At 51.6% G+C, this 142,240-nt stretch overlaps 1 protein-coding gene and 2 long non-coding RNA genes across 4 annotated transcripts; 1 reads left to right on the forward strand and 2 right to left on the reverse strand.

The window, feature by feature from the left end:
• Positions 733-39,778, reverse strand: WDR1 (WD repeat domain 1). The gene is made up of 15 exons (XM_021101012.1): positions 39,555-39,778; positions 38,974-39,095; positions 27,857-27,947; positions 23,491-23,638; positions 22,212-22,392; positions 15,063-15,140; positions 14,613-14,693; positions 14,114-14,347; positions 12,557-12,644; positions 10,929-11,085; positions 9,242-9,329; positions 6,187-6,297; positions 4,994-5,167; positions 3,159-3,303; positions 733-1,694 (listed from the first exon to the last, which is right to left on the reverse strand). The coding sequence occupies exons 1-15, from the start codon at positions 39,568-39,570 to the stop codon at positions 1,588-1,590; spliced, it is 1,821 nt and encodes a 606-aa protein (XP_020956671.1). The 5' UTR covers positions 39,571-39,778; the 3' UTR covers positions 733-1,587.
• Positions 47,362-64,049, reverse strand: LOC110262055. The gene is made up of 2 exons (XR_002346556.1): positions 49,158-64,049; positions 47,362-49,126 (listed from the first exon to the last, which is right to left on the reverse strand). It is a non-coding gene; the product is annotated as an uncharacterized LOC110262055 (long non-coding RNA).
• LOC110262056 lies at positions 107,436-126,696 on the forward strand. 2 transcript variants are annotated; one of them, XR_002346557.1, is made up of 3 exons: positions 107,436-110,075; positions 117,772-117,988; positions 126,365-126,696. It is a non-coding gene; the product is annotated as an uncharacterized LOC110262056 (long non-coding RNA). The 2 variants fall into 2 exon arrangements; XR_002346558.1 differs by lacking the exon at positions 126,365-126,696 and adding an exon at positions 123,130-123,350.

Below are 142,240 nucleotides of genomic sequence, written 5' to 3' on the forward strand. Positions count from 1 at the left end.
TTCCTTACTGATGTGAAAGGTGCCTGTCCCCAGTCGGAGCACACCTAGGAACTTTGTGTCCTATGGTGGCCTGAGTTTTAGTTATTACGGAGTGACAGGCAATTCTTTCCTTTTCCAGCTCCTTTTTATACATGAAACGTAGAAGAATCATGAGAACAGAAGGGGAAGACGTTTTATTAGGACTGAAAATTTACAGAATCTTTATGATGGATGCTGTCCTTCTGGCCGAGAAAAAGTTCATCTTTCTGTTATTGATTTGGTTGCTTGGGAATTGAGTTTTTCCACACTGAAATGCACGCTACACCTCACTTTTGAAGGCAGTCTCTGCCAGGTCACACAAGCTGCCACACAGAAACTTGAGAGTCAGGCTGGAGCTAGATCTCACCTGGTCCAATGTTTTCAGTTTACAAAGGTAGGAGTGAGCAGAGAAGAGAAGAGAGGTGGCCGAGGTCACACAGTGATTAGGGCCGGGATTTGGGGGGATTCTGGAGTCCCCTGCCTTCCCCAAACATCCTCCGAGGCTGCAGGCTGGGGAGAAACCCAAGCCTCAGGGGCCCACCCTCCACGTGTTCCCATCACACAAAGTCAGAGACCCACAGTGAAAAGATTCTTAACACTTCTCCATCTAATGTCTTAAAGTGCTTGAAGTGTATTCACAAGTGCAAGGGGAGTGGCTGCTCTCAGCCAGCATAACCAGTGATTCCGACACATGCAAAGAAACTCCAAAACACCGAGCTTTATACTTACTTTTAATTTCTGCACTGGAAAAGAAAAGGAAGGTATATATGAGGACAGGTTAGTTTACAGTGATTCCATCTTTGCCTTTAAATTAATCTTTGCTCTTGGGGGCAGAGGGGGGGAAAAAAAAGACAGGAAAACATCAAGGCAGGAGGGCAAAATGGTGATGGGGACGCCTCCCTGACTGGCTAGCGAGGGATCTAAAGGCCCGGAGGCAGCGCCGTAAACACTCACAGGCATCAGTTGGGATACATTTAGGAAAAAGACCAACAACAAAACACAAATCCCACGAATCCATTCTTAAAATCAAGCACAAAAACTGACAGTGAAACATGGGTTCCGGGCGCCCATCAGCCCGGAACCAGGCGCCGCCTGCGCTACAGCTCTGCCCTGCCGGCCCCTCTCTTCGCAGGTACGGAACCAGAAAGGCCCTGCAGGTGGGGAGGGCGGCTGGGACGACCTCCCGGAGCCACCGGCGGGTCTGTGTGCTTTGGAGGCTCTGCCTCTGGAATGTTCCGCGCGGGCCGGGCAGTGGGTTTGAGTCACGCGCCACACGTTGTTGAAGTGCTCACTTTATTTTCCATGTGCAAACTGTCACCGTCTAAAGCTTTCAGAAGGACGTGTACAGACTGGGTCACCCTGCGGGCCAGGGCGGGCAGGAGGCGGGCCTCCCTCCGGGGGCGGGGCCGAAGCAGCCACGAGGTGAGACCCCTCCCCCGGGGGCGGGACCGGGGCGGCCACGAGGTGAGGCCCCTCCCCCAGGGGCGGGGCGGGGCGGGGCAGAGAGAGAGAGGAGTGACTGAGCTGCGATCAACCGAGTCCCTGATTGGGTCCTCCGAGGAGGGCTCCTCAGTAGGAGATTGTCCACTCTTTGACAGAGGCGTCGTGGGAGGTCGTGACCAGCGTGTGCTCGTCCAGCCAGGCCAGGCTGCTCACGTGGTGGAGCCGGTGCGCATCTGGGGAGAAAGCAGGCGCTCTGAGCAAACCCCACCTTCCCAGGAGACGAAACCCGGCTCAAGAGCATCCGCAGGGCCCGGGGAATCCCACCGGGATCCTGGTCAGCCAGACCCCCTTCCTTCTTCTTAGAGGCGAGAGTCCGGGCGATGGAGGGGGAGCAGTTGTTCTCGCCCCCCGCCCCTCAAGCGACACTCAGCCATTAGCAGCATCCTGGCTGCAGCTGCCAGGTACCAGCAGCCCTGACGACCACAGCCGCCCCCTCCCGGGTTGCGTGTGTGTGTGAAACTCTTTTTTTCTACCCATAAAGCAACCTACTGACAACCCACAAACAGTACCCCGTATATCTGTGGTATTAATGGGGCGACAATGAATAAAAGGGTGAGAAAGACCAGGCTGGGGGCCTGTGCACACAACAGCCCAACCTAAGGCTTGCTTGTGACATCCAGTGACCTGTGACCCCAGAGCCTAGACAGGGACCTGGACTCTCATCCCATCTGTGGAGCTCCTGCTGCATCCTCAGCTTGCTGGTCCCCACCCCCAAAACAAGGGAACAAGTTCTGGGGGGCCCGACAGAGAGCTATTGTTAAATTCGTATTCAACACAAAAGGCTGCCTGCTGGGAGAGAACTCAGGAGAAGGGACCTGTGCCCAGGTGAGGTGGTGGCAGGTGGTGACACAGGGACGGGAGGAGCTGAGATCCACCCCGGATGGGCGTGATCCCACCCAGGGTCATGAGTCACCTACAGAGCCCCTGAAGTGAGCTACTGCCACATGTGCAAATACGCCGGGTTAAATAACATGTATTACTAAGAACAATTTTCCATTTGTTTTAAACGCTAGCACAGTGTCCAGTCCACATGTGGGTCACGTTACACTTCTACTGGACACCGTGGTCCTGGAGCAAGAACCTGGTCATGAGTTTAGACTGAAGGGGGTGGGGTGGGTGGGGAAGGCAGGTGCCGTGGTCTGAATGTTTGTGTTCCCCGAAATTCCTAAGCTTGAAGTCTAATGTCCAAGGCGATGGGTAAGGGGGGGGGCTCTGGGAGGAGCCTAGGTCCCAAGCCTAGCTTAGTGCTCTGAGACAAGTGGCCCCTGCCATCACGTGAGGACACCCGATGAGTGTCTGTGACCTGCAAGGGGACGACCCTCCCGCGGCCATGCTGGCACCGATCCTGGACTTCAGCCTGAGAACTGTGAGCAGATTCCTGCGCTTTAGGGGCTGCCTGGTCTGGGGCGTTGTGGGGTAGAGCCGGAAACAGCTAAGATGAAGGAGTTGCCAGGAAAACCCCTCCTCTCGGTGTTCGCCCCCCACCATGCAGCCCACCAGCTCTCACTCTGGGCACACGGGCCGCCCTCTGCACGTCCACGGGGCCCAGCAGAGCCAATGTCTGCTGGAGAGCCAGGCCTCCAAGGGTCACTCCCGCCCCACGCTGTCTGGGGAGCCGAGGCAGGGGCGCCAGTCACCTTGGATCTTGACCCTGGTCTCGGGGTCACTGAGGGTCCACACGTACACCATCATGTCCATGCCGCCCGAGGCAAAGTGCTCGTTGTCTGGGGACCAGGCCAGGCAGACGATCTTGGCGTGGTGTCCATAGAAGACGTTGTTCTCCTGGGTGCAGATTGAAAACAGGTGGCAGGTCAGGGTTCAGGGCGGAGTCAGCGGGCGGCACCTCACCCAACCGTCACGGTGACAGGAAAGGGCCGGTGCTCAGGCATCGCCGTCTCTCTGCCAGGCTTCTGAAACTCTCACCAGCTCTCTGACTCCTCGAAACACCCCCTGGGTGCCCGCTGCTCCAAGGCACAGAAAGGTGCAGCCCAAGATCAAGCAGCAGCCACCACGCCCCCAGGACCCGGGCCGGGGGCTGCCCTCCTCGCGGGTATCACACGGGCTAGATGTGCCCTTGCCTGCGCATGGCTCTCGGCCTGGCGAGGGGACAGACAGAGATGCAGGCGGGGAAGGCGCTCGGTGCGGTGCTGGGGGAGGAGGGCTGCCGCCGGGCAGGGGGCCTGCAGGCAGGTGGGCCTTAGCGATGCTTTTACTTCAGGGCACCCCATCTGCATCTGGAGGTTGACCGTGACTTTCTTTTTCATGTTTGCCTCTTGCACCTCTTGTTGATCCTACTCTGCAGATGATTTAGCACACTGTGAACACGACTTGCTACGTGCAAATGAAATTACTTAAAATGTGATAAAGAGACTTTGATAAATGCGGTACCGAGGTGGAAGGGAACCACCTCCCGGGAGGTAGTTTTTTATGACGAGGGAGGTGTGGGCTGCAGGCATGAGCGCAGTGCAAGTACATTCACCTTTATTTTTCATTATATGTACTTTTTTTTTTTTTGGCTTTTTAGGGCGGCACTGTGGCATATGGAGGTTCCCAGGCTAGGGGTCCAATCAGCTGTAGCTGCTGGCCTACGCCACAGCCACACCAGATCCGAGCCGTGTCTGCGACCTACATCACAGCTTTTGGCAACACCAGACCTTAACCCACTGAGCGAGGCCAAGGATCGAACCTGCGTCCTCATGGGTTCTCGTCAGATTTGTTCCTGCTGAGCCACAGCTGGAACTCCTATATGTAAATTTTACAGTCAAAGATAAAACTGAGAAACTACTCAACTAGCTAATAACATGTAAGCTGAGGACTTCCTGGGGAAATGCACAGATGCCTGTAATGTACCTTAAATGCACAAAACATGGGCTCAGGAGATGAGCAGGACACAGTGGAATGGTAAGGGTACAGTCCAGGTGACAGGTTCTCGCCTCCGCTGCAGACGTCCAAACCATCCGCAGTGTCGGAAGTGGGGCGGGCAGGCCGGCTCGGTGGGAGCCGGGGCTGGACGACCCTCCCTTTGCCCTGAGGTCCAGTCACACCAGCTCCTCACACCCAGCAGGTGACTGAATCCCTCCAAAGCGCAGTCTCACTTGTGAAACAGGGCAGTTTGCTGGTGACAAACAGGACACCCTCTCACCTCACATGCTAGTGTCCTCAGCTGTCCTGCCGGAGTGGCATGGGTGTCCAGGGGCTTGGCAATGCACCCCCCCACCCCCCACCCCCGAGCATAAGGCCACTGGTGCTCACACTTTACAGGACTTTAAATGGCCATGAGACTCAAGGAAAAAAAGGTCCCGCCTAACTAAGCCCTCTGAGCGGGAAGAAGTCACATTTCTTGCTCTGGGAGCACCAAAGCCACGTGTCTTGTGTATCCGCCCGGTCAGTGATGACAAGGGGAGCGGCCAGGGCCCCTCGCACCCTCTGCTCTTCTGCCCGGCGTGGGGACAGAAGGCGGCCGCCCACTCACCGAGTAGCCGTCAGCAACGCTGAAAACCGTGACCACTTTGCTGGCGTCACACACGGCGAGGAAGGCGCCGTCGTGGGAATAGGCCACGTCGGTCACGGGGCCCTTGGCCTCCAGGAGCTTGCCCTCGTCCTTCAGCGTGGAGCCCAGGATGGAGTAGAGGCGGACGTTCCCGTCCTGCAGGAGGACAGGGGGCAGCGGGTCACCCCCGGCACACACGTGTACACAAGGGCTTGCATGCGCATGCGTGCACGCGCACACACGCATGCAGACACACACTCCTGACTCCCTTCTCTCTCGAGACGGGCCAGGGTATCAGGAAGAAGCAGTGCATTTCCCCCAGCGGCTGCCCCACCTCGGCCCTCTGTCCACATGCTGGTCCCTGTGCCAGGAGAGCTGCTGCCTCGTCCCCACGGCAGCGGAGGGCACCTGCGACAAGCCTGCAGCAGCTCTCCTGGCTGCCTTGGCAGTGGGAAGAATTACATTAAGTCACCTTAATTACTCTAAAAGCACATGAGAGTTAACTGCAATAAAAACGTGGGATCCCTGGCACCCCCAGTTCTGACTGCATGATGGGGTGCTCGGGAGTCTGCCTTTTCCACAAATATTCCAGAAGGTTCCGCTGTAGGTGACGACAGGCCAAACTCGGAGAAGCACCTGTACACAAGCTCGTCTTCAGTGGGGGCCCCTGATCGGACCGTCCCCTGGCCCCACAGCCCTCCCCCGACCAGCAGGTCCCCAAAGGCACAGGCTCCTCTCCTGCTCCGTCCAGCCCATATCCTGGCAAACGTCCCATTCTCGTGGTGTCCAGGCCCCTCTCCTCAGGGGCCAGGAAGAGCAGATGACAGAGGAGCCGCCCAGGACCCAGGCACCCCAAGGGAAACCATGAACCCCTTTGGTTGGGTGTGAGGACTCTCCAGCCCCCCACCTACTCAGGATGAGCCCAGCTTGGAACACAGCTCCTTTCTTACGTGTTGCACCCCTGGGCCCCCCAACGGCCCACAGTGCCAACACCTCCCTGCCCTGTACCCTCCGGTGCCAGGACGCTGCTGTGTCACCAGGGACCAGCAGCCTGGGGGAGGGGTGGGCTCCATTGTTCCCACCTCCCTCCTGCCCGGGGGGCAGCCCTGCACCCTCAGAGCATCTCCCAAATTTCCCAGATCCCCCAGGCAGAAGGTGTGGGGACAAGAACTTACTGCGCCCCCAACAGCCACCGTCTCGCCACCGGGGTGCACCGCCACCACTTCGGGCTCGTAGCCGGGGTTGTCGATACTGAAGCACTTCCTCTGGTCCTTCAGCAGGACGATCTAGGGCACACGACACCCGTTAGAGCGGCAGAGGCCCTGTGCTGTCCTCGACCTTCCGGCGGAGGGCCAGTGCCAGGCCTGGCAGGGCTCCAGCCACACTTAGTGGGGTTGGCCCTGGCCTGAGACCCTATGGTGTTTCGTCCCTCATCAATCGACAGGGACAGTGGCCTTCCTCTTCACGGTGCTGCCACGAGCACGGGCCGTGAGCATCACCGTCACTGTCATCGCTCCACCAATGGTGCCGCTGTCACAACCAGCGCGGATTCTCGGGAAGCTGACACCTGGACTTGAGTCCCTCCAGCTACACGGCACGCGCAACCAACGAGCCCCGCTGAGCAGAGCTCTCACCGCGTCAAGGAGCCACAACACCTGGAAGTGACGAGGCTTGGAGCTGACACGAGAAACAAACAGGACAGGCTACACTTCTAAGTTCTGGCTTCTCAGGTGCAAAGAAACACCCTTTGCAACTCTGACCCACAGTGAGTCAAACAGCTAATGAAGTCAATGTGAGTCCCCAAAGCCCGGGGAGACAGTGCTCGTGCCCCATCTAGAGAAAACCTGGCCCAGACTCCAGAGGTACATGTGGCACCGGGGCTCCCTGCTCCCTGCCAGCCTCCGCCTGAGCTCAGGACAAGATGACGCAGAGCAAAGTGGCCGGGAGGGACCCACTGCCCCTCCCCTGCGCCCCACCCCAGCACCAGCCTTGACTCCCTCCCACTTGGCTGGGAAGGACAGTGTCCTCAGGCGGGGCCGAGCACCTGGGTGGCCAGGCCCTGCTGAAGGGCTCTGGTGACAGACAGGGCTTGGTCCTGACTCAGCCACCTGCTGGCCCAGGGTGGGGGCGGGGTGATGGGGAGGGGACAGGAAGGACACACATAGTGGATGAGCTGTCCTGAGCCTCCCGGGGTTAAGAACCTGGCCGTGGCCAGACTTCCTGAAGCCGGCTCAGGGCTGCAGGTACACAGTTGGCCTAATGGAAGCAAACACAGCAGCAGCTAGGGTTCAGCGCACGTGAGTCCTGCTAAGTGTGGTATGTCCCTGGGGTGGCAGGGTCACCTCCCAGCCTACGGGAGGCAAAGAGGTGCGAAGGGTCATCCACGAGCCCAAAGCCTCACAGCTCTGAGCAGTTAAGCGAGGACTCAGGCCTGAGCCACGGGACCCCAAACCCCTGTCCTGGTCACCACACTGTGCCTTCCGCCCTCTGGCGCACAGTCCAGGGAGACCCTCCCCCATGCCACCCTCACGTCGCAGCCCCTCCTGGGTCTAACCGCTGGACTGACCCCAGAAGCGTGGCCCCCTCTGTGACAGCTCTGGCTTCATCTGTCACATCCCTGCACAAGTCACCAGCTGTCCCACCAAGGGTAGGCAGCCCCTCCCCCACCCTGGGGGAGTGCCACGGGTGGGGGAGGCAGAAGGGCACCCGATGGGTGGGCAGTGGCCCCCCTCACTGAAAACACCCCAAGGAAGGTTTTGCTTCATCACTGCCCGATTCAGGAAGTGCACTCGGCCCCTACACCTGGCGGGCGGGAAAGGCTGAGGGCCTTTGTCCAAACTTGCCCAGGAGGTAAGACTTGGATGTGGCTGCTCTCTGACCCCTTCTAGCATGTTCTGCGGGCCCTAAGAGCAGCAATGGGGAGTGCAACCAAAGCCCCTACCTGGAGTGGGGGTCAGGATGCCCTAGAGAACCCGGGGAGTGACAGCACATCACAGAAGAGCGGTCACATCCCGCCCCGAGGGCCCCCGACTCCTGGGGAGCTGTACTTGCCCATTCGTCCTGGGTGGAGCCCTGGGCGTGAGCCTCGAGGAAGGCCTGTCCCCACACAGATCCAGACAGCAAACCCATGCCTGCGGCCGGGAGGAGGCGGAGCCAGGGCCGCGGGGCCCAGGCTCTGTCTCGCCTACAGAGGCCAGGTGCTCAGGCAGGCCCACCCCACGGAGCAGCGGCACCCCTGCCTGTCCTGCTAGAAGATGGGCTTCCATGCGGCCCCGCCCCTCACTGGGGTCTGCCAGCCCGACTGCTCGTGCACCCCGCTGACCATCCAGGCCGCCCGTGGTAATTGCTTGGCAAGAAGTCTGCGTTATCTGGGACACACAGGAATCACTCTCCCTGAAGCAATTAAGCTCAGGGAATGGGGGGGGGGCAGGCAGTGGAGCCAAATGACAGCTCTCTGTGGCGGGTCTGTCACTCGGGCTGACAGGGGCCTCCCCAGATCTGCAGGCTGGGACGCCGGGCCCGCTGACAGGTGGCGTCAGAGCAGGATCCTGGATAAAGTGGGTCAGGCTTGGGTCTCAGTCGGGGCGCTTTGTTCCAGAAATGCCAGGGTCAGTGTATAGAGACCTCCCTGCCATGAAGGGGACCCGGGTGCAGAGCCGGAACAGCAAAGCCCCTCCCGGCCTGGGTGCTGCCCTCCCCGTCGCCACGTGGCGGCAGGGTCGCCCTCAGCCCCCTTGCTCGTGGAGACGGCACGAGGGGCTCGACACACACGCCCTCATGATCCTCCCTGTGAGCTGCGGTGAGAAAACTGTCCTCACTCAGAGAGGGTGAGGAACATGCCTGAAGCCACACAGCTCCGAGGCTGCAGGACTGGGATTTCACTTGAGTGAGGACACAGCCGCCGTGGCTGTGCCTCTTGTGGGCCTCAGGGGTTAGGGACATGCAGGCATCTGGCCCAGGTTCAAATCCCAGCTCCATTCTTCCCCAGGCAGAGACCCCGGGCATCTTGCTCTCTGTGCCTCAGCTTCCTCACCTGCCAGGTGTTGGGGGAGGACTCATGCCTGACTGATAGGACAGTTGAGGATGCAGTGCCCATGTGTGACTCCCCTGGCAGCGTGCCAACAGGGCTCAGTAGGAAGGGGGTTGAGGGGCGTGGGGGCCAGAGGCTGCGCAGTGTCGGCTCGCACCTGCTCCCCCCCACCGCCCCGTTTCCTCCAAACCCAGTCGTACCTGCCCGATGCACACGACCACGGTGTAGCCCCCGGGCCCCACGGCCACGCACTTCGGCTGAACCTCCAGTTTCACGACCCCCTGCCCGCTGTGGAGAGAAGGGAGCCGTTATTTCAGGCTGCAGGGGAGGAGGGCGGAGCAGACACTCAGAACCACTGCGACTCGGGCCATGGAAGGCAACCCTGCCGCATTATCTACAGAAGGAGCCTCTGCTCAAACACGGGATGGGTGAAGACGGACCCGGGACCCTGGGAGAGAGAGATGAGGGGTCCAACGGGGGCTGGGACGAGGGGAGGGAGGTGGCGAGAGGAAGGGAAGGGAGCCCTTCGCGTCCCCACGCATCCGGGACGGGACCGCCTCCAGCACCATCCTGCCTGGCCGTCTGTCTGCATGTGCGTGGCCAGACCCTGGCATCCCCAGGTACAGGCAGGACTGGCTCTGGCTCCACCCTCCCACGGACACAACCAGTTTTCTCCGCAGGGAAATTTAAAAAAAAATTCAATACTTTTAAAGGGTGAAGATTGTGCTGTGTTCACTTTTGGCTAAAACTGTGAAAACACATCTAGAAAAATGTGCACATGCAAAAAACACTTCTTGAAAATGGTAAAATGGGGAAAATCCTGAGTGACTGGGCTCCTGTGACAGAGTGACCAGGCTGTGGGTCCTCTCATCGGCCAGGCCTCAGGGCAGGTCCAGCCCCTGGGGTGCTAACGCCAGGGCGTCATTGCAGGGCTGCATTAAGATGTTGGCACCCACAAAAAAAAAACAAAACAAAACAACAAAACACTACAAAAACGGCATCCATTGTGGTGCAACAGAAACGTTATCTGACCTAGGAACCATGAAGTTGCGGGTTCGATCCCTGGCCTTGCTCAGTGGGTTAAGGATCTGTGGTGTAGTCCGCAGACTCGGCTTGGACTGGGTGTTGCTGTGCCTGTGGCGTAGGCCGGCGGCTACAGCTGATTTGACCCCTAGGGAACCTCCATATGCCATGGATGCAGCCCTAAAAGGACAGAAAAGACAAAAAAAAAAGAAAAAAAAAAAGGAAGAGGCCAGTGCCCAGACACCTGGTTCTGGGGCGGCTCGTGCACTTATGGCGAGGCTGACCTTCCAACACCTAGGCTACATGGAGTAGGTGAGGCCCACAGATGACCAAGCATGAGGGTCCCCAAGGTGTCCTCCAGGAGCCCAGGGCGTCCAGTGAGACGGCCGGCGGGATGTGGGGGTGTCTATACAGAGCAGAGGGAGGCGGGGTGTGCGAGGTACGGCAGGTGCTAAGAACATCCACCACTCAGGACTCGTCCGTCTCCACCGCGCCCAGTGCTGAAGACACGGGTACTGTCCCAGCTCCAGCAACGTGGGTCCAGGGCCCAAGAGCCCATCATGATGGCACCGCCTTTACTCAGCTGCACCCCACCCCGAACAGCCATGTGCATCAGTCTGCTGTGCAGAGCACCTGCCACGGCCCCGCCGGCCCTGCCTTCCCCACCGGGAACAGAGATGAGGAGGGGGTGAGGTCAGCCCCAGGGCCGTGCAGGCCGCCTGGAGCCCAGCTCCCCGCCTAGGGCCTGGTGTGGGGGGTGAGCGCTCAGGGAAAGGGGTGGGTGGAGAGGAGCCCGGAGGAGGCCGTCGGTGGCGAGCAGGAAGGCGACAGGGCAGGCGCGGCTGGCCCCGGCCCGCAGCTCACCTGTAGTCCCGCAGCGAGAGGCTGGTGTACCGCACTGTGTCGTCCATGCTGCAGCTCACCAGCTGCCCCGACTCGTCCACGGTCATCCTGGACACCTGGTTCGTGTGGCCCTTCCCGGCGAAGGAGTCGTTCTCCCCCGTCTCCGAATCCCAGTAATGTGGGCAGGGGTTAAGGAAGAGCCTGGCGTCCTGGAGGCGGTGGGGGACCCCGGGGAGGCCATGGCCAGCCCCTCGACCCGGGCCACGCACTGGGGGCAGGAAGTGGCCACTGGGCCTGAGGGGCTCCTCACGCACGTCTAAGTCTGAGCTCTAGGGAGCAGACATTCTGTGGAACCAGCAAGAGGCTGACACAAGCTGGCGGGCCATGGACAGCCCCACACGCCCAGTCAGGGACAGTCCACCTGCCCAACTGGGCCCATCACAGGACCGTGCTGACCTGCAACTGTGGAGCGACACCTCTGGGGGTGTCAGCTCAGGAGGCCGCATCTTCCAGGACCACACTCGAGCCAGGGCTCCCTGCGCCCCCCACGCTTTCTAGCCCACGACCGTCTGTAAGAGGCTGGCTGTGCCCTGGTGCCCAGCCGATGGTCACCCAGGTGCCACTAGGTAAGTGGCCCAGAGCTGACCAGCCTGCACGGGGCCGGTTTGTGGCCACTCAGGGGTGAGGTGTGTTTTAAGTTAAGAGACTCTCCTTTTTCACCAACAAACGCGAATCTCATTTCCAACGAGGGCTGCTGTGCTGGGGGAAGCCCCGTGTACCTCCCGCCGTCTGGTGAAGAAGCCCCAGCCGTCGATACCCTAGCAGGCTAAGGCTGTGGTGCACTGACACCCGGCTGGGGACGAGCGGGGAGGAGGGAGTGGGGCCAGGCAAGACCCCTGCTGTGCCCTCCACCTGCTTCCATTTAATGGGGCGAGGGCGCCTCATCTGTGCTCCTCCCTTGGGGCGTGGGGGGGACACTTCCCAGGGACCAAGCCCTGTGGACAGAAGGTGGGCCTGCAGGGGCAGGAGAAGCACAGGGTCTGAGGGAGCCTCCCGGAGGCCTGGCAGCCAGTAGACCAGGAGCCAGTCTGCAGGGCAGGCCTCGCCTGCACCAGTGTCCTCAGGGGCAGAGGCAGCCAGGCCACCTGCGGGGACCCTCAGACTGGGAGGAGGGGCCACTGGCCGCAGGCCTCCAACACACACCAGAAGGGGCTGTGAGGGCTGCCGGGACCTCTGGGAAGGGACGGCAAGGTTCCTCACTGGGGGAGGGAGGGAGGCTTAGTTCCTGCCCAGCTCTGCTGCCACCTGAACTTCTCTTTTCCCGTTTTTAAATCAAGGGGACTCTAACACGTCACTTCTGCTGCGCCTGACAGGGACAAGCGTAGCCTAGGTCACATACAGGGAGAAGCAGCTCAAGTTCAGGGAATTTCAGCCGCCGCTCTAGGCCGCACACCAAGAAGTGACCCCACGGGGTCAAGGCCGCAGCCTGGAGCTGAGGGTGGACTGGGCACCTCTCAGTGGTCAGGTCGGTCTGGTCCAAGGCCCCGCAGCTGCCGCCTGGCTGGCCTTGCCTTTGGCACCGTGGGAACAGGAAACTCCCGCCTCTCCTGCCAGGGGCCCTGGTGCCAGCGCCGTGAGTCAAAGGATATTAATGTGTCCGTCGTGGCTCCCAGAGTAGATGTACGACTTGCCGCCGTTTTTATGCACCGTCAGGCACTGGATGGATTTGCTGTGACCCTGCGGGAGACAGGCGGGCAGGTGAACTGAGGACGCGCCACCCTGCCTGGGACCGTCAACCGCTCTCTCCAGCCCCGCGGCCCTGGGATGGAGAGGCAGAGCCTTCAAGGCCGCGCAGCCTGAGGTGCCTGAGACACCACCCCCTGCTGACTCAGCCCTGACAAACCCTTGACCTTTGCGCCCCTCCCTCCAAGGCACCCTCTGGAACCCCCGCAGAGCGCCCGGTCCAAGCCAAGGCCGCCCAAGGAGGAAACGCCACTCAGGCCTCCCACGAAGGGCGAGCCCCCACCTGGGGGTGAAGCAGGGTCGCGGGGTCAGGCTCAGGGGCCCACGGTTCACAGAAGCAGGGAGGGGACTAGCCACTAGAGGTCCAGAGTCCCGGGTGCTGCCGACAGTGGGTCCTCTACCCAGAGCTCCGGCTCCACACCCGCCTGTGGGGTCTGCACAGCCCTGAAGCAGCTGAGTGAGCAGCTTGCGGGTTTGGTCCCAGGGGGCTCAGAGTGGGGTGCGGGATGGAGCCCAGCTTTGGAAACCCCTGCCTTGAAAGCATGGCTCAGAGTCCGTGGAGAGAGTCACCCGCCCAGGGCGCCAGGGCAGGTAAGGCCCATCCCAGGCTCCCCCCACCCCATCCCCTGCAGGTCTGCAACGGGAAGTGCCAGGGCAGGTGAGGCCCATACCACCCCCCACTTCTGACCATCCCCCAGAAGGTCTGTAATGGACGATGCCAGGGCAGGGCCCCATGACAAAGGATCCTGGTCTGGCTGCAACTTCGTGAGACACCCACATCCTAGGGCCGAAGGAGGGTTGACCCCCATCTGGAGGGGACACTCAGGACAGACCCTGGTGCTCAGCTGGCTTGAGTGAGCCATGCTGGGGACACGGACAAGAGGCAGGGGCGGGGTCCTAGCCCTCCAACCACTTCCTGCTGTGCAAATCTCAGGCCTCTGCTGCTCAGGCTCCACCTACTTCTGCAAGTTCATTTCCTCCCACTCCCCACCGCTCCCTGATGCCTCGCGACCTAACCACACAGAACCAGAGCCTCCCTGCCGCCCATTCCTCACACAGGAAGGCCCAGCTCCAAGGCCTGCTGGCCCCCACGTCTGCAGTGAGGTCCAACCACATGCTCCAGCTTGGGGCTCAGCATCTTCCTGGTCCTGCCTCATGAGCAGACACAGCCTGTCATGGGCTCCTAACAGAAGGAGACCGATCCCCTTGGGACAAGTGACCCTGAAGGCAGGGGCGAGGCCCACTGGTCTGAACCCCAGGCCTGACTGTCCAGCTTTTACAGCCGCTTAAGGGGAACTTGGCACCTGGCCTCCCACCTCTGCTAAAGCCACATCCCCAAAGCCATCAGCATCCTGCTGTTCCAGCGGGCCTGGCCTCACCTCGGCTTCCCCCCCTCCCGGCAGGGCGCATGCCTCTCTTCCGGCCACCCCTGCAGGCAGAGCCGCTGGGCAGCACGGCCTTACCTTGATGACCCGCAGGGGTTTGCTGGGGTTGTTCTTGTCCAGGTAATTGATGTAGCCGGACAGGGAGATGCTGAGGAGGTGGTCCTTCTGCCACAAGCAGCCCAGCTGCTGGTCCAGGACGTTGGAGCCCATGGTAAACGTGTTGACCACAGAGTTGACATTGACGTCCCAAACTTTAGAGGTTTTGTCTCCGGAAGCGGAGAGCAAGTGAGTGCTATCAGGACTCCAGCTGATCTAAGCAAGTGAAGAGGCAAGCACGTGTCAGAGCACCCCAGAGGGGAAAGAGACCCCAAAAGCAGCCTGTCCACGGCCCCCATTTCTGAGCAGTGGGTGGGAGATGCCAGGGCAAGGACAGGCTGAGTGTCCTGGCCACCGGCCAGCCCAGACCATGTCGCCCTGTTCCACGTGGACTTGAAGCGCTCGCTGCCCCCGACGTCTAAGCCCTCACAGCTCAAGCTTCCAAGCGTAGCCCGCGCACGTGTGGCAGATCCATACTCACAGCATAGATGCCGCCGTCGTGAGCCTTGCTTCCTCCCAGCGAGCACACCTTCTCTCCCGTCTTCCCGTCATAGATGTAGATCTTTCAAGAAATACACACAGATGTGCACCACGTGTGCGTGAGGGCACTCTCAGCAGTCGGCGCAATGAACAAGCTCGTCCTACCACCCCTGCTCCATCAAGAGGGCTGGCAACCAGCACTCTCGCAAAAAGAACTCATCTAAAAAGGTGCGAAGAGACTGCGTTTTGAGCTCCTCGAAAAGGAGAGAGACTGAGACGGGCCTGGTGCTTTGATGACACAGCCCATGAACAGGTGCATCTGGGGAAGGCGAAGGAGAAAGATTTCTACATCCTGCGGATGGAGCCCAGCCTCAGGGAGTCTGTTCTGAGCAGTGGCCGAGGACGAGCTGGGCCCCCACCTCCACGGCCCCCGCCCGGCCCCAGCCCTCACCTGGCCGTCGGCGCTGGCCGTGGCAAATCTGTTCCCGTCAGGAGAGAATCGCACACAGTTGACGAAGCGGCTGTGGTCCTGTGGGAAGCGGACAGTTACCCACTGATGACAGGTGGTTTAGGCACATGCTGTGAACCAGGCAGCCCACGACCACGACTGGTGTGGACACCCATCCTCGGAAGACTTCAGGGCTTAGGACGAGCCCCAGGGAGACTCACTGGGAGGTCTGGTTCGGCCGGGAAGGCCTCCCTCCGCTGTGACGTGCGCCATGATCTCCACAGACACGGACGGCCCCCGCCTCCCTCTGGACCCGGAGGGGCTCCAGCCCAGAACCCTTATGCTTAGCGAGGCTGGGACCGTGAGGCCTCGTCCCTGAGTCCTGGCCTGGGCCCAGCACACAGAAGGCACTCAGTGGGCATTTGCTGAATGACCTGAAGTTTTCTGTTTTCTTTTTTAGGGCCACAGCCGTGGCATAAGGAAGTCCCCAGGCTAGGGGTCGAATCGGAGCTGCCGGCCTATGACACAGCAACACCGGATCCCAGCCGAGTCTTCGACCTACACCACGGCTCAAAGCAACGCCGGATCCTTAACCCACTGAGCAAGGCCAGGGACTGAACCCGCATCCTCATGGATACTAGCTGGGCTCATTACCACTGATCCACAACGGGAACTCCCTGAACTGAGATTTTAAAGAAATCACACAGTGGCCATGACCTTTGGGGAGTAAGGGTCTGAGTGAACGAGGAGACATGACCTCCAGGGTGATTCCATCACCTGAGAAGTAAACGAACCCATTCCTTCCTCAGTCAACAAGGCTTTGCATCAGAGCATGATCCTGTGAAAACCCCACAAGCCACCAACACGAAGCCCAGCCCCTGTCCTATCCCACCTGCCGGCAGGCATTTACCTCTCAACTCTTCTGGGGGCGGGGTGAACTGAGTGGGACCGACCTGCAGGGAAAGCCCTTCCGCTGGGTGCTATCACCTGCGCCCACCCCCGCCCTGGTATCACTGACCAGCTTAAAACACGAGCTGCTGGGGCAGAAGCAGCTGCACATGTCTGACTGTGTAACGTTAAGAGGCTGAACTGTGCCCTGAAAAGATAGGCTGAAATCCTGGGGACCTGTGAACGTGACCTTGTTTGGCAAGAGGGTCATTGCAGGGGTAGTCAGGCTAAGAGGGGGTCCCGAGGGAGGGCCCTGCCCCAAGCCCACCGGTGTCCCTGTGGGAAGAGGGCGGTGTGGACTCGGCAGACGCAGAGGCTGGTTACGCTCCAGCGCGAAGGAAGGACTGGCTTTGCCTTTTCAGTGTCCTGTGTGCCCTCATCCTCGGCTTCCTTTTCTTTCTTTTTTCTTTTTTGGTGGAGAGCTGCAGCGGCTTGAAGTGGCTCAGTTCCCAGGCCAGGGATTGAACTCGGGCTGCAGCAGTGAAAGCACCGAGCCCTAACCACTGGCCCACACGGGACCTTCCCCATCCTCCTCTAAGGCTCTGCTGTTTCCAGGTCCGCGGAGGAGGAGGACGGCCGTGTCCAGCAGGCGCGCAGTCCGCCCAAGTGAACCAAAGTGATGCCAAACAACTTTCCAAACCGGGGTCTCTCAGCCCCCCCCCCCCCGCCCCCGACTCCTCCCCTCCATGGCTGCCGCTCCCCTGTCATCCTCCCTCTCCAAGGCCCCGGGAGCCCCCAGCAACCCCTCCACCCCCCGCCCCAGGAGACAAGCAGGCCCAGAGCGGCTGGCTCGTGAGAACCCAGGGCTCCAGTTTCTCGCCCGGAGCTGCCCGGACCCTGCTGGCTGTGGGCCTGGACAGGAAGCAGGCAGGCTGGCCAGGGAGCCTCCCGGAGGTCAGATCCTTAACTCCTCAGGCCACTGCCGCTGTCCTGCCGTCCCCATGGCTGTCAGGGGCCAGCTGCACACTGAGGGCCCTGCTGGGGTTCAGAGCTGGTGGTGGAAGGGCCCCTCTCTATCCCCCAGAACTGCTCTGTGGGGAGGGGAGGACGGGCAAGCCAGCACGGCTCCCAGATGAGGTCAAAGGAAGAGCTCTTAGGTGACAAAACCCTGGCTCAAGTCCCAGACATCTGCCCGAAGGCCTGGTCCTCTTGTCCTGACCTCTACCACTCACCGGTCCCTGCTGCTCTGGTCTCCTCTGCAGTGAGGAGGGCGAGGCGAGGGCTGGGGCTGGCTCCCCCCGGGGGCCCCTGGGACTGACCGAGCCCCGGCCAGGCCCCCCAGGAACCAGGATGCCAGGAGCTCGGCGCAGCGGAGCAGATGACAGGGCGGAAGAGCTGGCTCTGGTGGGGGTGCGAGGAACACGCTGTGAACCAGAGCCCCTTGGCCACCCTGCGCTCAACTCGAGCCCCAGCTAAGTGGCTGCCTGAGAGAACAGGCATGGACCCAGCGGTGGGGGGCAGAGGCAGCACAGACACCAGGCCCCCATCTCTGCGGCCGGAGCCATCCCACTGACGCTCCAGGTGGCATCACACGTGTGGACGTGTAGTCTGTCTCCCCGCTGGGTGAAGGTGCCCCTCCCCAGGCCTGGAACAACGGGGTGCAGGCTGGATGGGCAGACACCCCCGGGCACCGGGCGCCATGGCTTTAGAAGATCCTCCCTGCCAACTTGTCCTGCAACTCGAGCCAGGAGCCCAAGTGAGCAGGAGGCTGATGTCTGCTCTTGAAATAGCCCATTTAAAGGGAGGAACCAGGAGCAGCCCATTAACCAAAAAAGTGAGGGCTAAAAATAGCCCACTCCGCAGGGAGAGAGAGGCCAGAGTACAGAGGAGGAGCGGGTCTGGGGGTTCAGATGACTACGCGGGGCTCCCGCCCCCTCCCTCCCAGCCACCTCGGAGGGCAGCACCACGCTGTGGGTCTGAGCGCTGCTCCCACCGGGCCCCCCGGGTCTGGCCTGTCACAGCTAACATGCCCCACAGCTCTGGCGGGAAGCAGCTCTGGCGGGGATGGCGTCAGGGCACCTTCCTGGAACCTCTCAGGGTCACCACCTCCCCCACCCTGTCATTTCCTCCCACCACGACCCATCATCACCATGACGCTCCCATCACATCCCCTCACCACTGAGAAATCTGAGAAGGGAGCAATTAGCTAATAATCAGGTAATGCACCCGAGTCCGTCTCCCGCAGGGACAGAGAGCCACTGGGCTCCGTGGCCTGGCCAGCCAGCCGGCCGGCTCAGGTGTCCCCGAAGGCCCCCGCTGCTCCAGGAGCTCCGCTGCGCCCTGCGTGCGGGATCCCCACCCTCGGCTGAAACGCCCTGAGCCCACCTGCCTGCTTCCCTCCTCACGGGCTCGCAGGGGAACCTGGTTCAGGGAGCGTGCCCACCCCGCCCCCTGAGGGCAGCAGGGCCTCCACGGCCAGCGCTCCCGAAGCGGGTTTCCACCTTGACCCGAAACCTGGCCTCGCCCCCTTCAGTCCACACCACCCCCTCACTCTGTGAGGTCCTCCCGCAAAGCGCCTGGAGGGGCAGCACTCCCGCCCGGCAGGAAGCACTAAGGACCCCCCCGCCCCCATCACTCTGGACACATCTGTCCAGCACTTTCCTCCAGAGAAAGAGGACCTGATGGAGGGATAACAGGCTTCTTCTAGCCTCCTCGGTCCGCGGAGCATCCGCTGAGCTCAGCCAGGTCACTCTGCTGCCATCGGCTCAGGAGTAAACAGGGATGGTGCCCCTCGCTACTGACTTCCTGCACCACCACCCCTACCTGCGGTGCTGACCTGCACGGCTCTCGGAACAGCTGACATGGTGGGGGAAGGTGGCTAAGGACGAGGCCAGGCCATCTGTGTGGCAGCCTGCGGCCAGGACAAGGTGGGCACCTGATACAGACGTGACCTCAAGCTTCTGCTTTCTGCCCCGGCATGAGTAAGGAAATAGGAAACAGGAAAAAACCAGAAATCCTTGCATATGAACTAGAGCTTGAATTTTACTGTTCTAGGAAGGCGATACTTGTAGTAACAGCGAAGGCAGATCTCCAGATGAGCTCCCTCCCCCCTTTAGGGTGATGTGAGACACACAGGTGCCACACCACGCAGCATAGCTGGATGGAGGGAAGGCCAGGTGTGCTCACCTGCTCTCAGAGGCTTGGGGAGAGGTGGCAGGCAGTTTCCAGATCACACGGCCATAGCCTGACAAACAGGTGAATGAGGCCCTGGCACTTGCTGCTCTGAGCAGTCATTACGCTGGAGACACACTCTCCCCTGGACAGTGGACACAGGCCTGGGATGAACGAGGCCCTGGCACTTGCTGCTCTGAGCAGTCATTACACTGGGGACACACACTCTCTGACGGACAGCAGTCACTGCCCTGAGGTGCCGGCAGGAGTGTCCATGGTTGTCCGGGCAACCAACCTGCTCACTGGACAGAGGAGGAAGCAGAGGCTGGAGAGGCATGGAAGCTTGTCCAAGGCCATGACCAGGTGCAGACAGATAGGTAAGCTGTAGGCGCTTAATGGGGCCTGTCACCACACATCTGATGTCTCGTGCACAGGGATGTGCTCGGCAGGAAGCGGGAGAGGCAGGAACAGGCCAGGTCTCACCTGCTCCCTTTGGGCCTCAAAGGGGAACCCAAACCCCTGGGCACAGAACACTGTGGACCCTGCTGCCTGCAGCCTCTGCTCCACAGCCCAGCCCCCCGGCCCTGGAGTCGCTTCCCTGGGTGGGCTGGGGCGATACCAGGGGAAAGCTTCCTCCACCCCGTGTTCCCAAAGCCTCTCAGCCCATTTCAAGTTCAGGCAAACAAGGACCCAAGCTGGACCAAGGACCCGGGTGGGAACCAGGACAGCCTGGCCAAAGCTGGGCCATGACTCAGCTTTGCCTACACACTTGCTCTGCCAACATGAGAAGCTGGTTTAAACGAGTAACTCACGAACAAAAGGAAAAGCGATGGGACCCCCGCACTCAGGACAGCAGGGGGCACGTACAGCCCAACCTGCATATGGACGACCACACATCGGGTCTGCGATAGCACTTTCCTTCCACGGGGCTCCGGGCTTCTTCGGAGTTGTTCCAGCGTGTACTGAAATTCAGGACACAACTTACTCCTTTTCGAGCAGCAACTTGAACTTGACCCCTCTGTGCTCCTGACCCCAGGGCCCTTGATAAGGTGGTCAAGAGGAAGGTGGCAGGAGCTGGAACCCAGACGGGGTGGGCAGCCCTGCCCGTTACAGCCTCCTCTGGGGCCGTGAGGGCTGAGGGCAGATACAGACGGAACAGTCACAGCTGACCTCAGGTTGTCACCGCCTTACAAGGCATTTAAGTGGGTGTGAGAGATCCACAGTTGTTCCCCTGTCCTTCCTGCTGGAGGCCACCCGAGTCTGTTAGAATCTTTTCCAACAGCAGCCCTCATGCGTCCGCCAGCACCTCTCCTGTCCTCTCACTCTGAGGGGCTGCGAGGGCATCCTTGTCCTGTTTCCCAGGGGTCCCAGAGGTGCCAGGAGCCAGCTGCAGTGCCGGGCTGCCACCCAATGTCCCCATTCCTGGTCCTCAGTCCCTTCTGATCTTTGTTACGTCTTTACACTGGAAGGCCTGGACGAGCCATGGGCCCAGTCTGGAGATGGGTGCCGGATGGGCCGCAGGGTGAGGACAGCGCTCTCAGGATAGAAAGGAACATGGAAAGAGGAAGAATCTTGGGCCGAGTCCCCGAGCAGGCACATGGGGAAGGCTGGCAGGTGGTAGAGCATAGGGTGGAGCCAACTCTGGACAGAGTCTTGGCTCCGCTCTCCCACCCCCGAGCTGCTCCGGGGTTTAACCCACAGCTGCAAAGAGCAAGCGATGCTCCCGGGCCAGGGAGAGGAACCCTGCCCATCCACAGCCCAGGTCACGGCCCAGTGACACCATAAGAACATGTATGGGGACACGGGGAGTGGGGACAGAGCATGGAGATGAGCCAGGACAGCTTCCTGCTGCCACGGAAACCTCCCCCCTTCCTCCCTGGGCGCAGCGCAGCAGGGAGGTGATCTGACTCAGTGTGACTCACCCCAGGCCCGTGGTATCTCATCCCACTAGAAAACCACAGCCTCCAACAAAGCGCTGCCACCACCTCCCCGGGGAGCCGGCCTCTGGGAGGGGCAGGGCGTCAGGAGGACCCCAGGCTGTAACCCCCGCCCACCCCTGGGGCGCAGAAGCCTCTTGCCAGCCAGCTCTGTACCCAGCCAGCTCTGTACCCGAGCAGAGAGATGTGTCTCCAAATGCTTCCACTGCCCAAGGCCTGTCCCTGGGGACCCGCCGAGGACCGTTGCTGCCCCTCCAGCTACGCCCCGCCTGCTCTTTATGACTCAGCGTAGTCATCAAAGGTAACAGGACTCTTCAGAGAGCCACTCGGGCTCTGAGGACACATCCCCAGACCTCGGGCAATCCCAGCTCAGCCACCTCCAGAGGACAAGGCCAGCCGTAAAGCGCCGTGTGCTCTCCGTACTGCAGCCCAGCGCGGCCATGGCCACCTCCTCCTCTTCCACCGCCAGCTGCCTTTCCAGTGTTCCCACAAGAGGAACTGGGAGGAGCAGGCTCAGGACCCCCCTCCCAAGGCCGTCCCCTGCCAGGCACCCTCCAGCCTCAGGCCTTTGGGGCAGGTAATGAGCATCCCGACTGTGTGGCTCAAAGCCTCGGTTCGCAGGCTCTCGTGCCCACCCTGCAGATGGGAAGTGAGGCTTAGAGGCTCAGGCCCTTGTTCCAGTCAGGGAGCACAGGCAGGGCTGGGACTCATGTCCCGAAGGCCTGAGACATCCCAAGGGGGCATTCAGAGCACACACCCACAGGCAAAGCACCTAGTTCTTCTCACTGTGTGCCATGTCACAGGAGAGACCCCGCCTTTACCACCTCGCCTGGGGTGGCGGCAGAGGGGACAAATCCAGACAGCTCTGCAAGCCCACTTCCTCTGCCACCCTGGTGGCTCCGCAGGTCTCAAGCTGGCACAGCCAGAGGGCAGGCTGCCGTTGGGCCTGGGCTTCCCTTTCATACAAGGCACCTCTAGCCAGGACGCTCGCCTGATCACACAGCGTGAGAGGCACCCTCCCCTTTCGCTGCGTACTGGAACCTGGAACCCAACCATGCCGGCATTAACGCTATGTGCCACCAGCATCTAGCAGGTCTAGACGCCGCTGGCTTCACATATAAACCAAACACCACCCTCCAGAGCTAAGCCCACTTACTCCAATTGTGAACTTGAACTTGAACGGTGGCCCCTCAAAGAACGCGGCGCAGTTGTCGTCGCTGCCAGTCGCCAGGCGGTATGGCCGGCTCTGCTTGATGTCCACGCTGTTGATGACTTTGTTGTGCCCCGTGATCTCGCCCACAGAGGAGCCGCTGTCCCACAGGAAGACGGCGCCGAACCTTCCCGGGAGAGAGGAGTCAGGGAGGAAACATCAGTCCCGAGGGGCCCCGAGACGGGCAGCTGCGGGGCCGGCGCTCAGAGGGCAGCGGCGCGGGACGGCGGCACGCTCACAGCGGTGCTTCTTACACGCCCCCCGAGGGAACAGACCACAGGCGGCACCCAGGACTCCTCTAAAGGGTCGGAGGACAAGCAGGAGTGGCCGCAAGTGCCTCTGGGAAGGAACTGGAGGTCTGTGCCTTGCGCCCGGGCCTGACGAGCCCCCCACGTGAAGGTGCCTTGAGAGCAGCCGCCGGGGGGCAGCTCCAAGGCTTTATTAATTCTGCAACAGTCTTACCGGGGTGGAGGGACCAGGAAACACACCAGCTGCTAGAAAGCAGACGCTGCCTTGCTCTCAGCTGGCAGTCAGTGCAAAGGTATTTGTTTGAGTTACTACTTGTGATTGAATGAAAAAGGAATTAAGACCAACAGGAGTGACTTGGAAGGCTTTGGCGGAAGGAACACCCATCAGAACACCCACGAAGAGGAGCTTCTGCATAAGGGAGCCCAAGACAGCGCCGGCCAAGTTCAAGTGCTTGATGGTAGCAGAGGTGATAGGGAGGGAACTCGGACTGCACTTGGACTAAGACACCCGGGTTGTGGTACTGACCCTGCGGGTCACTGGGCCCCTGAGTGCAGCAGCCCCTGAGGGCCGCCTCTCCTCCCCCTCCTCCTTAGTAAGGTGACTGTGGGGTGTGTCCAGCCTCCCTTGTGACAGGTGTGGCCACAGGGTAGATAGATGCTGGGAGGGACTCCAAAAATGCTCTTAGGACCCCCGTCGCCTTCACCTCCTCCCTTTCCTGCTGCCTGGAATGTGGGCACGTGGCTGGGGCTCCAGGGGACAAAGGGTCAAGGGTGTCAGATCAGAGGAGGTGCCCAGGCCGGGACACAAACCCTGGGGGGCTGGCACGCGTGTCGCTGAAGCCAAGCATGAAGGAGGCCCAGCACACACACCAGTCCAAGCCGCACCGCTGTCACCGCGCCCTCCCACCGGGGTGCCCAGGAACAGCAAAGCCAGCAAAGCAAGGGACACGGGCGGGAGGGGCCGAGGCCAGACTCACTTCTCCCGTCCTTCCCCGACCACTGCGATCCTCTTACTGTCTTCCGTCCAAGCAATGTCCTTGATCTTCCCAGCGAAAGGCTGGTACTCGTACTTCAAGAGGTGCTCCTTCTGCGTGGTGTCCCAGATCCTCAGCTTCCCAGATACATCTGCGGACGCAGCGGGGCTGTGAGAGCCGCGTTCACTACCAGGCTGGGGCCGCGTGGGCACAAGGCACACCCACGGGGCACCGCCCGGGGTCCCCAGGCCCTGGAGCCGGCCCGGCTGTAGGAGGCAGCGTGTGCATCCGTCGTAGACCACAGCCAGCTGCTGTCAACCAGTCTGCGGCGTCGTGAGGACCAGTCGGGGCCTGTGCAGCTGCCCAGCCGTCACAGGGATGACACACCCCCCACCCCGGGGTGTCTCGAAGCCCACGGACACGAGGTGGCGAGCTCCCAGGAAGTGGTTTGCTTTACGATGTGGTGTTCCTTTCCTGGGAGGGGATCGAATGGCCCCGGGCAGCTTCCCAAACACTTGGTCTTCATTTGCAAAGTGTGACAACACTAGCGGTGCCGTAGGGGACAGGGGCTGCAGTAACCCGCAGAAACGTGGGCACCTGGGCAGCCTGTGCCCTGCACAGCTGCCCCACCGGGGTCTGCAGGCCCCGTGCCCCCGCCAGACTCCCCCTCCACGTCTCAGGCAGTCAGCAGCCCTGACAGGGAGTTGGGAGACAGGTGGGTTTTGGAAGGAGTCATTCGACAGACAGAGCTTGATGCCAGGCCTGCTGTCACTGCAGCCTCTGCAGCGGGACAGTGATTAGGTAACACCCCCTTCCTCCCTGCCACCATCCTGTCCCTAACTTCCCAGCTCCAAGCCCAGCACACCCCTTCCCAAATGAGCAGGAGAGTGGACCATTTCACACCAACGCTCGAGGCGTGGGTCGGGGCAAGTCCCCCACAGCAAAGCTCACGTGGTTTCCAGGACCCCGCCGCCTGGGCACTGAACGCAAACTACAGCACCATAGCCTGTTCCAGAGGGAACAGCTTTCTCCTCCCGTTCAGGCCCAGCTGCAGCCAGGGCCTCCGGGCCTCAAACACCACTGACGACACCTCTGCAACGGGGGGGCTGCCCGGCCACCAGAGGGCCGTTGTGATGGCAAAATGAGTCAACATGCAAAGTCTCAGACAAGCCCCTGGGACACCTACATACTTGCAGTGAGTTAGTTTTAACTAGTCAATGAGTTACCTCAACCTCTGCAGAGGCCCTTCCCTGTGGGCAACCACGCGGGTTCGTATCCAGCTATGGCCAGATGAGGGGGACACTAGCCTCCCTCTGAATGGCACACAAGAGGGGGGTCCCAGGGCCTGGTCTCTGGACAAGGTCCAGCCAGACCGCCTGGCACGTGGCCTGAGGCGGGTTCCAAAGTGGACCCCCGAGCTAGTGAAGCTCCTTGGCTGAACCAATGGCCCAGCAGGAAGGAAGAGGAAGTGGCCAAGGCTGGAGCTGGAAAAGGAGCCGTGCGTGGGCAGGAAGGACCCTTGAGCCCCCGTGTGTGTGCTCACACGCACACACACGCTGGGCTGCATGGTCCCGGGCTAAGGCCAGCCCAGGGCGCTGCCCAGAGTCATAGAGAAAACAGCATCTGCGGCACAAGGCCAGTGTGACACCCACCCCACAGCCCAGAGGGGCCACTGCCCGATTCCCTGGGCTCAGCAGGAGACCTGCCTGCCCCTCCCTTGACACAGGCCCTGCTCCAGGCCTGGCATCACAGTCTCATTCTCCCACCGCCGCCTGCCCAGACCCTCAGCCTCCTCCCATTGGCCCGGCTGGGGAAAGAGACAGCGGGGCTGGGGACCAGGAGTTGGAAAGTGACAGCGGGGCTGGGGACTGGGCACTCAGGTCCCATCTGATGTGGGCAGCCCTGATCACGTGCCCCTGGATAACAGGCCCCGTGCCAGGTGCTGGGGGTGCAGCACAGACCAGGCATCTGCCAGGGCTCGCTCACACACACACACCCACACCCATGCACTTGGTGGACACAGGACCATGATGAAAAGTACCACAGTAGGACAGTGCAAGGGGACAGATGTGACAGTGGGAAGGAGCTCTCTCCCCCCGCAAGACCCCCTTCCACACGGGGAACACACGTCCCCCCTTCCACAGACGGTGAGCTGCATCAGGGCAACGGCCGTCGTGGTGAGCCTGCCCCCACACCTTGGTGCCCAGCGCACACCAGCTTCCTGGGTGCGGGGGTCGGGGAGCCAGCGGGCCTTTTGGTGCCTTGGAGGCCTCTGCTCACACCTGCTCTGCTCCCACGTTCCCCACCTGAGCAAGCCCACAGCCTTGTCCTCGGGGCACAGGAGCCCCTACCCAGGAACCCCCACCCCACGGCCTGGGGAGATCCCCTAGAAAGCTAGAGATCGGGAGGGAAATGGCTCCCCAAAACCATCACACAGGACGGAGGGTCTCTGAGGGCAGAGACTATCGTTCTGTCTGGGGCGTGGGCTCCTTACCCGGGCCTTCTGGAAGGTTCCATCATTTAGCAGAACGTGGACCAGCCAGACCTACAGGGATCTGATACCTGCAGCTCTAGGAGGGGGTGCAGGCTTCCCCAGGTCCTGGAACCCCACCCTCACGCCGTCAGCCCGAGTGCCAGGTAACCCACTTAGCCAGAGAGGACGGCACCTGCTCCGCCCCAGACCCTACACACCAAACTATTTCCATTTCTAGCCCAAGGCCCTAATCTCTGCAGTCAATCTCTTGTTGTCTTCACTCCATTCAAAGGACCAGCTTGCTAGAAACATAAAACACACCGCCCACGGCCCTGCCTGCAGCCCAAACCTCCCTCAGTGTAGAGGGGGACACGTCAGACGGGTCCTTTCCGTATGTGACCGTCCTTTGCAACGGTCTCTGCGCCAGCCCTCTGCATTGATTCTGCATCAGAGTCTGAAGACCGCTGAGGCCTGTCTGGTTAACGACCTCCGGGGACTGGAGGGCAGGCCTGGGCCCGAGAATGATTCAGCAGCTGGGCGGCGGCTCAAAGCGCCAGGCAGGGAAGCTGCGCCAACCACATTTCTCTCCTGAAGAGACACAGGTTTAAAAAGGCAGCAGGGCCAGATTGTAGGGCTTTAAGTAAGAGGCCTTTTGAGGGGGGCAGGAGTGGGGGAATCCTGGGGCTGAAATAAATCACAAGATATATACACATGGAGTCAGAGCAGGTTTAAACTTAAAAATCATTAAGTGCCCATGACGTGCCGGCTCCTGGCCGAGTCCTCTGCACACAACTGCAGGCAGCCGGCCTCAGCCGTCAGCTCGCATGCCTGTGGCCCGGTGTGCTCAGGCACTGTGACAGACACCGCGTGCCCTGGGGTGCCCCAGTGCCAGGGCCGCCCCAGGCACTTTACACGCACTGCTGCCCTGGGTTCTGCCCACACCATTCGGTAGGTACGAGCAGCCCCAGTTTACAGAAAAGAAACTGAAGGCCTAGGAAGGTAAGTTACTGAAGGAGGGCTGCACAGCTAGTCGGGGGTGACCCTTTTAGGGACAGGCCTGCGTGCCTGCCACGCAGGAAGCCAGGGCAGTGTGGACGAATGGCCACCTGTGTGAGGGGGCCCCACCCCCCACTGGCCGGTAGTCCCTCCAGCAACTGGCTCATTTCGGTCACTCTCCAGGGTGGCTGACAGCCCACAGCAGCTCGTCCGCATCCACCTGGCTCTTGCTGGGGCCGAGACCAGGCTGGGTGCGGGCGAGGCAGCCAACAGGCATGGGCTGAGTGTATGAATGAATGAGTGGGAGGCATGGGGTGAGCCACTCACTTCTGTGCCTCCCTCTCTCATCTGTAAACAGTAGAAGATCCACCTCAAAGAATGAGACGAATCAACACGAAGATCTCCACCTCCTCCTGCTGCCCTGCCTCCCACTGAGCCACAGGAAAGCTGGCTGGCTGGAGCAGGGCCAGAGCTTGCCCGAGGCTGGCATTGGGCGTGGTACAGGGAAAGGAGAGCAAGAAAGGTGACAGAAGACAGCTGCAAGTCAGACACAGACAGAGACACACACACACACACACACCGGGATACTATGCATCATGATCCAGCCACCAGCAGAGGCCTCTGGTCAACGTCATAGGAGCAGGTCTGCTGACCTCCCAGGTGGAACCAGCTGGGACACTGCCAGGTACAGAGGTCTGGAAAGTGGCTTTTTGGTGGCTTCTACTTTCCTGGTCTGCCCCAACTGAAACTCGCCACACTGGTTTCCACCTGCCACCCCATCCTCCCTGACCCTCTTCCTCCCTCCTCCCTCCCCACCCCAAGCCAGGCACCCAGCTGGGCTCCAGCACTGGGGGGTGGGGCCTCACCACCCGCACCCAGGAACCAGCGAGCAGAGGGTACCTCCAGAGGCGATGTAGAAGCCGCTGGGCGCGTACTTGGCCACCACCACCTGATGGGCGTGCTCCGTGTAGATGTCAGCCACGGCCGGGTTCTGCGGGAGGAGAGCGCAGTGAACACAGGGCGCGCCAATCGACTGGGGCAGTCACGCTACTTCCTGCTCCCGGAGTCACGGGTCGCAGTGGGAAAATCATACACACACACACACACTGAGGTCAAGAGCTCCAGAAAGACAATCCCAGAGGTCCACATACCTGCCTGGGTGACAGAATCCTAGATAATTTTAACTCTTTTGTAAAATCTGAGCTCATTTTCTTTCGTCTGCTTTTCTGTACTTGCCAGAGCACAAGCAAGCATTTGTGTCAGAGATATAGGAAATTAAAGTTTCATTAGGAAAAAAAAAACCTATGACTTTCTTGCACTGTGGGAAGCTGCCAGTTGCTGCGGCATTCTCAGAGCCATCAATTCCCAGGTCCCCAGAGCCAGTCCCCCTGCTCAGAGCCAGCCCTACCCCAGGCTACCAGGCACTGTCTGACCTTAACCAGAGCCTCTGGGCTGGAGGTGCGAGAACAGAGGGGGGCCGGCAGGGGGGAGCCTCCTCGCTGAAATCCCTGGTTTGGGAAACTCCCTCCCGTGGCGCGGCTCCAGGGCTGGCTGGACTCTGCAGCAAGAACGGGGCCGGCATCTGTCTGGGAGCACTTTACTCCCCAGCAATTACGTTTTCACGGCTAACGTACTCAAAGCAGATCCTGGTGCTCCCCCACTCGCACCTCCCACACACACACACAACCCGAAGCACACGCCGAGAAGCTCTGGATCTGTCTCCGAGGCTAAGCCTTCCTCCAGGAGGGAGGGGAGACCCGGCCGCCTCATCCCTGCTTTGCAGGGAACAGGAGCCCTCTGCAAAGAGGCAGCTGTGCACACCGCAGGTCCCAGAGAGGCTGCTCTAGGCACATCTACCCGACTCGTACAGCCCCTGCTCTTCCAGCCACCCTGGGTCTCCCCTCCCTGCTTCCCTACACCCCTCGACAAGGTCAGATGGATGCTTCTCAGCCTACAGGCCACCCCCCCCATCCCACCACACTGAGCCCAGAGAAGCGCCCTAAGTTCTAGCCGGTCAGCTACCCTCCCGCCACTCCTGGAAGCCCCCTGTCTCCGGCAGTGCTGTGCCCTCGCCAGCAACACCTCTCTCTGCTGCTAACACCCACTTAGCAGGCCTAACCGGGCCATCTGCGCCAAGCCGCCCGTGATGGCCACGGCTCTCTCCTGCGCTTCCAAAGCATTTAACACGTCCCCAAGGCAGTTATGACACACACCGTACTCCCCGGCCTTCTTCCTTTTTTGGCCAGGCCTGTGGCATGTGAAAGTTCCCAGGCCAGGGATGGAACCTGCGCCATAGCAGCAACCTGAGCAGCTGCAGTGACAAGGTGGGATCCTTAACCTGCTGCACCACAAGGGAACTCCGTCCCTGACCTTTTTGTCCCTCTCCTCCAACTTTCCTTTGACCTGCTTCAGGTGCATTTATCTCTCTGGCCATCACAATGGTTAGCAAATAACAGATGCTCAATAAATGTTTTGGGGGGAACTAAAAAGTTCACACGGTCCTCTTGCCCCTAGGACCTAACACATCAATCAATCCACGGCGGAATAAACATTCGCTAAATGAAATTAGAAACGTATCAAGCATCTAAAGAAACTGTGAATGGCAAACGAGCACATGAAAAGGCGCTCAGTGTCATTAGCCTTTGGGAAATGCCAATCAGGACCACGACGGAAACCACCACATCCCCACTAGACCTGATACAATTAAAGGCCTAGAGCATCAAGGGTTGGCAAGGACGGGGGGTGGGGTACAGTGTGCAATGCTTACCACGACGACAGAGCCGGAAACTAGTTTGGCTGCTTATTTATAAAGTCAAACATATACACAAACCCAGCTACCCACTCCTAGGTATTTGCCCAAGAGAAATAAAGGCGCGTGTCCACAAAAGGGCACACAAGCATGAAGGTTCAGACAGCCCCCACAAGTCCACCCCGCCCCTTGCCTGGAGAAACAAACCGTGCTGTTGGACTGGTGGATACGACTCGAGCCCAGGCGGGAGCCTCAGAAGCCTTACGCCGAGTCGCCAGAGACCGATCCGCAGGGGTCCTCTGTGATGAGCCTAGAGAGGCGAGCCCACAGGCACAGGGAGCAGGTCGGGCCGCCAGGGCCCGGGGCAGTGGAGAAGCCCCTGGACCGCGAGTGGTCTAGAGGGCGCTCTGGGAAGGACCGGAATGGAATGTTCTGTCGTGTGATTTCCCGTGGTGGTCACGGGATGGCGTATGTGTGTCAAAACTCCAGTTGTGCACTTAAGTAGATGTCCTCGTGTCTCAATGACCCCTCCGCGAAACAGCACTGCCCGGTGTCCACTAACACGCACCTCATCTGACCCGTTCCGTCCCAGGCTGGTCCTTCGCATCCAGATGTTCTAACACAGACCAGCCTCGTGCAAAGAAGCTGGTAAAAGCGGTGGTGGCCAGGCCACGGCCGCCAAGGCCCGTGTCCAGGCATCTACAGCAAGGCTGACTGAGGGGACCATGGACAAGAGAGCCATCTGGAGCGCAACTAATGCCCAGGCTGGATGTACAGCTGGCACTGCCCTGAAAGGGTGGGCTCCCTGGGCCCTGGCCGGTTGGGAGTGGGATGAAGGGTGGGGGTTGGAAGATGAACAAGCAGTGGCACAGGGAGGAGGTTCTGCCCTAAAAGATCGGGGTGAGTGAAGCCCAGGGCTCGTCCCCGCGGCTCCTGGGCAGGTCACACAGCACCGGTCCGTACCCGCAACACAGCTGAGGGCAGGTGCTCCAGGCTGAACACAATGAACAGAACACATCCATCCGCCCACTGCTCCGCACAGAAATGACACCGCCCCGTCCCCACTGAGCCCGTGCAGGCCAGGCTCAGCACAGGCACTGAGACCCTCCAGCAGGCGGCAGCTCTCCCACTGCCCCCTCCCGCTCCTGTGGTCTCCAGAGAACAGGTGGGGTGTGAGGTTTATCAGGAAGGGGAACGAGACAGAAAGGAAGGAAGCCAACTCCGGGCACAGCGGGGAGACCTTCAAAAGGGGCTGGGAGGTCCGCCCGAGGGTGTGAAGCTGGGGAGCCCCTCCCAGGACTTCCTTCCTGCCCAGCCTCCAGCAGGGAACAAGGGACTTCAGGCAGAAATCAGGAGGAAGCCCTGGCATTCGAGGCCTGTGGGCGCCTAGCGGATGTGGGCAGAGGCTAAGAGGGCTCGCAAAAACCTCCCGTTGTCTTTCTGAGACCTGGGGCTCATGCCACCCTGCCTGTCACTCTCTACCCTGGCCTGTCCCAGCCCTGCCCCCACCCGTGACCCCAGGCCTGTCCCAGCCCTACCCCCACCTGCAACCCCAGGCCTGTCCCAGCCCTGCCCCCACCTGCAACCCCAGGCCTATCCCAGCCCTGCCCCCCACCTGTGACCCCAGGCTTGTCCCACCCTGTCCTGTCTTCTCAAGTAGCTCCCAACCCCACCTTTTTGCTCCCGGCCAGACTCCTTCCAGCTCTTCCTGGACTGTGACACTATCATCTGAGCTGATCCCTCTGCCTCCCGTGGATCCACCGTCTCAGGTCGCAGGTCTGACGGCATCGTTCAGAGGCCTGCTCAGGGCCCAGCACTGCAGGTGCCCAGGGCCCATGGAGGCGGCGTCCCCAGCTCCCCCATGTGTGTGAAGCCCCCTCCCCAGACCAGGGAACTAAGTGACCTCCCTGGACAGCTTTCTGCTCTCCCCCCTCTCAAAACAGGCTACCACACAGAAGGGGGTGACCCCCCTCCCCGACTCTTTCACATTCCTTTGTCCTCCCAGGCTCAGGTACTGGGGCAGAGGGGGTCAGAGGTCACCACCGCACTGTACAGGTGAGGTTACAGGGCTGGGCAGCTTTGCCAAGGCAGGCCTGGCCCCTGAGAACCCGAGGGTCATGTGGGGTGGTGGGGAAGGCCGCCCGCCCAGTGTGGCTGCGGGACACGCACTGCGGGAGGCCCCCGCGGTCCCCTGCAGCCTCCAGAAGGCGCTGGGCTGCCTCCAAACTTCAGGCGAAGCGAGCATGACCTTCGGGACGATTAGGTGTCCGGAGCACTGGCTTCCCACACATACCCAGTTCCTGGAAGCAGGCGCTGGTGGCTGGGCCCACAGAGCAAATGCAACCTGCAGGGCCCTCTGGACACTGGCGACTAGGGCCCAAATCAGGGGACTGCAGAGTCACCCGGCTGCAAAGCAGCCCCACAAACCTCAAAACCTCTAGTTCCCAGACCTGCAGGCCGGAACCCAGAGGCTAAGCCTGATCACCCTGCCTCAGGGGACAGTGAGGTGGCCCCAAGTACAGTCCATTCAGTCCTCCAAAAACCTCCCCGCATCCATTCCGGGCAATCAGCCACCCAGGCGGGAACAGGTGAGCTCTGCCCTTCAAGGTGCCCTCTCACCCAGAGGGACGCAGCCCTAACCTCTGATCCAAAGGCCACTTCATTCCGCCCGGTCCCTCCTCCACCAAAGCACTAGCTGTGACATTCTTCCCTTACTGGCCTCCGTCCCAGATAACCTTCTCCTCATTACCTCTATCACTCCGGCAAAAGGCCACCTCCTCCAAGAAGCCTTCCCTGATGCCCCAACCCGGAAGAGATCCCTCCTGGCCCAGAAAGCCCACGCTACCTTCCCTAACCTCCCACCCCACGGCCCTTAGTACTCCCTGCCTGGGACTGCGTGTCATTCTTTTGCCCACTAAGCTTCTCACTAAGTAGACCCCACAGAGGGCAGGGCCCAGGTCTGATTCGCCACAGCAGCCCCTGAACACCCCAAAGGACCAGGGCATGGGGGACCCTGGCGGCCGATTATGGAGGCACAACCATAGATGCTGACGACCACTCTCAGTCACCCTGCGGGCGGCGTCTGTTGATTCGCTCTGAAACCTCACGACAGCCCCTAAAGATAACCTCAGCACCCCACTGTACAGGCGAAGAAATGGGGCAGAGACACGGGGTGACGTGCCCAAGGCCACCCGGCTGGTACGTGGCGGGGCTGGGACCTGGACTCAGCTAAGAGCCTTTATTCTCAGTTTTACTCTCTTGCTACGACTGGTAGCCTTGGTAGCCCGAGTCCTTAACTCAGGGAACAGAGGTTTGCCACAGCTACCTGCCTGGGAACCAGGTGGGGCCAGGGGTTCAACCGTGGTGGCAGGAGAGGCCACTCCCAGAACGACTCTGCACCTGTCTCCCAGCTTAGCTCCCCCCGCCCCCAAGCAAACCAAGCCCTAGAACAGGGGTCTGCGGGGCTCCCCACATGACGCTGGGCACACCAGCGCCCCCGCACCCAGGACCCGGCCGCCTCCCTTCCTGTGTGCCCTCTTCCCTCTGCCTGCCCAGGGCTGCCCAGGCCCTTCTGAGGAGTCGTGAGAGGAGACAGTGGTGGTGACCACTCAGGTTCAAATCCCAACACCCCTCGGGGCGTTGGGGTCCTTGTCGCTAAAAAGAGAGAGTATCCGCCCAACAGGGCGGTCGTGACGGCGGAGGCGGCACAGAAATTGTCACGGCCCGGGCGACCCTCTACAGACACTTGTGAACTGGTTCACGCTGACCAGCCCCCGACTCTCTCCATCCTTACAGATGTGGGAAGTGAACCAAAGGAGGCCAGTACAGGCCCACGCAAAATGTGCTCGGCCAAGGCCAGCCCAGCTGCTAGAGGCAGGGCCCAGGGCCGCGCGCTGACGAGGGAGCAGGGGCGCTCCCGGGATGCAGGCCCGGGATGTGCACGTGAGTCTGGGGCAGAGGGGCCACCCTTCAGGGTAAGACTCCAGAGGGCAGAGCTAAGGCCTGTGGGTGAAGCTATGAGCATGCCGACCAAAGCTGGGGACCCAGGTCCACGGGCGCATCACTAACCACGGCCAGGGAGGTGCCACCCCAGACTCTGGAGAACAAGTTTGAAGGCCTTTCCAACACAGGGGTCTACGTACCACCAGTAAAAAAGCGCGGGGCGGGGAACCGGGCAGGGATCAGGAGGCTGGGGCAGCTTGCAGTGTGACCAGGAACAGGCCCACCTCGCCCCTGGGCCCAAGCATGAGGCTGCGACCTCTTCTTCTTTCCCCTCAAAGACAGCTTTGCTATCCTGCCCCCAGGAGGGGAAGGAATGTTCCAAAAGGACACTGAGTCCAGAGCTAAGAGGACACGAGCTGAACTTTCAGCTCTGGGCACGTGTATTCCCTGTCTAGAGTCTGACCATCTCTGCAATCTCAATCCTCTTCCTGAAGAACTCTTACTCACCCTCCAAAACCCCACTCAAAAGTGCCCTTTCTCCAGAAGCCTTCCCTGTGGCTCTGCAGCACAGCCGGTTCCTCCTTCTCGTTCCCAAAGCACTCAAGACTCTCTCCACTCAAAGCACTGACCTGGTGTGTTAGAAGGCTACCGACTGGGTTCTTCAGTGACATTGGGGGCTGGGAAACTCTCTGCTGCTGGACAGTCCTGTGCATTGTGGGATGTTTGGCAACATCTCTGACCTCTACCCACTAGATACCAGTAGCACAAAAATGTCTTCAGACATTGCCAAACATCCCTCAGCAGGGTGAGGGTGGGGGTGGGGGCAAAACCGCCTCACAGAGAACCACTGATTTAATCTTGGCACCACGGGGACAAGCAGGGCTCGGCAAGACCGGGAATGCATGTGGGAAATGCCAAGATGGGAGGGCTGCTTGTACCTGCTGATGATGCATCAATCTTTGAGCAGCTTCCGAACTGATCTCCTGCCTCACACCGCAGACACGGAACAGCTTCTCTGCTGACCTGACCACATCGGCTGAACCTTTACATGGCTCAGGTGGCCCCAGGACAGGGCCAGGCTGTCACAGGGCTGCCTGATCCCCGGCACCCAAGCCCTGACCCTGCCCCCACCCCAATGCTCCAGCCTGGAAACTTCACCACCCGTGCAGGACCCTCTCGCAACCCTGGCTGCATCTGACTGGTCTCTTCCCTGGGCCCCAGGCAATCAGCACCACCCACCCCTCAGGGTAATGACACGTCTCTTCTTCTCAACAACAGTCATGTCCGAGTGTCACCTTCCCTGACATCAGGGGATGCCCTCTATGATTGTTAACGGTGGGGACACTGATGTCACAGCCAAAGCACCTAAGGGTCACTGGACTGACAGCCACGTGACAGGCCAGTCCCCAGGACCAGGGCCCTGTGCAACTCTGGGGCCTTCAGAGACCCAGCATCTCACGTGGCAAGGGTCAGACCCCAGGTCCTTCCTGGCCCTGGACCCCATGCCTGTGCTGCCTGCTTGTTCTCCGTCCAGGCAGTGATGGGACACTCCACTTCCTTCTGCCACCCTGGCGCCCGTTTCCCTCCCACTCAAGGCAGGGCCTGTGTCTGTGTTCCCTGCAGGGCCGGTGGCCATCCCAGGCACACGAGAATCGGAGGCACATGCGATAGGACAGAAGGGACAAGGTCAGTCCTTCTCCGGCCATCTGTCCCTTCCCATACACACCCCCACCCCCACATGGAGGGGATGCGCAGGTGGCCCTGCTGCGCCTGACTGGCGGCAGATCGCCCGCACTCAAGTTCAACATTCCCCGACCTGGTCCACAGCCCGTTCAAGATGAGTCCCCTGACCCTGTGCTTGGACGCACAGCAGTGTCAACCTGCTACAAACACTGCACTCCCTGGAATCTAACTTTATATATGTATATATATTTTTTCAAATATACCTATTTTAGTTCTGGAACCTAGGGCCTGGATATGATAAAAAGCAAGCCCCAAACCTGCCCTTGTAGCCAATCTGTCGGCTGCTTCTGGAAGCGGAGGGGCCTCTGCCGGGAGGCTCACCGGCCAAGGCTGTGTTACAGGGAGGTGACCCCGGGCAGTTTAGAATCCTAAGAGGCTCCTTCACATCCACGGGGTAACCTTTCCAGACCCCACAGCGGGCGGAGGGCAGGGCGATGCAGGCCTCGAGGTAGGAGTGTATCAGGTCCCCTCTCTGGAACACTCCTTTCTGGAGGCCCCATCACCGCAGAGGACTTCCTCTCCGAGGTGTGGCAATTGGATGTGTTGAAAAAAAAAAAAATGATAAGAAACACTCTTGGCTACAAGCTTGAGTGCCCTTATGCTGCGTGCACAAAACAACTTTAAAAGCAACAAAAGGAATGACAGCCGTGGGACGTCAGCAAGGTCTGATGCCTGCTCGGGGTGAAAAGACGTGGACCAAACAAAATTTAGGTCCAGAAGCCTGAACGGGGCTGAGGCTTTCTTACTCCACACAGAAAAGCCCTCAGTGGCTGCCTGTGATCTCCATGCACACAGCCTGGAGGCTTTCAAGGCTTTTCAATCCACAAGTGACGTCCTGAGCACCTACTATGTACCAGACGCTGTGCTAGGCCCGGGCGCAGGTTGCAGTGGCTGCCGGCCGGCCGGCTCCCCACACAGGGTCCGCACCGAGGGGGAGACGAGGCCAGGATGGAGCACCATTTAGGGGGGCCCTGCCCCTCGACCACATCGCCACAGAAACCTAAAGCCAAAAGGGTAGCGAGCCATGCAGTTAGTTGAGGAAAAAATATCCAGAAAAGGCCACAGCAATTCCTGCGTCCTGAGACCCCAATGCGGTGCGGAGAGCACGCAAGCAAGGGTGCCTGGAGCCGGTGGGAGAAGGCGGGCAGCGGGGGAGGTTGGGGCTGCAAGGCTGGACGGGGAGGCCCGTGGGCCTTGTCGGGGGAGTGTAGGCGCCACGCCGTCTCCTATTTTAACATAACCAGCCCAGCCTCGGTGCGGGGCAGACCGAGGAGCCCAGGGTGGAAGTAGGAAGAGCCGCTGGGCATTGTGTCTTTGCCACCCAGGCGAGAGTGCAGGGCAGCGTGGAGGAGGGTAGAAAGTGGTGAAAATCTGATTCTGAGGTCTCCCAACACGACCAGCAGGGTTTACGGAAGAACTAACCCGGGGCGGAGGAGAAGGGGAGGAAGAAGTTCCAGGCTGGGGCCTGCACAGCAGGGGCAACGGTGGCGCCGCGGCACCTCTGGGGAAGACCACGTGGGGACCCCCCAACGCGGCTCGGGCACGTTCAGTACGAGCTGCCAAGCAGACATCTGGCGGACATCCTGGGAGCTGGTCCCCACCTCCCTCTCTTCTCTAGCCCCTGACCCACCAGAACACCTCCCTTCCTGTTTCCTCAGCGCCCCCGAAATCCCTGTCTTCTTCCCAGGCGCACGCTGCCCTAATAAAAATCACCCCCACTCAAGGTCCCCCCCATCAAACAGAAGCCCAAAGGCCCGATGTGCGCGCAGAACAGGGAGGAAGGCACGAGCCGCATCCCCGGGCCGTCCTGGCCCCGCGGAAACTTACAAATACATGTGAAAGGGCCTCAGAAGAGAATGGAAAACTCTGGGGTGCCCATAAAAATGAGAAGCTCAGAAGAACAGGGAGAATGGGTGCCACAAGTCAGGGAACACCTCCTGCAAAGAGGGTGCTTGTCTGCGGCTGTAAACAGCGTCTCCACCGGAAGCAGCTCCAGTCACTGGCCGCCTTCACCTCACTGACCCCCGTTCTGAGCAACGGGCCCACTGTGGGGTGGAAGGAGATGCTGGCTGTTAAGAACCTTTCAGGGTACCACACACACAGTGGGTCTTCATGTGCAGTCTCCCACCTGTGAGTGTAGCCCGCCGGGACCCGCGCGCCTCTTTAGGGGCAAACCCAGGTATCCATCCCGCTGATGCTCTTGCCCATTTTACTCGACAAACTGCAAGTGAGTGTCTGCCTGGACCCCCTCCACTTTTATTTTCTCATGATCTCAGAGCCTCTCTGGAGGCCTTCAGATTTTTATGATCGAAGTTCCCAGCGGTGTTTCCCCCAGTTCTGAGCAGGGCAGGATCAGCTTTCTAGGAATCCCTGTCGAGCAGAGGCGCGCTTAGCACCTTCAAAGTACATTCACACCCACCCACCCCATCAAGTGAGGTGCCCAGGATCCCAAGCAGGGCAGAAACGGCCAGCCGCAGCTCCGGCTCCCGGGGGACCGGCTGGCAGAACCCGAGACCGGGCAGAGCCAGCAACACCCAGGACCACACAGAGGCCTCTCTTCTCAGACAAGGAAACCAAGGCCCCAGGGCACCCTCACTCCCTCCCGAGAGCAAGATGTCTCAAAAGCGACACCCCCAACCCCCGCTCCCAGGGTAAACTCACCCAACACTCCTGAATTTCAGTTGACACTCCTTAGCTGCATCACCAGTCAAATCATCCACCCACACACTGTGCACAAGGCCCCACCCCGAGTGCAGGAACCCCCCCCCCACTCCCAGTCATGCAGGCACCTCCCGCATCCATCCCCCACTCCACTCAGGCTGAGGCGAAAGAAAGATTGCAGTGTGCAATTCCAGCCGCAGAGAGACGGACAAGCAGACTGGGTCATTTCAATAATTACAGAGAAGTAACGGAAATTTTCGAGGAGTTCCCAGGGAATGGGTTCTAGAAGCATTCTCTGCCTGGGTACATGCAAATGATTCAGGGGAATAAACTACTTCCTGATTTTTGCCCTGGGGGCTCACATCTGCAGGGGGACGATCAGGCTGGAGTGCAGAGGCCTCCGTGTGAGTCTGGGCTCCCCCACAAGGGGAGGCCTTAGATGTTAAATGATTAAACCTAAGTGCCATTTACCAAGTGGTGGGAGTGAGCCAGCCCTGCTGGGCTGGAGGGTCGCATCCTCTCACTCAGGGGGGCCCAGGGAAAGTGGGGGCGGGGGGCTCATCCCCCATCTCCATTTAACAGATGAGGAAACTGAGCCTCAGAGGCCCAAGGCGCCAACCACCCCAAGGTCAAGCAGCAGCTGCCCGGGTCTGCCTGACCCTTACAACCAGAGCCCCTATTCTCATAAACTGAACTGATCTGAGCCTCAGCATCCCCAGCGAAGAAAGGACCCCGGAGAAACGTGAAATTGCCTTCCTGGGCTTCCGAGGTGTGGTCCCAAGGCCGAGGGGGCGTGGCGTCCTCTCCCCAGGCCACTGGGCGGAGGTGAGGGGGGGAAGGGGAAGGGGAATTAACCTTAACCAGAGAGCTGCGCCCAGGGAAGGAACCGGCGCCCGGTGGGGGGAAGGGGGAAGGCACTCACGTCGATGTTCCTTAGGATGACGCACTTTCCATTGGTGTAAAGAAAATTGTTGCCCTTGGGGTCGCCGCCGATGATTTTGGAGACACCCCTCTCCACCTGGGGGAGGCTGGCGAACACCTTCTCTGCGGAGACACACACACACAGCAGGGCACATGAGGGGCAGCCCCGGCCTCGGCCGCCCGCCGGGCTGAGGACGGAGGGGAGGGAGGGATGGGGGAGAAGGAGAGGGGCCCCGGACCGGTCTCAGCCGGTCACCTGTTGCCTCCACCCAGAGGGGCAGCCGCCACTTTGAAGGAGCGCAGAGACGGCGCGACTTCCTGGTCCGCACTCCCCACCAGGCCCTTTCAGGGGTGCGGGGGTTGGCCGGGCCCGGACCGCATCGCCAACTTTGGGGCGTCCCCCCGGCGGGGGATCGCGGCCCCGAGCCCCCGAGGGCGGCGGGGCGCTCACCGGCCTGAGCGCCCACCCCTCCCCCGCGCCCGGGGACCCCGCCAGGCTGCCCGCGCCCCGCGCCGCGCGGATGGCCAAAGGGGCCAGGCAGGGCGGGCGCCCACCCGGGGGCACCGGGCCGCCGCACTTACTGATCTCGTACGGCATCCTTGCCCACTTGTTACCGCGCCGCGCTCGCCGAGAGCCTCCGGGCCGCGCGCGCCGCGAGTCAGACCTGGCAGAGGCCGAGCCGGGGACAGGGGCCGAAAGGCGGCGCCGGGCGTGCCGGGCGCGGAGGGGGCGGTCCGAGGCCGGGGCTCAGAGGCCGGCTCGCGCCCTGCCCTGCGCGCTGCCGCTGCGGACGCGCCGAACCCGGAAGCGCGGCCCCGCGCGCGGCTCGCCCCCAGCTTTGACCATATATAGTCAAGCGCTCAGCTCTGCGGCTGCGGCCCCGGCGAGCCTGCGCGGACCTGGCCGCGCCCCTCCCCCCGCTCGGGCCCCGCCCAGGACGCCCCGCCTCCGGAAGTGACGTAGGCTCACAATCCCGTGAAAAAGCGGCGCGGGCCGGGCTTGGCGTCAGAATGCTCCCGGGAATGGGTGGGCTGGGGAAGTGCTTCTTGGGTTGGGAGGAGTGGGAAGTAAGGGTGGAAGGGTGGGCTGCTCTGGGAAGGGGGCTGCTTGAAGGCACTCCGTGCTGAACTTTTTTGGCGACGGTGAAAGCAGCGGAGCTCCTAATCGTTTTTTTTTTTGCCTGTGTTTGCGTAGCGGGCGTTCTTAGAGCCCCCCGGCCTTTGGGCCTAGTGAACGCCTGCCCTTTGCTGCCTCTGCGAGGTGCCCACTTGGGGTTTTTTGCGAACATAGGGGCGTGCTTTTTTTTCTTCTCTTTTCAAAGCTTGCCTAGTTGGGAGTCGCGCTTCCTTGAAAAAAGCAACGGGCCGGAGGAACTTTAGGAATGGGCCAAACTGGGCCCAAACTCTTAAAACTTAATTTTAGAAAGCCAGGAATCCAAGAAGAGCAAAAAGGATGTGGGTTCTAAGAAAACTAGGGCTTGTTTCCTAGTGAGAGCAGAAAAAAAGGGAACTTGCGCTTGTGAGATGGAGGCAGCGGCTTATTTGTTGAAGGGGAGAAAAAAACAAGGGTTTTGAGACGTTGTTTTAGACCCACTCTTCAGTGGGAAGAGGTAGTGCCTGTCTCTGGGGAAGGGGATAAAATGCCCAAGCTAGAAAACTTCGGGCGGACCTTTGGCTTTGTTTCTGTAATTACTGGGAAATACTTCTGGGCTCTGTTCTCAAACTGCATCCTTCTATCTTCAAACTGTAAAGGACCCGAGGCCCAAGCTCGAAAACCTCTGGGTGAATCTTGGCTTTTTTCTCTACTAAAAAATCCTCTAAATTCTATTTCCAAATCCTCTGCTTAATGGTCCTGCCGCACCCTGAACTCGCACCTGAGTTAACACAGGTGTCTCCCATCTGGTCTCTAGGCTTTTGTGTCTGCCCCTCCCCCTTCACTGCAGTTTGCTCTCCAGACTGCAGTCTTTGAGTGTCTTTTTTTAAAAAAACCATTGAAAGATGTTTCTCAGCTTAAAGCATCTCAAAGTTCAAGCGAAAGTCATAAAAATGGCCTATGTGGGTAGGTCTCAGGATTCCGTGGAGACTGCTCTGCTTTCAACTCTTCCTCCCTGACTTCCTTGATACACCAGGGGTGCCCCAGGGCGCCTCTGACCTGCTCACTAGCTGGCGTTTTCTCTTAAAAAGCACTTAAATGTTCGCATCCCTCTTTCAGTGAAAGTCTCCCCATCCTGAGCCACCTTATTTTAAATTAATTGTAATCCCCTCTCCCTTGCAAGTGCATTCCTGAGTCTCCTTTGTCAAGACTGTCCCCAGCACAGGGTCAGCGCTCCAATAAGTCAACCCCCTATCTCCTGTGTGACCTTTAGTTGAGAAACAACAGATGTGAAGGTAACTTTATGAACTGAAGGACCCTAAAAATAAGTGTACGTAAGGATGAGAATTCCAAAAAAACGCAAAACGAGTGGTCTACAACAGGTGGGGGCTGTATCTATTCTGAGATGCCGGAATTTAATGCCCTTTTGGGGAAAAATTAAGAACGAACAGGTGTGATGACTTAAGTTCACCCCCCCTAAGGCATTTATGCAGTGGGAGCACTGGCTTGGAAATAACACTAAGGAATCGGCCTCAAGCCCTTATAAGCTGGTAACCCTGTGGTTCTGGGTAGAGAAGACTTGGACTCCTTGAAGATGAAAAACTTTTCACCCACCAAGTTCCAAGGGTGCTAGGCTCTCTTAGCATAGGAGAAAGTTCTGTTGGTCTAGGGGCTTAAGAGTTTAGGTGGGGAGGCTGGCCTTTCCTAGAAAAATGACTGTGTCTGCGGACATGACCTTGGCTGGGGAGTTTGGGCGGGCGTTAAATGTGCTTATCTTTAGAGTGACCACTGGTTTGTCTCAGCTGTAAAGGCTCAGTGATGCTTGAGCAGTGTCAGCTGTGATGGGCTGTTTTCTCGCTTTCCTCGGGTTCTCCTCCCCACCCACACCTTTGTTAATATAACCGCGTAACAGCTGCCCTTGGTCTCTGGTGGGGACCCTGAAAACACCGCACCCCGGAGACTCACTGCTATGTCAGCTCACCCATTTCTGAGCCCCACACACTTCTGTAACTGCCTCTGGGAACCTTGGGAATGTCCCAGAGATGCCTACTGGGACAAAAAAGCCAGACTTGAGACCAAATGCCAGGCCTTCCCTTCCCCTGCGGTGTCTCTTCCCACAGTGACCTGGATGCACCCCCCCCACACTGAATCTTCCACCAAATCTGGGACCCGCCCCCCGCCCCCCACGCGCTGCTATTAAGATGGAGACGAACAGCCTCCGCAGGCCTCATCAGGCTGCTTTTTCTTGGGGTCTTTCAACTCTGCCCAGTGCCTGCCTTGGGCACCTGCGTATTTCCGGGTCTTCCCTGATACCCCAGGACTTATCCTGAAGGCTTAAACTCTCCAAAGGCAGTACTTAATGTCCACTGCTACGCCTGCTGGATTAATCCTGCTTGCTTCCCCTGCCCCCACTGAAAGTGTGAACAGGGACCATGTTTTTTCAATACTGAGTGAAGGACCCGCCAGACAAGCTACGGCAAGCTGATCTGCGTTCTGGGGAGAATGAGCCCCAGGAGCAGCACCTGCCTGTGCTCTGAAGGCCACAGCATGTAAGATAGAGCCTCTTAAAGACATACGCTTGGAAGTTCCCTTTTGTGGCTCAGGGGTAATGAATCCGACTAGTATCTGTGAAAATGCGGGTTCGATCCTTGGCCTCGCTCAGTGGGTAAAAAGATCCGGTGTTGCTGTGAGCTGTGGTGTAGGTTGCAGACGCGGCTCGGATCCTGCGGGGCTGTGACTGTGGTGTAGGCCGGCAGCTGTAGCTCCGATTCGACCCCTAGCTGGGGAACCTCCTGTGCCGCAGGTGTGGCCATAGCAAGTACTTTTGGGGGCAACGGGCCTCTGACTTGAATCGTGTAACTCGGAGGAAACCCTTAGGCTCTGGGTGTGCAGACAAAGCCTTAACCTCTGCGCCTCCGGTTCTGCCGACAGGATGGTGGGGGAAACGAGGGCTCCAGAGGTGTGTGTGGCCCTGTGGGAAGCCCTCCCTGCCTCTTCCATAAAAACTGGGGGTGTACGCAGCACATGAGGCTCTGTTCTCAGTAGCTTTGGGTAGAAATGGGCACAATTAGAACAAGTGTGCTGAGCTTCCTACTTTTTCTACCCTCATGTTCTCATGTCCAGGCTCCGAGGACAGGGGTCTCTGTCCTGGTGGAGTGAGTACTGGGCCAGGTGCTGAAGTGAGCGGCGGGGCGAAGTGGGCCCTCACCCTCCAGGAACTCAGGGTTGGACTAGCTCACCCCTTTGGGGCGGGGGGGAGATGTGGGGTGGGGGACCTCCCTCCCCGTCACTGGTGCTGCTCCCTCGAGCAACCTTCTCTTTTCTGGGTCCTTCCCTGTGGGTCCTCAAGCCCCACTCAAGAAGCATCTCTAAAAGTGTTCCCCGCTCTCTCTCCTCCCTTAAGGCAGCCTTGCTGCCCTCACCTCCAGTCTGCACAGACCCTCATCTCCAAATGCCCAGAAAATTGATCCCAGGGTTGCATTGAGAGTCCATGTGTTGGAAACCCGTTCTCACTGGCTTGTTGTGCCCAACCAGCCAAATGCTGAAATGCCGACGTTTGTTGTAGAGAAAAAGCTTATTCAGGAGGCAGCGGGTGCGAAGACAGGACAAGTCTCAAATTGAACTCCTTGAAGGGCGAGGGCCTTGGGATGTTTAGGGTGAAGAGTATAGGGTGATTGGAGGCAGGAAAAGGTGAGGTGGTCACTGTTGGGCATGTATCTGAGCACATGCTTCCTGGGGAAATGGCAGCAACGTGTGTGACCTTAAAGGTTGGTGTTTTGGGGCTCTCTGTTGTCTCATGGAGGCCCAGTTTTGAATGGTCGGTGGTCTTGGCTGGTTTTGAGCTAGGCGGCAGGAACGAATCCAAGTTCTGAAAAAGAACCTAAGCAGTTCTTTATTGGAGTGACCTATGTGTTATTTCCAGAGGGGCAGTTAATGGAATCTCATAAGCCTCGTGAAGCTTGGAGGGAGATGAATTTGCAACAACAATTGAGCAAGCTTAATCCATGAAGACAGGTTGAAGTTATTTACTATTTATTAGGCAAGCCAGTTAGAATTTACTGGATCTAATTCTCGGTTTCACATCTGTAGCCCAATTAGCTGTGAATGGGGGTGGGAAACAGCACGTGGGGCAGACTTAACCACAAGGTACCCACCTCCTGTCTTGGAAACCCAGGGCGCAATGTTGGCCTGCTCCCCGAGAAGGGGGAACTCTTGAGGGCTGGGCTGTCACAGCCAAAGCCCTGCTTTCGTCCTCTACGCCTTTGTCAGAAGATGAAGGCACAATCTTGGACCTGCCATCCTAAACCTGTACGTGTTAAAAATGGGTTCTCAAGGCAAGAACATGAAAATTATCTCAAACCCTGTACGCGAGCTTTTCAGTGGGTCCCTCCTCGGGCTGCTCAATTGAAAACACACGGTATTTCACGGGCTCGGGGCTTTGCAAACAGATGACTATCTTAACGCCTGTGACCCGTGCTATACGTTTTCAGTTCTTGCAAGCTGTGGAGCCTTGGGTATCAGTGACTTTCCCCCTGTGAGGTTCTGCCCAGTGGATACCCCTCTAAGAACTTGGTGTCACCATAGCTTCGGACGAGAGACTTAATGAAAACACCATAGCTTCGGACGAGACTTAATGAAAACATTGTTGAGAGAAGTTACCCTCTCTCGAGTTTACTGACCTGTCATATTTAAGCCATTACTTCATAGGCAGCTTCCATTATCTGATCCTTCTAAGGTCCAGGTGAGGGTTAACCTATGTCCTGCTTCACTTGCTCTTTTCCAGGGTGATGGTCACTTGATTGATTCCCCAGCCCCTCTTGCTTTTGCGCAAAATTGCCATGAGTCACATAGAACCAATGCAGGCACTTGTCTTGCCTTTCTCTGTCGCCTGAGACCTAGCATGGTGTGGGTCACCTGCCTTCACTTCAAGCCTCCCTGGTTCCGTTTCTACAACAGCGGGCGTCTGCCCTTGCGCTTAGGCACTTTCTGTGATTTTGAAATCAAGCTCCGTCTCCCTTCTCCAGAGCCCAAGCTGGTACTCTTGACACATGGATGGGAAAGGCAGACCAATGTCTGTCAATCTTCGTAGTTCTTGAATGGGCAGTTACTTCTTATTCCAGGAAATGGAAGAATCTAGGAACTCTTGGGCAAGTTCAAGGATGTCAGTTTCACTTCAGTTAAAGCACTAATAGCCAGAACTGTAGTGCTTCTGCCTCACTCCTGATGCTTCTGAAGATGGACCTGGTGATCTCTGGCTGTCAGGTGTGACCTGGGCTCCAGGCACGGGTGTGTCCTGGCTGCCCCCAGCAGAGGGCACTTGGCTGCATGATCTCTTAATGTCTTAGGTTTACTGTGGAGTGTCCAGTCTGAGGGGTCATGCTGATGACATGGAGTCTTGGGTCAAGGGGGCTTGGCTCGTACTCTAGTTTGGCCGGGTGTGGGAGAATCCTGGATCTCCGCAATTGAGTATGGGGGTGTTCAAGGCCCTGCTCTGCAGAACTAGCTTCAGCTGCTGGATAATCGAGGGTCTCCCAGTGCTTGAAGCATTCATTCTAGAAATCCATCCTGGCTTCTGCTGGTGCCTACTCCAGACTAGGGCCCCTGACTTCTCAGGGGTATCACTACTGACCATCCCAAACCTACTTCTTGCCATATTGGTCTTCTCTCTAGTCAGCCTCTCAAGATGTGACAAGGCAGAGCTCCTTTCCCAAAACACAGAAAACAGGATGGATGCCAGGGGTGTCTTGGCCCAGAGGGCTCTTCTTGCCCTTTTGCATCTGTGGGAGAGGGATGAGCTGAGCAGTTTTCTCCATCCTCACAGGTGGGAGAGGAGTGACTGGTACATCAGCCCAGGGCACTGGTCAGCCCTAGCTGAGCCCTTGGGTTCTGCCTGTGTACTGAGAACTGGTGGTTTCTGTTCCTCCGATTGGCCAGATGACTCCCCCTTATTCCAAACCAAGGACCCTGGTGCTATCCAGGTGTGTGTGGCCAGAAAGGGTGCATTTGTTTGCTGGGGCTGCTGTAATGGTGTACCACAAACTGTGAATGGCTTAAACAGTTGTCTTGGAGGCTATAAGTCTAAGATCAAAGCATTTGACAGAGTTGATCCTTCTGAAGGCTGTGGCTGTTCCATGCCTCTCCCAGCTCCTGGAAGCTTGCTTGGCTGGTCACTAACTACATTGGCAGTGGCCCTTTTTTTCAAATAGGGTCGGTCTTAACCTATGGTTCCTGGGGGTCAGGACCTGAATGTGTGATGGTGGCATCCATGACAGTAGGTATAAGACTTGGGCCTGTCATCCTCCCAGCCCTGAGACCCCCCTGGAAGGAAGGATTGAAGCTTGCAGATGCCACTGATGGTGACAGTAGCATTTACACTGTTTGCCACCCACTCGGGAATGTCTTACCTTGGAAGACCCCCAACCAGGCTACAGTCTGAGGCAGGGTCCTTGAAGAAATCATGGAATGTGGGATGAGGGAAGGAGTCTGGGGGCATCCAGTTTCTAGACAACTGGGGGGTAGGGCTAGTCACTGACAAGCTAGGCCACCAGAAGGTTGCTCTGACTGCATGCTTTGCAGGTGCAGACTGAGCCCTCAGGGCCCCTGCGTACAACAGGAGTAGAACAGCTTGCGGGTGTCTTTTGGTAATGCTTAAAACTTAGCTAAAATACCACATGTTAAACACGGTGACTTTCTTCGAGTTGCAGTTGGGCGGTGACTTGCACGGGGGTAGGTGACGTCATGCAGCGTCTTCCATTCTACCGTGACAAAGATTTTTGTCCCTTGGGTCTGGGTAGGAGCCCCAGCTATGGTGGGGGGATGTATGTGTGGGTCCAGGGTCCTGACACGGATAATTTTTCAGGGTTGCAATGTTGTTGGGGGCACCACGCAGGTCTGTGGTCTTAGACACAAGTCCCAGCAGCTGGAAGAACCGGTTCTTGGGTGCCCTGAGGGGTGGGCCCTGGATATGGTTCTGAGAATAAATGTATCGTCTTACATTGTCCTCACTTGATTCAAACAGTCTGAATTTAGAAGGTCCAGCCATCTTAACATCTCAACCTGGATAAGACGAACTATCTTTAACCTTAAAGAGGACTCGGAGTCCCGAAGTTAACCTCCTGTAAAGCTGATGAGGTAGCAAATCAGCTCTCTACGGCTGAGTCATTAATGATGATGAACCAAGTCAGGCTCAGTATAAAGGGAACTGGCTTGAGCTAATAGTGCTGGGGGGGATCGGAAGTGAGAAACTTGAGTGTCAGTAGATGAGCTCAGACTTAAGGGAAGTGGGGAACTTGTCTGTTTTAAAAAAAAAAAAAAAAAAAATTGCCCCGCGATGGGAATCAGATCGCTAACAGGACTAAAGTTACTTTGACATAATAGCGAGGAAGAGTGTCAAGAATCAACTGCTTTGAATCAGTCAGTAGTTGCTCTAAATTACTTGTGCCCGCAGCTCAGTGGAGGTAGACTTGGTTTTGCCTATTCAGTTCTAGGTTAGCTCAAAAGAATTGAGGTACCTGGCTTTCAAGTGGCTCTGGATAGGAGGCTGCTCTGTCTGCTTCCGATGCACCCGTTATTGAGTGTGGAACACAAACGAGCTTCAGCCTCACGGATGTGCGGTGACACAAGGTCTTGCTAGCTAGTTTCTCACCTTGCTCGCCAACTATCTAACATAAGTGGTAGATGAGTGTTTTGAGACTCAGGTGAGGTTTATAAAGCATGTTTATCTACTGTCAGATTGCTCTTCAGGTATGTGGCAAAATCGATGTTGACTCTGAATCCATTACATCTTTACTACGTTCCAGACACGGCTGTGTGCCCAAGAGCTCTCGGCTAAAAGGCTGATTCCTCTAAACTGTAATAAGGACTGCTAGGGCCTGGTGTTGGAGACGGACTCCACGCTGGCAAGGGTTTGTGATGAGACGGGAGTACTCAATGGGGGCGGGGGGGGCGTGGTCAGGGGAAGAGTTGGTCTGTAACCGCTGGAAGAGTCTTGAGTTTAGGGGAGGCGTGTGGCTCCCCACGAACTGGCACCTGTCAAGATTCCCGGGAGGTGGTGGGGGTGGCTTTGGAGTGCAGAGTGCTTTAGGAGTCAAGGCCTGCAGATGGAGGCAAGCAAATCTTTTGAGGCTTAATGGGCAGGGAACACTCCCCAGACTACTGCTTGAGGGCTGTCCCTGGCTTCCGGCTCTAGCTTGCTTTGGTGTTGGATCCCTGGCTGGCCTAGGAATGCTGCTCCTGTCACCTTGCGTAGTCGGGGCTTTTCCTGTCATGCGGTGGAGCGTTGGTGCCTGAGTCCCACCTTCACCCCTTGTCCCTGCGGTTTCTGGAGGGCAGGGCCCTTAGGAAGCTATTGAAATCTAGAGGAACCCGCCTTGTAATGGCAAAGCTCAGCAGAAAACGCTCAGGCCCCAGGCTGGTATGGAGTCTTCCACCAAGTGCTTGGGGTCTACTGATTCATTGAAGCTGGAGGCCAGTCTGGGTAAGAACGTGCTTCCTGGGTGGCTGTGAACTGGTGTCCTCTGCTGTCTTCCTTTGCTGCAGAGGCAGGAGGACTGGTGCCTGTGTTGGCTGAAGTCAGCATCTCACGCAATGGCTGGCTTTGACCTTCTGGGATATGTGGGCTCAGAACAGCTGGGGCTTTGGAGTCCTGAGGGGCAAGGCTCCAGCTAGGTGTGAAACAGGGCTTTACCTTCCTTACCCACACTGCCTGCACAAAGCAGAGCTCAAGATCAGAGCAGGGTTTCCTTGCTGGGGTCTAAAGAGGCTTGAGAGTAGGTGGGGGTGAGGATACAGCCTGACTGAAGGCAGGTGGGCACAGGAGCCCTGGGGGTGGTGCCCATGTCTGAGTAGTCCCTGGGGATGAGGCGGAGGCTGGAGCTGTGAGCCTGTGCTGGGGTTTGCACAGCGGGTGGATGGGGAGGGGATTCGCTAAACGTGTTTGCTTGGTTCTGGGCTATGGCGGGGGTTGCCCTGTTTCCCCTTAAACAGACCAGAGGGAAGGTCTGAATCCTGCTGACCACCTGGTAACAGGCTGAAAGTGGGGAGGAGACTCAGGCGTGGCCTTCTCAGCTCTTCATCTTATGTGCCCTGGGAACCCGATCCCAGGACAAACGGTGTCCTCTAGGTGCCTGGCAGGCCAAAATGACACAGCTCAGCCTTGGAACGTACCAAGCAAGATGCTCGCAAATTCCAGCGGCCTTGCCCTGGAGCTGGGAACGGGCTGCAGTCGGGGCGGGGGTGGGGGGGCTTCCTGGACCACCTAGAAAAATGGGGGTTGTAAGTTCATGAGGCTTTTGGTGGTGATTGCCCTCATGCATGGCAGTCCTGACTTGGGACTTATATGGGGACCTCGGGCACCTTCTTGGGTAGAGGTACTCAGGGTAATAGGGTGGTGTTGGTGGCAGTCACCTGGTGATGAAATTCTTCACCCCCTACCACCGTCTTCTCTTCAGGACCTTGGAACGTGAGGTCAGTTAAGACAAAGGGGACCGCTTGAACGGGGGAATCTTATCTTTTTAAACCCAGAAGCCTTTGCCCTGGGCATGCAGAGGTTGGGGTCCTGACCGGGCCCCCCTCGTGGTCCAGGCTGAGCTGGTCTCTCCCAGGAAGATGTGAGGAAGCGGCCAGCTTGCTGAAGATGTTTGTAAGTGGGGTCTGGCTTTTCCTACCAACCACAAAAGGCTCCCAGCAAAGCCCTCAGGAGGCAGAGAACGCCCGCCCTGGGGGAGGAAACCAGGTGACGGGAGTCAAGGCCTGACGTGGGAATCCGATGACGTCACTCTGAATGCCTCTGCCTCTTCGTTGCCATGATGTGGTACCCAATGACCTTTTAGTCTTTCGGAAGTTCATAGGTCTTTTTTCCCAACTTTGGGTACGAAGCAAACCTGGGGGTGGGGCTTGGAGAAAGGTTGGCATACAGCCAGGATCCAGGGGAGGGGGCTGCGGTGGGGGCCCTGGGGACGTAGGGCCCTCCCTGGAGCTGGTGATCTGCACTTGGATGACAGACATGACTTGAACTTGTAGGACTTGCTGTTGGTCACCTGATGTCTAAGTTGGCCCTACTCAGCTGTAGTCCCTGCCGGACGGGAAGCCTTGTGAGGGCTGGGACGGTGCACTGATAGCAGTGTTTCTGCTGTGTAGACGACATGAAGTTTCCCTTCGTGTGTAATGTTGAGTTTCAGGGCTGTTGGGTGTTTGGATAATGTTGCCTCTGTAAGCTGGCTCTTCTCTGTGCCCGATGCCTGCGTTCTCCAGGGTCTTGAGTCAACCTTTACTATCATTATTACTCTGAGGTCTTTCATGGGGGCTACCTGTCTGTCGCCTCTTACTCTGGGATTTTGTCGTGTTCCTTTGGCTGGAGCATATTTCTCTGCCGTTTCACTTTTTTCCAGCCTTCTGTGTCTGGTCTCCTTTCTCTAGGCTGTAGGCTTGTAGCCCCTCTTGCTTCTACCTGCTTCTTGTTGGGTGAAGTGAATCCTAGGGGTTTGATCAGGCTTCCTGATGGGAGGGGCCTGCCTTCTGGTGGGTGGAGCTGGGTTGTGTCAAGGGGTGTGTTTAGAGGGGGCCATGTTCCCGCCTTGCTGTCTGGCTTCTAAGTACTGGAGCCTGCAGGCTGTGAAGGGGGGTGGGGGGCGCTCACACCGATGTTTGTTCCCTGGGGTCTCTGCCTCCCGTGTGCCGACCCCACAGTGAGCCCACAGCCTCCCCAGGAGACCCTCTAAGACCTGCATGGAGGTCCGGCCCAGATTCTATAGGCGTGAGTCCTGCTTTGCCCTGGGCCCCAGTGTGTGTGCGCCCTCCAAGAGAAGAGTCTGGTTCCCCCAGTCCCACGGAGCTGAAGCCCTGCTGGAACTTCAATAGCAAATGCACCGGGGGCAGCTCCTCCTAATGCCAGCCCCAGGCTGGGGAACCTGACCTGGGGTTAGGAATTGTCACTCCCGTGGGAGAGCCTCTGATAGTTTTCCAGTCTGTGGGTCTCCCACCTGGCAGGCGTGGGGTTGCTTATATGGCGAAAGCGCAGCTCCTCCTGTCTTGATGTGGCTTCTTTGGGTGTGGAATATTTTCTCTGGTAGTTTCCAGTCTTTGGTTGAGCAGCAGTTGTGGCTTATGGCATTTTCGTGAGAGGTGAGCCTGAGCCCGTTCACTACTGTGCCATCTTGTTCTTGAACCTTACCTTGTGCCAAGGCGACTAAAGCCAATGATTAATGTCACTAGCGGGGGGGGGGTCCTTGTTCCTCTGATCAAATCAACATGCATGTTAACCCTTGAGGATGGGTGAAATGTGCTTGACCCTGGGGCACTTGAAGGCTGAGGTGGGTGGAGTCGCCGTGAGTGGAATGGAGCTGCTGGTTTGTGGGTGACCACCTAGTGTCTGGCTTGGTTGCTGCTGGATTCGTGACCCTCCCTGACCCAACTTCTGTTCTTGATGGATGTAGACTCTGTCGTCGTCCTCCCTTGAGATGCTGTGACAGATGAGAGGTGGGGAAAAGGGCGTGGTAGATCCAGTCCTCAGAGGGGCCAAATGGCTCAACCTGTAATCAGATAGTCCTGGATCCACGGGTGGTTTGGGACTCAGCAGGTATCACTTCCCTTGCTGGGCTGCCTCAGTGAGCTCTCGGGTTTAGGAGGGGGAATGTCATCTTTTTGGTGACAGCTGCATTTTTATTGTCATCAGTGAGTGGTCCTTCACTGACTTTATTTTGCCATGTGACCTTCGAGGGTGCTTAGTTCTGTTGGCGCCTGTGACTCGGCCCACTAGGCTTTGTGTTCATTGTTTGCTTTCCCCTGACCTCTGCGCATCCTCGGAGGTGCTGACGTTCCCGCCTCCTTTGTGGAGATGCCTAAACCCTGTCTCGCCCTTACCAGCTGCAGGATTAGTCACTTTGGGGAGACAGCAGTGGTCTCTAGATGTCCACAGGAGTTTCTTCGTTCACATGCCAGACCTTAGGCTATTGGTGGCCTTGAGTCATTGTTCAGGCTGTGGACAGGGTGGCGGCCTCACCTGAGAAGTTTCTGGATGTTGCCTGGGGAGCAAATGGGGCTTGCTTGCCAGAGGGTTTTGTATCTGCCTGGCTTTCACGGACTTGGTGGTTCCAGGGGTTCTGTTGCTTCAGGATGACTCTGGACCTTAGCTGCCATCTTGTGAGCTCACCAAGGATGACTCAGGGAACGGGGTTTTTGCAGCTCCTTCCTCTCCCACCAAACACTGGAGCGAGCAGCCTAACCTGAGGTGTTCAGGCAGGACTGTGCTTGTGCTGGCAGTGGGGGGATGGGCTCGTTAGGCCCCTTGTTGGGCAGGACTGCCCCCGGGGCCCCTGTGTGCCAGAAACAAGTGCCTCTCGTCTGTCAGAAGCACGTTGGTCAAGGGTCCAGTTCCCTCAGCTTTCCAGGTATTTTTGAGGGGAATGTGGCCCCCTTGTTAAATGGAGGGTGGGAGTTACTGAGAAGAGGGGGGGCAGGAAGCTGCTTCAGATGGGGACTCGGGGCCTGATACACAGGTGTTACCAAGCGGGTTCCTCAGCCTGACACCCAGCAAGCCAAACGCTGAAATGCAGACCTTTACAGCAGAGAAAGGGTTACTCGTGAAGCAGCTGAGCCCAGGAATTCTTTAAATCCCCCCCACCCCAAGGGGGAAGCAGCTCAGGGTATTTATGGGATAAAGAAGCAGGGTGGCCTGAGGCCTGGGCAGTGTAGGGAATGGTTGGAAATAGGCAATCGCGGCTCTGCGGAGCCACAGCTAAGCTGCAGGCTGCTTCATGGGGCCTGTGTTTGGAAAATGGTAGCTGGATTGATCTGAAGGAGGTTTTGGCCCTGACATCAAAAAGCCATCCTTTGGACACTCAGGCATGCCCAGTTTAGAGTGCTGATGGTCCTAGCAGCCAGTCTTAACTGGCGGGAGCTTGAATTAGTCAACTAGTTGACCCCAAGTTCTTGTAAGACATCTTGGGCCCATATCCTAAAGAGTCCAGTGTCAGGTGCTTTATCAGGGTGGTAAAAGGGGGGTCTCTAGTTACTCAGGCTATGTGATGCTGGAAGGACGTGTATGTTGTGAGCTTGATCAGTGAAGGCAGCTCAGTCTGTGAAACAAGTTCTAGTTCAATGATGCTAACTGGCTACCTTGGCTTACCAGGGAGATGCCTTTTGAGCTGTTAGCTGACAGCGCTTTCTAGATGGCTGGGCCCTTGCTGCCTCTTGAGCTCCTGGACCTATGTCCTCGTGGTGGGATGCGTGACTGTAAGGACATACAAAAGAGCAACACGGCGACGGCGGGTGCTTGCCGGTTCTGGCACAAGTGGAGCCAAGACCCCGTGGGTCCTTGGGTCTGCTTCACGTGGAGATTTGCCCACGTTGCTGAATGTGTCAACATTCCTCCTTTCCAGTGCCTGAAAAAGACATGGTGTACGCTTGGCACCCCTTGCTTTCTGTTGTGTCTGTTGAGGACACTTAGTTTCCTTTTGATTCTTCTGAATGTCCCCTGTAATTGAAGTCAGCATTCTGCCAGTGGTTGGGCCTGTGACCTGATCTTTGGATCGAACTTATTTGCAGTTCGTTCAATGCTCCTTCTTGCTATGATGGATGAGGTGACTTCCAAGCTCTTTACATGTCAGAGCCTAACTCCTGGGGAAATTTCTTAGCTTTCCTGTATATTTTGAACTGGGTGGCTGAAACAGACCTGTTTCTCAATTCCGGAGGCTTGGGAGTCCAGGGGCCAGCAGGTTTGGTGGGTGTTTGAAGGGCCCTTTCTTGAGCTCAGACAGCAGCCTCCGTTCTGTGCCCTTGCCTGGTGAAGAGCATGAACCCTGGCCCCTCCTTCACCTCAAAAGGGCACCGATCCCATCATGGGGCTCTGCCTTCATGACTTCATCGAAGCCTCCCTCCCTGAGGCTGCACCTCCAAATGCTATCACACTGAGGGTTTAGGGATTCAACCTATGAACTTGAGGGGGACAGAAGCATTAGGTCTTGTAACAGGAGAGCTTTTTTAACAATCCAATCTCATCTTGGAGTGGCGAGCTGCTGTTTCTTTCCCCTAAAAGCTTGAGTGGTCAAATACATATAAAATTTGCCATCTGGACCACTCCTTAAGTGTAGGATTGGTGACAGTAGTGCCAGTGTAATTTGAGAACTTGTTCATAACTTAAGCTCTGCCACGATGAAGCGATGACTCCCAATGCCCCTTCCCCAGCCTCTGGCAACCTCTAATGTTTTTTGTCCCTGACTTGCCTGTTCTTATTTCATGTAATTTGATTGTGAAGCATTTGTCTCGTTGGCTTATTTCTCTTAGAATAACTTCAAATTTTAGCACGTTGTGACAATGTCACATTCATTCATTTCTCCTAACAGACCATTGCTTGCATGTCAGCAGGTCTTATTTCTCTACCTTTTGATGGATCTTGCTTTTGTGAATATTAGCGGCGAAAGGTGGTGTAGTTATGAGACCCTGTAACATGGATGGATTTAAGCAGTTTCACAGGAATTGCTGGGTCAAAGGGTAATCATGTGTTTAGGGCTCTGAATAACTGTCAGGTCTGAAGTGGTTCTATGTTTTCCTGAGGTCCTTGGGGAATACCCCCCCCGCCACTAGAGGACAAAGTCAACTCCTTGCAGTTTCATACTTGAACCCGAGCACCTGGGAAGTCGCATCTGCTTCATTACCATCTGGATCAGGAAGTGCCACTGCCCATTCTGACGGTTGAGAGCCTTTCTGCGTGGGTTGTCAGTCATTGGCTGTTAAGTCAACAGAACAGAAGGCTCAATCATCTTTCCTCAAATATGAACTCATAACAGGCAGATCAGCTCTAAAGTAATCTCAGATCTTGAAGCCAGTGACGTTTTGGCAGAGAACCAAGTATGTAGGATCTCTCTGGGAGCATCTTGTCTCACGAGATTTCCTGTGTGTCACAGCCCTTAGGAATGTGCCCACCTTGCTTAGGCAGGCAGCCCTGAGCATTGGCTGGTTCGCCATGTGCTTACCCTTGGATTCCGGCATCTCTCTAGGCGTCTTAAATCACTGGGGTTAGAGGGGTCTGTCTAGTGATCAGTAAGAATAGAAATATTAAGTTTTGATCCCACCTTTCAGAATCAAGACTTAAGTGCTTTTATCATGCTTGTAGGAGTTCTTTGGACTGACTGCTGTTTACTTTTTTAAGCTATAGCGTGGAACAGCTTGATGTTGGATCCCGGCTCCCAGAACAGGGGTTGAACTGGGGCTGCAGTGGTGAAAGCCCCCGAGTCCTAACTTCTGGACTACCAGGGAACTTGTTTCCATTCTTCTAGGAATCCTGGGAGGGGGGCCAGTTCTAAAGCATCAGTCATACCCAGAGATTCTGCAGGTTCCATTCAGATCACTAAAGTAAAGCAAATTAGTGTCGCATGAATTTTTTTGGTTTCCCAAAGCATATAAAAGTTCGAGGTTACACTGTAGTCTGTGCAATGGCAGGTCTACATGGCAGGTGCCATCAATACCTCATTGCTAAACACTGCTGACCTTCGCCTGATCCTTCAGTGAGTTGTAATCTGCTGGTTGGAAGGTCTTTTCCTCCGTGATGAGTGGTGGTCGCTGAAGGTTGGGGTGGCTGCGGCTGTGTCTCCAAGACAATGAAGTTTGCCACTGTGCTTGACTTTTCACTCTGTCTCTGTAAGGTGCAAAGCTGTCTGATAGGTTTATTGCCCACAGAACTCTGAACATCCTCTGAAACCCTGCTGCTGCATTAACTGAATTTCTGTAGTTTTCATGGCATCTCCGCTGGGGGTGGATCTCTGCTCATCCCCAAGAAGCACCACCTCATGCATTAGTTTTATCAGGCAATTGCAGCAGCTTGGCCATGTCTGCAGGCTCCACCTCTCCCCCTGCTTCTCTCCCCATTTCTATCACATCTGTAGTTACTTCCTCTACAAAGTCTTGAAACCCTTCAGTCATCTGAGGATTGGAATTTTTGGCCTCTTCCCATGAACAGCAATGTTCTTCATGGCATCTAGAAAGGTGACTCCTTTCCAGAAAGTTTGAATTCACTTGGCCCAGATCCAGATGAATGGCTCCCTGGCAGCTAGAGCCCTCTGAAATGTCTTGAAAGTGAAGGTGACTTCTTCTTGATCCATGGCTACCGAATGGCTGATGGGTTAGGCATGGGAACAACCTGAGTCTCTGGACATCTTCGTCAGAGCCCCAGAGTGACCAGGTGCATTCAGTGGGCAAGAATCTCTTGAATCTTTCTGAGCAAGAAACCTCAACAGTAAGTTTACAATCAACCCAGGAAAGCTTGTTCATGTGCTGTCGTTAGAGCTTTTGCTGTTTATGGAGAACAGGCAGAATCAGTGTAGCCTAATTCAGGGGCTAGGAATTTGAGATTGGTGTAACTGACCTTGTCCCGAGGCTAAAGCAGCTAGGGAGCAAGACTCTCAGCCTGTCCTTTGAAGCTGGGCGTTGGCTTGTGTTCAGCTATGAGTCTCCAGTGTGGGGCTGTTCTCTGCACGTTCAGTGTGGCCCCTCCATTAGCCATCATCCTACCTTGATTTTCTGAGTGATGTGCTGCAGCCTGCCCCTCGGCACCTTCCCTCCCCCTGCCCTTGGGTAATGGAGACGGCTCTTTCCTTAACCTGCACGAAATACCCTCTGCCTTTTGGTTCAAACTTCTTTATGCTGCTTTCTCACCTCTCCAACTTGATATTGGAGAGAGTTGCAGCCTTGCTCTGGATTAGGCTTTGGCTGAAGGGGAGTGTTCGTGGCTGGTTGACCTTCCCATCCAGACACTAAAGCGCTCTGTGTCCTCAGTGTGAGGCTGTTGAACTTGGTGTGTTTGTGTAGCACTTTTGAGAGCTTTTACTCTACTTACAACTTAACAGCTGCAGGTCTTGTTTTCCACCTGTCTCGGCTTTCAACCTGCCTTCCTCACGAAGCTTAATTTCTAGCTAGCTTTTGACTGAAAGTGAGACATGTGACTCTTGCTTTCACTGACCACTTAGAGGACAGCCTAGGGTTATTGACTGGCTTAATTTCAGTGTTGTCTCAGAGAAGGAGGCACGAGGTGGGGAAGGAGGGTAGAAGGGCCAGTTGGTGAAGCAGTCATGCATTTGTTTATATGGGTGTGGTTCATGCCCCCAGCAGTTACTATAGCAACACCAAAGCTCGCTGACCACACATCGCCGCGGCAAATGCAAAAATGGAAAAGTTGGAAATATTGCGAGGATTGTGTGACATGCAGTGAGTGCACATTGTTGGAACAATGTGATAGGTTTGCACAGGGTTGTCAAAACCTTCAATTTATTAAAATGCACCTTCAATTTATTAAACCTTCAATTTATTAAAAGTGCAAGGATATGAAAGCATAGCAGTGTCTGCACTGGTGGGGGTGTCCTGCCCTGGAGTGACTGGGTCTCAGTGTCATGAGTGGCCACCTGTGGTTGGACCTGTACCCAGAAAGGGCTGTATGAGCCGGGGGGGGGGGCATTTCTGATAACTTGGTACAAGTGTCTGGAGCACCTGCTGGTAAGGGGGAAGTTGGACATCCAATCCTGCCCTTCGAAGGTCAGCCTCCAGTACAAGCTGTGTGCTCACCTGAGTGGCCGTGCAGAATGGGGCAGGGGTGCACTGCCAACGGCCCCCCCTCCACCCTAGCACTAAATGGGGAGCATCCTTAACCCCTGGGCTTGTGCCCCTCCCGGAGCCCAGAGCATCTCCAAGGTGTTATCGCCCCCTTTTGAGTCTGAGCTCACTCTTCTAGACTGATTCTTGCTTGTAAAGTGCAGTCTGAGCTTGCAGAGAAGTGGGTGCTGGTCCTCATGTGAGGTTCTCCGGCTGGAGGGAGCTGTTGGCCAAGAGGATCGAGCCCCTTGCTCTCCCAGAGGAAAGGAGTCTATAGGCGTGGCCAGAGGACCCGAACTTGTCTCAAGCGTCCCCTGCTGGTCTCTAGTCAAGTGGCAGCACTGCTGTAGGCTGGGCTGGAGCCTTTGGGTGGTGGGGCGGTTAAAGCAAACCTGCAGCTTAACCATGCTCTCGGGGTCCTCTAAGTGGCCGGACTTTCTGAATGAACTTCAATGATGGATGTAGATCTTCTCCCTTCACTCAGTTGGCATGAAGCCCTTTGGATATAACAACAAAGGGCTTGATTAAGCATCATGGTTTTCATCTATCATGAATTTTGAAATTGATCACTGCTAAGGGGCAGTGAGTGGATTTGACAAAATAGCCACCTTGTCTGAATTGTCAGGCAATTCAGTTTTGCTGTTCATGTACTGTGGATATACTCCATGGTATTAAAGGAAAAAAAAAGCCAAAGCCATCCTTAGAAAATGCCTGTGAGCTATGTCCGCTTTGACCATTGTGGGCTTTCGAACTAGACTGTCCTTTGAAGGAAAATATAAGTGCTGCTGTGCCCCCATTTCTGACCTGCTTCCAGCTAACGCAAGGAATGAACCATAGAAACTGCTTTATTCCCTCTGGTGATTGTGTGACAAAAAGTGAGTTCTCTTACTAGGAACATTTTTAGATACATAACACTATGTTTACTGCCATATGTGTAAGTATCGAGAACAATCTCCTCTGATTCCAATTTTATCAAACGCTCCCCAATGTCGCATCCAGCGTGGCAGGGAAATGGAATCCTGGGAGAGGGACGGTGCGGCATCACAAAACACAGAGGACTCTGACATTTAGAAACTGGGGGACCAGGAGGCACTCTGTTCCATAGAACAAAGGGCCTAGACTTTAGCCCATGTGGTTTTTATTAAGAAAGGTAATGAGATTAGTGGGATTAAGGAAGGTGACGAGATTCGTGGGCAGGAACAGGCATGGGCAATAATGCGGTTATCCTCTAGGTGATATGGGGGGGTATCCTTAGGACATAGTGCAGCTGTTTATAGAATATTGTATAGAATGTATTTCCTGTATATAACTCTGAAGGCCTGTTCCGTCAGTGTTTCCAGAGCGTCTCACTCCTGGTTTCCACCCTGAGTTCCCACTTGGGGCTCTGCGGGTCGGCAGCTGCAGTGGCTCATGTTTGACTCCATGCAGAGGCTGAGGCCAAGTGCCAACTTCAGTTCATAGTGCTTGCCCATGGTCATATACTCGACCATTTTGTCCCACGGCCCTAGGAATGGATATTCCTGGATCTGGCAAAGATTTTGCTGATAGGCAGCTCAATGTGGCTGTTACTGGACTAGACCTTAGTAGCGGTGATCAAAAGTCTCTGCACCACGTCTTTGTAGTCTTATGGTCCAGGAAAATATTCCCTCTTGTTGCATTTTCCCATATCTGGAGATCCTATGGAACCTCAGATGGGACTGTGTATCATTTTATCAGCCATTCAGCAATGCAAGAAATAGCAATTTTGTGCAAACTGAATAAAATATAGATAGCAGTATTAGTAAGCTCATAATTAAAAATTTAAGAGCTTTCATCCCGTTAACATTAGATGGAAATGTATCTTTGGTCCAGATCAGAGCAGGTATTAGCCAGGTGAGGGGACGGACCCCACCTAGTAATGTCAACAATAGGAGCAGCCTTGCAGGGGAGAAACCCACCAGGGTGTAAATCAGAAGTAAAACAAGTAACCATACGAGTTCAGGTGTGACAATCTTGGGACAGTGGACTACTTCTGATGTTGTCTTTTTGTCCATGCATTGGTGTTTTTCTTATTAGAGCCTTGTTTTAGGGCGAGTTATAAGTTCAGTAGTTCTCTCTCTAGACCAGTCCAATACAGAGGCCCTTAAGTGAGAAATATAAACTTAAGAGTTAATTTTCTTCACTGCTTCATATGGTGCTTAAGAACTCCTGATAAGAAACTTTTTATCTAGGCTGGAGACAACCCTTTAAATACTTTTCCAGAGTGTATATATATACACTTCCTGGTTATCATGGGACATCTGATATTACCTGTAGATATTCCAACAATCCGCTTCAGAAACAAACTTAAGGTACAACTGTGTAAAAGAAGCCTCTTCCCTGAGACATTAAAGGCCAAGTAAGATGAGGGAATGGAGTTTGTGGGCCCTGTTCTAATTTTTGTGGTTTTCATTTATTGGGGGAAACCTAGCTTATAAACTGGACTGCGATAATGACGCATCCTTTTGTAAAGCCAGAATGTCTAATGTAACAGCATGTCGACCCCAGACTCCCAGGGTCCTTCGTCAGAAGTCGTGTGTGACAGTTGGTCTTCTCCGTGCCACTGTTTCACTCACCTGCTGGGAATCCAAAAAGGTGTAGCCTCCCTCTGTTTCTGGAAAGATACAAGCATAACCTCTTCCTAAGTTATTAAAGGACCAGGGCCTTGCCATATATTTTCCTCAGATGTTTCCAGTATACTAATGGCGAGGTACCAGGAATACACTGGCCATGGCGTTCCATGGGCGTTATTCCTTATTCATTGCAGGTGAAAACATTTAAAGTAAGCGAAGCTTGTCTTAATACTCTTGTGGGGGAGGTAAGGTCAGGATTGCCCTTCAGTGTTTCTAAAAGGTGAGTTAATTGACTCGTAGTAATTCCTAAATAAGGTGGTAGCGAATTAATATCTCCCAATAGTTTTTGAAAGTCATTTAATGTATTCAGTTGGTCCCTGCAAACTTGCATTTTTCTGTGGCTGAAAGTAGGGTCTTCTATCAAAGTTCCTAAATATTGAAATGGGTCTTTTGATTTTTATCTGGGGCTATAATGAGCCCCTTTAAGGTACACTTCAGGATCTAGCAAGACGTTAAAAACTTGTTCTTTTGGAGCAGAGAGAATATCCATGTAATGAAAAATAGGTGCTTCAGGATGTTTAAGTCTAACAGGAATTGGGGCTCAGTCCACAAAGTTTTGGCACGTGATAGGGCTGTTGTTCATGCCTCGTGGCAATACTTTCCATTGATATGTTTCATAGGCCCCTCGTTATTTAAAGCAGAAACAGAAAGCAAATCAACATTTATCTAGAGGGGCTCATGGTATGGTGAAAAAAGTCTTAAATCTATAACAAGGCCGGCCCAATCTAAGGGAATTGCAGTAGGAGAAGGCAAGCCTGGTTGTAAGGCTCCCATAGCGTACATTGCTTTATTTCTCTTAAATCACGTAAGAGTCTCCATTTACCTGATTTTTTAGGAAGAATAAAAACAGGAGTATTCCATGGGCTATTACTTTCCTCAATATGTCCTGCTTTGCAATTGCTGAGCTATTAGCTCATGTATTTTAGTCAATTTCTCCTGAGTTATGGGCCACTGATCTATCCAAATTGGATCATTAATTCACTGTATAGGATGTGCCTGGGCTAGCGAGAATTTTCAATGGCCTCTATTAAAAGTCCTCATCGAACCCATTCCATGTTTACCAAGCTTAATGGGCAAGTTTCTAGGTTCTTTTATGCCTCGATTATTTTTTCCTAAACCTGTTTTTGGTATCCAATTTTTTTCATTAGTTTTCCATCCAGGGGAAGAATCATTAGAATCGCCACTACAGACATCCTCAGTTGTCCATTTAAGTCTCAAACAGCAGGCAGGAGGTCTCTTCCCCATAAAGTGACAGGTATAGGGTATATCAGCAACGTAAGGTTTAAAATAACCTATTTTTCCTCCTGGTCCACCCAGGAAAGCATCTGCTGACTTTGGACTGTAGTCAGTCTTAACTCCTAATCCCCTCAACTTCATTTTGGGGGTAATTAAAGGCCATGTGGGAGGCCAATTATTATAACAAGAGACATCAGTTCCAGTATCTGTTAAACTCCTTATATTTTTTCCGTTAAACTTAATGGTTATTTGTAGACTTCCGTTGTGACTTCCTGAGTCCAAAAGACCTGAGAAGTCCCCGAACTTCCAAATCCTGATGTTCCCCTTTCTTCCTGGCAATGCTTTCCTATCTTAAGATCAGTTTGAGCCACAAATGCCCTCATTGGTTGAGGGGGCTGGGCAGGCCCCGACTCCCGTTTCCCGACACCAGAGTTGTTAGTGGAGAGCCGTTTTGGGGATACTTACACCGATATTGATTAGCCCAGTGATTTCCTCTCTGACATCGAGGACACAAACCAGGGTTATGCCTCGGTCCTGGAGATGATCCTGTTGCTAGGGATGATTTCCTCTTTAATTGAGCTCGAAATTCTTTCTGAAAATGTCTATCCTGCTTTTCCACAATGAAAACATTTAACTGCTAAGCGTTCCTTTCAATGCAGCCGTAAGCATTGCTTGAGCATGACCGACCTAGTACTTCCTGCATCTTGACACACCTTCATAAAATCAGATGCCTCCCAAATCTCTGATCAGAGGTCATTGCCCTTTTACAGTCTTTACTTGCATTTTCATATGCTGATTGTTAAAATACCAGCTGCCTGAGAATGTGCTCCTTGGCGCTGGTAACCACTGTAGTTAGGCGGTCCACAAATTGTGGGTACGTTTCTGTAGGCCTTGAAGGCATTGCACAAAAGCTCCTTGCGGATTTCCTCTTGTCAGGAATTGTCATCCACTCTCTTTGGGTGGCCAGGCTCAGGGACCATAGTCAAGAAAAGGGCCTGTCCCAACTAACATTTCAAAATTTCTTTAAGTGAGCCTGTTCCTGACACAAATCTGAAAGACTAGACTTCCAAATTATAATAGTCTCCACCATCTAGGGTGGCTCTGGCATCACATGCCAATCCCATGGGGGAAGCTTTCTACCATACACATAGTAAAGGGAGCTGTAACTCCATCCTGTGCTGCCTGCTCCAGAAGAGCTTTAAAATCAAAAGGGTTATGCGTATGGATATTTTGTCCTGAGACTTTGAGAATCGGGGACAATAGTTACAGGCATGCTAATAAAAAGGTCTGATCCTCTAGACGGGCTGATTGGAGGGGGGTTAGTGTTGCCTCCACAGCTAAGGGCTTATTTAAACTCACAAGAAAGGGATCAGTCTGAGGGGGAGCAGAAGGCAGAGGTTTTTCTTTATGTTCCCACAAAGGCTCCTAAACACGTCTTTACCAGTCCCCTATATATATATATATATATATACACATATATATACGCATACATAAAAATACGAAAAAATGTAGTTCCCATATAACAAAAGGCTGGAATGGTAGATTCCCATGTAGAAGAAACAGAAAGACAGGCCCCAGACTTGTGGGCATGGTTTAAATGTTCTTCCACAAGATCGCAACATTTCCAGGTCCGCAATACCCTCACCTGGAAAACAAGGTTTATATTTGATCACGGCTTCTAACAGTTCCTCTTAGGCTCTGTTTACTCCAGCCCCTGACTGTCTCAACGAACGTAACATTTAAACAACCGAATATAGTGAGTGTTCCCTGTGATGAATTGATTCTGCCCCATTGTTATCCTGGTTTAAAGTTTCTACTTGGCTTGCTCACAGTCGTGACTCCATCAATTGCAAGGCTACCGTCTCTGCCATCTGTAGTTTCACGTTCTCCAGCTCGTGGCAGACCTTCCTTATTTCTCTGCTCCAGGCAGAGCCTCTCTTCCAGCCCCACGTTGGGTGCCACTCTGTCGCATCCAGCGCTGCAGGGAGTCGGGGAATCCTGGAAGAGGGACAGTGCGGTATAACAGCACACACAAGACTCTTAGATCTAGAAAGTGGGGGACCAGGAGGCACTCTGTTCCATAGAACAAAGGCGCCTAGGCTTTTGATTCTTATTAAGGAAGGTGATGAGGTTATTAGTGGGATTAAGGAAGGTGATAAGATTAGTGGGTAGGAACAGGCATAGGAAAATGTGCCATGGGATGCCCCTGGTGCTGAGTGGGGTTTGAGGGGAGGTTGTGTCCACTAAGATCTGGTGGTTGTAGTGGAGCGTAGGATCTCCCAGGCTGGCTTGGGAGACCAGTGTTAAGCAGCTTCCTTGGGGCTTCTCATCTTTGTCTGCTGTTATGCCCTGTGGCCACCAGGTGGTGCCAAAGGACTCCCCTCAGCCAGCTGCCTGGAAAGAAACTTTGGGGCTCAAGAAGGGGTTTTGAGGGGAAGTTCCCCTTAAAAGCTCAGCGATTAAGGAGCCAACTAGTATCCTGAGGATGCAGGTTTGATTCCTGGCCTCACTCGGTTAAGGATCCGGTGTTGCTGTGAGCTGTGGTGTAGTTTGCAGATCAGCTCACTCGTATCCCATGTGGCTGGCAGCTGCAGCTCTGATTTGACCCCCTAGCTTGGGAACTTCCATATGCTGCAGGTGTGGCCCTAAATAAGCAAAAAACAAAACAAAAAATGGGGTTTGAGGAGGTCCGGCCATCTTTTGCTTTTTGCCCTGTGACTCTTCAGAGGAATCTTGGGGTGTGGACTCTGATCGATGCCATGCCTGCTGAGAGCCTGGTCTCTGGCTCGCTGAGGCCCAGGGTCCTGCACTGAGCAGGAAAACTCATTTCCTCAGAAAACTTGTGGATTGTGAACACCTCATAATGTTCCTCATGCGGCTTCAGGGTTAAATTTTCTTCTCCAGTGAGAGATTCTTTAAAATATAAAGCAAATTTCATTTTGGAAGCATGATTTAAAAATTCACCTTGGCAAAGGTGACGCATTTGATGAAGGATATAAGTAGGCTTTTCTGCAGATTCAAAAAGCCTAACATGGTGAACCATAATCTGAGGTAGTGCCTATGTTTTTACTTGAATCAAGTCTTTTTTTTTGAGTGTTCAAGGAACAGTGAAAAACCATAAAGTCCTGACTTTATAACACCTATAGATATAGGTATTCTGCAATAACTCAGAAATCCCAGCAAAGTCTAGACCTCTATTGAAACAGACTTTATGTGTAACTGTGGTCACCATTCTGTATTAGGAGAAAAAAGAAATTATTGGGGAAATAAACCCCACACTTTCCGTACATCCAACACTGGCAGTGTACCCAGTGGCCCACAGCTACACTTCAGGAGGGGCTTGGAAGTCTATCGAGGCCGCCTCTACTGTTGAGCTGAATTTCTTCGGAAGCTTATGTCCAACTTGCTAGGCAATGGCTTTTGCCAGAAAAGACTTCCACTGACTCTGGAACCAGGAGTGAAAGCTCAGCCCCAGATGTCAGGGTCAAGATGCCACAGGCCAGGCATTCCTGGAAATCTGAGGTACAAAAAGCATTTGGGCAGTTCCCGTCGTGGTGCAGTGGTTAATGAATCTGACTAGGAACCATGTGGGTGGTGGGTTCGATCCCTGGCCTCACTCAGTGGGTTAAGGATCTGGCGTTGCTGTGAGCTGGGGTGCAGGTCGCAGACACTGCTTGGATCCCACATTGCTGTGGTTCTGGCATAGGCCATTGGCTACAGCTCGGATTGGACTCCTAGCTTGGAAACCTCCATCTGCCACAGATGCGGCCCTAGCAAAGACACACACAAAAAAAGCATTTGGGAATATTCCAAGAACATAGCAAAGAGCTTGGTCTGTTTCATTAACAGCCTAAGTAAGGGCACTGCAAGAACATCAGCAGAGGTAAGGACCAGACCATAAGGGACATACAAGGACAAGCAGAAAAGGGGCTTCAAATAGGATCTTCACGAAATGTCACTAGTCACCTGTGGTTAATTGTGTTCCCCTTAGCGCGCTAAAAATGTTAGCATCTCCCCCTTTCACACTCGGCTTCGCTGCTGCTCTGATCTGGAGAGTGTCTTGTTCATGCACTGATTACCGCCCCCCCCCCCATTCACCGTCTGAGATGCAGCTTGTGGGTGGAGGGGACAGGCACGCACGCACCTCTGCTCGGTGCCAGAGAGCATGAGGCTGCATTCTGCGTGAGTGTGGTCGACACCCTCGCTGAGCCAGAATTCTTCCAGAGAAGCAGAGATGTGACTCTGGAAATGCTACTGGGGGGAGTGGCCAAAGCACTGCAGCCTTGGGGATGGGAAGGAGGAAAGGGGTTAGAGAACTGGAGACCTGCTGGGCCCGAAGGGATGAAAAGGCTGGGGAGTCCAAGGTGTTAAGGTGCCAGGAGACTGGGTGCCTGGTGAGAGCTCTCCTTCTGGTTCACAGGTGGCTGTCTTGTTTCATAAGGGAGAAAACAAGGGGACTGTGGTCTCTTAGGACAGTAATCCTATCACGGGCCCCACCGGTACCTCATCTAAACCTCTTTACCTCCCAAGGCCCCACCTCCAGCCATCACACTGGAGTTACAGCTTCACCACAAGGACTGGGCGCGGGCACACCTTTGTTAAGGTATCACTGAATTTTGGACTCCATCTATTGTGCTGGTCCTGGAGAGTAGACCATGAGACGAGGGGTGGGCTGCATGTAGCCCTTCTGGTCAGTGACCCAGGATGCCGGGGTGAATGGGTGTGGGAAGGAGGAAGCCAGAGGCCGCGTTGAAGCGGGCTTGCTCCCGGGGCATGTGGGTTCTGTCCTACGAGGGAGCCTCTGATGTACAGGGCTGTGTACGCACATCTGCCCACACTCCCATGGGACAAGGTGGGTGAATCAGCCACTCAGTGACTTGCCCTTACTGGCTGGGGGCGGGGGGGGGCGGTGAGCACCTCAAGGGCATTAACTCCCCAGCTCACCCACAAACCTGCACCTTCAAGTTCCCGTGGTACCACAAGTTAGGGGCAAACAGGTGTGGGAGGGCACGGATGTGCTGCGGGGGGGCTCCTGAGGCCGCTGGGGAAAAGCATCATGCACCGACTCTTCCCAGCCCTCGGCCCATGTTGAGCGCAGTGCTACTGGTTCTTAGCAGTGGTGGCCTTGTTGAGACCTCTGGGACATACGTGCCAGGAATATCAGGACTGTCGAAGACTTGCTGGGGGTAAAATAACCCCTGTAAGAAGGGAAGAGGCAGGGGTTATGCAGAGGGAGCTGTCAGACCATAAGTTGAGCAGCCTGACATTTTCAGCCAGTCCAGCAGGGAGCTCTGGAGCAGAGACCAGTCTGAGGAATACATCACGGGACGGAAGCGGCTAAGTTGGAGCCACCCCAAGAACAGGGGCTAATAGCTGGGGGCCATTAGGGAACTGTGCTCCTCACAGCTGGACAGTGGGCTCTCTTGAAGGGAGAGTGGCATGGTCCCCCTCCATGGGCACCTGCGGGACCCCGAAACCTCACCTGCTGCTGCAGCTCGTCTCTAGGGACCACCACGGGAAGGTGTAACATTTTTCTCCTCCTCTTCGACCTTGGATTCCATCACCCTTGGCCAGCTTGTCCACTGGTCGGAGATGCTGCTTTTGGTAAGTGCCCCGAGGGTCATCTCTAAGAGGTCTGAGCCCCTGGCGGCCTCCTTAGACCGTATTTGCTGTAATTGCCTATTTACTCTTTGAACACTGGGCCTGGAAGCGGCAGACGGCATTCCAATGAATCACCCAAGTTTCAGGTTCTTCCCTTTCCTCTCATGTAGCAGAAAATCTTGCTAGTCTACTTATGGCCAAAGAGCCCCGAATGACCTGGCAGCGCCGTTTGAATCCCCCGGTAGAAGCACTTGGCTCTAGGACATGTAGACCTGCTGAATTTTGGAGGAATAGAAAGCACAGATTTCCCGATTGGGTCACAGGGTGTTAAGACAAAGGAGAAACCAAATTCCACTCCTTGGTTCCCAGACCTATGTTCTAGCTTTTGGAGACACAGCGTCACTTAATGTTCATTAGTTTTTGAGCAAAGCACACCAATCCTTTGCCAAGCGTGATGCATTCAAGTTGCGGTTCTTTGGAAGTGTTAACACTGTGAGTCCACAGAGTTTGCTATGAAAGGAGGAATTGCCAGGATGGTTCCTTACGCCCACTGGACCACGCTGAGTCTTGTAGCTACTTCGTGGTGGTTGTGTGCCGAGGCCAGCTCAGCAGGTGAGGGCTGAAGAACGGGTGCTGTGAAACTTAAAAGGTTAACATAACTTAATCAAAGGTGGGAACCAGGGGACTCAAAATCTCATGGACCAAGTGCGCCGCCTCAAACCACACAGTTTTTATTGTTCTTTAGGATTACGTCAAGTGAGGAGGGGGCTGCAGGTGTGGAATAGTTTTCTGAAAGTCACATAGCTGGTTAAACTCTTACTCTGACCTTTTAGGCATCTTACAATCATGTGTAAAGAGGAAGCCTATCTGCATAGGTGTATAGATATATATCAGCTATTGATGCAGAGCATCCAGAGAACCACCCTGTGCTTCCGCAGACAGCGGGCCTAGGTTCATACCTGCTCTCCTTGCTGATGCATATCCTGCTAACGACCCCTCATTACCCCCTTGGGGCCATGAAGCTCATCTTCCTCTTAACAGGACATATCATGCTGTGCAAACAGCATGCCTCTTGCACAGGTCCGGCATGCCTAGACCAATGCATTATGTCCTCCTTCAGCTGACCACATGCATGACTTATGCCTTTTGGTCTTTGTTCTTAAGCTTAAATTATCTACCAGCACAGCAACCGTTTTTCAAGCAGGAGTATAGGGTAAAGGTAAAGCAGGACAGGATGGAGTTTTCAGCATGGAAAGTGGAAGCAGAGAGGCTAAGGGTGTAGAAACATGTCTCTCGACAATGTATGAACTTACTCGGAACATCTTAGGGGTCTGCTGTTACCCCCCACACCTGGCCATAGGTGTGCTCCAGAGTACTTGGCTCTTCTGATTTTCAGGTCTAACAGTGTAACACTAACAGGGTGGACCAGGAAGAGCTGCTGGGGAATGTCCGCATGATCAAGATTCCTGTTGAATCCTGAAGACTTGCATCCATTCCTCCTGTGGGTATGGCCAACACTGACACCTGCCAGGTTCTCTGTTGAGTGGCAAACCACAGGTCCTCAAAACTTGCAGCCTTAGGGAGCCCACTGAAAGATGGTTTGGGGGCAGCATTCCCAAGTGTGACGTGTGCTGTCTTTAAAATCTAGAGGCCTAATTTTTTATTCTCAATGAATTTATCACACGTAGGCCTACCAATTTTGAAATTATACTTTCCTCAGGGTAGGAGGTCAAAAAGGCAACCGATTGTCCTTTAATTTGGAAGTGGCAAGTGATGTCCCTGCATGCCCTAGACACTTAAAAGCGTCACTGATGTGGCAGACCCCTGAATCTTTGTCGGTTTACCATCCACATTCTGACTCATAGATCTTCACATCTTAGCAGGATAGTGCCAGGAACAAGTAGGCCAGCAAGCTCGTCTGTGGAAGGTCACTTACGGGTTCCCGTCTTCCCGCTGATAGTTGTGAGCTCGGGCTTTTTCCACTCTGCCACCTTGGCTGCTCTCTCTACGTAATCTGGAATGCCAACACAATCAAGATTTCTGTGGGTGGTGGCAGAGATTAGAGAGGTTGACATAACCCTAGGATGACATTATGAATGTGTAATGACTTTCCCATGAGAAAGCAAACTGATGTGCTCTTCTCTAGGGCTGAATAATATATTCCGTAGATTGGCAGGTGCGTGCTAACTGTGCTTTTATTGGTGACAGTCCTGTCCTGCATGACATCTGTGATAGGTTAAATGTATGGCAGTTCATTGTCATCGGTCGTGGGAGTCCAAACGTTTCATTGAAATGAGGAATCACAGACCTCTGAAATGCTTCTCTTCCATCCTTACTGGCCAAGTGAGCTGGTACATAAAAGAAGGGCTCTATAGTTGGTCAACTTGAACCAGTGGTCAAAGTTTTATGTTCTGGTCCAGTCGGGAGGTTCTCCAAAGCACGGTTCTGTTCCACATTCCAAAACCATCCCGATTCTCTTTGAAACCTGAGTCCTGGAGACCCGGCTCCAGCCCTTTGGAGGGAGGGCACTAAGTGTCACGGACGTGTTCTTGATCTAGAAGTCCAGGTTTCCTTAGGAGAACTGGGACTCCAGCCCAGGTCACTGGCTGGATGGGAGAGCAGGAAAGTGGCCAGCTCCTCGGACCTTACCCATCGCCCCTGGTGATCATAGCTAAGGGCATGCCCTGGGAATAACCGCAGTGGAGTGTCGGGGATGCATCCCTGACAATGCTATTCCACGTCCAGCGTGGAACTGGCTGCAACTGAGAGAAAAAAGACTTGAGTTCTGTGTTCAGAAGCCCAAGCGCTGAATAGGCTTTTAGGGTGTCCTTTTATTGAGAATCTTACAAGTGCCCACGTGTTCCGTAGCCCCGCACCCAGTTAAGGTGAAACAGGTACGATCGATCAAACAGCTATGGATTAGAAACTGGAGGGTTTGTAACAGTCACCAGACCCTCACATGCAAGATGTTCTGATGATCAAAGGCCGGCCTTATCTAAACCACCAGAAGCGGGGTCAGTTTCCCGCTTTTTCCCCAGTACAATCAGTCTTGGCGGCATTCTGCCAGGTGCCATGTCTCTTCATAACCTATAGGCGGCATTTCCACCAGAGTTCACATGATTGTAAACCTATGCTGCTCTTTCCCCACATCCTCTCCCACGGCAGAGGGTAGAGTCCGCAAGAGCTGCCTGACTCCTGTGGTGTCTTCATGGTCATCAGCCCTACGTCCATCCCCCTCTCGAGTCGTGAGGATTAGCTTCACAGAAGCAGGTCCTTCTGGCAGCTGGCATATCTTTGCACCCACCCAGAGTAACTTAACTGTCGAGCCGATGGGGGGAGCGGAGTGGGCCTGGGCAGGAAGAGGTCCTAGGGCCTAGGTTCAGTGAGCTGCTCACTGCATGTCAAGGCGTAAGCATCCATTTTTCCGAGCCAAGAAGCTGTGGCTGACTCGAGGTCTTCACTCCTTGCTTGAATTTTTCTTTAAACTTGAGTGAAGCTGTTGCCAACAAAACCACTGACTGCAGCTCTATCCACACAGACTAGTAGATAAAATAGAGGTCAGGTCACAAAGATGTATACGGATGGGGGAAGGCTGTGGGGAGGTTTGGACCGCAAGAGGCATGTTCTCTTCATGGAAAGAAGGTCGGCCTTCCCCCTTCTTGAAGACGTGTCTCGGTGGTGAGGTTACTTGCAGAGTGATGACTGGTTTGCTGTGAGAGGTGCCCAGAGTTGATGTGATCCCTGGAGGCTTGAATGGCTCCAGGCCGTGCTCTTCTGGGCTTCCCTCTGGTCAGGTCCTTGTGTTGTGTGCTCACCGCACCGACTGATGCTAATTCACGCGGAAACTCGGAGCCTCATGAATCAGGTGGTGGCGCCGTCTTCACAAGCTGCCGGCTATCCCTGCTTTTCCCCGGAGGTAATGACTTGATTCACCTTCCTAGACATCACCTTAAATAATCCAGTCCGTTGTCAACTATAAGAACCTACTTTCTCTTTGGTTTGAGAAACTTTCCAGATCACTTGTGAGGTTTCCAGCGGTCAGGAGGGCCTAAAGACAGTCACTATGTGGCCTCCAATAATGTTTTAAGGGATAGTGACGTGCATGAGGGTCAATGACCCAAGGTGGAGTGAATGCTTGGAACCTGGGGAGCTGGGACCATTTTGCAGCCAGATGTGCATATTGTTCCAAACGGAATTTGAACCTACTGTACGTTCTTTACATAAAGCACTGCATTGAGTCCTTTGTCAGACTATGTTCGTTCTCAAGATGAGAGATGCATTGTGAGACAGACACCTGCCCTGGCAAATGCCGGATGGCTGGGTTCAGTCTCTGCACTCGCATCAAGAGATCCTCTACAGTGAGGTTTTGTTGTATGAAATGTCCAATTCAAGGGACATCATTTCTTTCACTGGGATAGGCTCACCCTGCCATAAAAGTTCTGGGTCCTTAATCCAGATGCGCAGTGGCTCATACCTGACTAGCGTGCCGGCCAGACTTCAGGTGGAGGAGGCATCCTTGTTCTATGGGGTGGAGTGTATCCCTTGAACAGGTGTCTGGGCTGCCCTTTGAAAGTCAACATTCTGCCTCAGTCTTGACTGTTGATGAACCCTGTTTCCTGCTCGCATGGAGGAGCTGATGAGAGGACCTCTCTGGGTTATGGGAAGAAATCCCAATTTGTGCAGATAGTTTTTCTATTGGTTTATAGCCAGTCAACTCTGAACCATACAATCATGATCTTATCATGTATTCTTGCTCCCATATTAGCATAGATCAGAATGGGTGTTATCCCAAGGGCCTGTGTAATAAGGAAAAATGCAGCTGTGCTCAGAATACATTCACATCAAATTCATGGCGCGCTCATCTGGTGCTGTCAGTCTGACTCATTAAAGCACATCATGTTCCTGTTTTCAGGCACCTGAAGCTATGGGTCACTGGAGGTATTGATGAAACTGTCCTAGGGGATGTCACCAATTTCCTTTTAAGTCCCTGGTTTGAACGTTTTGCCATAGTCCACCAATTCTTAGGAGTCTTGATTTTGTGCGAACCATGGATGCTTACACAGATACTGACTTGGTACATGTAAAGAACGAATCCCCTAACTGAATAGGTTTGCTTTGTTAACATGAGAGAACCTGGAATCTTGCTACTAAGGTCTCTTGGCTTCTCTCCAGGTATCATGACATAGTTTGACTGCTGAAGTTTGATTTTTATCCAGAGTACTAGGACTATGCAGGTTAGTCATCTGTAGGAACTAAGGCTGTTTCCTTTTCAGAATGAATTTCTAATGCATTTAGTGGAGTGCCAATAAATATTATCTATAAGGTTCATGGCTTAAACCAATTCATTTTTGTGGGTAAAAAATAGATACAGGCTCTGTTCCACAGATAAACCGTAAGATCACCAGCTCCTTTTCTTCTGTCTGGATGATCCGTATGTTAATGTATATGGGGCGTTAAAGTCCCTGCTGTTGTCAGCTTCTCCCTTTGTGCTCCTATGTTAGGTGCGTGTGTTAATGAGTTATCCTCTTGTATTGATGCCTTTCATATAGCACCCTTGTCTTTTGTGGTAGACCTGCTTGCAAACGTACTTTGAGTATGGCTACCTCTGCTTGTTATTTCCATTTGCATGAAATCTTTTTTCATTCCCTCACTTTTGAGTCTGTAGCTCTGAAGCGAGTCTCTTGTAAGCAGTGTGTAGATGGGTCTTGTTTTTTTATCCAGTTAGCCACTCTGTGCCTTTGACTGGAACATTTGATCGGCATTTAAAGTAATTATTGATAGGTATGTACTTATTGCCACTAGTAGAAAAAATATGGCTGGAGTTGTACAAGGGGCCCTTTGTGAGGCCTTGGGTCACAGGCTGTTGAACGTCGCCTCTGGATTTCTGAGCAGGGAGATGCTTCGTGACTCCTTGGCTCCTCTCTCCTCTAAGCTCTCTGGGAAGGAACTTGGTGAAGGACCAGAGCAAATCTGTAGCTTGGGGGGATCTGGAGAGATCCAGTCCTTGTTGGTGATGCATGTACCCTGGAGTGGACGTGAAGGTCATTCTGGGGAACTTACTAGAGACTCAGAGGGATGTCTCCGTTCTGCCTTATTGTCTTCCTCACGTGGTCAAAGAAAGGTCTGGACTGTTCTCTCTCCACACCTGTGTGATTCAGTGAACCATGGCGCTCTGCCTCCCCCTCGCCTGCCTGCTGGAGAACAAGAATGCAGTGTCTACGGAGGATGCTCTCCCCAGTTGCCAAGCTTTCCTAGGTCCTCAAGGAAAGGTTCTTAGCAACTTAGGCTGACAGTGAAAATCAAAGAACCATCAGGCTTAGTAAGTGCTTTAGATTCACTGGACAGATTAAAGGCCACCAGTCATGCAATGTGAAAAGAGGTTAGAGTGAGATGGTGTCTGCTGGAGAAGGCGGTGGGTGGACCTTAGGATTTTCTCAATTTGGTGTGTGGGTTTCAAGTCAAGCAGAGTCTTTAATTCCAAATACCTGGATCATCACTGCAATAGTGAACCCGGGGCGTGGGGATAGTTTATGTACTCATAAGGAAAAAGTTTCATCTCCTAGGTCACCTAAAAATTTGAAGGTGAAAAGTCATGTCTGAGGTTTGGCTTCCCTAGAGAAGCGGACTCCTTGAGGTGACTTACGTGTGTTTAAGTTTATAGGGAGTGCACTTGGGAACAACACGGGGAGGAAAGCAAAGACAGCGAGAAGGGCGGGGGGAGAAAGTGAATTGTGTGTTCTCAGTAGGAGTTTTCAACCTGCCCCACGTGGAGCTCTGGGGCCAGAGTGGCCTCCAGAGTCGTCCTGAACTGAGCACTGTGGCTGGACCTCTAGGTATCTCCGTTCAGGCAGGGAACACAGCTTCTTCCAGGGAAGGGGCATGGCCTTGGGTAGGCAGTTCTCACTGGCCTGGGGATGGCACTTCTGGTGCAAAGACTCTCAGAGGTGTAGGACAGCACCCATCTTGGGAGGAATGTGTGCCCATCTGGAAACAGCAGATCTTGGTAGATGTTTCTGTCCTGGGTTTTCCTTCGTCATCCTCATCTAGTGAGGTTCCTTTTGTGTCCCGGGGGCCTGCGCAGCTTAATTCTGGCATCATGGTTCCTTCAAGGAAATTTCGGGATGGAAGAGCAGGGCTGGAAGCAACTCTTCTGGATGAATCCCTGGTTCTTCTTGACATAAGCAGTCAGGAGCAAGAGAGATAGTTGTACTGAAAATTGAAGTCGAGTGGCTTTGGGTCCTTTATCCCATTTCTGGAGAGATCCCCCCAATCTTTTCTGCTAGGGTCTGAAGTTTGTTTGGGGACTTTGTAGCCGTGTGAGGCCCCTGCTGCATTCCTAAACTCTAAGTGATTACATCCAATGAACAGAGTGGATCAACCAGGTTCCAGGAACACACTCGTACTCGCCATGACCGTCACGTCCTCCCTGGGACTATCCCATAGTAGCTAGTGGTTGACTTCTGGTGAAAAAGTTTACCTTGCCTACTTTATCCCTTCTCGAAGAATCACCCAGAGCTCCTATCGTTACCATAAAGAGCTTGAAAAGAAGCATAGTTTCTTACTTACCTATCTTTGCTCAGTATCAGGAAAGTGTAGGTATCTCGGCAGACTGAGGACAGAACTGGAAAGATGGAGCCACGCCCTCACCCCAAAGTCAGCAGTGCTGAAGCTCTTTCGTAGCCTTGATGGAGCGTAGTGGCCTTCAGTGTAAATCTAGCTATGAGAGGGGATCTGCTCCTAATCTGTGCATAGACAGATGACCACAACTCGGTTCATTGCCGCTGTTAACATCAGAGGTTTCATGGAGTGGTCATCAAGCATCTTACAACCGCCCAGAGGTCCACATCCATTCTGTACCCTGGCTAGAAGTGGTAGGCTGGTGTGGCTGATAGGAGTGGTAGGGTGGGTGGTGACTGGGCTCAGGGGCAGATGTTACTGGGAAAAAGGTTATGGATCTGCTGGACCGGAATGCATCCATCCTTCCCTTGATGAAGCTTCAAGATGTCCTGGGATTTCCAGGGTGAAGGGTGCTCTTTGCTGTTGGGGTTCCCTTTTCCATTTATTGCTCAAATATTTGAAATGGGCATCTCTGTGTGGCTCTGCTCTAGGCATGTATTCAAGGTAGAAGTTTTCTCCCTGTTCCCCATGAGGGGCTCCTGAATGAGACCTCTGGCAGCCCTCTGCAGGGCTCAGAGGTTGTGCTCCTCAGGGTGGACTTGCTTCTTCCCCACTAGCCTGTGCTGTATTGTGCAGACCTTCTCCTGCTCTCCACTGGCCCCAGACTGAACATTGTTTGGTCCTCTCAAGTCTGTCTTTAGGAAAACTTTGAGATAGGTGGAAAGTGGCTCATCTCCTTTCTAGAGAACAAGCTTTCACCAAGCAAGCTGGGGCTTTTTTATTTTTTAGGTTTTCAACATTTTAATAGGTGAAGTTCATCCAAGGGAGTTTCATTTCATCTGCAACCACATGACACTGGAAGTGACCAAGGGTACCCTCCTCCTAACTCCATAGAAAGGGACTGCCAAAGAAACCTGAGCTCAGATTTGGAATATGCTACATTCTTAACACATCTGACCTATGCATACATTGTAATTGTGTACATATATACTTTACATAGGCAATACACAGCGATCTACAGGGATTCATAGCACACTGATGAAAAGTCACTCTTGAGAGGGAAGTAAATGAATAGGGCTTCTGATACTATTGAAATCGTACATGTATTCAAGATTTTCATTGTCTTCTGAAATATTTAAACTTCGCAACTAATACTAAGCATCTAAGTGCTGGCACAGTGCTAAATGCTGAGCAAAGATTTAGCAAGGATAATCTTTCTGTTCAACTCATTTCCTCCAAGGCTAGGTTGGTCATCACAGGTGAAATTTATCTGTGGACTCTGATGCTGCTCTAAGTGATCAGATGGGGCAGCGTTCCTGTCGCCCTGAGTACACAGGTAGGGCCTCTCCCCAGTGTGCTTTCCCTTGTGTCTGTTGAGCTCATCCAAATGGGAGAAGCCCCACGTGCATCTGTTTGCATTGCATTTGTAGGGCTTCTCTCCAGGGTGTCGGCACTCGTGGATTCACAGGTGGGAAGACTTTGAATATGATTTCCCACAGTCCTGGTATGTACAAATATAGGGCTTCAAGACGTCAGAATTCTTCTGCACCTGATACTCTGGATCTGGAGGTTCCACCTCTGTTCTAGGGATTGTCCTTGGATCAAATGGGAATTTGAAATACATCAAAATCCCAGGAATGGCAGTGATGATGAATGTGGCATCATATGGTCTCCCTGGAGAGTGTCCTCCTCATTGCGTGTTTCTGTTTGATCTCGATGGGAGATCTGGTCCCCACTGAAGTTCGTCTGGCATTCACTAATGGTCTTCCTCTGACTCCCATAGAGGGCTGGACTCCATTGAAGATCATCTGGCTCCAAGAAGGTCTGGTCTCTACTGAAGGTCATCTTGCCACTGTATAGCTTCTGGGGTCATCACTGAAAGTCTTCATTTGCCTACCCTCACTGGGAATTGCCATCATGTTTGGATTGATGATTGATACTTGGTAACCAGTTAATGATGTCTTTGGAATGTTCGTACCATCTCTCATGTTGCTTGTGGGTTTCTCTCATCAAAAGAAGTCACCTGATTCTGGATTGGCCTCTTCTGGCTGTACTCACTGTGGGGAGACAGATGTACATAGAGCTGACTCTGGTCTAACTGGTTTTTGTCTCAGAAGTCTCACTAACATCCTGGAGGAACTCATCAATTTCCTTCAGTGCTGGAAGGAAATCATGGAAGGCTCTTTGTGGCATTTCTTCAAGACTGCAAAGAGAACATCACAGCTGAAGATCTAGTATCTAGTTCAGTTATCAGGCAACAACAATGTCCTCAAATGTCTGATGGTAAGAGTCCGTGGAAGGCTCTGTGATGTTGCCTGATGCTGAACTGGATTTTCGGTTCTGGGCTCCTCTTAGCAGTCCTGAAGATATGCCACAATGTCCTCAGTTGTCTGATGGTAAGAGTCTGTGGAAGGCTCTGTGATGTTGCCTGGTAACTGAACTGGATTTTCGGTTCTGGGCTCCTCTTAGCAGTCCTGAAGATATGCCACAATGTCCTCAGTTGTCCGATGGTAAGAGTCTGTGGAAGGCTCTGTGATGTTGCCTGGTAACTGAACTGGATTTTCGGTTCTGGGCTCCTCTTAGCAGTCTTGAAGATATGCCACAATGTCCTCAGTTGTCCGATGGTAAGAGTCTGTGGTGTTGCCTGGTAACTGAACTGGATTTTCGGTTCTGGGCTCCTCTTAGCAGTCTTGAAGATATGCCACAATGTCCTCAGTTGTCTGATGGTAAGAGTCTGTGGAAGGCTCTGTGATGTGATGTTGCCTGGTAACTGAACTGGATTTTCGGTTCTGGGCTCCTCTCAGCAGTCTTGAAGATATGCCACAATGTCCTCAGTTGTCTGATGGTAAGAGTCTGTGGAAGGCTCTGTGGTGTTGCCTGGTAACTGAACTGGATTTTCGGTTCTGGGCTCCTCTTAGCAGTCTTGAAGAAATGCCACAATGTCCTCAGTTGTCTGATGGTAAGAGTCTGTGGAAGGCTCTGTGATGTGATGTTGCCTGGTAACTGAACTGGATTTTCGGTTCTGGGCTCCTCTTAGCAGTCTTGAAGATATGCCACAATGTCCTCAGTTGTCTGATGGTAAGAGTCTGTGGAAGGCTCTGTGATGTGATGTTGCCTGGTAACTGAACTGGATTTTCGGTTCTGGGCTCCTCTCAGCAGTCTTGAAGATATGCCACAATGTCCTCAGTTGTCTGATGGTAAGAGTCTGTGGAAGGCTCTGTGGTGTTGCCTGGTAACTGAACTGGATTTTCGGTTCTGGGCTCCTCTTAGCAGTCTTGAAGAAATGCCACAATGTCCTCAGTTGTCTGATGGTAAGAGTCTGTGGAAGGCTCTGTGGTGTTGCCTGGTAACTGAACTGGATTTTCGGTTCTGGGCTCCTCTCAGCAGTCTTGAAGATATGCCACAATGTCCTCAGTTGTCTGATGGTAAGAGTCTGTGGAAGGCTCTGTGATGTGATGTTGCCTGGTAACTGAACTGGATTTTCGGTTCTGGGCTCCTCTCAGCAGTCTTGAAGATATGCCACAATGTCCTCAGTTGTCTGATGGTAAGAGTCTGTGGAAGGCTCTGTGGTGTTGCCTGGTAACTGAACTGGATTTTCGGTTCTGGGCTCCTCTTAGCAGTCTTGAAGAAATGCCACAATGTCCTCAGTTGTCTGATGGTAAGAGTCTGTGGAAGGCTCTGTGGTGTTGCCTGGTAACTGAACTGGATTTTCGGTTCTGGGCTCCTCTCAGCAGTCTTGAAGATATGCCACAATGTCCTCAGTTGTCTGATGGTAAGAGTCTGTGGAAGGCTCTGTGATGTGATGTTGCCTGGTAACTGAACTGGATTTTCGGTTCTGGGCTCCTCCCCTGTGTTATTGACATCTTGGGGAAACGCCTCAATATCCTCAAGTGGCGGAATGTTAGTGTTTGTAGAAGGCTCTTTGTTATTGGCTGGTACCTGAACTAGATCTCCAGCTGTGGCATTCATCTTTGCATCCATTGTGAGGCCTGGGAGCCCACTGCCATGTTCTCAGAGATGCCAGAACTGGGGTGCTGGCTGAAGTACCTGGCCTCTTAGCCTAGGGGCGTGGATGTACTGGGGTCTCAGACCAGCATTCTTTGCCATGCTTTTCGGGGTGGATCACAGCTCAAACAACAAAACAGAAGCCACCTGGTGAATTCATCTCCAGCTGACCAACCTGATGGAATTACCCTCAAGGCACTTTGGGAGGTTTTTGCAGTCCTCTGGGGCTTTATTCTTGGGTGCTGCTTCAGTCTAAAATCTTCAAACTCTTGAAGGTTTTACTCTACTGTGTAGCATCTGAAACCTTCATATTATTGGAACTTAGTGCATCCAGCTGGGTCAGGATTTTATTCTAACATCATTTGTATGGATGTTTCTGGCTGGATGGTGCTTCTCTGTGGGGAGCTGTCCTGTGCTTTGTAGGATGTTGAATAGCATTTGCCTTTTGTGACAAATGTGTCCAGACGCTGCTGTATTTTCCTTGGGGAGCAAAATATCTCCCAGTCGAGAGTTGAGCTAGGGTGTAGAAGGAGCCCCTGAGGGCATTTTGTAAGCTCTTCTTTGGTGGATGAAGACCTGGCTGCTTGTGTCTTGTCTTAGGAGTTCATGGAATTTTGGAGAAAGGACAGGATAGTCCCCCCAGCTCTCTCCCTCCTGGGGCAGGTTACCTCCTCTAGCCTCCCCAGTTTGGCACTTGCTTAATTCTCTCCTCACTTTGAGGAATCCTCTTCAGTCTGTTGCTGCCATGAATCTGGATGAGCACTGTTCTCTTTATTGCAGCCACTCCAGTGCAAGCTTCTTGCTACTTGGGTCTGAGTCTGAATGACTTTAGATACTCGCATCAGACACTCTGCATCATATTTAGTTCATCTGGGTGGCTGCCGAGTGAGAAGCTAGTGTGTCCCGTTGCCTGCAGCGGCCTCAATCTGTAGGGAACCTAAGGGGCTGCATCTCAACCATGTGCTCCTGGAGCCAAAATTATCTTCAGACTTCTGACAACTCTTAAGAGTTAGGATTCAGGGTTTCTCTAGAAAAACAAATACCAGGAGATTTCTTGCAAGGTGTTGACTCACATGATTGTGGAGGTGGCTTGCCAAATCTGAAATCCATAGGGCAGCCAATTAGGAAGCATAGCCTGGAACGCTAGGCAGGAATTGGGCCTGCAGTTCACAAGTGACATTTCTTCAAGAAAACCTCTACTTGGTCCTTAAAGCTCTTCAACGGGTTAGGTCAGGCCCATCTACCCTATCTAGGATAATCTCCTGTCCTTAAGTCCAACTGATTACTGGACTTCAATCACAAATTACTTTCACGGAGACACCAGATTAGTGTTTGGTGGAATAAGTGGAAACTGTAACCTAGGTAAGTTAATAAAACTTAACCATCACAAGTTCTAAATACCTTATTTCTGGAAAAACTGAGTCAAGTGCTAGCAATTAGAAAATCTGTACAATCTGACCTATATACGTTGGAGTTTGAACTGTGTGGGTCCATATGATACACATTTTTTTCAATTAAACACAGTACCACACAATCTGTTGAAGTTGCAGATGCAGAGTTGTGGTAGACCAACTGTAAAGTTACACATGGATTTTTGACTGCATGCAGGGGTTGGTGCCCTTAACCCCCACCTTGTTCAAAGGTCAACTGTACTAATCTCCTAATCTCCAAGTAGTCTTAACCACTAGGATGTTTTTTCCAAAGCAAAGCCGACTAGACATCCACACTCAGACCTCGCTTAGCAGGACCGAGGGGTCGTCCTCATACTGCGTACACCGATGTGAGGTACATGAGAGGATTCCAGGCCTGCGTGGCTCCGATTCTTCTCTGGATTCTTTCAGGTGCTGCTGTTGCTCATGTAGGTGCTATAGGCTTCCACAGATCTGCAGATATGGAAAAGGTACAAGAAGGTGAAAAAGCAGATATTTGGCCTCAACTTGGGTTTGACTGGATGTCTTTATATCATTACCTGATGACTAGCAGAGTCTTTCTCTTGGATCATTGCTTGTTTGGGGTCCAGGCCCTAACTGAGTATATTTCTGAGCAGATGAGGGGAGAAAGGATGTTTTCCATGGAAGAGATAGTTTCTGTTTATGTAGGAAATTTCCATATTGCCCCTAATACTAGTGCCATCTGGATTGAGCAAGAAACCTGGATCGCCCTAGGGCAGGCTTTGTGGCCTTCACTTGGGCCTCAGGGCATTAGAATGAACCACATGTTGAATCAAGCCATCCATCTTCTAGGCAGGTGGCCTCAGGCTTGACCCTCACTATTCATGATCGGGCCTTTCTGTGCTTTAAGTCACGGACTGTTCCCTTCAGCCTCCTTGAGTTTGACTATAGGCTGTATCCATCCATCCTGTGCTCTGGCCAGATGCTGATGAGTAGTGCATCAGTAGGAGAGGCAGATGAGGCACCTGGACTCCCTGGGTGCAGATGCCATCTTGGAAAGTTGGGCATGGATTGGCTGAAACCTGGCCTATATGATGGGTGCATCATTTGGTAATTCTAGGGGGAAACCTATGAATGTAGGACCTAGTCAGGGTGAAGGACTCTTGATAAAGTTGTGGTTCCTTTTCCATTACTTTCCTTAATTCCCATCAAAGATTTGAGCGTCTTCATGTCCTAGCCCTGTTCAGGTGATTGTGATTCAGGAAGGATAAGTTTTCTTCTATCCTGTGAAGGGCGAATCCTGAAGGTGGACCAGGTGGTCTGTCCATCAGTGTGGCCTTATGATGCATTCTGAGATTCCCTGCCTTGGGTGAGCCTTTTCTTCCCCATTAGACTGTGTTGCCTTGTGAATTGTAGTCTCCTGCTTTCCAATGGCCCTAAGCTGAACTTAGCCCAACTCTTTAAGTTTGTTCCTTCAAAGTCTATGATCAAGCTTGTGTTTGGGAGCCTCTAAATCAAGGCAGAGTGCCTTGCTTGGTCCTGAGCTGGGTGAGAGCAGACCAAGAAATTTCAGTCAGTATCCTTTATTTTCCTCTTGGAATGTAGCTTTTGCGGAGGACATAGGGACTGTGATGGGCCCTGCATTCCTTATGTGGGATAGTTTTCATGGCCATGTGTCCAGTATTAGGCCACCAGATCTGGTGTACTTATGTCTGTGTATTGCTATGCTGGCTGCCTCCCTCCAACATGACACGTTCCCCTTGGTGGTGAAGCTGAATGAGGAGGTATTCGGCCCTAAGTGCAGTGGAAGCTCATGAGAACTGACATTATAGAGGGGCTGAAAAGAGGGCTGATAGGGCAGGGTGGGAGGGGGAGGAACTGGGGGCTGGAGGGCATCAGACTAGGTATTATAGGCACACTTGCCTTTAGTTGCTCCAGGAGCCAAAGTTCTCTGCTGTGGAAGGTCCAGGACTTGACAAATGTGAGGTTGCTACTGAGGACCGTCTCTTGAGGTGCACAGGGAGTGGTCTTCTATGTCTGCTGAAATACAGCTCTGTGGCCTTCATTGAGCCAATGAAATATGGCTCTGTGGCCTTCAGACGAGCAGGGGTGCTAAAAGTTGAATGAAGGGGAATAAGAGACACAGCTCCTGAAGATGGTCCAGTTAGCTCATCTGGGTGTAAAATCAGGCACACGGGGGGCATTTTTAGCCTGAGTTGCTTGACTCAAGCAGTGGCCTTGTAACCTCCATTTATCTTGACCAGCGACATTCTACTTGGGGCAAGTGGTTGTTGCTGCTTATCTGAAGGAGGAATGTAGAAAATAAACACAAAGCTTAACACAGAAAACAAACCTGGGCAGGAGCACAGAGCTTACTGTCCTGGGATCTGAGTCCTCTGTGCCTAAGAGGTCTGATTTGACCTCCAGCAGAAAGAGGAGCGGATGGGTACGTTGGTCTCCCAGGTGGTGGTCTAGAGGATGCCAATGATCTCTGTCAATGTCACCACAGGAAAATGGGGGAAGCCCACTTAGGTTTGATGTAAACATACACACTACTGAAATAATGCATAGCAGAGGAGGGGTCTGGGGTTGGGGGAGCAGTTGAAAAGAGAGGTGGAAGATGCCTTCTCTCTCTGGTCTAGTCTAAATGAGCTCCAAAATCTTTGGGTGGATTTGTGTGTTTCTTTGGGTCATGAATACAGCAAAAGCCTGAAGGTTTTTCCTGTGCTCCTGAACGAGACAAAGGCTGCAAATTGATCAGATTTTCTCTTACAAAAGCACCAGCTGATTGTATTTCTCAAGCTCAGTACTGTTGACAGTTTAAGCTGGATGATTCTTGGTGGGAAGCTGTGCTGTATATGTCACAGGGTTTTTAGCAGCATCCCTGGCCTCTTAAAGCCATTAGCGTTAGCTCCCTTTCACAAATCATGATTACTAAAAACATCTCCTTCCATTGTGGTATCCTTGATATGATAGACTGTCTGGTCAAAAGCATTCTTTCCTCTCTAAAACTTAGGTGACAGATGGGGTTTCAGCACTCACTCTATCAACCTTTCTGGTCTTGCTGGAGAGGTTTCCTGAAGGGCAACTCCTGGGGTTGCCCGAGCTCCCAGGCACAGCCTGGTGCTGCCTGGGGAAGTCTTCCCATGACACCCAAGAGGAACTTGAAACTGGAACGAGGATGTCAAGTTTTTCACCAAGGGAACTAACCTTTGTGAACTGAGCTGGCCTTCCACTGCCCCTGCCCTGCCACCTGTCCTTGGCTTCTCTCCCAACCATCAACTGCACAGAGAGAAGCACTTCTGAAATAACTCTCAGAAGTATTCACCAAAGAGTTCAAGCACTGACTGATTTCGGGGTCACAATTCAGTCATTTACCAATTGATGGAGCCAGTCTGATCTTTGGTTCTTTTGCTGAAGCAAACTTGGAACTTGTCTCAGTAGAATTCAGTGGCCCACAGGAGCTTTTAGAAACTCGAATAGACTTGGCCTGGACAATGGGGTTGGGTTGTCCTTTCTTTCATTTTAAGTCACACGTCCTGACGTTTGGTTAGGTGTGTCCTTCTGCTTGACATCCTGTCACCTTGGATTCCGTGGACATGTAAAAGTTGGTTTACATTTGAAAGCAGTGTATCTTATATCTTTAACTCTTTATCCTTGAATGTGTAAAGTGAACTTTTTGGCTTCTGTAAATAAGCTTCATCCACCTCTAGCGTTTTATCGTGTACTACTGTTGTAAACCGTGGCGGCCGATTCTGTAAACAAATGTGTCTGGGAACGTAATTATCTCGCGTCCTTGGCGTCATCTGCATTAACGTGGTGTAACCGAAGAAGGTAACAGCTCAGTCGGGGGGCAAAAAGACCCCTAGTTGAGGATCACTGAGCTAGGTCTTTTCTAGGGAGACTAGTAGGTGTTCTGCAGAAACCCTTCTTCTGGTTAGACAATGGATGGAGTGTTGAATGCTGATGAATTGAAGTTTCCTTTGCTTCCAGAAAGTGGGGAGAGAGTGCATGGCCTTGGTGAGTCAGCAGGGGTTCCCCAAAGAAACTATCTCCTTGGCGAATTTCCCTAAACTTACCTTGTGGGGCTTCTGATTGCTTTGTAGTGGCTTTGCCAGTGGTGACGAGGGCCCTAAGGGTCTTCCCAAATAGTGCTTCTGAGTGAGTTGGAAATGGCTGCGGAATAAAGCCATTGATGGGACTTCATAGGAAACCTATAAATGACATTTAGAGACATTCCATAGCGATGGTTGCAGTCTGTAACATGAATTCATCACAGCCCAATTCTTGGGGTTTTTTGGCTGGGTTACTGTTAACTCATCTTGCATAATTTCTAGTCATAGACACATTTCTTCACAGCTTTAGTGCATCTTTGCCGAGTTGGCAATGGGTGCAAATTTCCTTAGCACACTGATTTTGTTGGCAAATCCTTACCCGTGTAGTAATGTGTGTGGTATGTACAACTAGAACTAAGGATCAATGTCGTATTTTGACTTTTCTGCGGCAAACCAATGAGTTCCAAAAGGCTGGAAGTTAAGTAATTGAGTTGTCAAGGAGTTGCACAATTTTTTATTCCTCATATAGACAGCCCCCAAATTTGGTGGGGTGGGTAGAGCGAGAGATATTGAGGATATTCATGACCTGTGAATTTGGTCACTAATCTCAGACACGAGTTCTAAATCCTTAATGACATCTTTTTGTCCAAGATTTCTGCACTTTTGCTGAGGTCTCCTAAGGTATTTGTCTTAAGGCTTCCAGGGTTAACACGTCCTTTTCCCAACTCTCCTGAATTGAATCTGCAGGTGGACTAGGTCATTCTGCCTGGTCCATTCAGCCTTTCACTGACTTCCTTTGCTCCATCTAGAAGTCCAAGGGCATGTCAGGTGCATCTACCTCCAGTGCTGGTCCTCGCTGTATTTCGTTTTGACCAGTGTCTGGATTCCCCTATTTCAGGTCCTGTTCCTCAACCAGGTCAGTGCTGTTGGGTGACCGATAAGCTCCCTCTAGGTAGGGCGCGCTCTCAGGATTCATATGCCAGACCCCAAGGCTGGACGTGAGGGAGGCAGAGTCGCTCAAACCTCAAGGACCACCTGAGCTGAGGGGTGGGTTACTACCTACAGAGTTATGGATCGTGGATATCAGAGGATTTGCAGGGAACCATGTACCTGGTGGGGGTGCAAGTCCACTCTGTGCCCCATTGTTTCTGTATGACCCAGTGAACACCTGTTTACCAACCTGCTTTTCTGTCTTCATGTGAATTGCCTTCCTCCCCTTTCGAGTCCCAAACCACGACCTCTATCTTTTTTTTTTTTTTTTTTTGCTGAAGATGGTATTTAGGGTGAGGGTGTTGGCATTTGGCTGAGTTTCTCAGTATTCCAGGGTCTTTCCTGTGTTTACATGATATTAAACTTGATTTTTCCTAATCTTAGGTCAATTTAACTTCTAGAGCAGCCAGAAAATCTTATAAGGATAGAAGATTGATTGCTTCCTCCCCAGTAACCACTACTGGGGGCATGAGTGAAACCCTAGAGTGGTAATCAATATTCCATAGAAGCCAGTAGAAGAATAAGAAGTAAATACACATTCAGGGTCAGTAGGTGGGTTGGTCTTACCAATGTATAGTTTTTGTACATACACCTGCCAAGCAGGGGAAAAAAAAAGGGCTATGAATGAGAAGAGCTCATTTGGGGTCTTAAGAATTATAGTTTGGGGTATAGATTTTTTGTAAAACCAAAAGAATGTTTCAGGGAAGAAAGTTGGGATTATTAAAGACAAAAGCCGTAAGTTGTTAAAAGTTGCCTGGAGAGAATTGTGATTGAACTTCTGGCAGATATTCTGGATGACTTTAGGGCAGTAAGTGCTCAAGAGGGCCAAATCCCACCCAAGCTTGGATGGGCATAAGTCACACCTCCTCAGTGGCCGCCTGGCAATCCCAGCTCCATTCGGACTGTCCTTCCACACACACGCCCCCTCTTCTCTACGGTCTTCCCAGATAGAGAAGCTTGGCTTTCTGATGTTATGGCCATCATGCACTGTAGGAGGGCATCTATCACACTTAATGTCAGGAGTCGGATAACTTAGGTCTGGCTTCCTGTTGTCAACCAATATCAAGGCTGCAAAGAACAGAAAGCTTTGTTGGGAAGGGGGGGTCTTAGGAATTGCATTTCAGGAAAAACTAAAGTGTGTTCTGAAGAAGAGAGGTGGGTTTATAAAGGCAAGAGCTGCAAGGCTGTTAACTGTTGTCTGGCAAGATTTTTGATACTGAAAGAAAATATTTGTCCTGAAGGTGCAGGCTGTCACAAGTTAATTAGGATAAGGGGCCTTATAATTACCTGCAGTTTCTGAAACAACTGGGCAGATGCTTTGGCCACTTATTGTCTTAATGCAGACAAATGTTCAGATTCCATCTAGACTGAATGGCCTCCCTGCTCCATTTTGAAAAGCTCTCAGAGATAATTCCACTTTTGTTTTCCTTTCTCCCCTTGGATGAAGATCTTTCTGTGGAAAGCACTGATCAATCACTGGGTTATCTGGCATAGGCATCAACTTGTTTGGAAATGAGCCTTCCCAGTGTCAGTCATGTCCCATTAGTGGAGAAAGTGGCTCCTCTGTGAACCTCTAGGGGTGGCTAATCATCTCCAGATGTCAGGCTGTCGTCATTCCTGGGGAGGGCATCATGGTACAGCAGTGAGAGACAGACACAAGGCTTTAACGCCCTAAAGAATACACATGGCAGTATTGCAGGAATCAAGAGTGATGTCTGTCCTAAACGAAGGCTTTAGCCTACTTTCATCTGCACCCATCAAAACCAACTTTTTACTCTTTCTCCAAGACAAGGTATTTGGTCATGCATGGCATTTGCTTTGTCATACGGCTTGTTAAGTGGGTCACACTGGATGATTCATCTGACGTGAAAACATTGTTTGCATTCTAGCACTAGTGCTACCTCGAGAGGCTGTAGTATCAAGAATCTCCTGGCTTTGTAAGTCTGCCTTATTATAGATACTTATAAAGAATTTAAAAGATTCGTAGCTTTTAGGCCATCATTTAGTGCTTATTGGGTAAATCTGGTTAAGGCTTCTATATGACTAATGACATCCTCAAGTCCCAGTGAGGGACTAATAGTTGTCAAATGATCCCACCAGTGAAAGACTGACCTAGCCCATCTTTCAACAGGTTCAACAGGGGCCATGTTGAAGGTTGTGCAGATATGCCCTTGAATCCAAGGAAATCGTGAGGCTGGCTTAATTGTAAGCTTGGCTGGTGGACCATTTGTGAGTTCTGCTTAGTAATACCTTTAGTCGTTAGTGTGTTGCTTAAATTCCTTAAAGCCAACTAGTCAAATCCTTGTAGTAGAGATGATATGACAAGATGACTCAGAAGTGCTCGATAATGGTAGTTATCCACAATGCAACTGATGTCACTTATTAGCATACCTTCGTGCCAGTGGGAAGAAATTATTTGAATCAATCATAAAGCACTGATTGGTGGAAAAATGCGGCAAAACATTACATGGAGCTAGTCCAAAACCTTGGGAGGCTGCTGACCATAGACACTGTCTGCTTCCATTATCTTGGCCTTTGTCTGGTTAACTTTATTTTTAAGTTGCTGCATGGTTATGAAATCCAGGTAGGAAAGTGATGCCTTATTTAAATGAGAAATGTGGGGCATTTCCACCGTGGCTCAGCGGTAACAAACCTGAGTGGGATCCATGAAGACATGGCTTCAATCTGTGGCCCTGCTCAGTGGGTTAAGGATCTGGCATTGCCATGAGCTGTGACGTAGTCACAGACTCACGGCTTGGATCCAGCATTGCTCTGCCTGTGACGTAGCCTTGCAGCTGTAGCTTCAATTCAACCCTGCCGCAGGTGTGGCCCTAAAAAAAAAAAGTGGATTCCATAAGTTAGTGGCACCTTCCAAAGAGGTTGGGGGGGGCATCTTTGCAAAAGTGTCTTTTCAAGACATAGTTGGGGGCCAGGATGTTACACGCCTCCGTCTCCCAGAAGCTTTGTGTTCACTCCGAGGATGTTAGTTAATTCTCAGCAATAGATGAGATCCCTTTAATCACAGCAGGTTTGCGGTGGAGTCCTTCATCTAAACACATGGATCTGCTAGTAACAATTTCAAAGGATGATGTCTGTTTTCTTCTGCGGAAGCAGATTGTAGATTAGGCACAACCAAAGGCAATACTTTGGGCCAAAGCAGCTTAAATGATTTCAACTAATTTTTCAGTTGGCTTTTAATTTTTCCATCTGTGTTCTACCACTTCAGAGGACTAAGGGTGGTAAGCATAGCGAAAATGTTGCACAATGGGCCAAATGTTATAGTCAGACTGAAATTTGTCCTATAAAGGGCAAGCCGCTGTCCTTGGGGAATTCCTCCTGGACTCTGTCAAGTTGGGATAATGTTTCCTGACAGCTGTTTTACTAACTGCTGTGGCTGTAACTCTGACATGGAAATTTACCCAGCAAGGGAACATACAAAATCATTACCAGAACATATTTATACCCTTGAGAGGGTGACAGCTAGATGAAATCCACTTGCCATATGTTCAAGGCTGAGAGAAGAACATCCCACAGATGTGAGTGGGCTTTTCTAGGTTATACATACATTTGGCATCTGATAGTTGGGGGCCCTCTATGTTGGATGGCTTTCAGTGGCATTGCCTTCCCTGAGATGCCGTGTATCAGTATTCCAATGAGTTAATTTCGTTAGGTCAAGATTTGTTCTAGGCAATCCGCAAGCTCAGGTTCGCCATTAGGACTGAACTCTAGAGGCTACTCTTAAAATCAAACTTGCCCCTCGTTCTACCCATTCTTCTTCCTCTGGTTGGGTATCCAGCTGTTGAGTCCTATAAATTTATCTTTAAGACTCCTTTAGCCACCTTTCGACCATGTGCTTGTCTGCTGCTGCCTACTCTGGAAAGATCTATTAGTGATTTTTCTCATCGACATCTTCCATCCATTCTTTAGACATACGCTCGCCCACAAGCAGATTATTAGTGGAATAAACCTGAGTAGTCAGGCTGATGTGTTTCAGGGAGGAGATCAAATTGTCTTGGACACTGAATGGAATCCTTTCCCAAGGGGAAGTCCTTAGCTATGTGCATAATTCTGCCTTGGCCATAATGAACTGGACTAGTATCCAAGAGGACGTGGGTTCAATCCCTGGCCTTGTTGTGGTATAAGTCACAGACACGGCTCGGATCCTGTGTGGTTATGGCATAGTCCAGTAGCTGCAGCTCTGATTTGACCCCTAGCCTGAGAACTTCCGATATGCCATGGGTGTGGCCCTAAACAGCAAAAAATGTTTCATCTTGGCAGATGGCATCCATCCTGAGAGTATTGCCTCTGAGGTGGCTTTTCAAAAGGTACTTTTTGCAAATGTACATCATTCATCCTCTGAGCCAGCAGCTGACTTGGTACAGCCTGAGATACAATCTGTGAATTCCATGGTCGTGGCCATGCCTTCCCTTCCTTCACGGTGAAATCGATGCCATTGTCTGATGTGCTTTGATATTGCTGCTATTGTGGGGTACCATATTGATCACATGCCCCAAGCCCTGTGGTAGTGGTTCTTGCTAAAGACCTATGGGCAGGAACTCTACACACCAGGAATGTCTGTTTTTCTTGTTAGACCCAAACTATGGCCCTTAAGATAATGGGAGCCCACTGTCATCAGCTTGGTCCCAAATGGCCAGTTGGTTTGCCATCATGAGGAACATGCTGTATTGGGGGCTCGGCAGTGATCACTGTTGCTGGCAAGTTAGATATTCAGTGAGTGTAGGAGATGCCAAGTGAAATCCCCTGATTTTGAGCCACCCCAGTGTTGCTAGCCTGATGGACACACAAACAAGGGGCAGGTGACCTCAACTGGAAAAGTCAGTTTGTCTACTTAATGTCTCTTCCATGGTGCTGATTCTCTGGAGGCCCTTAATATGCGATGCAGAGATCGTTCAGTTTGTGCCCACTCCTGAATGTCCACCTACCTACCCACTACCTAGGACCTCCTTGCCTTCAATTCCCCTTCATGTCTTTGCTCAGTCCAGGCTATTTGCTACTGTCCATGAGGATTCTAACTGTGGGTCGCATCTTTTTCTGCACGAAGTAGATGGCCAATTACGTGGTTCTGTCCATTATGATAGTTTTTCCTTCTGTGGTCCTTCAAGGTGACCCTTGAGTGAGGCTCTGCAAGAGCAAGTCCCCATTTAGAGTTCTTATCCACATATGAGATGACAAAGTCCAGCTTCTCCTTTCTTCAGCGATTTGTAATGGATCGATCTCGTATTTGGCACAGGCATGAACTGAGGGAAGGTGCCAGTGCACTTGTAGAGCCGTGGGGGGTTGCTTGCTATTCCTGCTTAGATATAGCAAGTACAAGATAGCTGTGTCCTCTGGTCCTTCTCATGCTGAGTCCCATGTGCTCTGCTTACAAAGCATGATGAATTTTTGCTGGGCTTAACCAACCTTATGCCCAGTGGGTCTGACCTGCAATAGTCAATGATGGAGTTTAGGATGGATGGAGTTTTGGCTGCACAGTCTCAGGAAACCCCAGAGTTGGGTATTTCCTCTTTATCAAGGCTGAATTGCATGCCAGCAGCAGTTTACAAAAAATTTCTCCGCTATAGATTTGTTCCTGTTCCAGAACTCCGGGAACCTGTTTTCTCATTGTAGCATTTCATCCCATCTACTTGGAAACATTTTTTCTACTACCACTTAAACCCCAGAAGGATAAGGAGCTATTAACACTAGCACAAGTTTCAGGTCATCCCACAGGAGCTCTGGAGTAAAATTGGCCTGAATAAATGGTCCACGTTTGGTTGAAATGGCTTGGCTTTTTTTGGTAACGATTTGGTAGATCACTGGATGTAGGACTGTCCCAGAGGAGCTGAGCTTGGACAAGATGGCTTTCTGGAGGATAGTTATATCTGCAAGGGCTGACAGCTAATGACTATCTGGAGTTCACCCTGCCAACAGCTGGGGCTTCACCTCCTTCCTTGAAGGGGGATCTAGGCCGTCCTCTGAGTGCTCCCATCGCCAGGACTTTATTGCTGCCCTCTGCAACCTTCACCCCATTCTTGCTGATCTCTCATACCAACTTTTTTTCTCTTCCTAAGATGGATGGGGTTAAAAAAAATCTCCCAACACAATTCATGCCAGTGGTGATGGATCCAGAGATACTTGGCTGTGAATGTTCAACTTTCTTCTGAAGGGAAAACAACCTCCCGTTTGGAGCGTTGAGGTGAAGGATTATTATCTAGAAACTTTCCGTTCCTCCAAGTTGAAAAAACCACCATTTCTAAATCTACTGCAATAACCTTGATGTTTTGAACAAGGCATGTGCACTGTGTTATCAGGAGCTTGAGTGTGGAGGCTGTGGTGAATCCCTGGCTCAGGGGCAGCCTCACGAATGGAGGACGGGGCCCCGGTGCTCTGGGGTAGTATCTTCAGAAGCAGTAGGGCCGAGTCTACCTGCAGCTGAGCAGGAGGCAACAGGTAGCCCAGAAAAATGCCATAGCTGCCAGGAGATTATACCCATGACTATGGGAGACTTTGGAGGGTCTTTTCTGTTATGTTTTGATACCTATTCTCTATTATCACTTAATTGCCAGAGTGTCCCTGTCTCTTCCAGAAGGTAACCTTTTAAGAAACAACCCTTCAAGTCATATGCACACTTGATTGTGTTTTAATCTGCCAGGCCACTTAAGTGTGATCATCGTTAGGGTGGATGTGATGGATGTCCACCTTCTGGTGTTTTGTTTTTTTTAAAAAACAACCTTGGTCCTCTGACCAGTTCCCTCTTCCTTCTTCCCACAGCTTCTCTGCACCTGCTCTTGCTCATTGTGGAAGTTTTTAGTGGTGATGTGGGAGGAGAGGCTGATATCTGGCATTTATTCCTAAAGTAAATCTGCTTGGGCACTGCCTTTCCTCAGGTAATTTTCAGGGTGTGATTTTTTGTGTTTCCCTTCTACTGGGATGGTTTTGAAGGAAATATTGAAACATGGACCTAGATTACTTTCATCTAAAAGCTAAATTTTCTAATACTAGTGTGAAGATTTATTATTGGGAATTGAAATAGTGTTCTTGGATCAGAAATTCCAGACAAAATAGCCATCTGACCCATGTTTCATTGAGTTAATGAATTTTACTGCTGATTTTCTGTAAATCTTCCTGCATCCTGAAATAAGGCCACTTCCTAGGCCTCAAGATCTCCTGAGACTGGTTCAGCCTGCTCTGTCCCTATCTGCCTGTGTGTCATGGCCTTTAGAAGATGCACTTCTTGTTAGCACAAGAACTACTTCTCCATCTGTGGCTGGACTGTCTCAACATTTCAAAACCCAGAGTATTCACTGGGGTCTTTTGATTGCCATATTATGGTACAGTGTCCCCCACGGTTGGGGCTCAACCCTCAAGATTGCCCTCAGTTTACAAGGTCTCCAAACCCGTCTGATCGTGCAGCCAGGTGGCACCTAATGTGAAAGGCGTTAAACGGCAGCCAAGACCGAGTCATCTGAGGAATGATGGCCAAGGGTGGGATCAAGGATGGCATCCTTTTGAGATTCTTAGCAGATTCATTGGCTCCATGTGTCATCTAGGCTCTGGAAGAACAAAAGCTTTCATCTCCGCACAGGAGCCTGCTGGGCCAATTAGAATCATGCCCTTGTTCCACTAGGGCGTTTCCCGCATGCTCCTCCAGCAGCAGTGACCTTGAGTTGGACTGACATCCATGCTCACAAGACACGGTGGTGGTTTTTAATGTGTCCTAAGCATGTTAGGATCTGCCAGAGGAGAGAAAGCATACAGAGAGCATTCACATCTTGGAAAAGCCGAGGCGCCACCCCCCGAGCACCTATTTTGCTCCTTTAACAGCACAGGCTTCTGCAGTCAGCAGCGAGAGATGTGATCCACCTTGGAAAAACAAGCTGAAGCTGTTCTTCACCACAGAATTCTGTTTACCTACACCTAAGGCTTGCCTGCTGGCTCATTGTCCTCCCAGTGCAGATCTGGTCCCCACTGAGCAGACTTAAGATGTGGAGTGCTAAGTCCATAGTTTCCAAGGACATGGTTCTATGAGATGATGAACTGAGATCCATTTTTTCAGACAGGCCTGTCAACCTAGACGGGACGCTAGAATAGATGTCCTGGGTGTGCAAGCTTCGCGCTCAAAGGTCTGTGGCAATAAATACGGGGGAGACCCTGGGGTCCTTCTCGGTTGGGGTTAGATAGTTGGTGCCCATCCCAGATCTAGGGCTCAGAGTGTGAGGACGGGGTCTCTGTGTGAAGGGATGAGAGGAGTGGTGCTAAGACCTTGGCGCACACTGACTCCAGCACCCAGTCCTCAGTAATTGAAACTGTTGAGTTTAGGGAGCAGCGTCCTCTTAGCTTCTTGGAAAGCCTTGGACGTGAAAGGGCCACAGTATTGTGCTGGTCACCTGTCTTTCAGGGGGTCAGGGTGGCCCCGCCTGAGAATGTTGCTCTCCTAGAGTAACACAGGGGGAGGTCACCTCATATTCCAAAGCCTTTCAGCCTGCAAGAGGGAAGGCGACCCCGTACGTAGCTGGGAAATGCCTACAAGCTTTCTGACAAGACATTCACTTAAAGGGGTATGGTTGGAATAAGAGCTCGGGGGCTTCTAGGCCTGGCGGTCAGACCCCCTTCAGCTCGCTCGCACAGGTGAGCAATAATCTGCATGAATAAGACTTATTTTTCTTAGTCCAATACGAATATCTGAGTGGCCTTTTACATTCTTTCTAAAGTATATGCAGCAAAAAAAGAATGTTTCTAGGACAGATACTCAAACACCTTTGTTTCCGTTTCATCCATGGCTTGTGGAGGGGGCTGCCTAGTGGTTTGGGGGCGGGGTGCACAGAGAGACTCGAGCAGAAGTCCTGACACCAGGGCTTGACTCAGGGGCCCCTCAAAGGCCACTGGGCTCTGGAGTCTCTGAATCATGCTTGAGGGTGAGCCTTTCAAAGATACCCACCCAGCCCATCTGGGGGGCTGTCCAGCTTGCAGAGGCTGGTCAGGGGGTTGCCCATATTCTTGATGGCTTTTGAGTCCTCATCTGGAAGGTGGCCCTCCAGGAAGTCAGAGCTGGGTGGCTGTGTGGGCAGACGGAGGGTCCTGGCCCAGGTTTCTCTCCAGGGCCATGGTAGCTTCCATGGCATCTTGGGGGGTTTTACCCCACCCACCTTGGAATGGCTTCTGCACATTCTGGAATAGGGTGCAGCCTCTGGGCTGGTTTTGTATCTTCAAGAGATGCTTGGCACCCTCAGCTTCTCAGCCCATTTGTAGAAGTGGTCCAAGCCCTCCAGAGCCGCCACAGAGGTCAAAGAAGACCAGCGTGACAGGAGGTTGGCCAGTGAAGGTGGGCCAAGTGGGGGAGGGAGACCTTCGCCCTGGGATTACTGCTGTCGAACTAAACATCACGTTCCCGCACGTGGGCCAGCAGCCCCACCGGCTGACACCGGGTTGCAGTGAGGGAAAGGGCAATGTTTGTTGTACATTAGCTGCCCAGAATCTCTGCTTGGCACCACAAGAGTCTGGAACTCCCGGATGCGTTTCAGGGAAATGTTTCTAAAGGCAAAGTGAGGGACCAGGAGTCTCAGGCTTGTGGACAATTCTCTGGCTGGTAGCGGGTAATAAAGTAGTGGGGGGGGGGGCTGATGTCAACCCTCAGCCCCCAGCTGGTCTGGGAGCCATGTGATCAGTCGTCATGGAGTCCGCTTCTCCCATCTGGCGAGGGTTTTCTTATCTGTAAAACTACTCGGGAATGCGCATTGGACACTGTTATCTCTGCCCTTCAGGTGAGAACTAAGGATTCTGTGACTGCCATATGGCTGGTTTAGGGTTCAACTTGTTACCAGTTCTTCAGGTCCAGCTGCTACTTTTTGTTACTACCTGCTCACATTCTTCCAATCGCTAATTTGTTTCTCTTTTTTGGGGGGGGGCGTGTCACACCCTTGGCATGTGGAAGTTCCCAGGCCAGGGATTGAACCTGTGCCACAGCACTGACCATGCCAGATCCTTAACTGCTAGGCCATCAGGGAATTCCCAGTCATTAATTCTTGTGACACCGGGAGGCCTGGGAGACTAAAGGTTTTCTACGAACAGGAGGCGGGGCTGTGGTCTGTCTGTGGAAGGCCCTGTAAGGTCCTGCTCTTTCATTATGATGAATCATGGTTGATCAGCAATAGTGAGCTAGGCTCAAAAAATGGTCTTGTTTGGAGGATAGCTGAGAAAATGATTCTGAAGGTTGTGACTGGACAACGGGTTGGAGGGTTGTCAGAAGGAGTGTCCCTGGTTATGCTTTGCTCAAAAGAAGAGACCCCGGAGTCTCTAGCTTCAACAGCGTTTGGACACTTTTTGTCATCAGGTTGTTTAGTAGGGCGGCCACAGGCTGGAGGCCCAGGAGCACTTCCTGAGGGAGACCTGGGTAGAACACGAGGCTGCTGTGTTTGTCCTTCATTCATAAATAACAGCACCTACCCCAGTACCTACCAAGCAGTCCTAGAGTTGTCTGCCATGCTTGTACCCTTTAGGAATAAGACTGGGACCACAGCCAGGAGGCCCTGTTGCATTCTCACTGAAGCTGCTGGGACCCCAGACACTTTGGGACGTCGTCAAATCCTTACAGAGCATGGAGGAGGAGCTCTCACCGTGAAGCCCGAGCATATCCTTGGGGTGGGGGGAGGGTTAATATCTGCCTCTCTGCCAAAGGCTTCTCTTGAAGTGGAGGCAGGAAGATTTTCACTGTTGAAGTGTGGTCTGGCAGCACATCGCCCAAGTGTGGTGCATGAGCAGTGTGACAGCCCAGCTCTCCCATTCTATCTTGGGACACCCTAGCTTAGCCTGCCCCATGGGATTGGCTGAGCCTTCCTGAGGCTACATCCATCCTATTCAACCTCTCCCTCGGTCTGATCCTGCATCCTTCCCATCTGATGGTCCCAAGAGGCCTCCCTAATAAGCCTCCTTCCTGCCAGTACCTTTGTCAGCTGCTTTCTAGGGAGCCCACACTCAACAGCCTTCATTCCTTGGTCCGTGGTCCCTTGTTGAGCAAGAATGGTGTGGCTTCAGAGGCTGGCTGATGTTCCATCCATCTGGTTTCGTGCCTAAGCCCACCAGCTAACTTGGTTTCTGCCCACAAAAATAGATGGTGCCAACCTTCTTTCATGCACAGTGGGTAAAACTGTAAGTCTGCCTACTGGGAGGGCCTCCCATCTCCCACTCCCTTACAGCCCCTCCAGTGGATGTGGCTGTGATTTGGCGGCTGTGTCCCAGCATAGTCAGGCTGCCATCCATAACCCAGGTTTGCCCAATTCCTCCTTGGTTGATTGTAAATGTGCCAAGAGGCTGCAGGTGGGTCGAGAGCTGGTGAATCAACAGCGGGTACCAGCCTCCTGCTCAGGCAGTACACTGCACCTCTGTAGTTATTCATAGCTGGTCTCCATTGTACTTTGGGGCCACCTCATGGTGCTTGCCTAACTTTGTGACCTGAGTTGCCCATGAACGGGGTTTATCTGATCTGTCCACTCTTATGGTTTTGTTGTTGCCTACGGTCAGGCTTTGGTCTCTAGCAGAGGCGAACAGCAATCCAGAAGCCATCATTCAGAAGACTAGTGCATGGCCTTGTTCCAGTTCCCTAGGGATCTGCATTGTAATTTTCTTACTAGGACTGTGGAGGCTGTATGTGGTGTCTCTTACCCACAGACAGTCCCACTGAGTCACCTGTGTCCTAGGACCCAAGTGGCAGGATAGGTCACCCCTGCTGCAGAGTGGTACTGTCCAGACTCATTGACTAGGTAACCCAGTAGCTGCCAAGTTGAAGGGGAATCCAGAGCCAATGCCGGTCTGTGTTGCCTCTAAAGAACTGGGCCACCTGGGTCCTGGTCCCTCACATTGGAGGGAGGGTTCTGTGCCCAGGCCATTGTTGTGGTGCCTTCAGAACGAGGTTGTCTCCACCTTCTGGTGCTCGTGTGTACTGCCACATTATCTGTGGTGCTTGCTTCTTGCTGTTCATCAGGTCTAAGCAGCAAATGGTGCCGTTAACATTCTGGGTCAGTGTGGTGGCCCGTGGTCTGTTGGGACAAAGGAGATCCTTGCAGGCTCCATTGTGTTGGAGCAGGACAGTTGGCATAACCAGGATCCAGCGAGGGTGTGGAATTCTCATGCCAAGTGAAAGCGAACTGCAACCAGTGGTGTGTTAACTGAAACTAGCTCTTGCTGGTCCGCTGACCTGTTTCTATCTTGCTAGCTGGTTTATAATACCAGGTGAAGGAGTTAAGTCTTGATTGCATTTTTGTCAAAGAATGAATAGCTTCTTGGTGTTCCTCCTTCGATCACCCCCAGCTTACTATTTCCTAAAGAATGGCCAAGTGACTATTTCTTTAAAGGTGCTGCCTCCTGCGTTAGCAAGGACAAGTACAGCAGTTTGCTATAAATGTAGTGGAGCAGTCGTACGAAGTCCTAACCAGTATTAGGTCAACATCTGCAGTTTCCTGCATTGACTTTTTTATTGTGATAAGAAAACTTAGATCCACCTTGACAGATGGAGGTGCCAAATTTAGTATTAACGGTTACATAGCAGCTCTCTAGAGCTTATGGGAAACTTCGCACCCATCGAACTCCGTGGACCTTTCCAGTGGTTTCCTTCTCTACCCCAGGGGAAAGTGAGTCTGAGGGGACCTTGGAGGAGCACCTTTGTTGTCTGCTACAAACTATGCAAACTGCTGAATTCACTGTAATATCTTTTTTTTTTTTTTCGGTCGACAAATATGTATTGAACACCTATGGTGTGGCAGACACAATTCTTGTGTATATAATTTTTAATTTTAATTTTTTCCATTATAGTTGGTTTATAGTGTTCTGTCAATTTCTACTGTACAGAAAAGTGATCCAGTCACGCACACACACATATATACACACATCCTTTTTCTCACATTATCCTCCATCACAAATGACTAGATATAGTTCCCAGTGCTATACAGCAGGATCTCATTGCTTATCCACTCCAAATGCAATAATTTGCATCTATTAACCTGAGATTCCCAGTTCATCCCACTTCCTCCCCCTGGCAACCACAAGTCTGTTCTCCAAGTCCATGCATTTCTTTTCTGTGGAAAGGTTCATTTGTGCCATATATTAGATTCCAGATAGAAGTGATATAAATAATACGGTATTTGTCTTTCTGACTTATTTCACTTAGTATGAGAGTCTCTAGTTCCATCCATGTTGCTGCTAATGGCATCATTTTGTTCTTTTGTATGGCTGAGTAGTAGTCCATTGCAATTTCCAAAGAAGGAACAGTCAGTCATCTTTGGAGAGGCAGCTCCTGTCACCCCCATTTTTGTGCAGATATTAGATTCTTGGGTCTCCGAGACTTTTTTGCAGTGAAGTCGTGTTTACATGTGGTCAAGTGACTGCTGAGACTCTGGAGGCTGGTTGCAAATTGCTTATTTCCAGAGGTTCCTGACAGTATGGAAACTGAGCCGTGATTGTTCTGAATCTGAGAAAGGTAGAATGTCATTTCCTAGAAGCTATCAGAGAAGCCATGTCTGTGCTTCCTGGAACTTGTGCTGTGCTTCAGTACCCAGATGATTCGAAGCCATTTGCCACCGGAGCCATCTCTGCTAGCTGTTAAAATATTAATGGCATTTACCCTATTTGGTAATTTGAGTGAATCAGGGTGTGGCCAACTTTTATAATGGAAATTTCTTAGGAAACTTCCATGGCTCTGAAATTAGCCTTCATTAAGATGTATCAGATTTATACATTCGTAAACCCTGTCCAAGTCCAGGTCTGAAGCTGATCTGGCAATTCCACGGTCACTATAGCATTATTTACAATAGCCAAGATACAGAAATATCCTAAGTGTCCATGGACAGAGGACTGGATCAAGTTGTGACATGTATTGACTTAAGCATACAAATTCACACACAGGATTATTCAGGCATGAAAACAAAACAAAAGCTTGGCATTTGAAACAAAGTTCAATGGACCTACAGCCTTAGGCTAAGTGAAAGAAGTCAGGCCAAGTACGGTACGATATTTCTTCTATGTGGAATCTAAAAAAAGTTCATAGATACATAGATCATTGGGTGTTTTTGCCAGAGATGGGGAGCAAATGGGTGAGGAAAGCCTAAAGGTGAAAACTTCGTTATACACATGTGAGGATGTGCAGCATGGCGACTCTAATACTGCATTGCATACTTCAAAGCTGCTAAAAGACTCAAGATCTCAAAACACACAAAAAATCCTGAATGTAGGAGTTCCCCATTGACTCAGTGGGCTAAGGATTTGGCACTGTCACTGCCGTGGTACGGGTTTGATCCCTGGTCCAGGAACTTCTGTATGCCACAGGTGAGGACAAACAAAATCATGTATAGTGATGGATCATCTTAAATAGAATTATTGTGAGTATATGAAAAATTTGGAACAATGTATTACACTTCTGAAACTAATGTAACGTTGTATGTTGATGGTGCCATGACATATAAGAAGGTACGGAAGGAAATAGGGGAAGGGAGAAAGGAGGGAAGAGCTTGACCTCGGCGTGGGGGTTTCAAGGATGGGGGGACCCATGACACATAAAGGTTCCTTTTAGTGAAAATGGGCATTTCCCAGGAGGAGGGTTTTCTCTTGAAGTCAGATACGGTCCCCTCTGCCTTTCTGGATCATTAGGCGGACACTTGGAGGGTGCATGGCCTGGGGACTCTGCCCCAGGTGGTGCTTTGTTCTGCTCTGAAATGTGGTTCGCCCTGTCCTGTCTTGGGCAAAGGCAAAAGCTAAGTTCCCAACCCAATATTGTGTGGTGGTAACATGAAATGGGCCACACTGCGCTATTTACTACGGAACAACATTAATCCAGTCCTGCCAGGAGAAACCAGTTCCTGAGCACGAGGTGCTGAATGAGGAGATTCCCTCCCAGACAGCATCCACATGGGTCACTGCTCCGCGCCCCAGCCTCCTGGTCCACCCAAGGCACCATTCGTGCCCGTCCTCGGGTCAGCAGGGTGGTGGGTGCTGCTCCGAGGTCTGGGTGCACTGAACGGCCGAGTGCCACTGCGGACGTCCAAACAGGCAGGTGCTTTGCTGGGTTTGCCCTGGCATTTCTTCAGCCTGCTCCGTGGGAGTGCGCAGTCCAGGTACACAAAGTGATCGGACTTTGGGCAGAAAGGAGCTTGATGGCCCCATACCACGGGAGGAGCTGCATCCAAACGAATGTTTCCTTTGGAGTCTTTCTAGAAATGACCCTCAGCCCAGCTCACTGCCATGCTCGGATTCTGCAGTTTGCACAGGAAAATGTCCCATCTTTTCCCCTGGAATTGCATCAGGACCAAGTGCAGCTGCTCTCTTTGGAGTGAACTGAAACCCAGTCTCCTCTTGTCTATTGACTCAGATGCCTTGCTGCTGAAAGCACATGCCAACGTGCTGCTTAAGCAGCTCCCTCTTGCTGAAGGGGGGCCATGGCGGGGGGCAGGGGTGCAAAGAAATGTTCTCCACACGACCTCATCCACCACAACTTGCTCCTCCCTTGAGAAGAACTGTGCCTCTCTTCTTGCAGGAATAGTGGGCAGAGCCCTTCCAGCTGGCTTGAGCTCACATTCATTCCTCTCTTTCTCTGGCGCTTTTTTCTGTGAAGGAGCAAACTGGAGATTGGGGGGGCCGAGTAATCCCACACTGTGCCTGTCCTGTTTGGTTCCACAACTAGTCTGGTCAAAACGGGAAAGTGGGTTGAGAGGGGATTGTCACCTCAGTTTATCTAGATGTGTTCATTTCTGAAGTGTAATTTGATTGGGTAAAGAACTCTTGCTTTTGAAAGTCTTTTTCCTTCAATATTTTCAAAATGTAGTTTTGCTGCCTTCTGGGCTCCATGGTTTTTCTGATGAGGAATGAGCTGATCATATGCTTGAGGCTCCCTTCCTTGTGTGTGATGAGTTGCTTTCCTCTTGATGCTTTTGTCTTTAAACTAATGTCGTGTCTAGCTCTGTCTGGGTCTATTCATTCTCTACAGAAAGTGAAGGAAAGCTGGCATAGAGTTTCTCCATGGTGTTTCAAACTCGAAGCACTCTAAGTCACTAGTTAACATCTGCAACTCAGTCAAGGCCGGTGTCATTATTCCAGGTACAGGTACCTCTGGAAAAGCATAGGGCTCCCACAGACCAGAAACAAGTTAACCATATCCCTATGCAAATTTAACCTCCCTTTTTCAGCCAACAGAACTCAGTACTCCTGATGTGCTGGTGGCAGAACGGGAGTTAGAACCAGGACATTTTTGCCTGTGTCCCATAGGGGTTACCCCCTACCCCCACTACTGGAGCATGGGGTCTACATGTAGGGTCATAGCTGGGGACACCTCACACAGTCTTCTCCAGGCTAGAGAGCCCTCTATCCACAGGGCTGCTCTGCTCTGTGAATGGCTTCTCCAGCATTTCCAAGAGGTTTGAAGCATGTTAAGTTGGGAGCAGCTGAGTCTGCTCTGCTGAGGGCCAGTGACGGGGTCTGATTCAAGGAACACAAGTCTGGGCCGTGTCCCAGCTCCAGTCCTGGGCAGATAAAGCCCAGGGCAGCTCTGTAGAAATCTGATGTCAAGATGATCAGTGATTCTAGGTAACAAGCAGTAGAGACTGACTGCAACTAGGGTCAAGGAGAGCTTTGCCCAGTAAGCTGGACAGGCCTGCCCGGCACCAGAAATGTGTCTTACACTCAGTCTGGCCAAGATGGACACCATGGAGATGGATGACGAAGAGAAACTCACTGCCCACAGACATTCTAAGGGGATCGTGTTTCTAAGGTCTAGGGGCACATGAGGCTGAGTGCCTTGTTCAAGGAAAAGTCAGGTAACGTGCCCTTTCTAGAACCCCAAGTAACTTTTAGGGTGTAATGGGGTCACAGTTAAACTAAAGATGGAATGTTTGTGCAAATTAGCTAGTAAAAAAAGTCCCGTATTCTCTGCATGGGTACTCTAGACACATTCCTGACCAGGGTCTACAGTTTAAGGCAAAGCAAGGACACTGCCAGGCTCGCGTGAATTGTGGCCAATGGGCATTTTCTGGGATAGTTTTGGTTTTATCCGAGTACTGTCATTGTTGTAATTATATTGGTGTGCCCTCGTGTCATTTTAAATATGCGTCCGTCTATCCCTACAGGCTAAAGGGAAAGATTCAATAGCTTGGCAAAGGTGAAAGTGTCTAGAGTGCCATTCCACGCAATGGATCTGTTGTCTGAAATTGTTGATCAGATCTCCAAGGGATGCAGTGTGGCTCTCAGCTCCTCGTTGAGGGTCTAGGATGTAACACAGCAGAGGTAGTGCACAAGGCGTTCACTGGGGAGTGTCCTTGAGATCCACCCTTGTATGAGGGTCAGAGAAGTTGGGCCATTTCAACTCCAGCGCTCCCGCACAGGGTCCACTCAAGATCTTCCTCTACTCAGTCCATCAGAGTTGTCATGTGTTGGCTTAAATCGGGGCTTTATACACCCACCTTGATCAGTTGCTGGGTGGGGCCGTTTGCTGAAAGCCATCTCTTCCTCGGTCATGCACACCTGCCATTGAAACTGTCCCTGGTAGCTGAAGGGCTCCCAGAAGCCAGGACAGGACTTTCCTTAAAGGGATCTGGAGGTGCATTTCTGTCCACAATAGCCCATTCTTTGGGTCAAAAAAAATTGGATCTACTTGATGTACATTTGAGAGTCCCTCCAAGATTCGGATGGACCTCTCTTCTGAGGGAGAACGTGGGAAAAGCGGGGTTAGAGGGATAAGCTAGGGGCTCTGTTGGCCTGAGCTCTGCTACCACCACCTCCTGCTGCCTCCACTGTTTACCTCCCCCTCCCCAGCCTGTTGATCTGGTTGGCTTCCCAGGAGGCATGATTCAGACTCTCCTTTCTGAAAGGTCTGAGCCTCTGGTCACCAACTCCTCATCAGGCTGAGGTTGCTTGTTGCTCTCGTGCATTTATCACAATTGGGAAAGGAGTATCAAGAAGTGCCCAAGTGGGTCAGCTGGGCCAAACATATCCTCTTAGTCCCGGGTGCAGGTCAGTAGCTCTACTTTTCCTTGCCAGTCAGTTAATACTTAGGACAAGTTGTTGACTCTTCTTGCCTGCTGGTCTCAGGATGCAAAGAACCTAAAATATTTTCTGGGAGAAGTATTCTCCTGGGATCTGCGAGGTTGGAGCTCCTGGTCCCTAAAGTTGCATGGATGGAAAGTGTATATTCTTCAAATGGGTCGTGATTATGATGGATGGTAACTGGGCTCTGCCTGCTCTTGCCCATCGGTCTCCGGTATTCTTCTGATCAGTGACACAGCGCCATATAAAAGTACTTGAATCAAAATATATTTTGGGACTTCCCATCGTGGCTCAGCGGTATAATGAACCCAACTATTATCCATAAGGATGTGGGTTCAATTCCTGGCCTTGCCGCCTCAGTGGGTTAAGGAGGATCATTGCCGTGAACTGTGGTGTAGGTCACAGACAGGGCTAGGATCCTGTGTGGCTATGGCATAGGCCAGCAGCTGTGGCTCTGATTTGACCCCTAGCCTGGGAACTTCCATATGCCACAGGTTGTGGCCCTAAACATTAAAACAAACAAACAAACAAAAAAACGTATGTTTCATCTTGGCAGATGGCATCCGTCCTGAGTATTGCCTCTGAGGTGGCTTTTCAAAAGGCACATTTTGCAAATGTGCATCATTCATCCTCTGAGCCAGCAGCTGACTTGGTACAGCCTGAGATACAATCTGAATTCCATGGTCATGGCCATGCCTGCCCTTCCTTCACTGTGAAATGGATGCCTTTGTCTACTGTGATATGATATTGTGGAATCCCATTATTGGCAGATAAAATGCTCTAAGCTCTCTGATTAGTAATGCTTGCTAAATACTTGTGGGGAGGAAGTTTACATTTTAGGAATGTCTATTTCTTGTCAGAACCAAATTATGGCCCTTAAGGTAATAGGAGCCCACTGTCGTCAACTTGGTCCCAAGTGGCCAGTTGGTTTGCCATCGTGAGGAACTGGGGGTTCGGCAGTGATCACTGTTGCTGGCAAGTGAAATCCCCTGATTTCGAGCCACCCCAGTGCTGTTAGCCTGATGGACACACAAACAAGGGGCAGGTGACCGACCTCAACTGGCAAAGTCAGATTGTCTACTTAATGTCTCTTCCATGGTGCTGATTCTCTGGAGGCCCTTAACAGGGATCGTTCAGTTTGTGCCCACTCCTGAATGTCCACCTACCTACCTGCTACCAGGACCTCCTTGCCCTCACCCTTCCAATCTTAAAGCCCTTCATGTCCTTGCTGGGACGTCCAGGCCGTTTGCTCTGCCCATATGATTTGTGACCCTCCTCTTCCCCCCAGATGTAGACGTGGATGGCCAAGTACGTTGTTGGAAGTGCTGCCCACTGGGATTGTTTTTCCCTGCCATCATCCTTTAGATGATCCCTGAGAGAGACTGGGGGACAGTAGCGCCGTCACCCCCCCCCCATAAATAGCTTGTATCCCTAAACTGAGATGACTTGTTTTTAAGTCCAGCTTCTCTTTATTCTTCAACTATTTGTAATGGATCCCATATTTGGGTATGGGAGGATCTAAGGGAAGGTGCTGGTACAGCAGTAGAGCCACGTGGGTCTGACATACGTGCTTGGACAGCCGTGTCCTCTGCTGCTGCTCATGCTCAGTCCCACAGGCACCGTTTCCAAGGCATGGCAGATTTTTGCTGGGCTCAACCAACCTTGTGCCTAGCATGTCTGTCAGAACCCACGAGTTCTTTGCCCTCTTTGAAGATATTTAAAACAGCTCCTTTAATGTTTCTTATAAGCACAAATCTGCATTTCCTCAGGACAGTGTCTACTGACTGAATTTTTCCCTATTATTGGCGTGTTTTCTAGTCTACCTTGATTTTGTTCAATTGGATGGTTTAAATGCTGGGCAGCTCTAGGGTGATGGGCGGCTCTGGGGAGTTAGTTTCCTTACCCAACAGGGTTTTCTGTGGCTGATTATTTTGTGAATTTCTTGACAAGTTCTGGACAAACAGCTACCTTGGTTTGGAGGCTGTTGGTTTTCAAATCTGTAGCAGAGCTGGGGAGAATATTGGAATGAGAAAGTTAAAACGTCATAAAACTCATTGTTTTTACTAAGTATTTACCGCATTTCTTGGGGGGAAGAAGTCTTTGGATTGTTGACTTCTAGAGTACTGGAAAATTTAGCTTTGAGAATTTGTCATTGTGCTTACTGCTTTTATGTAGGAAGAGTTTTGGGGAGCCTTACTATTCTGGGAGTACTTAACTCCACTGCGTTGACATTACAGTGAAATTCTTCCTAAACGATTTTGCTTTGACTTCTGATCACAGGTCTCTGTGTGAATGGGCTGTGGGATGCACGTGATGAGACCTACTGGATGCCTAGTTGATGCTTGCATTCCTCTGGTCTCCTGACATACCTATCCCCTTGTCTTCAGGGGTTCTTCCCCCCGCCCCCGGAATCCTCGGGATGGTTCAGGGTAATGTTTCTCATCACACAGTTGCCACCTGGAAGAAGTTAGTGCTTCAGTTTACCTCATAAGTTATCCATGGAGGTGGATTACATGTAAATCGGTACAACCACTATAGAAAACAGTATGGAGTTCCTTAAAAAAATTAAAAATAGAACTACCATATGATCCTGCAATACTTTTAATGGAGGCTTTTGGATGATACTTGGTTGTCCCAGACAGGCTGGGGACAGTGTCCAGAATAGTCAACATCTGCCCTTTCTCTGAGAACATGGGGCCCGATCCAAGGTTCGTGCAGCAGACCGTGTTCTGAAACTCTCATTCACCATGGGGTCGTGCTACTGGGCTCAGTGTCAGTGAGGCAAAATTATGAGCCAGAAATGCTTTCCCTGAGAAAGCAACCAGTGGACATAATGCATCCTCTTGGTCTCAGTGATGAGATCAGTTTAGGTATTCTAAAATCCAGACTCAAGTTCCTCCTCTCTTGATGCTCTGAAATGGTGGGACTTTGAGTTCTGACTGGCAGGTCCTCTAGGATGACTGCCTCCTAGCCTTTATCTGCACAATGCAGTGTGAGCTCACTAAGCCTGGTCCACTGGAGCCTCCTGACCAGAGCATCAGTGGCCCTCAGGGAATTGCATATCTTGGTGCATTGAGGATGACCTTTTCAGGGCATGGCGCACAGAGCTCTGATTCCTGGGCTAGGGACCAAGTCAGTCTGGCAATTCCTATGGCCATAAAAGTAGCATTTGAGCCCATCAGGAAAGATGTCAAGACTGGACTTCGAGCCAGGAATATCAGGTCAATCTCATCCAAAGAACAAGGAGTTTATATAGAACTAGGTTTTGCCAAAGGATGGGGCCTTGGGTGCCTTTCAGTGTGTGCTTTACCTCAAGTTGCATCAAATGCCATCCTCTTGCATAGAGTAAGTGGGGAGGTACTTTAGGCTTCCACAAGGCTTGAGGGGAGGATGCTGAGTTCTGTGTTCCGGGTTCTACTCAAGGCCCTGTGGTGCGGGCTCTATGCAGGGAAGTGATGGGTGAGAAGCACGTGGTCAGCAGAACCCAGCTCCAGAGCACGAGTCAGTACCCAGGGGAGAATCGCATGATGACCCGATGCTCTCAAGGAAGGTTCCCAAGCCCTGCCTCACCTGGTGAAAGAGCAGGCTGCCACGCAAGGTGAGAGGTGTAAATAATTTGTGTCCTTCAAGGCATTTATACCTGGGCACTTGAGCAGCTTTACATTGAGCACTCTTAATATCTTCATCTGTAGGTTGGGACGCTTGGAGGATACGTTGCTATGTTTATTGCCTTTATATCTATCCTTGATCAGTGCTGCCAGGAGAAGAATATAGTCTTGAGACGTTATTTGAAAAAAGCTGGAGTGCACTAATATGGATTCCCTTGAATGTGGAACCTGAAATAAGGACTTTGGAGGGCATTGCATTAACTTCCTATTGCTGTGTAACTGAATGACCAGGTGAGGGGCTTAAGTGAAAACAGATTTTTTTTCTTAGACTTCTGGAGATCAAAAGTAAAATCTTGGGGTGTTCCCATCGTGGTGCAGTGGTTAACGAATCCGACTAGGAACCATGAGGTTGCGGGTTCGGTCCCTGCCCTTGCTCAGTGGGTTAACGATCCGGCGTTGCTGTGAGCTGTGGTGTAGGTTGCAGACGCGGCTCGGATCCCGCGTTGCTGTGGCTCTGGCGTAGGCCGGTAGCTACAGCTCCAATTCAACCCCTAGCCTGGGAACCTCCATATGCCGCGGGAGCGGCCCAAGAAATAGCAACAACAACAAAAGACAAAAGACCAAAAAAAAAAAAAAAAAAAAAGTAAAATCTTGGGTAAAATCGAGGTGGTGGCAGGGTTTGCATCCCTTTCGGTGGCGCGAGGGGACATCTGAAGACGGAAGAAACCACAAGCCAAGGAATTCTGGAAGGGGGATAAAGCAGGGAAACAAAGTCTGGATCCTCTTTCGCTGCCAAGTTGGCAGCGCATATTTGAAATCTCTGATACTCGCCGTACGTTATTTTACTCTTGTGAGTATACTGGGACCCTATTGCATAATCCAGGATAATTTCCTTGATTTAAGTTGGGCTGGTTTACAAACTTAATTCCTCTTTTGTCTACTCCCTCTTGTCGTAACAGAACATGTTTATGGGTTCTAAGAATTAGGATGTTGACAACTTTGGGGGGTGCTCTTATCTGTCTACTTTGTGGTAGTTTATTTGAATGTGATCCCTAGGATCCCAGAGGAGCAGGGAACCTGAGATCAGTTGAAGTGGTGGGGGTTAAGCTGGTCACCAGTACAGGTGACTCGTACCCATTCCCACTTGCATCCTACACGACACCTCATAGGGTTCCATCTCATAACTGCCTCCTGGGGTCCAAAGTCTGGCCATCTCATCTGCCCATCACTCTTGGTTATGTATCAGATGACTTTGTGGGTCATCCCCTCTGCAGAGGATTTCAGATGGTCCAGTGAAGTGTATCACTTTCTTCATGGCCTGGAAAGGGTTTGTTGGGATCCAGGACAACTCTGGTCTCCTCTTGCCACTGGGGATTAAATCCCTACGCTCTCAGATTTCTGGGTCTTAAATGTGCTGAGGGACCATCTCCCAATAACTGTTGCCATGGATACGGGTTCAGTATCTTCATGTGGCGATATCTTCAGGCATTGATCATCTTTGATCTGTGGATTCCATTTTCCATTTCTCTTGGGGTTATACTCTGTCTGAAAATGTCTTTTTAGAAGTCATCAACCTAGGAAAATCTCTGCCCTATTGAAGTATAGTCTAGCCTGATTGAATGTAAATCTGTTAGCTAAGCTGATAGATGCTCTTAATGTTGGGTGTGTCTGCTGGAAAGCACACAGAGAAAGCGCGGGGTGAGTTCAGGAAGGTTGTAGCCAGATGCTAACTAACTTCTTTTCACTTTGCTGACTTACTGCTCTGGGCGGCTAGGACTCTGTCTGGAACCCTGGAATGTGAATCCCTTTCAATCACTACCCTGCTAACCCTGCTGGGCTGCACTGACTTCATCCAATAAGTGTGAGCCAGGGGATTCTGTGCGCAGAACCCAGGAGGTGATAAACGGCTCTTGTTTTAAGCCACTAGGTTAGTGCTGACTTATTATAGAGCAGTAGAGAACAAATAGCTTTGCAAAAGCCTTGCTCCATATGGCCTTATCCGGGGTTTTTGGAGCTGATGGTGCTGTGCAGGGTGAGCTGGGTGGAGCTGCCCTCATTTCTGCAGCAGCTTGTGGGGTGAAGGAGCGCTCAGCCTCTGCCGCCATAGTTCTTAAGCATATTAGCCTTCTTTTCACCTCCTCACTTTCTCATCATAGGATTTCCTTATGCAGGACATGAGCCACTTGAAAGGCCATGTGACTTTTCTGTGATACTACGCGATGTGTTTAAACATGGGCCACTTGGCCGTCTTCGTGTGTCACTTGTATAGATCAGAACTGTCTCTTAGGTGGATGCAAATGATGACTGATCTCCAAAATGCACATCCCTGCACTAGTTACAAGGGAAACAAAAATGAAGACTAGAAAACCTCCAAGGTGCTCGCAAGCCTCGAATATGATTTTTTTCATACAGGGAACCCTTTCTTTCCATTATTTGAAGGTGTACATACATACCTACAGACCTCACAAGGTACTGACTATGCATGGTGTTATAGTTGTAGTCAAAATAGATTAAAGTAAAATCCAGAATAAAAATGTTAAGAAGGACAACTTTTATACTGGGAAAGTCTAATTCTGGATAAGATTCCTTACATCCTACCTGCTGCGACCGTCTTCTGCAGAGCGAGTGAGTGAAGGAACAGTCTGCCTTCCTACAGGCGTCCCAGGCGAGATGCTGGGTGGGGTCAGAGTCCTCTCCACAGGGAGTCCTGCTTTGGAGGGTTGTGGGGCAGGTGGGCAGGGGGTATGGGGATGAGTAGCCGTGTCTGGTGAGCCGCAAACCAGTCGGCAGCCAGGAGCATCCCCAGCTTCCTAAGGGACAGCCCTGGTGAAATTACCAACCTCCCATTGGGGATTTTATGCTGTCAAGGTCAACTCACTTTGGTTGATGGAAACCTAGGCATAGGAAGCAAGCCGGCCCCACAGCCAGGACCCTCCCAGTTGGAGAGTCTCAGGCCAGAGTTTGAAGTGTGTGTGCTCAGATACAGACTACCTCCCTCCTGGCTTAACCTGAAGGAGCCTCAGCATCTCAGGCACACTTCACATGGGCCTCGATGCCGTGCGACTTCTCTACCTGGTCTATTCCCTGCCAAAGTTACAATTTCGTTGTTTTAAAATACAGATGTTATCCTCTTTCTGCAGGTGGGATATGTCACAAAGCATGTGTGGGTGAAATGCCTGTCTCTTAAAATGGGGGTTCTGATGCTGTCTCAGCACCAACCACGTGCTTGAGAGGAAACGCCTCCCACCTTAGAAACTGCGGGTAAGCACGCGGTGTGGGATTCGGTACCAGGAGGCCGTCTGACCCCATTACCAATGGGTTCCTGGATGATAGTTTTCAAGGTGCTAGCGAGCTGTCCCAGGGACCAGGAAAGAGCCTTCTCTGTGGGAAGAGGTGTGTGGTGTGGCTAAAGGGTGCTCAGCGATTGAGAAGGCAGAACGTTTCGTGTGGCTTCTGCCATCTTCCCAGCAGACTGGGGCTGGCGGGCGCCAGGGTTCGCTCCGCACTGGACTTGCTGAACCTGGACGCTCCAGGTCAGACTCCCCTTCAGCGGACCCTCCCCATTTTCTCATTCCCTCAAAAAACGCCTGCCCCCCCAGTCTCTGGCGGGGCCTCTCACAGGACCCAAGGTCAGCCATCAAGTACATGGTATGTGGGCACTGATTTGGCAAATGCAAATTTTCCCTTATTAGAAGAATACATCCTAATGCCCACAAAGTGGACGATGTCGGGGGCTGGCAAGCTTTCTGCAAAGGTCCAGAGAGGGACTGCTAGGTTTTTCAGCTGTGCAGTCTGTCACAACTACTTAGCCACAGTCATTTTTACAAAGGTATTATCCACGGCTGCTTTTGCGTTGCCAGGTGGTTGTGCTTCAATAAAACTTCACTAAGCCAGATTTGGCCTGTCGGCTGTACTGTACCATTCTGAGTGGAGCCCAGAGCAGGAACGGGCTCTGTAGCAGATCCAGGCTACGGTCCAAGCAGCTCCTCCTCAGGCTAGCTATATCCCATTGGTTCACTTAGCCGTTTGCTTTGTGAAGAAGTGGTCTGAGAATATATACAGCTTCCTGAGCCATGGCAGGTGGCCCAGAGAGAGAGATTAGAAGGTCAGGGACAAGCAAGTCTGCAGTGGACATAACAGGAGTTTTGACTCCACTGTTGGTGATGGGTGCTTTCTGGAGTTTGAACATAAAGTAGAAAAGAAAATTCAGGTCTCCTGTGGCCTTGGCCAGTCCAGGGCAGGTAAGATGAGCACCTGAACAAAGTGGCCCCAGTGACAGAGGTGGACTCTTTGAATGGATTCAACAACACAGGCTTCCACTGCCCAAGGCTGGTCTAGCAGCTGCTGCCACTGACTGTCCAACCTGCCAACGGGGGTGGGGGGGAATGATGCCGATCCCCCAACACGGCACCATTTCTCAAGGAAACCGATGCAGCGGTGGTAAGCTTACTGCACCGGTCCTCCATCCTAGAAGGTATGTATTCGCAGTGATGGGTGCCTAATTCTAAGTGGCGCTTTGCCTTTTTTGTCCCCCTCTGTGAGAGCCCCAGCAGCATCCCTAGTTTATGACATGCTGGTCCGAGGGCTGCTGGTATGTTGGACCTACAGAGACCAGACTGCACATGGCCTCGTGCATTCCATGAGACCAACCTCCAGCAAATGAGACGCAGGAGAGGATCCACTGATCAAGTCAGCAGTGTTGGGCTCACACTGCTTTTCTAATCTGTCAGATCAGATCCTTGATGAGCTTCTAGTGCCTGGGTCTTTGGCAAAATCCTCAGGGCAAAAGAGAAAAATTCTCGGAAAACATCCTGAGGCCTCCCTGGACTTGTTAGGACCTGATGGGGGTCACCTTTTCTTCTTCCCTTCTTGGGGTGCTGGTACCAGAGAGAGGGGCAGCGGATACTGTTTTTTCCCAGTCTGTGTGTTTAGGTTGAGCTGATTCCGTTCAAGAATCCAGTCCTGGTCAATCAGGCCATCTTGGCTCCTGCTCATACCAATGGGCTTGGGGACGTGTGAATGGGAAGGAAACGGTTCTGAGCATGTCTGGAGCCTGGTATCTTCATTTCCTGGGCAGCACCTCTGCGGAAAAGGACGGGGATCTGCTCAAATCTTTGTAAACCTCCTCATGAGAGACTTCCTGGCGAGCCACCATTTTTTTTTTTTCTAGGTGATTCCCTACTGGTGGACTCTGTCTAGAATTGCTTATTCTAAATGAACTGGTAACTGTGGGGTATGGAGCATAAACATGTCATGGAGGCTGCATAAATATTGGAATATAGAAAAGACGTTTCGTGGTGAACAGCCCTCGTGCTGTAAGTTAGGGGGAGTGTCGTTTGAAGACCTTGCCTGTTCAATCTTGGCCGCAGAAGATCCTAACGTGGCAAGAGGGGACACTGGAGCTCTGACTCTCTGCCTGCGTCCTGCTTGGCTGGTGTCTCACGATTACTCTTATCCTCAAAATTGTTTGTTTTCGCTGTGTCTGCTGCGTGTGGAAGTGCCTGGGCCAGGGCTTGAACTTGAGCTACAGCAGTGACAATGCCAAGTCTTTAACCACTAGGCCACCAGGGAACTCCTATTATCCTTGAAATTGTTAATGCAGCTTGGTCTGGGGTAAGAGCTTCAATTCTCCCCCCGCCCCCGATCTTTTTAGGGCTGCACCCATGGCATATGGAGGTTCCCAGGCTAGGGGTTGAATCAGAGCTACAGCTGCCGGCCTCCACCACAGCCACAGCAACTCGGGATCTGAGCCCCATCTGCGACCTACACCACAGCTCATGGTAACGCCGGATCCTTAACCCACTGAGCAAGGCCAGGGATCACACCTGCATCCTCGTGGGTACTAGTCAGATTTGTTTCCACTGCGCCACGACAGGAACCCCAGAGCTTTGATTGATTCTGAGACTGGATAGTGATAGTCCCATCTTCTGAGATCCCAGTCACCGAAAGCCACAAAACTCGGGTCTTGCCAGACTTCTGGGCAGGGTGACTCTCAGTCGCCTGGGAATGAAGGGAGATTAAGACATAAGCCTGATCCTGCTGAAAGCTGCCTGGATGCCATTGAATGATTCTAGCTGACAGAGCAGCCTCTGAAAAAGGAGGCACAATACAGGGCGGCCAGTAGGGATTCCCTCTGATACCGTGGGTGTGGTCTGGCTTAAATAAGAAAATCATTAAGTCTTTCCCTTAAGTTAGATTTTCCTTCCCCGTCATCTACAAGCCCCCGAAGGAAGGTGCTCACTTTTCCAGCATTGTTGGAAGACAGATTTTCCCATGCAAGTACTGTGCATTCATATGGATTGTAATGAGGTATAAAATATAAAAATATACACCTAATGTGAAACCACATGCTTTGTGAAACCAACTTATCTCACAATATGAAAGTGGTCAAGTCAGCCTCCTGCAGAAATACTTAGTAGTAGAGTTGGAGCTGTGCGTTGAGTTTTTGTAGGATAAGCAACTGGGAGGTGCCCTGTGATGAGGTGAAGGAGGAAGCACACACACAGCACTGTCTTCCAAGTAGTCTTACTGGAGATAGAGCCTGATCTGGGTCAAGCCTCTAGATTTAAGTACCTTTGACCAGAAGATAGAGACACGTTGGTGTCTTTCCTAGATCACATATACCTGCTTGCTGCTGGCGCCTTGGGTGATGAATGTTCGCTACAGCCCCTTTCCTCCAGAAAATTGCCTTTGGGCAAAAGCAACCTTGCCTTAAGGGGTTACTATGCCCACCTACTCGGGGAACCTTAGCCAGTTATTTTTTTTTAAATTGAAGTAGAGGTGATTTACAATATTATTTTCCAGGTGTACAGCCAAGTAATTCAGATATATATATACACTTCAAAAAATTTTTTTTCATTTTAAGTTATAAGGTATTGCATCTATGTTCCCTGTGCTACACAGTAAATCCTTGTTGTTCGTCTATTTTATGTATGGTAGTTTGTTAATCCTATACTCCTAATTTGTCCCTCCCTCCCTCTCCCTTTTGGTAACCATCAATTTCCTTTCTTTGTCCGGGAGTGCTTCTGTTTTGTATATAGGTTTATTTGCATTATTTTTAGATTCTACATATAGGTGACATTTTTATAGTATTTGTCTTTCTCTCTGATCTACTTCACTAGGAATAATGTTCTCGAGGTCCTTTCATGATGCTGCAAATGGCACTATTTCATTCTTCTCTATGGCTGAGTGATTTTGTATATATATACCCTGTCTTAAGGCAGTTATCTGTTGATGGGCATTTGGTTTGCTTCTGTGTCTTAGCTATTGTAAATAATGCTGCTATGAACATTGGGGTGAAGTATCTTTTCAAGTTAGTTTTTTCGAGACATATATCCAGGAGTGGAATTGCTGGATCATATGGTAGTCCTATTTTTAGTTTTTTTGAGGTACCTCCATACTGTCTTCCACAGTGGCTGCACCAATTTACATTCCTACCAGCGCTGTCCAAGAGTTCTCTCTTCTCCACATCCTCTCTAACACTGATTTGTAGACTTTCTGAAGGTAGCCATTCTGATCAATATGAGGTGGTGCTTCGCTGTAGTTTGGATTTATGTTTCTCTAGCAACTAGCAATGCTGGACACCTGTATGTCGTCTTTGGAGAAATGTCTGTTTAGGGGTTTTCTGCTCATTTTTTGATTGGGTTGTTTTTTTGATAGTTGTATGAGCCATTATTGGTTGCATCCTCTCAGTCCATAGGTTGTCTTTCCATTTTACTCATGGTTTCCTTTGTTGTGCAAAAGCTTTTAAGTTTGATGCTGCTCTCCAGAGAGAAAGTTTGATTTGTAGTGTTGGCCAATTGCCATGGTATAAATGCTCCCACCTGGCTGATTTCAAGCTCCCAGGATGGCAGCACTGGACGCTGAGCTAGAGAGATGCACTTGATTGGCCATGGGCAGCCACAGCCAGCTCCACCGCAGTCCTTGTTAGAATAACATTTTTTTAAAAACTTTTTTCCCTATACCAGCAATCGATTAGATATTGCTTGAGTTCATAAAATCATATTCTGGGCATGTGCTACAAGCTCCTCTAGCAGGTCGGACAAGTAGTATCTATCCTACTATCATTTTTTTTTTCCTGAGTTTTTTTTTTTTCTTTCTTTCTTTTTTGTCTTTTTGCTATTTCTTGGGCCGATCCTGAAGCATATGGAGGTTCCCAGGCTAGGGGTCGAATCGGAGCTGCAGCCACCGGCCTACGCCAGAGCCACAGCAACGCGGGATCCGAGCCGCGTCTGCAACCTACACCACAGCTCACGTCAACACCGGATCGTCAACCCACTGAGCAAGGGCAGGGATCGAACCCTCAACCTCATGGTTCCCAGTGGGATTTGTTAGCCACTGCGCCACGATGGGAACTCCTTTCCTGAGCTTTGACAGCTTCAGCTACCTCCCCCTCCAACCAGCTCTCCCGGGTCCTCCTTTGCTTTGGTCACACAGCTCTGTGTGGATTCTGCACTGAGCTTCCCACGCCTTGGGGAGCATCCGTTTCCATTGCGCACGCTTTCCCAGCTGTGGTGGCAGGTGTCGCTCCTTCTCAACGCCGCCTCTGCTCCTTTCAGGAATGGGCCCCTCAAGTGTGTTAACATCTTCACTCCATTCCTCTCCTGCTCCAGTGTGTGTGTGCCCAGAATGGCTGGCTGGAGCTGGAGCCCAGTGCTTTATTGCTTTGGGACCGACCTAAAAGAAAAAAAGAGTATGTGAGAGAGAAACACAATGCCTACGGCATCCACTGTTCAATTGTAAATCCCAGGGAAACGTATTTCTCCAACTTCATTCCTTTTCTGATTTACTCGCCCTCTCTGCTCCACTGGACATGAGCGTTTTTTCCTTAGTTGCTAACTTAAGTGTGCCATGATAGAGACGTAAATACACACATGCACACACATAGTCATAAGTCGTGTTTATAACACACTAACTTAATTTTCCTGAGTGCTTTGAATGCATCAAAACACACTTGGAAATAGTGCGATGGCTGTGAAATGTTATTTCCTCTTTCTCTGAATTCCTTCTTCAGAAATCTCCAGAAAATTAACTGATACTTCCTCTATTTTAGTAGTCTTGAGTTACCAAGGTCAGCTAGGTATTTTAGAAAATAAATGTGAAGAACAATATAATCTCTGATGTTAAGAATTTATCAGAAGTATAATGCGCTATCCTAGTTTAAGTTTTAAGGTAAATGGAATAATTCTCAGAGCTACGCAATTTGCAATATAGTATGAGTTTCCAAACGGTTTTTATTTCACGAACAAAACTTTACTAAATACTTTACACATATAAGCTTAAAGGTTAATGTAAGTAATACTAATCTAACCCACGAGGCAAGTGTTAAAAATAAATGTAGCAATTCATTGTTTACAAAAAAAGTCTTGCATGAAATCTAAAACTGTTTCCATTTTCTCTTCACACTGTGATAGAATCAAGGAGAAAACATTTAATTATGTTTGTTTTAAACTCAAATTCACAGAGCAGATTCTGCTATTCTGTGAAGTTGAACTAAAATGTAATTATTTTGATTCCTTTCACCTAGAAATGTTAAAGCCTTCTAAATCCGGGGTAGAATTCCTTAGAAACCTTTCAGGATCCTGAATACTGGGCCTGATGGTCATTTGCATATCTGTATCCTTCATCCAATAGCTCTGCGGGATGCTAAGGGGGTGAAGCTAAGTTAGGTCCTCCCTTTTCTCACACAGAAAGGAGAGTTAGAGAGTTTCAAAGCAATACCATTCACTGGCACCAAGAGGGGAGAAAGATATTTGAAATAATATTGTCACCAAGTGGAACACAGATCACACAAGTTGTATAGTTAAAATAGTGTTTAATTCTGGCCAGAGAGGGGCAAGAGTTAGAAATATAAAAATATTTTATATCTTATATCAGCGAAATGATTGTTAAATAGGAATAAGTACACAGGCCATCACATTCATTTCTTCTACTTTTCCTGTGTGTTGAAACGATTTACAAAACTAAGTTTGTAAGCACCAAGTTTTCCCACACGTGGATGGACTCCTAAGTCTCTGGAAGTCATCTCATCTTAGCTGAAAAAGGAAATGGTTGTAACAGCCCCTCAGGAAACTGAGGGACAGAGGTACCTGGGAACATTTTTGTTTGTAGGACTGCGCCTGGGACATACGGAAGTTCCCAGGCTAGGGGTGGAATCGGAGCTGCAGCTACTGGCCTACACCACGGCCACAGCAATGCAAAAACAGCTAATGGCCTGGGCCACCGCTACAGCAACGTGGGCTCTGAGTTGCTTCTGTGACCTATGCTGTAGCTCATGGCAATGCGGGATCCTTAACCCACTGAGCGAGGCTGGGAATGGAACCCACATCCTCATGGATACTAGTTGGGTTCTTAACCCACTGAACCACTACGGGAACTACAGTTTCCTCTTTTTTTCTATTTAACAGAATTGCAAATGTGGTCCCCTCCTGGCCCTCACTGCTAACGTAGGGAAGCCTCTTGCATCTGGAGGCCCTGTAATTCCTCCATGAAATTTGTAGGCTCTAATTAGGGCTGAGGGAGTACACACACGCCCACGCTGGAGAGGGATCATCTCCAGTGCCCCTGGGTGATTTTTGCGTCAATGTGACTGGGCTAAGCAGTGCCCCCATATCTGGTGAAGCGTGTTGTGAGGGTGTTTGTGGATGAGTTGAGCATTTGAATCAGACTGAGTTTAAAAAACCACCCTCATCAATATAGGCAGATGTCATTCAATCCGTGGAGGGCTTGAGTAGAAAAACACAGAGGCAGAGCCTGGGCAAGTTTGCTTTATGCTTGACCTGGCATCCATCCATCCATTCCTGCCCTCAGATACCAGCATTGCTAGTCCTCAGGCCTTTGGACGACTAGACTGAATTAAACCCCTGGCTTCCTTCGTTCTGTAGCTTGCAGATGTTGGGACTGCTTGGCCTCCATAATTAGGCAAGCCAGTGCCTATAATAAATCTATATATCCACAGGTACCATTGGTTGAATTTGTTTCCCAGAGAAAAAGACCCAACCACTCCTCTGGTCACCAGTCCAGGGAGCAGCCCAGATCCATGCTCTGAGGTCGAGAGGATCCAGTGGCTACCATGAAGTGTACACAGAACATGGATCTCCCACCTCCATCGCCAAGACTTCATGGAAGTTATATTCTACGCTTTGTCAACTGAAAAAGAACGCCCAAGCTGAGAGGTGTGAATTCTGTTTTATTTGGCGGACTTGCTGAGACCTTAAGTCTGGGAGGCAGCCTCTCAGGTGGCTCTGAGGGACTGACCCGAAGAGGAAAAGGAGGAGCCGGGATATCTAGGGATTTTGCAACAAAGCCCAGGTAGTCAGGACATCCATCAAAAAATTACTGTTACGGAAAAAGACATCATGTAATGAATTTAGTGCTTCTCAATGAATGGGAAGATGCAAGAGCCTCATTGAAGGTGTTCCTTTGACACGCACCTTAACTACCCAGGGCCAGTAACCCATTTTCTCCCTCCTGAGGCCCCTCAGGGCGCATGGTCTGGGTGGCCCAATGGCCACAACATCCTTTGTTTACTGATGATGGCAGATGACATTCTTTGTCTATACATCTAATTCTCTTTGGGAGAGTTGCAGGAAGAGGACAAACTTTATAAGAGATTTCACCTGAGTTGCCAAAGCAAAAACTGACTTAATTTAGGTAAATCACCTGAGAGAAGCTGAGTGAGTATGCTAGGTGTTTTGTGGTTTTTTTGTGTGTGTGTGTGTGTGTGTGTTTTTTTTTTTTTTTTTTTGGCTGTTTAGGGCCACACCTGCAGCACATGGAAGTTCCCAGATGAGGGGTCGAATCAGAGCTTTTGGGCACAGCAGCGTGGGATCTAAGCCGTGTCTACGACCTACACCACACCTCACGGCAACCCTGGATTCTTAATCCCCCTGAGGCCAGGGATTGAACCTGCATCCTCGTGGATACTAGTCAGATTCATTTCTGCTGTGCCACAATGGGAACTCTCTAGCCAGATTCTTAACTCCCTGAGCCATGATGGGAACTCCTGCTAGGTTTTTTTGAATCCAGATTGCTCCCTTCTCTACGTGGTGGAGAGGGGAGCATTTGTTTTGGTTGGTTTAGTTTGGTCTTTTTCTGAGATTAGTCACTAAGGAGGTCTGTGGAAATGGCTATTGTCCACAGAATAATGAACTTGGTTCGAAGTAAAAAAAGAAAAAAAAATCCTGACCCCTTGACCCCAAGTCCATTGAAAGCCTCCAGAGAAAAGGAAAACCCCGTATGAGCAGCTAGAGTGAATAAGTGGGACTAAGAAAGAGCAATCAAAGTTTTAGAATGTGAAGAGTATTGAAGCGCCTTAGGAACTTGCTTTTAGGATTACAGATACCTTTAGAGGGAGGCAATTACCTGCATGTTGGTTCCCTTGAAGTGGCCCCACAAAGAGAGCAATTTGCACAGTCAACACTTTCAATTTGGGCTAAAACATTAACATGCAGGTCTAAGAAGTTCAGAAAACCCGAACTAAAATGAGAAATTGGTGACAATTTGCATCATTGTTCCCCATGTGTATTATACGTTTCTCTCTGTGTGTTTACAAAATTCTTTTTATCTGTGGGGATCAGTCGTCTAGGATATACCTAGCCATGGTTTTCATGCATTCAAACTATAGAAAGCAAAAGATAAGGAAATAATGTCTAAAAGTACTTAAACAACTATCCACCTAGAATTCTGTATTGAGCAGAATTATTCCTCAAGGATGAACATGAAATAAGGCATTTGTAGATGAAAGAAACTTCGTCAGCATTTTCCTACCACCACTCTATAGGAAATGAATGCTAAGGCGAATTCTTTAGGTTGAAGAGAAACAAACATGGAGGAGAATTTGACTCTTCCGGGAGGGAGGAATAAATCAAATCATCGGAAATGGTGAATATTTAAATAAATATTTAAGGTTACTTTTTTCTTCTAACTTTTGCTTTATGGGTGTATGATTTTAGAGAAACTCATTTTCTCAGGAAGTTTCTAATGCATATTTATATATGATATGGAAAAGGATGGTGACAGATAAATGAACATATATATTTAGCATCAATATTGTACCACTTCACAAAATATGTAAAAACCTTGTAGAGTGTGGAAAGTCAAGGATGGATATTGTAACTCCCAGAGGAACAGTTTCAAATGCCAAAAAAGGGGGGGGGGCAGTTCCCATTGCGGCTCAGCAGCTTGAGAACCCAGCTGGTCTCTGTGAGGACTCACGTTCCATCCCTGGTTTCGCTCAGTGGGTTAAGGATCCAGTGTTGCCATGAGTTGTGTAGGTCTCAGATGCACTCGGACCTGGCCTGGCAGTGGTGTAGGTTGGCAGCTGCAGCTCTGATTGATTCAACTTCTGGCCTGGAAATTTCCATATGCCTCAGGTGCAGCTGTAAAAAATTTTTTTAAAAAAGAAAAAAAAACCCCAAAACTAAGACCAATAGATAGGTCTCCTGTTATGAAACAGACTCCATTCTAACACTCTCGAAAATAACTAGCATCACAGGACTTGACTTGTTTCTGGTCTTGTCTCTGGTGACAGTAGCTGGGCATCAAGAGAGGGGAAAAGCCCAGCAAAACCAGACTGCCTTCAGAACAGGTGCTTTGAGATACTTGAACAACTCAGGGTGGTGGTGGAGGAGGGGAGGGCCGGGCGGGAGGGTGGGCTCATGGGCCAGACTTTCAGGTCTGAGAGGAAGACTGAAAGAAAAGGCTGTCTTTACTACTCAGTTTGTAAGCATGTGGGGATGGGGAGTCCCCAAAGAAAAACCAGGTATAACTTTCTGACATAAGTCACTTTAGGCCTAAGCCATTTTGTCCTCTATTACTGAGACCTGTTGGAGGCATTGTGGCCAGGCTTAAAGATCCATCTTAAGGACAATTTGGCTGTGACGATCGTTATACAAATGTAATTGTAATAAAATTCATTAAGTAATAAGATCTTAAGGGAGCAAGCAATAGCAAAGATACTATACCACTTGTAAAGCCTCCTAGTTCTAGGAGTTCCTGCTGTGGCCTAGCAGGATGAGGACCTGACATGGTCTCCATGAGGATGCAGGTTCCCTCCCTGGCCTCACCAGTGGGTTAAAGATCTGGCAGGCATTGCTGCAACCGCAGTGTAGGTGGCAGATGTGGCTTGGATCTGGTGTTGCCTGGCTGGGGTGTAGGCCTGCAGCTGCAGCTGTGATTCTTCTTATGGCTGTACCTGCAGCATATGGAAGAAAAAGAGTCCCGGTTCTGTTTTGAAGGTTAAGGTTAGCCTGAAAGCACTTTTGAGGCTGTTCTTCAGAATGTAACTCCTCCCTCCTTCCACCTCGGCCCCCATGCATCCCAGCGCTCAGCCACCAGATCAGCGGAAACCTCCTGGATGATGAGGTTGACCTTTGCTGACCCTCGCGACGCCGTCGACCAAAGCTGGGACTCAGTTGATCCTTGCCCCAACTCTATGCTGAATTCTTCTCTGCTCGAGCCCTTTCATGAAGATGCATGTGCAGCCAGCTTAAAACTTTCCCAAAGTCATGGGTCCCCAAGAGCAAAGTTGGGAAAGCCCCTCGGTGTTTTCCTTACTTGCTGCGAGTAGTGAATCCTTCCTTCCCCCGTCTTGGGCTTGGCTGGTTGTGTCTTTTGGGGGGCTTATTGTGTCTTTTGGCTGGATGCCCACCAAGAGGAGAATCCAGTTTTCCAGTTAACAACTTCAGACAAGTGAAGGTCGCAGTAGGAGCCGGAAGACCTGGGTTATGGTCGGTCTTAGGCCAGCCACTTACAGACCATGACTTTGCGTATTTGTTTTTTTGTTTTTTGGTCTTTTTAGGGCCACATCTATGGCATATGGAGGTTTCCAGGCTAGGAGTCCAAGCCGAGCTGTAGCCTCCGGCCTACGCCAGAGCCACAGCAACTCGGGATCCGAGCCACGTCTGTGATCTACACCACAGCTCATGGCAACGCCAGACCCTTAACCCACTGAGCGAGGCCAGGAATCGAACCTGCAACCTCATGGGTTGCAGTCGGGTTTGTTAACCGCCGAGCCGCGACAGGTGCTCCTGGACCATGACTTTGCAATTGAACAGACCCTGGATGGGCCTCCTGGTCACTCCCGTGAACTTAATCCTCACTTCTGTAGCTCTCAGGGTTGCTACTACGTTCAGAATATAGTGGCACCACTGACTGTGCCTTCAAGAAGCTCTGAAGGGCTGACCGGAGAGCCGTTTAGAATTAGCTAACGCTTTTATCTTAGCAAGTCCTAGGCTAGGATTTTTCTTTTGACTAACTGAACACTGCCATCTGGTGTGTGATTGCAGGAAATGGCGGAGATTGCACCCCCCACCCGCAAAGGAAGGTCCTTTAAAACAGCAAAACCATTGTCTTTTAATTCTTGTCTCCTAAACCTCACTTTCCAAATGAAAGGACACAGGAAATCAAGGAAGAGGTCAAAACAGCCTTTCCTAGGCCACTAAGACGAACCTGAAAGGGTGGCCTTTGAATAGGCCTCTTGGTGAAAGGGAGGGGCCCCCTGAGGGGCCAGTAGAGTCCTGGGAAAACAGGGGATAGCTGGGGACAGAGCCTCAGGAGTCACTGAGGCTCTGTCCCCAGCTACACCTGGCCACTTCCCAGCTGGTGCCGAGGCTGGGTCCTCTCCTGAAGAAAAATTTGAGATAACAGTGATACCGAGGCAGAGTCCTGACCCGGGTAGTCCGCACAGGAGCGTGGGCATTCTTTGGTACCGCGATTGGTTAACGTTCGTCGTTTAAGGGCTCAGGGAGAGCGGTTCCCCACAGGCCTTGTTCACTCTGGGAAGTGGGCTTTCTCCCACATGGACCCTAATCTCTAACCCACTCCTCAACCAACAGAAAAGGAGTGAGAGGAAGGGTGACTCAGTCTAAGGAAAGAGAAGGACACATCGCAAAACTTAGGGATGGAAAGGTCCCAAAAGACCCCTACTGGACAAGGACGCATACAGGTAACTGGGCAAGGCCCACGGGAGAAAACCACAGCTTTCTAGACCCCACATTGGTACCCTCCCCATCTTTATGGGATAAAAACCCCTACAGGACAATAAAGGGGCTCTTCTCTCCCGTCCCAGCAGCCCTGGGAGCTATTTGCTTTCCTTTAATAAAGACTTCGAACTCTGTTTGCCTGCTGCCTGTGTGTTCGCGAAGTCTTTATTAAAGGAAACCCTTCTTTGCGTGAACAAGAACCTGAATTCCATCTTTCTGCATCTGTACCAGCCTGTAATCCAACAACCTACATACTGTTAGTACAACTCTGTCACAGAAAATACCAGCTCACATGCATGAGGTACTATTTTTTTTTTTTTTTTGTCCTTTAGGGGGTGTCTACTAAAAACATATGCACAACCTAAAAGCAGAGAGGTCTGTTTTATTCAGTGGACAAAACTGAGGATAAAAGCCAGGAAGCAGCATCTCCAGTAACCCCGAGAAACCTGTCTGAGGCGGCCAAGAGGGAGCGAGGGTCTGTAGGAGTTTTGTGCCTACGCCCTGCCTTTTGTTGCAAAAGGTCGCTGTTAATAAAACCAGACATCTCGGTTAAGGAATTTAGCGCTTTTCTGTGTGCGGGAAGCTGCAAGAAGCTGGGCTCACTGAAGTCATTCCTTTGATATGCAACCTCAGCTGTCTGGGTCCAGTATCCTCTGTTTCCACATCCTCAGGGTGCGTGGTGGGGCAGGTGGCTGCAGTCTGATGGCTGCTAAATGGCAGGTGTTCTTGTTTCCTTCCTGAGTTCCCTCACTTGTAGGTGGCTGCCATTTCTGATGACTGTGGCATCCTTTGTTGACTGACATGGCAGGCAATATTTTCTCAGAAGTAGTTAATTAAAAATTCACCAGCACGGGGAGTTCCCATTGTGGTGCAGTGGAAATGAATCCAGCTAGGATCCATGAGGATGTGGGTTCAATCTGTGGCCTTGCTCCGTGGGTTGGGGAGCCGGTGTTGCTGTGAGCTGCAGTGTAGGTTGCAGACACAGTTTAGATCGACCCTGAGTGGCTGTGGCTGTGGCATAGGCTGCAGGTGCAAAAAAACCAACCAACCAACCAACCAAAAAAACAAACACACCAGTACCTTTGAAATCAACCTCCCGTTCACGCTATTCTCCTAAAGAGATTTGAGGCTAATGACAGGATTCCTCCAGATATGGCAGGATGGATGTAAACACAGAGAAAAGTTGTAAGAGCTACCACTTATTGAGAATTTAATATGCATGAGGTATGGATCTGTGTGTGTTACACATATTAACTCATTTAATCAATCTTAAAAAAAGTACCTAGGAATTCCCACTGTGGGGCAGTGGGTTAATGACCCGGCTGAGTCTCTGTGGTGTTGCTGGTTCGAGCCCCAGCCTGCAGCAGTGTGTTAAAGGATCCAGTGTGGCTGCAGCTGTGAGTATATCTCAACTGCGGCTGGGATTCGATCCTTCAGCCAGGAACTTCCATATGCCAGAGGTGCGGGGGGAGGGGGGGGAATCAACAATGGAGACTAGAACAAATGGATGAAAGTTTTGGGGATTATGTGTAAATATCCCACCAGTGTCTCCCCACAAATTGCCTATTAATTACAAAGGGGAAAATGGTAAGTTTAACGTTGAGAAATCTAACAGGCACTTCCTAACCAGTTGATCAGAACGAACATCTCCAGTCTGGGGACAAAGCAACATCCTGTGTCTTCTGACGAGAGGCACCGAAAAAGACAAGACACCACTTTTTAGGGGTTCCTGCCATGGGTAACTTGAATCAGGTCTTAGGTTTATTCTGACTTTGACAGATTCTCTACACGCACACACCCCAAAATGACCCTCACTCTTGGAAAATATCAAAGACTAAGGAGCTGTTCCACAAAAAATGAGCCCATTTAACATAGGATCCTTGTTGGATCCTGATAAACAGTACAGCAACTGAAGAACATTTAAGTGTGGGCTAAAAATTAGACAAATCCATATTACATTTTCTTACATAACCACAATTAAATTTAGGAAATGTGCCTGTCCTTAGGAAATAGCAAAATCCTTTACCCCTAAGTATGAGTATGTATGTCTTCAACCTACTCTGAAACTGTGTAGAAAAGACATGTGTGTATCCATGAATATATCTTCTTACGCATCCAGAGAAAACAAACGCAGGCGATGTAAGTAATAGGTGGATCTGGGTAAAACTCTATGGACTCCTTTGTGCTATTTTTGCAATGTTTCTGCAACTTTGAAATTATATCTACATAAGTTTTTAAAATTGCCAAAAAGGTGAGACTTTGCAAGGATGCAAGGCTATGACACAGGGTCTAGGAGCCAGCCCCTTCCCATTGCCCGCTACACGCTCCCACTGGGTCAAGTTCTGAGAGAGAGGAGACTCAAGTTCTGAGAGAGAGGAGAGAGGAGGGAGGAGGGAGGAAGGGGGAGGAGGAGGAGGAAAAAACCAGAGCCAGGAGACAGTTTAAAAACTGTAACAGCATCAGCAACAAACTCGGTAGACCTCCCAGGGATGGAGTGAGGCAATCTAACCCAATGGAGCATCAGCTCTCCTCAGCGGGAATCCTAATAGCGTCCCCCTGGGACTGCAGGGGACTTGAGGCAAGTCACAACCTTTAATAGAATGATGTAGACACTGCAGAATCAACAAAAACGTGTTAGAACCACTAGGTTCAAGATGGCGGAAGACTCAATGTCCAGGGTAGCTTGAGCCTCCTTATCGGCTCAGGGTAACACATTAGCATCCAAACAACATGCCTGCAGGCATCCGACGATTAACAGGAAAGGCCAAAAAGTGGGCAGTGGCCCAATTCCTGGAAGTCTCCGCCCCTTCCCCAAAACAGCTGGAATAACCCTCCCACTTGTTAGCCTATGAAAATTACCCAGCCCATTAAAAGTAACCACACCCTATTTGGGGCATGCTCATCTTTGAGACCGCATTCTGTCTTGGGAAAGTGTACCTCTGCTTTCAATTTACATGGCTATTTTTTTTTTCTTTTTTTTCTTTTTTTTTTTTTCTTTTTAGTGCTGCTGCTGCGGTATGTGAAGGTTCCAGTCTAGGGGTTGAATCGGATCTACAGCTGCCGGCCCACACCACAGCCACAGCAACGCAGGAACCAAGCCATGTCTGTGGCCTACACTGCAGCTCATGGCAACACTGGATCCCAGACCCACTGAGCAAGGCCAGGTTTTGAACCCACATCCTCATGGATTCTAGTCATTACTGCTGAGCCACAGTGGGAACTCCCATTAAGTCCCGAGATGAGTTGTGCAGTTCCAATTGGAAAATTGTGGGTTCGAGTCCCATCTGAGATGCAGTTTCAAAACCTCTTCCCAGAAGAGAAGCCCATTATACACACGTAATTTTGTATTACATTCCAAGGGTTTCTAGATCCCACTGAAATCCACCCCTGGGTCCTTACAGGATGATTTCTAGTGGTCTTAGCTCTCTGTTCTGCATTTCTAGGTTTCCTCAAGTTTGTAACAGAACCACTTAATTAAGGACAGATAGCAAATGTTTGAGTAAGTATAAATTCTTCTGAAGTGAGAGTGGTTGAAGCTGTTTTTAATTTTTTTTTTTTTTTTTTAAGAAAAGACATTGCTTACTGCCAAGAAGAAAGTGTAAAACTGGGAATATTTCACTTTTAAATGCACAAAGAGAAAACTTCTGGGAACAGCAAACATCCTTGGACCTCTGGGCCTCGGGTGGTCTTCTGTACTCTTGGTTGTGAGGCTCTAAAAGCCATTCTACCAGAAAAAGTTCCAACCCCAACTCCACAACCTGTGTTTGGCCACAGACATGACGTGACAAAGAGACGTGCTTAGCCTTACATCCTTCCTCTGTTAAAATAAAACAAATTCTACCTTCCTCATACCGTGGTAGTGGAAATTAAACAAGACAACGTTCATGCATTCCTCGGAACACGATTCTCCTCCTTTTCTGTTTTGGCTCTAGTTTGTGTTTCTCTCCCTTTTCCTGCCTTAAAGAGTGTTGTTCCCTGAGTTCTTTCGTCCTTGACCTAAGAGGTAGCTGCCCTCTCCTTGAGTTTGAACTCCATGTGCTGCCCAGTAAACTTCTAAGGGTTTACCTCCCACCTTGACCTCCTCTCCACATTCCTGACAATTATGCAACATGTTTTCCCATGGACTGGATCTCTGTGGCTTTGGTGTGTTCCTTGGACAAAACGCTTCTTCCTTCCAACGGATTCTTTAACCCTGCCTCTCCCATCAGAGGGAAGGAGCCATAGTCCTCTCAGCGATGATCCAGGGTTGATGGGTGGCCCAGGGGAAGGCTGCTTAGAACTCCTTTCCAAGGTGAGACGTCTTTCCAAGATGGGACATGGTTATTAAAAGACGATGGGTCTCTTCAGCGGGGATGATGAGTGGATACGTCAGCTTGGAGCTGTCAACCACTATCAAGACCATGTAGGAGGAGCCCAAGAGTGAAAGAACAGAACATCAGAACTTAAAGACCTAAAGAGAGATTATAACTTTGGTTGAGTCCCTGAATTCAGCTATAGAAATATAACCACGAAGCACTGCACAAACAATTCAAACTAGCCTACATAAAACAGCTTATATAATAAGCTAGGAGACTAGACGCATGGTTTTCCAGCCATAAAGAAAACATGGTGACTCCTCCCCCTAGAAAGTTCTTTTTGTTTCTGTTGGAAACAACATCCCTTGAGTCTTTCCAGCTAAAGATCTGGAATCCACCTCAACTGCGCTGCCCCCTCATCCACTCACCCATTCGATCACCAGCCCTGCTGTTCTTGCTTCTCCAGCTGCTCCACTTCTCTCCAGCTCAGTCCCACCACTGAGCTGAGGCACTTCACCACCTTCTTCCTGGATTGTCATGAGTTTCCTGACTAGTCTCATGCTACTAAAGTGAGACCAAAGAAAGAGAATTTACTTAAAATGCATTTTAATTAACAGAACATGGCAAATCTATGATAACAATTAAAATAAATTAATTAAAAAATACATTTGACCACGGCATTTCTCTGTTTTAAAACTTTCAAGATCCTGTGATGCCAGGATAACATCCATCCAACCTCTTCACATCTTATCTAAAATGTTTCACGTAATATTTAGCTATTCTCTGCTTCTCACGTGTCCGGAAACCGGGCCCTCTGCCTGTTCCACGGCAACGTGTTCATTTCTGTGCTGTTGCTCATCGTATTGGGAAGGGGGTTAAAACTGAAAACGAGACTTTGGAATGATGCTGGTCTGTGTTCGAATCCTGGTTCTGCTGTGTGCTGACCCCTACTTGGAGAAGCTACTTACCTTCTCTGGCTTCAGAGAAAAATAAAGATATACTAAGAATAGCTGTTTCGTGAGCATGTTGCCAGGGGAATTTAAAGGTTCTGAACCCAATTCCAATATGTGTGTGTTAAGGGGATTTTTCCACACAAACAGCAATACTTGGGAGTTCCCGTCGTGGTGCATCAGAAATGAATCTGACTAGGAACCATGAGGTTGCGGGTTCAATCCGTGGCCTTGCTCAGTGGGTTAAGGATCCAATGTTGCCGTGAGCTGTGGTGTAGGTCACAGATGAGGCTCGGATCTGATGTGGTTGTGACTGTGGCTTAGGTCGGCAGCTACAGCTCCGAGTAGACCCCTAGCCTGGGAACCTCTGGCCCTAAAAAGACAAAAGCCAAAAAAAAAAAAAAAAAAAAAAAAAATTCTCTGGGCACCGGCTGGGTGTCCTACAGTTTAAGTCAATTCTTACCCTTTTACACAGAGATGGCATCAATTCCACAGTCCATTAAGACTGCCCCTCACCCCTAGCCACTTCAGACACCAATGCCAGGTCCAGGTTGTCCCCTGTGCTTCCTACCAACCACACATAGGTTGAAAGTGCCTACAACCCCCCTCCTTGGGTTCTAATAATTCGCTAGAGCAGCTCACAGAACTTGGAGAAACATTTCACTTACTGGATCCCTGTTTTTTTTTTTTTTGTAAAAGGATAGGACTCAGGAACAGCCAGAAAGAAGAGATGCTGAGGGCAAGGCCGAGGAGAGGGCTCGGAGCTGCCATGTCCCCTCCAGGCATGCTGCCCTCCCAGCAGCGCCACATGCTCACCAGCCCAGAAGCTCTCAGAACCCCATCCTTTGGGGGGGTTGATGGAGGCTTCATCCCCTAGGCACGATGGATTAAATCACTGGCCATTGAAGACTGAACTCAATCCTCAGGCCCTTGTCCTCTGCAGAGGTCAGGTAGGGGAGGGTGGGACTGAAAGTTCCAACCCTCTAATCACCTGGGTGGCCCCTCTGGCTAGCAGCCCTATCCTCAGGTGGGGTCTAAAAGTCACTTCGTTGCCATGATGGAAGACATCGCCATTGCTTTCATCACTTGGGAAACGACAAGAGTTTGAGAAGCTCTGAACCAGAAGTGAGGGTGAAGACTACGCGTGTTTTTCTTCTAATACCTCACAATGTCGCAGCATTCAGAGGTTCCATTAAAAGCAGGTAGCAGAGCACTGGAAAGTTACAAGGTTTGGCAGGTGTTAGAGATCACTTCCTCTGTCTAGGATTCTCTCCTGGAGTTTGTCTTCCTCCTCTCTTTGCTTGGCTCACACCTGCTCCACCTTTGTCTCAGTTCAGATATCATCCCTTTCAAAAGGCCCTCCGAGACCCCTTGGCTGGGAGGTGGAGCTGCTTCTGACTTGCTGGGGACCCCGCCATCCCCAGCCTGTATCATCAGAATCATCTGCTCGCCTGAACCCCTTGCGGGCTGAGATGGTGTCGCTGTCTTTGCGTCTCTAATCCCTAACAATTTTTGAGTTGAGTTGAATAGAAATGTTAGTCATTTTCCTCCTCAGCCTCTGACAGGGAGCATGAGAATCGAGCAACAACCATATTAATTTCCTTGGATCCTATTTCTTGCTATTTTCCGGCTGTTTCCCCAACACACACCCTTTAGAGCCACTCTACCTGTCTGTTTCCATCCTGTTAAGCGCGGCAGGTGACATATGGGGAGAGACAGGGCTTGTGAATAGGGAGGAATGGAATTAACTTGACAGACGCTCTCTTTCCTTCCAACAAAAGCCGCTCTTTGCTCCTTGTTCGTTGGCCTTGGAGTGATGGATTGTGCCCATGGAATCGGCATCGTCTTTTATTACAGCACACTTGCTAAGGGCCAGCCAAAGGTTCTAAAGCTTTCTGCAAAAAAGCGAGTCTAGGGGAGTGTGAGGCTGGCTGGCAGGAGCCAGTGGTTCCTGCCTCTGCCTCCCTCGCCGGCCTCAGTGAATGGAGGGTCGCGCTTTTCCCAGGTAAGAACAATGCATGGGATTCCTGCGTGGGGAGTGCAATGCCCAGGGGAAAAGCCTTGTGAGCTTAACTTGTTTCATGCATCAGACCTCTGAAAGCTGCTTGGCTTTTGTCGCAAGGAAAGCGGCCAGTTTGGAAATGAGTTTGAATGCCTATCTCTTTTGTGGATGAATAAATCAGGACTTGGGCAGGTTACATAACCTTCCCATGGTCCCCCACCCAGTGAGTGTTTTTAATTTTTATTTCCCGTAAGGGCGGTTGGGAGGAGAAAGTGTATAACGTATACATAACATCAAGCAGGGGGCTGGTTCCCAGCAGCACCTGACACCTTTTTGCACACCTGGTAACTGGAAGGACTGGCCCTAAACTGTCCCTGAGCACGCCCTTTTCAGATTTTACGTTTCCCCCAAAGTGGATGTCCTGTCACCTTACCCATGTCTCACATTCCCACGTGTAGAAGGAATTTTCTGCTCGCTCTATTCCCCGCAAGTGTATGAGGAGCCCTTCCGGCTCTCCCCATGACCTTCACCTTGCCCAGCGGGGGGAGAGAGGCAGTCCTGCCCTGTTTAGAGTAAGACCTGAGTGTGCTGGGTCCCCAACTGGCTGCTGATTGACTTGCCCGCAGGACGCATGCCTTCTGCTTCCTCTTGTGGGGCGCTTACCGGGGCAGGTGTGTCGCATACAAGAAGAGCTTCATTCATCCAGTAGGTCAGGGACTGCGTGTCAGGTCCCTATATCCGGAGGCCCATTGTGACCACACATCTGAGTGCCATTCTCCAATCTAATTGTCGGGGGTGCAGTTGACGTGTGGCACACCATCCCTCTGACTTCTGTGTTGTCTTTCTGCTGGCTCCAGCTTTGGGAGGAGATCAAAGGATTTTAGGAAGGATGACTAATAACACTGAAATCTCAGTCCATTGGCAGAGACTTTGAGACACAAAATTCTGGTGGCTGGAAAGAAAATAAGAAGTGAGGTCAAAGCTTCGGGCTTGGCCAGGGGCTGGGACCTTAGATTTTCATGCAATAGCCCTTGGTGGGACCAAGAGCTTATTTCTCCACTGCTCCCAAGGGAGCTGCTGTTTTTATTTGACCAACTCTGCGCCTAGGGTTTGATCAGAGCCTGGTTCTTGAGTTGATAATGAGCATTCTTGCTAGATGGTACGCCACACGTGTGTCACAACTCATCGCTGGAGGCAATAAGCTTATCCTGTGTGACTCCACTGCGAGCAGACTCTTGGGAGCTTATGCCCTGTGTTCTCCAGAATTTGCCCCTTGGGACTGTCCCTTCTGCTGATTTTGCTTTGTATCTCTTACAGCAATACTCTTGACCGTGATTACAACTACATGCCAAACTATGTAAATATATATGTGTGTACTCTATATAGACGACTATCTGTAGATTGTTATAGATGTAGACAGAGGGACATACAGCTATGTATACAGTTGCATGCATGTGTGTATATAGGTACATTCACCTGTATGCCAGGGAACCTGGTGGTCAGAGACCCTGACATACAGACTTGAAACAGAACTGGGAAAGAGAAAAGGAGAATCAGGGGAAAAATGGATTTGGAAAAGCTAGGGGAAAAGAGTGTTTTAAGAAAACTGGCATAAAAAAGAAAAGAAAAGAAAAGAAAACAGGAGTTCCCGTCATGGCTCAGCGGAAATGATTCTGACTAGGAACCTTGAAGTTGCCGATTCGATCCCTGGCCTCACTCAGTGGGTTAAGGATCTGGCGTTGCCGTGAGCTGTGGTGTAGGTCACAGACGTGGCTTGGATCCTGCATGGCTTTGGCTGTGGTGTAGGCCAGCGGCTACGGCTCCGATTAGACCCCTAGCCTGGGAACTTCCACATGCCACGGGTGCAGCCCTAAAAGACAGAAGACAAAACAAACAAACAAACAAAAAAAACAAAAAAACCCCCAAAAAACGACACTGGAATGATCAATTTTCAAATGCTCCTAAGCAACTCTAAAATTAAAATGCAGCTCTTAATGTCATTTACACAAAGCTAAAGACCACCTGGCCAGAGGGCTATAGGTCATGAACATTCCCAAATGTGGCGAACGGAGGTGAGGGGATAGTGCGTTTGTTTTAAAGCCCAGATTGCAGACTGAAATTTCAGGAAGAGATACCAGAGAAACCACACACATGCTGTGCACATGTGCACCCGGGATTGAATCGTGTCGCCCTTCAGAAGAAACGTTCCCTGAAAAGTATTTGGAAATAGGGTCTCTGCCGAGGCAATCAAGTCGCGATGCAGCCATGCTGGGTTAGGATGGGCCCCAAATCCATCTCAGCTGATGTCCTGATGAGAACGGGGACACAGAGACACAGACACAAAGGCCATGTGGAGACTGAGGCATAGACGCTAGGCACGAATCTACGAGCCAAGGATCCGTGGAGACTGCCGGCAGCCACTAGCAGCTCCAAGGGACTGGAAGGGTTTTCTTCTGGTGCCTTTGGAGAGAGATTGGCCGACATCCGGATTCTGGATTTTTAACTTCCAGCCCCGGGAGGTGTTCAACTCAGTGAAGTCACTAGTCCTGCTTTCCTGAACTAGCGTGACTTTGTGTCCTATTGGCTGAAACCTAAACGAAGCCACTCTGTTTACGACACTTTGTTATGGCAGCCCTGAGACACTCAAGTACCTGATATGAATTTTATCTTTTTTTTTTTAATTTACTTTTTTTACTTTTTAATTTTTTTTTGTCTTTTTGCCATTTCTTGGGCTGCTCCCACAGCATATAGAGGTTCCCAGGCTAGGGGTCGAATTGAAGCTGTAGCCACCGGCCTACGCCAGAGCCATGGCAATGCAGGATCCGAGCCACGTCTGCAACCTACACCACAGCTCATGGCAATGCCGGCTCCTTAACCCACTGAGCAAGGCCAGGGATCGAACCCACAACCTCATGGTTCCTAGTCGGATTCGTTAACCACTGTGCCACGACAGGAACTCCTGAATTTTATCTTTGATTTTTTTTTCTTTTTAGGACTGCACCTGTGGCTAATGGAAGTTCCCAGGCCAGGGGCTGAATCAGAGATGCATCTGCAGCCTACACCATAGCCACAGTAATGCTGGATCTGGGCTGCATCTATGACCTATGATTATGTCGGGTTCTTAATCCACTGAGCCACAACAGGAACTCCACTTAATTTTTTTTTTTTAATGGGGCCCCGTGCACTGCATGTGGAAGTTCCCAGGCGAGGGGTTGAATTGGAGCTGCAGCCGCCAACCTATACCACAGCCACAGCAATGTGGGATCTGACCTGTGTCTGCGAGGACCTACACCACAGCTTACCGCAACACCAGATCTTTAATCCACTGAGCGAGGCCAGGGATCGAACCCACATCCTCATGGATACTAGTCCGATTCATTTCTGCTTCACCGAAACGGGAACGCCTCCAATTAATTTTGTAAGTGCCCAATTTTTTTTTTCCAACTATGAAAGACTAGTCAAACAGAAGCATAAGCACTCAAAATGGGATTACAGTTTGAGCAAACTAACCATTAGGCAAAGAACTTGACTGCTGAGTGGACTAGATGGATGTAACTTATCTCTCCACTACAGCCCAAAGAGGCTGCAGGTCCCATTAGAGGGGACAGACCTGCCCCCGTTTGCAAGAGCCAAATGGAGGCTCAGGTGCACGTGTGCAGGTGCTTAAAAGTTATTTAATAATTTGTTAGCTTGATCGATGTGCTTGGCAAGTATCCCTTCGTGTTGCTGTGGCTCTGGCGTAGGCCGGTGGCTGCAGCTCCGATTGGACCCCTAGCCTGGGAACCTCCATATGCCTCGGGAGCGGCCCAAAGAAATAGCAAAAAGACAAAAACAAAACAAAACAAAACAAAACAAAACAAAAAAAAACAAGGGGCTTTCAGACATGCTTAGAGGACACCTTGTTGGATATAGGCAATCTGTACATTTATTCCCGAACCCTCCATCTTCCACCTGATGCAGACGATGAACCAAGAGGCCGTAGAAAACCCAGTCTCCAGTTTGATAGTGGGCTCTTATCCACGAGAGAATGAAGTTAAAATGATGGCATTCGTGTACCCAGCCCATTTTCTCAAACACCTTTTCCTCCTCCTGCTCTCAAGTGTTCTGGACTCCTTGGCTCACAGGGGTACCTGAGAAGTGATGCTTGGACCACCCTAAGAGGCTAGACCACCCTACCTGAACTCCATCACCCAACGGCTTTCTCCAAGAGCAGCTTACCTATCTGGTTTGTTTTGGAACAACGAATTCTCCCCCCGTTTGCATTTCTTGGATTCATGGAGAAGAACAGGCAAGGAAAAATATCTTGGGGCTACAGGTAAAGGAAGGAGGTTTATCTTGGAATGCTGGCATCTCTCCCGTCACACTGGAGGGAAAGCGACATCTAGAGCTGGTGACCCCCGAGAAGATTCTGATTCTAATTCCTTCCTGGCAGCTGGGATGGCCATTAGCGTGAAACATACTTCAATATCAGTGTCTCTATGCATCAAGTATTTTCATCTCAAATGTTCTGACATTAAAATCTGGAAATAAGGCGTTCCCATCGTGGCTCAGCAGTAACGAACCCAACTAGTATCCAGGATTCCATACGAGTTCGATCCTGGCCCCGCTCAGTGGGTTAAGGATCCAGCATTGCTGTGAGCTGTGGTGTAGGTCATAGATGTGGCTTGGATCCTGCGTTGCTGTGGCTGGGCTGTAGGTCAGCAGCTGTAGCTCTGATTCGATCCCTAGCCTGGGAACTTCCATATGCTGTGGGTGCAGCACTAAAAAGAAAAGAAAAATCTGGAAATAAACACGTGCTTTAAGACAGTGTTGATCCACCAAAAATGTTTATCAAAAGAATAAATCCATTCTATGGCAGCCTAGTAAGATACTGTCTCTTGGTCAAACATCTAGTCACTTTTCCACCAGTGGCCATTCTTCATCTGTTCCTTCTGTCTAGAATGTTTTCCACAATCTCTACCCTTTGTTAAAATTCATCTCAGCCTCTTGAAACATCTTCTCAATCCTTCATTCTCATTCCTGGGGAAACAGTTTCTGCATTTCTCTCCTCAAGCAGAGATGAGAAGAGGGAGGTCTCTCTTTCCCTGTGTCTTTTGATCAGGCCCCTTCCTGCAGCGACATAAATGCTGGCAAAAGCCTCAAGTTGCCTTCTTCTGAACTTGCACAGGGACATTCAAAATTTTGGTAAAAAAAAAAAAAAAAAAGGAGTTCTGTCTCTAAGGACATTCAAAATTTTGTTAAAAAAAAAAAAAAAAAGGAGTTCCCATTGTGGCTCAGTGGTAACAAACCTGAATAGTATACATGAGGACTGGGGTTCCATCCCTGGCCTTACTCAGAGGGTTAAGGATCTGGCATTGTCGCGATTGCAGATGCAGCTCGGATCTGGTGTGGCTATGGCTGTGGTATAGGCCAGCAGCTGCAGCTCCGATTTATCTCCTAGCCTGAGAACTTCCATATGCCACAGGCATGACCCTAGGAAAGCAAAAAAATAAAATAAAAAAGATGACGAAGGAGTCCCCTTTGTGGAAACCTTGGATAAGTAGTGTTTGTTGAATGAATAAGTGAATCACCAACTCTCTGCCTCACAATTGTGTGGCAGCCACTGCCACTCTTTACCGAGGGCCTCTGCCTGCTGACCAACACACCTGGACCAGGTCCAAAGTACCAGGCTCAGGACTCAGCGCTTGTGCGGCCAGAGATGCACAGTGTGAGTCTGGGCCTGGATAGTGGAGAGAAGTGGACAGGAACAATGCATTTTCCTGTTGGTTGGAAAGGTCTCGTGAACTGTTAGAGGCTGCTTTTATTTAGCATTGCTCTTCCTGCGCTGCTTGAATCCCTCTGAGAATAGTAATTACTGAATACTTGAGGGCTTCCCAATCCACTTTCCCCTGCAAACTGAAAAGAGGAACAAAAACACAGCCCCAGGAGCAGACTACCCATGCGGCCACGACCTGGGTACCAAGAGCCTGGACAGATGGACCCCGAGTCACACAAGGGAACCACACGGAACATGTGAGCTGAGGGAACTACAAAGTGTGGAAATAGGCTAAAGGCGGAATGAAGCCTGGATCCGAGGATCTGGGAGACAAACTCCTCCAGCTGCCATGGTACCATGATACAGATGAAGTACCGAAGAGCAAGAACGGGGAAGGGCCTTGTCAAAGTCATCCAGCTGTTGGGATGAGAGCTGGGAAGGACACAATTGCCTCGGCTTTAGTTCCCCACGGGCACAGAGGCACTTACTAATCAGCCTCTGCAACACCAGTGACTCATCCGATTAACCCAGCCCAGAGGTTTGAAATGAAAGCCTTCAAGTGGCTGCTCAGCTAGCTGCACGGTCCGGGATGCGTGGTTAACTGCCCTGAGCGCCCGCTGTCTACTACGCTGTCGAGGGTGCCTTTACAGAACTGGGGTCTGGAGCCAGGGCCACCCTCTCGGTGAAATGTTTTCTTCTGCTCAAAAGGGAAAACCTCGCAGGTGGAAATTCCCAAGTTTCTTTTTCTTTCTTTCCTTTCTTTTTTTTTGGCTGCACCTGCAGCAGGCAGAAGTTCTCAGGGATCGAATCCGCCTGAGTCACAGCAGTGACAACCAGAACCTTAACCCGCCATGCCACCAGGGACCTCATACTCTAGCAGGTATGGGGCAATGGAAAAAAAAATGTGATTCGTGAACAATACACCAAAGGATGCTCTTGGAAAGAAGGATAGAGGGTATCAGAGGCCCTCCCCGTTAGTGTATTCATTGCGCAGAGGCAACTCACAGGATGCAAAGAACCAGCCTTGGGAGCCTCGCCCTTGCTGTTCCTGGGCTGGGCACGGTCTTGCTCTGGGCATCTGTGCACCTCATTTGCTTGCTCGCTTTCAGATCTCTGCCTCCGAGAGGCTTTCCCCGAACACTGTGTGTAAAAGAATTCACCCTCTTCTCCCGGATCCTCTACAAACACTGCCCTGTTCTGATTTGTCTATGAAGGATGCATTAAGTAAACAAATAAATGCAAGCATCGCCTGTATCCACCAGCAGCTGTAAGCACCACAAGGGTGTGGACTTCCCGTCTCCTCCTGCCCCTGGATCTTCAATGCCTAAAAATGCTGGGGCCTTGAGTGGGTGCTCAATAGGAGGTCTTGAATGGGAGTTCCCATGGTGGCTCAGCGGGCACGAGTCTGACCAGTATCCATGAGGACACCGGTTCGATCCCTGGCCTTGCTCTGTGGGTTAATGATCCGGCATTGCTGTGGCTGTGGCGTAGACCGGTAGCTGTAGCTCCGATTGGACTCCTAGCCTGGGAAATTCCATATGCCACGGGTGCGGCCCTAAAAAGACAAAAAAAAAAAAAAAGTCTTGAATGAATGAATATGAATGAACACCGAAATGGTTCCTGGCATTTACAGACTTAACTGTGCCTCTCGGAGGCGTTTCTCACCTCTCCCCACGCTGGTCTCGCCTCTCGGTCCGCGACATCACTCCCTCCCGGCCTCCTTTCAAACATTGAAACAGGACGTGCTGTTTCTCAGCCTCCGTCACTGGCTCCTCTTCCTCACCCGCCTCTAATCCACGTGCCTTACAGACTTAGCCCCACTTACTATGAGATCCAAACTCCTGGAGTTCTGTAAACAGTGACCCTGCTTTCAGGTCCCTAACTAATCACCTGCAAGGGACCCGGTTGAGTTGTCTGAACGGTCTAAGCCTCAATGTCCCCAAACCATTCAGTGGCAGGCTAGGCCCAGGTTGTGACCGCTCTTGGGTCTTGGGGGGGACGAGTACCTGCCACGTTCTCACACAGGGCCGGGGTGTTGGCGCTGTGATGAGGGTGGACTCGGATTACAGCTGTCGGGCAGGGCGGGTGTCCTCAGGCCTTACCAAGCCCCTTCTAAGGGTGGGGGTGGCTAGCGATGTATTCCACCTGGTGAACTTTTCAAACGTCAGGTGTTGACCCCCCTTGGCTGAGATCTCTGTCTCTTTTACCAAGACTTTGTCTTCATCATATTCCCCGTCCTGTTGGGTGGAGTATTTTAGTTTTATTTTTATTTTCAGGACCACACATGCAGCAGAGTTTCCCAGGCGAGGGGTCAAATTGGAGCTACAGCTGCCGGCCTATGCCACAGCCAAAGCACAATGCCCGATCTAAGGCACGTCTTCGACCTGCACCTCAGCTCACGGCAATGCCGGATCCTTAGCCCACTGATGGAGGCCAGGGATCGAACCCACATCCTCATGGAGTCTAGCTGGGTTCTTAACCTGCTGAGCCCCAATAGGAACTCCCTAAAAATGTATTTTGCTCTTAAAATGTGTCCTATTAAAATATTTACTATGGTTAAGCTTTTTAAAAATAATTTGTAGCTTTCCTTCAAATCTTAGTACTAATTGGACTTGAACTTCTGGTTTTAGAGAAGACTGGTGTGAATTACCAGCAAGTATAACTGCCAACAAAGACCGTCTTTCATTTTATTTGAGAAACCTCTGAGTTCTAAATCGTAATTTCCTTTTATGGCTTCCTTAGGGAAATGTCTACCAAAATGAATAAAGACCAGAAAGCAGCACTTCCCTTTCCCTCTAAATAGAATGTTCCACGCTTTCAAAGACAGGGATTTGTATGCTCTTGAGCCTGGAAGAGTTGAAGGCACTTGTCAGGTTTTTGATTTCTCAAACAAAAGGTCAAGGTTAAATTGACTTTTTCCAAGGGTCCAATTGCTTCTGCTCCTCAAGAAACTTGAAGACAAAATGAAGAACATGCCAAGGAAGAAGGGGGCAGGGGATGATGACTCCGGTGCCTCCTGCTTGGCCTTGAAGCACCTACCAGGCTCCCTAAGCATTTTAAAAACCACGTATCATGGTTTTTTTTTCAAATGGGATCTTCAGAAGCACCCACCCACACAGTGCTGGTTCTCAGGGTCCATTATAAAGTATGATTCCAAACTCCTAGGTGAGACACAGCCCTCCTTCAAATTACCTGATTAGGAGCCTCCAGGACCCATATCCTTGCGGATGACAATGAAGGGAAGGGCTTTGGAGAGGTGACGCTCCCGAATCTTAGGAGCAGCCTTTTCTGTGTCGCTGAGAGGGTTGCCTGGGGGCCAGCTACTCCACAGTCCAATTCACTATTTGCCCTTTCGTTTTTGAGACAAAATCAAGGAACTTATGGTTGGATCTCTTCTGCTCAAAATGGTAAATTGCAGGAGTTCCCTTGTGGCGCAGCAGGCTAAAGACCCTTGTCACTGCAGCCACTCAGGTTGCTGCTGTGGTGCAGGTTTGATCCCTGCCCCGGCAACTTCTGCATGCTTGGGCCCAGCCAAAAACAAGCAAGCAAGCAAACCAACAAAACCCAGTAAACTGCAAAGGTAAGCATACAATTGCTTTCTGTATCAGTTCATAGAATAAATAAGAATGTTTGACTTGCCAGGCTCTCAAAGGCTTGACCCAACAGCTCTTGCTTGTTCTGGTTTTATAAAATAGAACTTTAAGATTTCAAATGTGGCCCCTGGAAGAGATCAGCCCCATTGGATGTACTGAATAAGATTCTGTATTTTAGGGCGATCCCTTGTGATATGTTTACACAGAAAAGCAAACTGTGGAGTTCAAATCACATGCTTACTGTGCACCAGACCCTGAGAAGTCTTGGCCCCTGTCCCAGCCACCCTGCAAACCAGCCATAAAACGACGGCACCGCAGGCAGGCGGTTGGCTTTCAAGAGCCGAGTCCAGGGAGTTCCCGTCGTGGCGCAGTGGTTAACGAATCCGACTAGGAACCATGAGGTTGCAGGTTCGGTCCCTGCCCTTGCTCAGTGGGTTAATGATCCGGCGTTGCCGTGAGCTGTGGTGTAGGTCGCAGACGCGGCTCGGATCCCGCGTTGCTGTGCCTCTGGCGTAGGCTGGCAGCTACAGCTCCGATTGGACCCCTAGCCTGGGAACCTCCATATGCCGCGGGAGCGGCCCAAAGAAATAGCAAAAAAAGACCCCCCCCAAAAAAAGAGCCGAGTTCCAGGGAAGCTCTTAACGGATTGGACCCCAGCAGCATCAGGGTGCACTTCTTTGCAACCTGGATTTCTCTCTGTGACTCAGGGCCCTGCTGGTCCAGCCTGAGGACACTCTCATTTAATTCCCCACTGTCTTCCTTCCTGCTGGCCCCTCCCTGCCCTTTGTCCCTGGTCCATATCACCATTAATTACAGCCTATGGTCCTGCATCTGCTGCTTTCTCTCTCTGATAATGCTGGACCATGAGCACCTCTCATTTTCTGAGAGCAACGGCAGTGCCATGACAATGCCTGCCTAATCCCTAACCTCGAGATGGGGGTGGGGTTGAGGAGGGAGTCAGAGCAGGTGTTCTTGAAAAAGGAAACAAAGAATTAGGCAGGTGAAAGGAGAAATGAAGGGGGAGTGTTCCAGCCCAGGGCTTCGCAAACTGTCATATGCATGAGTTGTCCAGGGACTTGCAGATGCTGATTCACGAGGTCAGGATGGTACCAGAGATTCTGTAGCTCTTACAAGTCACACGGATGCTACTGGTCCAAGAACCACAGTTTGAGTAGAAGGTTACAGGCAACATGAGAGCAAGGCTCTTGCTGTGGTATTTACTGTGATACCAGAATCACATGTGTCCATCCCAGAAAAGATGTTTATATGTTAATGAGTACATGCTCACTGAATTAAACATTTATATCTAAGACATCATGCTGGGTGCTTAAATTCTCATAACAATCCTGCAAGATATTCAATATGTTTAGTTTTGGCTGTAAAATGAGGGCTAATACTGTATGCACTGAAGCACAGAGAGGTTGAGTTCCTGGCTCAAAGCCACACAGCCACGGTGGTAAGCTGTGGCTTACCAAACATTCCATGCAATCCCCTCTGTTTTCTCATCTCCCTCGCAGTTGATCGATGCTGCTGAACTAATTCCAGCCCATGGACCACTGGGGACATGGCACGTGTCACCTGCTAGCTGATGCAATCAGGAGCCAGCCCTCTCTCCTCCTGCGCCCCTCCCATCTCTATTTTGTCCTTACTCTGCCATCTGAAACATAGGGCCCCGAGGCAAGGTCAGCAGAAATGCTGCCCAGTCCGCCGTGGACTTCACACGAGGAGACATACATCTTTGCTGAGGTTAAACTGCTACAAATTTGAGTTTGTTTTTCGATTATTCCTACTAATATGGGCCTAGTGTTGCAATCAGACACCTCTTTGTCTCATAGGCTTTTTGTCTGGGATGCTAGGTCCCCTAAGGCTGAGGAGATCCCTAATACAGTCTGGCTGGATCACACAGGACACAGTACTGCCCGTGGGCTGAGTTTGGATAATGTTAGGCAATGGGGCTGTGAAAAACGAATGACCGGCGGCCCGAGAGACATCTGGAGATGCGAAAGCTCTAAGGAGAGCAGCGCAGTGACTGTGTCCTCGACGACTTGGTGGAGGTCTGTCCCCTGACGAGCCCCACTTACTTTCTAGCTCTGTTGATTACCCGACGAAAGACATGCCTTTGAGCACGGCTGGGATGAGGAAGACCTTGCTTTTCAAGGTTTTACGTGCTCCATTCATGCACTGAATGGAATGTTGTGTTTTAGAAAAGGGCTGCACCCATGGTGTATGGAAGTTCCCAGGCCAGGAGTTATCCCAAAGCTGTAGCCGCCGGCTACACCACAGCTACAGCAATCTGGATCCTTAACCCATTGAGTGAGGCCAGGGATCCAACCCACATCCTCATGGATAGTAGTCGGGGTCGTAACCCACTGAGCCACAGTGGGAAGTCCCTGCTTTAGAACAATTAAATGCACACCTTCTCGAGTGACTGACTAGACAACCTCCATTAAATTGTCCAGTAAGCGGGGCTTGTCGTTGATGCACATGGATTTGTGTGTCCCACGCGAGGATACAGATGCGTCATTCCACTTGTGTGTGTGAACACATCAAAGGGACATGATCACGCTGTACGTGTTTTCCCGGGATGTGGAATTAAGCAGAAAGGAGTAGCATGTTGACAAGAAGATACAGAAAACCTGAGAGCGCACACAATCCTGACGGGACTCCCATCAGTCTGAGGCCGTTCCATCCTCCCCTCCCTCATCCACGGTCCCTGCTCTGCTAAAGATGCCTGTTTTTACTGCGAGGCAGCGGAACCCTTCAAGGAGGGCCAACTGATCTCTAGTCTCTGAAACAATCGGCAGCAAATGGAGAAACAGAGGAAGGGATGCAACCCATGCTATGGTGT

Source organism: Sus scrofa, chromosome 8 (genome assembly GCF_000003025.6).
Source record: "Sus scrofa isolate TJ Tabasco breed Duroc chromosome 8, Sscrofa11.1, whole genome shotgun sequence".
NCBI classification, from domain to species: Eukaryota; Metazoa; Chordata; class Mammalia; order Artiodactyla; family Suidae; genus Sus; species Sus scrofa.

Coding starts and splice junctions, on each gene's coding strand:
- WDR1 (XM_021101012.1), bottom strand. Junction 11,086..12,556: donor GAGCCACGACGGACACATTA/ATATCCTTTGAC, acceptor ACCCCTGCCCAC/ATTACTGGGATTCGGAGACG. Junction 6,298..9,241: donor TGGTCGTGTGCATCGGGCAG/GTACGACTGGGT, acceptor CGTGTGCCCTAG/ATCGTCCTGCTGAAGGACCA.